General features: G+C 39.4%; 1 protein-coding gene across 1 annotated transcript; it reads left to right on the forward strand.

Moving 5' to 3' along the window:
* The first annotated feature begins 32,609 nt into the window (after window positions 1-32,609).
* LOC149146298 (uncharacterized) lies at window positions 32,610-98,584 on the forward strand. Its single transcript, XM_089447548.1, has 5 exons — window positions 32,610-32,919; window positions 33,050-33,120; window positions 48,875-48,978; window positions 97,946-98,000; window positions 98,214-98,584. The coding sequence occupies exons 2-5, from the start codon at window positions 33,062-33,064 to the stop codon at window positions 98,338-98,340; spliced, it is 345 nt and encodes a 114-aa protein (XP_089303674.1). The 5' UTR covers window positions 32,610-32,919; window positions 33,050-33,061; the 3' UTR covers window positions 98,341-98,584.
* Window positions 98,585-144,179: the final 45,595 nt, after the last annotated feature.

Consider the following 144,179-nt stretch of genomic DNA (forward strand, 5'->3'; position numbering starts at 1 on the left):
TGTTTCAACTGTTTCAGCATTGTTATTAGAAGATGATCCAACTGCTTCAGCATTAGATGACTTTTCTTTTCCGATTTCTTCTTTATCAGAATCTAAAGTAATGTCATCAATAATGGGTTCAACTATTCTTCCAGAGCGTAAATGAATGTCATTACATTGCATAGGGGAAACCAGTTGGTTTTGAACATCAATTACTTGCAGAGCTTTATTATTATTCGGGTTGGGGTTAGGTTGTACAGGCAGCTGAGGTCTCATTGTCTGATTATTTGGTGGGGCATTTGATGGTAAGGAGAGAGATTGCTGATACTGAGGTAATTGGTTTGGAAATGGGATCTGTGGAGCTGTCCAATTCGGGTTCCATTGATTATAATAAGTTTGCTGTAGAGCCCAGGGATTCCACATCGTAGGATCAACAAAAGGAGAGTTTGGTTGCTGCATGGGTGGGAAATTCATTTGATTAAGGTGTGGGTACTGCATTTGGTTGAAGGGTGGGTAATTTGTTTGAAAAGGAGGATGATTATTCCAACGATTAAACGACATGTTAGAATTCGTACCTTGTTCTCGTGGTTGCCATTGTCTTCTCTGTGTGAGGAGGTACACTGCTTCAACTTCTTCTTCAGTTGGTTGCAGTGCTGCTTTTATTCCTGGCAAAGAAGGGCATTGTTGAGTCTCATGGTCCTTTTCACAGATAGTGCAACTTGGTACCTTGTCCAGGGGGCATTCCCTTAGTGGATGTTTTTCCCTGCATTTAGAGCAGAAAATAGCCAGAGCAGCTTCTGCTTCTGCCTGCTTCTTTTTAACCTGCAAGGTATCAATTTGTGAAGCAAAAGAGCTTAACATTTAGTTTTAAATTCTTCAAGTAAGTTACCTATTTCGGCCCGTGTTGCTCCTCCACTTGCTGATTTCTGGACTCTTGAGTATGTACTATCTTTGCTCTTTGGTCTGCTTGCTTCTCCTCTCGAACATCTTTTACAGAGATTGATAATCTCATCATATGATTCCTTAGATATGTCTCCTTTTCCAAGCATATTCAACATATCTAAACAATCATCTCGTACCCCTTTTAGCAATATTGACTTGAGAATATCCTTACTCATATCAGGATGATCAGATCGCTGTAAGTTATACTGTAGCCTTTCCACGAAGTCCTCCAGACTTTCGTCCTCCTTCTGAGTCATCTTGAATAATTCCTCCTTCCTTTCTCTTGTTCGACAATAATCTTGATATTTGGCCAAAAATTTCTCCTTCATCTGGTCCCATGTTGTAATCACATGAGCTCCCAAGCTCATGAACCATCTTAATGCGTTCCCTTTTAATGTAGCTGGAAACAACTTCAATTTCTGAGCAGCATTAACATAGTCATAGCTTCTAAACAAAATATCAAATTCAAAAAGGAATTCATCAGGATCTTCTGTGGATAACCCATGGAAATTGGGTAATGCTAAAAGTGGGATATTCTTCATAGGAGTTTCTCCTCTAGGGAGATCTCCAATGGGGAATTCCAGGGTGGAGAGAGAATTTTCTCCCCTTCCCTCTATTCTGTGACCTCCACCAAAAATTCCTTCATTGTTATCCTCCATTGGTTGTTTTCCTGATGCGCTTGCCCGGTCTTCGGAGTTTTCTGTTGGAATTTCAATGTCCTGCACTGATTCCTCCACCTTAACTTCCTCTATTGGTTCTTCTACTGGTCGTTCGTCTTCTTCCACCGGTTCCTCATTATATTCTGATGGTTCTATAACCCTCTCTGGTCCCACTACTTCCTCTGTCTGATAATCTGTCTGGGAAGAGTGTTGGGTCTGTGGCCTTCGGGAGCTTAACCTCTGGGATGTCTCCACTTTTGAAATAATATCATCAATAAAAGTTTTTCTTCCTCCTCCTTTGCCTTTGCCGCCTGAATGGTTAACCTTCTTGCGTCCTCTCATGCATCCTGCATTTCTAAAGAAAAATATTAATACCCTTAAAATCTTCAGTCGCCTTCCCGGCAACGGCGCCAAAATGTTGGTCACTTTAATTGTTTAATAATAAAACAGTCGAGTGCCACATTAATTATCAACCCGGGAAAGTCTGATTATTCCAAAGGTGACTACGTACTGTATGTACTCAATCTTAATGGTATTAAAAGCTGTAGTATAAACAGTATACTATCTATTAAATCCCTACTCTGTGTTACAACAGTTACAGTAGTTACAGCCTATTGCAGGAAATGAAGTAAGAACAAATAACTTAAAGGAAACAAATCTGCAAAAGGAAGTGATGGCTGTCCTGCAACAAAGGATCAGGACCCTATCCTCAGAGTAAGGACTTTCAGCACCTGCCTCTGTTGTCTAGTTCACCAATACACTCTGTAAATCTTAATCACCGGTGAGGCACTCATATGCAACATCAATCAGTTAAAAGGAAAAACAGAGTTTCAGCAAAAATAAATATCTTTAGAAGCAGTAACTGTGATATAAACAGAAATCACACACACACCACACAACAGAAAGAAGATGGGTGAATCTTGTGATGAAGGTGGGCCCTGTCCTTCTCACAATATTCCCCAGAACACAGGAATTAAAATAAAATACTCAGAACAGAATTGTATTCATATACCAATAAACCATATTACAAAAAGAGATTCAGTCTCATCCCTTCACTACAGTTGTGTGTTACAGTTTGTTCCCCTCCTTCCTGTCTTCTCTCTAATGTAGATGTCTCTTCTTTATAGAGGAGACATCTATTACAAAGATTTTCATACATTCTGACTCAACCCTTTTGTACCAAAAATAAGAAAGTCAGTTCTTGATAACAAAATATTGTTACAGTCATAAGGATCATGATCATTACGACCAATATAGTAATCGGTCAGACTCCTTTGCTGATGCAGATTTGTTACGCAAATCTCAACTGTTCCTCAAAGTGTGCATGCTGTTCGTGCTGTTTCAGCTTGAGGTTCATGATGTTCTTGCTGTTTCAGCTTCACGGTTTGCGCTGTTTCCGCTGTTTCAGCAACGACAAAATGTGATCCTGCCAGTTAGGCAGTTTCAGCAATTAGTCAACACTTTAATCAACTTCAGGGAATAATTATAAAGATAGCATGATTACGTGTTGAATAATTAAACATATAGCAATGAGGAAAGTTATTCTGTACCTTTTGGAGTGATTAAGCCAAAACACTAGCAAAGGCTTCCAACTAAGGGTTGAAGAGGGTAATACAATGGCAAAATATACAGTCAAAAATAGACAAAATGGGAACCTAACAATGTTTTAGGCCTACCTCGGGTCCAGTGCTAGTTTGTGGAAGCCACGCTCCGTTGATCCAAATGAACTCCTTTGTAAAGAATCTACAAACACAAACAAGCACACATATCAAATAACACCTGAAAAGCCAATATAATAAACCATATTTATCATGATGATCAAGGAAATTATGAAATAAACCATAGAAGACAATTTATTGAGAAAAATGAATCTGATTGTATTAACTTTAATCAAAGAAGAACTTTACAACCTTAGTGCCTTGATGTTGTACAAGCTCCTCCCAAGGTCCAGCAAGAATCTCCTCTACTTTGACAAGTTTCACTCTCTTCCCAATGAAGCCAAAAGGTATGTAATATCTCCTCTCAAGCTTAACTAGGAAGTCTCAATTCCAACAACATTTACCCTAAAAAATGTTCAACTTTCAACCCCCCAGCAACCAGCCCAATGCCTCAATTTATAGTGCAGAGGACGGAAGTTACTAGGTCCACCTTCAAAGGGATAGAGCCCTCCTTCAAAGGGATAAGCTCCTCTCATCAAGGGGTTAGCTCCTTTAGTTATGGGATGCATGAACCACCTAGGAGCGAACCAACCATGTCAAGATTCCTTCTAGAAGCATCCAGAATTAACCCAAAGTGAGTTTTTAAGAATAAACTTGCGCCTTTTTTACTTTTACAGGGGTCTGCACCCACTCCTTTAGAGACAGAGCGGGCAAGTCCGCAGGTAACATGACCAAGGGGTGCGGGACCGCAAGTAATGGTAAGAGAAAGTGTGGAACCAGAGGTTTATAGATTTTCAAAGACTTTCTCTCATTTTTAAAGCTTGACATGAAGAGCTGAGGCTTGAGACTTGCAAAGGAGGACAGTATGAGTGGTGACAGACTCACACTAACTACAGAAAGTCATGGTGACAATATTTTGTGTAACAAGACACTTTGTGTCTTAGTGTCCCATCTCGTGAAAGTGAAAACATTTAATCTTTGATCTGTCCTCCTTCTTTCCACCCTGACTAGAATCTGGTTTGGAATGGGATGAATTCACCTTCCCTTTCTTCACCTTTCCAGCTAAGGCACAATTATCCCTCCTCATCATTCTTGGATGAGGATCCATATCTAGTGTTCTGTTGAATCTCTTCTTGTACCAAATCACATCAAAATCGCTCCCACTATGGTAGCTTCTCCCTCCCATTAACTGAGTCCTGGTAGTTGTGCTAACTCTTGGGAAGTCGTAGAAGTGCTAGGTGTTGGAATTATGATGCATATATTGTACTTGATGGCAACCCACTCATAGAAGAACATCTCACTTATTTATAACTAGATGAATCTTCAGAAGAGATATCAGATGTGACTGAATGCATGGGATGCAGGACTGCTCAAAGGAATCAGATGATAGTTCTACGTGTGACAAGTTAGCTTTGCCATCAAGTCCAAAGGGGGAGATTGTTGGCATTATGAGACAAGTGTTGTCCTTGATGACAAATCACACAGATGACAGATCATAGTGCAGCAGGTCAATAGCAAAGAATTGATGATCAGACTACAAAGAATGAAGAAGAAGAGTATATATATGCAGGCTCAGAGTATATACGCAGGTTCACTATATACCAAGTAGGGTATACACACAGGTTATATGCAGGTTCACTATGTACCAAGTCGCGTATATACGCAGGTTCACTATATACCAAGTAGGGTATACACGTAGGTTATACACGCAGGTTCATATATACAAAGGAGCGTATACACGCGGGATTTCTGATCAAAAGTCGCGTATGCGTATGCACGCACTTTCATGCACAGAAAATCGCATACAAGTGGGAAAGCTTATTTTTGGGTCCGTGGTATTTAGACCTGTTATCACAAAATCAAGCACTGAAGGCTGCCAATCAGCAAGATTCTGTGTAACTATTTCAAACCAGGCTTTGGACTAAGGCTTAGCCTCCTTAGTTTGAGAGGGCTCTCTCACAGATTATGAATATTGACTAATGACAAGAAAAGATGGCTAACTCTTATAAGACACATGAAAATAAGCTGGCTGGACAACATTGAATTGATTTCCATTGGGCTTATGGAGTCTCTCATATCTCAGCAAACAAAAACACTATCTTTTCATAGAAATCAGGGCACTTTACATCTATATGTTCAAACATAACTTTGAAACCACAGTTTGCCAAGGCATACAGGAAGTCAGAGCATGATTCATGAGTTCTGAGTGATTATGCATTAACAAAACTGTAAAAGAACCTTACAGAAAGAATACCATCACACACTTTAACAAGAAGATCCATTGTGAATCCTGAGAAGAAAACACAGTTATTTGCATTACTGAAATTTGTTTATACATAAACCAAAAACTGTCTTCTCCAAAACATCCAACCTCCATTACATCAAAGTCTGATCTATATATAGAGATACAACCTTAACCACTATGAGCTTCCTCCTCCAGCATGAGGAGAGCTCGAAGACTATTACTAATTACCCCTATCTACCAATTAACTAATTCATTAAATACATTAAGTGCTGAATGTAATTACAAAGAGTGCTAATTAAACTACATATCTAATTCTATATTCTTCGTATCATGATCCTTCTTTGCTCTTGGACACCTGTCTCTTTTTAGTTTGGCCGAGATAACTGAGAAGTGGATGCAATGAACAAGGTTAGCATTGGATACTGAATGCGCTGATGGTTCATTGATCATAAGAACAAACCCCTGCTTTTCCGGTCCTTGTCTCCCACCATCCTTCGAAAGTTAAGCAACATGTTCCCAGCTCTTTAATACCCCAAAATTTATGAGCATCACCATATTTCAGATGTGTTGGAGGCTTCGTTGATGGACATGTGTATAAACCAAAACAATACTCCTCGTATGCCACTTCTGCCAAACCCTAACTGGTCATAAAGTACCTTTATAAAATTTTTAACTTGAGACAAAATATTTCACCTTTACAAAAAGGCACACTTGTCATTATCTGAATGGCTAGGATAGCCTCATGTGGTCTCCCTTATGTTCCTTAGGCGTTTCCTTCAAAAATTTGCTGATCTTACCATTAAACTGTTTGTCTTCATCCAAAAACAGCACCTACAACAGTTTTGTAGCGCGCTACGAAACTGCTGTTTTTGCTAAAACAGAGTGTATTTGCAGTAAGGAATTTTTTGCTTGAACTTCTAATTTTTTAAATCTTCTTTACAGGTGGCAGAGACCTATATGTCTTCAAAATAATGGAGCTTTAACAAAATTTGCCAAAATTTAGAAAATGACCTCTCTCACCATCAATGAGCAGCTAGTTATCCTAGCTGTGCTTTTAAATTTGCAATCTCCCTCCTCAGGGCTTTGTTTTCAGCTCTTAGAGTCATGTTCATTTTACTGATGAATTTAGCTTGTTTAATAGCTGGAACTGTCCATGTATACACATCAGCCACTGAATCCACTTGACTCACTAGGTTTTTACTACCCTTTAACACAGCTCTTCGATAGTTGGCATACCTGACTGCACGCTCTCTAATGACATTCTTTGCTTTGGCAATTTCATCTTTTGCTGTCCCCGCTTGATTCTTTATGGCTATAACATTTCCTCCTTGGGTAATAATAACTTTTCTGTTCTTGTCTTTATGCTTGACTGCCTCCACTGTTTTGGACAATACTTCAATTACCTCTGTTCTGGGCATCTTTACAACTTTCTCTCCTTTATGCACTTTCTCAGCTTCTCTAACTTGTTTCCTTGTAACCGGCCTTCGTGGTTTGAAAATAAACTCCTCACTAGGTTCATCAAACCTTAGTCTCTTCGAAGCTTTAGATTTCTTAGTGCCCTCCGGTGATGATTGAGTTAAATCAATGTGCATTGGTTCACCATGCACTGGTTCATCCTGCTCAAACTCAATTGCCTCAAGCAAATCACTCAAACTGGCCTTTGATATTGGACTTTCCTCAACAGCTACTGATTTGCCCTTCTCTTTGCTTAATTGACTCCTTGTCTTGACTCTTGATACTTTTTCAGACCCACTTGATCCAGGTACATCTTTCTTGTTCTTGACCTCTTCTTTTGATGATGGCTGAGGTGGCTCTTTAATAACCAAGGGCTTCACTGATTTATTTAATTTAGTCTTGGTCTTCTTTTTATCCTTAACCTCCTTTCTAAGCTCAGCTATTGTGGGTTCCTCAACTGATTCTTCTCTTTCTTTAACCGGTTGTGGAGTCAGGCCTGTTTTACTCTGAAAACCAGCCATAAAAATAAAAGAGTTCCAATCCCTACCAATTTTCTGAAGACCATCCAGCACTAACAGTTTCACTAAACCATGATGAAATAATGATGTCTCACAGTCATCCTTTCTTAATTGCACTTTATCACACATTTTGCTGAGACTACGAAACAGGTAAAATGGAATATCTATGGATGCTTTACCAGTAAAGTGCAACAACAACTTAAAGTGATAGGAGTAAACCTTGTTATATCTACCCTCACAGGTTAAATACTTTTGAATGCATGTAAGAAGCAGAGCATAGTGCTCCTTAACATAGCTTCTAGGCACAGCCTTTGTTAAATCCTCATTCACATATGCCTCTTTAAGAAATTCTTTGCAGGGGTTCAAATCAAATTTAAAGTTCTTAAACCACTCCTGTCCCCCTCTTGGAATCTCAGTTACATTAGCAATTGCCTCTGGAGATACTTGAAATTCTAACATAGATACTTTAGAACTTAAACCTGTAAAGTTCAAGGCAAACTCTTTTGTTACCTCAGCATGGCCACCCTGCAGCTTCTCACAGAAATTCCAACAGCCAGCATCCTTGAAAGCTTTCCTGACCCCTTCGTCTCTCAATGCAAGATCCAATCCTTCAGGCTCTGTTCTCTGACATCTTCCAGACCGATGCTCCTTCCTCTCCATTCCGCTTTCGAAATTTTTGCACAGAGAATCACCACCAGCTTCAACTCAAATGGCAAATTCAAATTTTTTAAAACGCAGGCTCGCTTGAAAAAGAAACTCGGGCTCATTTGCAATTCAAATATCTTATCACACAAGCTGGCCACTTTATGCATCATTTACAAACATCATAAAACATTCATGCATGACAAAACCATTAGAATGATTTTTATGTGCATGCCTATGGATCTATTGGTGGAGTGATGGCTCATAAGTGTTTGGGAGGTACGCCAACTGACAATAACCGGACGGAGACAATGACTCATCCCCAGATGTGACCCTTTAGGAATCTGCGCTGCAAAATGCCCGAAACTACGATTTCGTAGCGCAGATAGTTATAAATTAGCAAAATGCGCTGCAAAATGGCTGGATGCTGACGCGCTGCGAAAAGGCTAAAACATCATTGCCTGCAAAATCAACCAATAAGACTGCGCTGCGAAAATACGGAAAGGACCAGTGACATGTACAAGATAAGACATGGCTTATGCAATCATGATGGAGGATGACCAATAGTATTAGATAATGATTCACATCAAGACCCTTTAGAAACATGACCCCTAAGTAATAAATATAAGACAAAACCCATTTGACACCAATTTTTGACAGTGAACTTTGGACAAAAATTATATACATGTGACTGTAGTTCTAGGTGATAACAAGACCTATGGTTTTGGTCCTTGGTATTGCGTCCGAAGTGTTGAACCCAGGTATTGGGTCCCTAGTATTGGTTCTCAATGGTTTTGGACTATGGTATTGAGTAAGGCCTAAGACTATAAAAGGAGAGGAAGATCATTAGGCAAAGGCATTCAGAAAGTCTTGAATATATGATGAAGTATGAGATCCAGTATGCAGGTTATGGGTTGATGATGCATTGCTTGATCTGAGCTAAGGAGGAATCTCATCGGTTGATGGAGAACAAGATCTAAGGATAGATCGGGATCAAATGGTTTGAAATGAACTATCTCTATATGGTTGATTATGCTTATTCTAGATTTGCATACTTACGCATGTAATGTTCTGAACTGAGTATAATTTAAGTTTGAAATAACTGCAAGTCATGATTGAATATTTATAGATCTGTACGCGGGTTGGCTTTGGTGAAAGCGCGTATGTACGCGGGTTTGATTCATCGTAGTAGCGTATACATTATGAAGTATGATGTTTGAAGTTGCAGTTGGGTCTGATTGTTATTGCGGATTTTTTTTGCCTGCTCCATGTTCTGGTGACTGTGTTGTTGACAAGGTTTCAGTGTTCCAGTGATACAGAAATTGATGATGCTAGTGTTGATTGTTTTGTGATTCAATGATATTGATGGTTCCAGTATGAAAATTGGATGAAACGTGGCCTTCAGATTATAGTGTTGTGCTTCAGGAGTATCCAGTCTGAAAATGTATGAAATGTGGTCCCTGGAGGATGAAAGGAGATTGTAGACTGACGCCTACGTACTAGTACATCAGCTAGTACAAGAGAAAAGGGGGTGGTAGCTCCTTTCCAGTAGCAGCTAGAGAACGAGTGAAGATTGGAGCATTCAGTAGGCAGGCACCTACGTACTAGTAAATGGATCAGCTAGTACAAGAGCTAAGGGGGTTGTAGCTCCCATCCAGGAGAGTCTGGAAAACGAGAGAGGGTTGTAGCCCTCTGCAAGTAGAATATAGCGTACTGGTATGAGACTGCACCAGTACAGAACCATTGTAAAATGAAGTTTCTTATTAAAAGAAGATAGAGACGACTTGCAGCAGGTGGTTTTCACCCACATTGGGTTTCCACCTTATATCATGGTGTTCATGTGTGCTTCTTGTGTGTGATGATTTGTTCTGTTTTACTGCACCTGCTTACTGTACATATGGTTAATAAAGTTCTAATGCACTAACATTTAATGGATTAACTGAATCATAAGTATTCTGGATATATGCTAGTTGCATTAGACACAGTTACGTATACACGCGGGTTCCCTTAATGTAAGTAGCATATATGTATCTAAGTATGGAGATGAAATTTTTTTATTGATTTAATAATACTGATTCACCCCCCCTCTCAGTATTATTTCCAACACTAGGCTCACAAGATCGTCTTCAGCAACCGTAACGCCGAGACTTCAAGATCATTCTAAAATTGGGTGAAATTAGTCAAGTACTTCAATATTGAGTCACCCTTTTCCATCTTGATCTTTCTGAGCTTGTCCTTCAGTGCTAACTTCTTGTGGTCATTTATGTTTCTAAATAGATCTGTCAAGGCCTTCCACATTGCAAATGGAGTTTCCTTACCGTGGATGTTCAAGACAATATGATCTCTAACTCCTTCTAGGATAATCCTTCTCGACTTTGCCACACATTTTCTCCACTCTTCCAGATCTTGAGCATCATCTGGCTTAGGAATATATTTGTCTATGAATTCCTTAAGTCCGTTGTATTCCAACACTGCCTCCATCCTATCCTTCCAAGAAATATAGTTTGAACTACCCTCAAGGGCATATTCGAGCCTCGAAATGTAGAATGACATCCTGCTAGCTCTGAAGTATGATACTGAAAATTCGATTTCTCTTGCAAAAGACAAACTCATATTCTCCTCTTCTATAGTGATTTAAACTCTAATTCCATGTAGAAATTCCTTGTAGATTCAAACTGCAGATTGTAATATGATAAAACAATTGACTTGAATCTACTCTACTCATCAGCATAAATAATAAACGATCAATGAAATCACGAAGCATAAAAGAGAAAGAATTAAATCATACATAACACAATAATTTTTTGGGGAAAGCCACAACTAAAAACCCCTGCTATCTATTTATTGCATTAATTAGAAAATATGAGAATATTACAATGCTTTGCTCAAGCCCGAGAAATCTTTGCACTATCTCTATCTATCTCACTACTTCCTATACAAGCTCAATCCAATACTTATCCAATTCTTTTGCCTTCCAAGCTCCTATTTCCTTGCACAGTTTCCTTGGGAAGTAACCCATATTTAATTGGGAAAATCCACAATTATGAATTACACAATCCTCATAGGCCTTCCTTTGATTACATGCACCAACTGTACAATTTCGATGACTATACAAGTAATAGTACATTGTCCCTGAACTCCAATCTCAACTAGGTATTTCTCTGATCTGACATGCATGAGTTAATTATGAGTGAATATTCAGTTTACTAGTTGATCGCTGTTGGTTACAACCCATTACTAGATCTCCCACTAATTCCTCCATCAGTTCGAACTAGTTTAACTGAATTGAACTCGGCTAGATTGAATTAAATAATTACAACTCAAAATAAACTAAACCAGGGCTCCTATAAAGTAGGAGATACTCTACATGACTCAAGTTAAACCCTCAACTCGAATTAACTAAGCCAACTAGGTAAAATTAAATTAGTTAACTATTAAAAGTCATCATGAGATGTGGAAATACAATTAAATTCCTAATTTAATTGAAGGACAAAATTAAATTAGGATTTTCTTGTTGCATTTTCAACATTCAGTGAGTAGAGAGATAAGTTGTGCACTTGCAAGGTGAGCTCAGTTGAGCAAAGAAATTGTATAACATCTCTATTTCATTTGATTAATGCAAGAGGCATTGAGGTTTTTAGTAGATTGCTTTCCCCAGATAAAAATACTTGTTGCATGTATGATATTTTTGTTCTAAACTGTGAATTAATGTCCACATAGTAGTAGAGTCGGTTTGTGTCTTGCGATTTTGATTAAAACTTCATGAGAAATTGCAAATCTACAACCTAATATCTACAAGATGAGGAATGGTTAATGAATGCATGAGCTAACAAAGGTTATTGCAGCTAGTATGAGAGGGCATTAGACCTCTTCGATGATTCTTAGATAAGTATCAAACCCCTAAGATCAGATATGCATTCATGACCTATAGATTACATGTTCTCAACATGTTTGACAAAATGATTGTCATGGTTAGACCTGGTTAGGTCAAGTATTTGATCAGATTTTGTATGAAGGGCTCTCTCTTGATGTTATGTACCATTATGGAAAGTATCACTAAGTTTTGGGCAGAGGTCTTGAGGCTAGCCTGAAATGGTGGCTCAAAATCTGGGACCGCACCCTCGAAATTGAAGAATTTGGGTCACAACCACACCCTAGTAGGATTATGCATGCAGTTGGAGGCCCTCGACCACATGGATGCCTTTTCATGCATGTGGTAGGGAGCCTAGGTCACTAAAAAAACATTTCACTCAGGGTTTGGGCACTAAGAGTGGTTGTTTAGCTTCTGGGTGTCCTGTAGCTCCTAAGGATGGCTAGCAATGTTTTAGTTTCTTGACTCCACTTCCTTAACTATACTTAGGTGGTTGGGTCATGTCATAGTAGCCCGCAACTCATGTTTACCCTGACAGACTGGTGAAAGTGGGTACATGTGGGAGCTGGCATTGTAGATTGGTATGAGAGAGAAGTTTTGTTCTATTTGGGTGTTATATGATACTAGATTGCTATCAAAGCAAAGTTCCATTCTCTTTGGGTGTTATCTGATACCTTATTGGTATCAGAGCATGGTTTAATGCTTGGACTAGATGGGTGGAATGTGTTTGTCATGCATGCATGTCAGTGTCTATATGGCTGTTATCTGTTCATTGCCATGGTTATGGTTGTCGTCCATGAGGTCATGGTATGTAGTTGGTATTATCATGCATGATGTTGGTATATTGACATGATTATGTATATACATGTATCGTGCTAATATGATTAATCTTGTAGACGATATATCCTCCCTTAAACTTCATTAAGGTATGTTGATTATGCTTATTTGGTTATCTGACATGGTATGTTTGCAGGAAGAAGATGATCAAAGATGACTAGAAAAATGGTGGATTGTAGCTCATGAGACTCTCCTTACAAATCATATGAGCAACACAGAGATGAGTACTCTCTAGACATAGTAGACACCTTGATAAGTTTAAAGGTAGAAATCAGGAATTGCAAGGAAGATAATGACAAGATCATTCATTCATAGGAAAGGATTTCCAAGGCACAGGAGAAACAAATAGAGGTCAATGTAATTATCCTTCATAGTTTGTTATACTTTCAGAGACAGGGACATCCAGGGATCAGTTATGGACAGGAGGACAGGACTAATGGGGCATATGGTAGTGGGTCTCATGGTGGGCACAAGTCGGACATGAATGACACAATCATAAATGGCAAGTTCTTGGATACACGTGACACGAGAGGCAGTGGCTATGGGTTCTACTCTAGTTCTTGTTCAAACTTGTATCATGGTCATCATTTCTATCATCCTTATAGGAGGAGTGGGAGGGGATATTTGTTGGATGAGTTCAAGAAATCCAAGCCACCTACATTCAATGGAGACTTGAAGAAACCAGAAGATGCAGAGGCATCGTTACTTGGGATCAAGAAGTCCTTTGAGTTACATGAATATACATAGAACATGAAGGCTAGGATTACTATCTTAAGTCTCAAATGGAAAGCCGAGATTTTGTGGGAAGATGTGAAGTGAGTCAGAGACATCGGGACAGAGGAGTTGAGTTGGAATGAATTCAAGAGACTCTTCAGGAAGAAGTATTTGTTAGAAAGGTACTATGACAAAAGGCCAAGGATTTTTATGAGCTAAAGATGGGATTGATCACATATGAGGAGTACATGAATAAGATCCTGGATTTGTTGAGGTATGTGTCGTATCTTAAGGATGAGAAGAAAAAAGTTCAAAGATTTATCAATGGACTTCCATTAGAATTTAAGGATTAGATTGAGTATAACGAGCCTCGGTCGTTGGAAGAAGTCATTGGAAAGTTGAAGCATTGTTATGAGCAATCGAAGTGTAAGACCGAGTCTAAGTAGGATTTGGAAAGGGAATGAAAATAATATAGGTAAGTGGCCACCAAAGTAGGAAAGACCTCAAGATGCAAGTGAGAAAGAGAATGTTGCTCCTTACAAGAAGTTTAATGTAGTTGAGAAGGGACATGGATCTCAACCTGGAGAGCAACATAATAGAGGAAGTGGATAGTTGTAGTGTTGGATATTTGGAAAGGATCATCGAAAGAAGGATTTTCCATTGTATCAGGGTGATAGGCCTCAAATCTATAGTGCTCAGGAAGTGCAAACAGTTCGGGATGTGGACCAAAGAATTCCTCGCATCTATGCAACATTTGATAACAAGCAGGCATATCACTAGGCATCCATCATTGAGATGGAAGGTAAGCTCTGTGATTGATTTGTTTCTATTTTGATTAACCCTAGATCTAATTATAGTTATGTTAACCCTAACTTGGTGGATAAGTGTGGTTTGAGAAAACAAGTGCATGCAGAGTCTCGGTTGGTGTAGTTAGCTATAGGTACTATGAAAGTAGTTCATTATTGGATAAGAGTTTGTGCATTTGAGCTGAATGGTATGCCTACATCAGTGCATCTGAATGTGCTTCCATTGGGATCATACAATATGCTTCTGGGTATGGATTGGTTGTACCTTCACAAGACTAAGGTGGATTATGACAGAAAGGTTATTGAGTGCTTGGATGATGATGGGGAGAAGAGAATATTGCAGGGTAAGAAGAAGCCTACACCGGTGAGAATGGTTACAACTATGCAGGCAAAGTGTAGTTGCGGGAAAGGGTGTGTATTATTTGTAGTGCATGTTTCCAGTGATAAAGGTAAGGATATTTAGGAAGTAGAAGTCTTGAATAGGTACCCAGTTTTGTAGCAATTCCAGGATGTATTTCCAGTAGAGGTTTCAGAGTTTCCTCCTCACAGGGAATTGGAATTTTCTATTGAGTTGGTACCAGGAGCAACACGAGCATAAAAGGAACCTTACAGGATGAGCACTCCAAAGTTAGTGGAATTGAAGTTGCAGTTGAAGGAAATGCTTGACAAAGGATACATTAGTCCAAATGCGTCGCCTTGGGGTGCACCAATGTTGTTTGTGAAGAAGAAGGATGGAACTCTCAGGTTGTGCATTGATTATAGGCATCTGAATAAGGTGATGATCAAGAACAGGTATCCATTGTCAAGGATTGGGAAGCAACAATGTTATTGAAGATTGATTTGAGATCATGATATCATCACGTATGCATCAAGGAAGAGGACATCTACAATACTGCTTTTCGGACCAAGTATGAGAATTATGAGTTTGTTTTGGTTCGTTTTGGTTTGAATAATGCTCAAACTACTTTCATGTGTTTGACGAATAGTGTGTTGCATCCTTATCTAGACAAGTTTGTGATTGTATTCATTGATGATATATTAATATATTATAAGAATGAGGAATATCATGCCAAACACTTAGCAACAATATTGAGATTGCTAATAGAGAATCAATTGTATACCAAACTTTGTAAATGTAGCTTACTTGGGACATGTTGTCTCTAAGGTAGGCATAGTAGTGGATCCAAAAAAGATCATAGCTATCATGGAATGGGAAACTCCTAGGAATGTGGATGAGGTAAGATCATTCATGGGGTTAGCAGGTTATTACAAGAGGTTCATCAAGAACTTCTCATAGATTTCCTATCCTATTACATCATTGCAGAAAAAAGGAAAGAAATTTGAATAGATACAGGAATGTGCAGCTAGTTTTCAGCAGTTGAAGCAATTGCTTACAAATGCTCCAATTCTAGAGAATATATATCCAAATAAAGAGTTTGTGGTGTGTACAAATGCTTGAAAGAGAGTACTTGGTGGATTCTTGATGTATAAGGGACATGTGGTATGTTATGAGTCAAGGAAACTGAATGAGCATGATCATAATTATGTGACACATGATCTTGAGTTGGCAGTGATCATTCATGTATTGAAGATGTGGAGGAAATATCTTCTCGGCATGAGTTTTTTGTTGATGAGTGATCACAGTGGGTTGAGATACTTGTTTGACCAACCTAATCTGAATTCCAAGCAAGCTAGGTGGTTGGCTATTCTCAACGAGTTTTGTGTTGAGATCAAGAATATTAAGGGTAAAGAGAACAGGGTTGTAAATTCTCTTAGCAGAAGAGTGCACATAAATCACATAGCAATTATGAGTTCATATGGGATAGATTTAAAGGATCAAATATTACAAGTAGGACAACAGGATGACATGTACCAATATCTTAAGAACAAGTTACAACATAAGGGTACAAGTGAACTGTTAGTGAAAGAAAACTCATGCAACAAAGTATAGACAACTTGTAGGAAGTCTCAACTACCTGACTACTACCAGACCATACATTTCATTTGTTGTTGGAATCCTCTCCAGGTTTATGCAAAAGCCTTGTGAGGGACACTGGTCTGCTATGAAAATATTTTTAAAGTACTTGAAGGGAACTCAAGACTTAGGACTTAAGTATACATAGGTGGGCGACTTCAGCTTGATTGGATACTCTTATTCAGACTTTGATGGAGATAGTATCTAGTTTAGGTTATGTTATGAGTCTTGGATCGGGAGTTGTATCCTAGAGGTTACGCAAACAATCAGTCCCAACAGATTCCACAACTTAGGCAAAATATGTCGCAGCAGTTGAAGCAACAAAGGAAATTATGTGGCCCGGGAAAATTCTGGAAGATTTGCAGGAGAAACAAGTGGATTCGAATCCTCTCATGATTGGCAACACTTCTGTAATAAAGTTTGCTAAGAACCCAAAGTTCCATGATCGAATGAAGCACATCAATACAAAATACTATCTGATTCGACATCATGTTGAGGCCAAGACAATCCATCTACACCATTGTTCCACAAATGAGTAGATTGCAAACATCTTCACCAAAGCGCTTGGAAGAGAAAAGTTTGAAAGATTCAGAATGATGCTTGGACTCACCAACATCCCTTCAAATTAAGGGGGGGAATGTTGACACCTAATATTTGGGATTAGGTGAATCTACGTAAATATTGTAAATAAAAAAATAAGGAGAATTAGAAGATGAAGAGATAGTGGAAGATGAAACCTAAGAGTCTCTCCCTCTATGTATATATTTATGATCAATCTCAATGCAAAATTACAATTCGCTTTGAGGAGTTACCTCCTCGTCTGACAACAGGTTTGAAGTTTATAAGTGCGACATTTTGCTCAAACTTACGATTCAATAAAATTTGGGGAAATGTCGTGGGTATTGCATTGAATAGTGTGACGAATTTTAGTATTAGTTATCGGTATTTCATTGAAACACTCGACAAACTTCGAAGCGTTAAATGTGTTCATTCAATGCTATATTAAAAGGTCACATTGGATTATTTCACTGAGTTCTTTATTAATGTGAATGAGCACTTTTAAAAATATTTTCTATTATATAAAAAATAAATAAAAGGATTTCAATTATAAAGAGTTATTAAAACAAGTTTATAAAGTTTTTTCAAAAAGAGGTTTTAAAAAAAATAAAGGTTTTTTTTTTAAGGTTTTTTGGAAAGGAATTGTTAAGAGATTTAAAAAGGTTCATAAAGGTTTTTATTAAAAAAAGGTTTTCTTACTACTATTCGAAGATACGATTTTAAATATGGCTTCATCGAGCTTCTAGACACAACTTCCACCATTCACAGGGAAGAACTATGATATGTGGGCCATTAAGATGGAGACAATGTTAAAGGCTCACGATGTTTAGGACTACGTCAGGATTGGATTTCTGGAACCTAAGGATGGCGAAGAAGAATGAGTCGTCACTAATGCATAGAGGGAGAAATTGAGGATAAACAAAAAGAAGAATGCACAGACATTGCAACTTATCCAATAAGCACTGGATGAAGCATTATTCCATAAAATTATGACCATGTCTTCAGAAAAGTCAACATGGGATATTTTGGTGACGAGCTATCAAGGTATGGCCAAAGTAAATATTGTTAAGTTGTAGAATACTAGGAGAGAATTTGAAATCCTACAGATGAAGGAAACATAGAATATTGATTCATTCATGAATCAGGTTTTGACTATTGTAAACCAATTAAAGATTTATGGTGATGACATTAAAGATCAAATAGTGGTTGAGAAGGTCCTCAGATCTTTGTCTACTAAGTTTGATGTTGTAGTAGCAGCTATTGAAGAAGCCAAGGATTTGGCAACATTGACATTTGATGAATTGATGGGATCACTTCTATCCCATGAGGTGAGGATAAATAGAAATAAGGATTCCTTTATAGAAACTTCTTTTAAAACCTAAGTTTCTATCTCAAGAGACAAAGGTAGATCAAGAGGCAGAAGATGAGGTAGAAGAAATTGTGGTTAGAGAGATGGCAGAGTCTAATAGTAGGAAGAAGAAAGTGGAAGTGTTGGGCATGGAATCCCCCCACAACAGGTTTTGGGGCTCAAAGCCCAAGTTTTGGTCAAATATGTTGTAAAACTCCGCGACTTGCAGGCACGAAGCGCGAAGTGTACAATTGATTCATAGGGTTGTCCGCCCTAAACATTGTATTGTAAACTAGTGTAAATTCGGCCTACCCATGGTCTGCAGACCATGGGATTGTATAAATAGAGCGAGGCTCTAAGTTGTAAAGAGAGAAGAAGATAAAGAGTAGTGAAGGAATGGTTCGAGCTTAGAGTAGAATTCTAAGTGTCTTGGGTTGTAGTAGTAGGAAGAGGCTCTGCAGCTGAGTGCGTAGAGGCCTAGGAGAGTCCACAGCTGAGTGCGCAGAGGCCTAGGAGAGTCCGCAGCTGAGTGCACGGACCCCTGTAGTTGAGTGCACAGGGCAGTGTCGAGTTTGTAAGCAAGATTGAAGATTAAATAAACAGAAGTTGATTCCTAATTCTGTGTAATTGTTGTGCATTATCTTCTTTATGTTTATATTCGTTTATGTATCGCGCACACTGATATGATTGTTAAATATGCTGTAATAACCATAAATCTTACACACACAAGTTAAGTAATCGGTTAATTAGCGAGGAACTTGGGTATTATACAGGTCGCGCCCCGAGTAGGGCTATGCGGAAGTCGCACCGCAGGTCGCGAAGGGATCGCAAGTGCGCGCAGCGACATGGTCAGACTACGGACCTCCAGAAGCCCATTAGACATCCCTAGGGTGTAGAAACTTGGTTTTAGCACCCTCCCATAATACTTCAGGTGAGACCTCAGTCTGCACTCCGCGAACTGTTGTTGAAAGGGCCAGTAGTACCGGGATTTGCTTGGCTAAATCACCTCTGAACCTGGGTCAGGCCCCACTAATCCAACAAATGGTTCCATTGCCGGGACCAGGATCTACATAAAGGATGTCTGATATCGTGCCACTGGAACCCTACATAGAAAGAAATTGAGGAGTGGTTGGACAAGAAGATTCACGAGTTCGCGGCACAGGAAAACATAAATACACGAGTATCTAAGGAGTAGTGGTTGGATCGCTACTTGTACTCTGAAAGCCATGAAATTTTCTTTGCATCTTTTCCATTTGAGCTATATGAGTGGATCACAAAGTTAGCAGACAGCCAGGGAAGGTGTAGGCTCGACAAACCAATAGTGTGGACTCCGGAACTAGTGCGCAGACTAGAAGCCTCAGAAGAGAAGATAGCGCGAGCTGTGGACCACTGGCTCGACCGAATAATAGGAGGATTTATCACTGAGTTCGCGGTAGACATGACCATCAGCTACAGTGAGGCAGAGTGACGTTTTCTCAAGGGACCATGAGGTAAGTATGTTAAATCTTTGAACACTTGGATTAAGATGCTATTGTGTGAAAAGCGGGTTATGTGAATAAATTAATGTTTGGGACTACGCGGAGCAGAAAGATCTATAGAAGCGGAAGTAGTGAAGAGTTAGAAAACAATCCCTTAATTTCACCCTCGCGAGAGAGCGAGGATGAGCTCGCGAAGGTTTCTCCGAGAAGCACGATCAGTTTGATAAGGCAACGAATTCCGCATTTACCACCTCCACCCACACCGCCACCCGCTTCACCCCCCTCACCTCCATCTCCACCCACTCCACCTCCGCCACCTCCACAGTTCAGTATGGCAAGCGCGATCAAACTACCAGTATTCAGAGGAGTAGGGAATGAAGATTCAGACCAATTCTGGTTCGTAGTAAGAGCAGTATGGGAAGCACAGGGCGTCGTGGATGATAATATCAAAAAGGCTACGCTAGTGAGTGCGCTGCAGGATCATACATTAACGTGGTATATCAAGCATTCTAATGACCACTCAAATGCAGGAATTGTAGAGATCCAGACTGCGTTGAACAGGGAATTTAGCAGGCCAAAATCAGAGACGCAATCAATCATCGGGTTTAAAGAGATCGCGATGCTCCCGGGCGAGACCCCCTGGGATCTGGACCAAAGGATGAAGAGTACGATCCACGAAGCCAATATGACGTTAATAGATGCACAACATCGCGCATGGTTTGTGGCCTTGATTACGCCACACTTAAGGACAACACTGTCACAACAAAAGCTTTCCACCCAGGCCGAAGCATTGGAGATGGCAATGAGGTTGCATGAGACCCCTATACAAGACCCTGGATTGGGAGTCCAACAGATCCATCCGCAGCTACATAATTTGTGTCTGGAAATGCAGAGTTTGAAACAGGATAGGGTACCTCGGCCAGAGGTGCACGAGGAAGAATGGTGCATAAAATGCAAAGGCCAGGGCCACGACAAAGATCATTGTCTAGTGTTCACGAACTACTTGGCAAGAAGAGGGCCAATGCCATTAAGACCAGAGGCATAGGCGGGGCCGAGTGTAGCGTCTGCATTATGGTGCACCACCTGCCAGATAGGAGGAAAACATACCACGGATAATTGTCATCTGTTGCAGAAATATACGCAGACGTCCCAACAATTGTTTTGTAATCTCTGCAGGTTGGTAGGCCATGACAAATGCACCTGCCGAAGCTATGAACTAATGATGGATTAGACTCCTACCTACAGGATGCAGGCCGAAATGCGAGCCCTCAACCCAAATGCAAGGATGGCACGCGTTGGGTTTCAGGGGCGCGATCGGGGTCAAGGTGGGATGGGACCAGGAAGGGGTCGCGGATAGATTATTTGTTACAATTGCGAAGGGCCGGGGCATTATGCCCGCTATTGTATGAACCCGACTAGGATATCATGTTGGTATTGCACTCAGTTTGATCATGAGGAAGAATATTGTGCTTTGCTGATAGCGAAGATGCATGAAAAAGGGGTACTCCAACCCCCTTCGACCTAGAATTTACAAATGATGAAGTTTGAACAGCGCAAAGAAGACCCAAATGTAAACATGATGCTCAGGAGCGGTGTGACAACGGGAGATGATACAGGGAAGCAACCAGAAGAAAGTGTGTGGGTTCGTAAGGCTCCTACAAAGGAACTCGAGTTTGATTTAGAACGCGTGAAGGAGACATTCATGGAAGCTAAGAAGAGCTTCACCGAGGCCTCCACTTCAGGTAGTAAGGATCAACTAGAACCAAGGATGGATCCTTCAAGGCTCACTACCTTTCTGGAGACATGCTTGAAACTGTTGCGCAACAATAAGGCAGTCAAAGGGCTACAGGAACTTATCACTAGGTGCACAGGGTCACGAGAACCGCCCGTGGTTCGAAAACTGGGAAAGCATGCATTGCGCACAGGAAGGGAGATGAGGTTGATTGCGCAAATAGGCGAGTACGAAATGGATCAGGTAATCCTGGATCTGGGTTCAGACACAAATGTAGTGCCAAAGCAAACATGGGAATGCATGGGTAGACCTGCGTTGCAATGGTCCCCTATTCAGTTACGAATGGTGAACCAACAGAAGATTTTGCCCATGGGAATATTGCAAGGGGTGACAATTGATATTGAAGGCGCGAGCGCGCAAGTGGATTTTGAAGTAATAGAGATTGTCGATGACAACAATCCCTATCCTGTGCTACTAGGAATAGACTTGGCTATCGATATGAACAAGGTCATAAATATGAAGAAGCGCAAAATGATTTTTGAGAAAAAGTCATTACGTGTAGTAGTACCGCTAGACCCAGTCGAAGGAGCGCAATACACTGAACCGGTGCGCGACGATGATAGTGATGACGACCTCGACTGTATCTACAAGATAACTGCACAACGAGAGGATTGGGTGAATCTGACTGCAGATGGAAGGATTTCATGGGAGCGGGAATGCTCTTGCACTTCGGATTCAGACGAAGAGATAGAGGGATGGTAGAATCCGCTGCACGAAGTAACAACACTAAATTGCAACATGATGATCAGATATTTGCATTGCGTAACAACAGAGGCAAGGGAGCTACCGACATATGATGGATTGTCAGCGGTGGATGAATTTTTGAGCAAATTCGTAAGTGCATTACCAGAGCAGCAACGATTCGATGGCTGAAGTGGGTACTGCATGCAACACTCACATGATGGTGGGGTACGCATCAAGGAAACTTTTGAAGGCTGGCGTGGATGTAGAAGGATGATGCACTTGCGGTTTGGAAAACCCAAAGTACGACTAGTAGACAAATATGACGAACGAGATGATCCACGCACGCACCTTGCAAAATGGACCAAGGTCTACGGGGAAGAGCCATAGCCTGAATGGGTGCACCTATTCTACCATACCTTGAACATCATACCCATGAATTGGTATACGGAGATGGAGCTACGCCATGGTACGAGTGAATGGTATGTCTTACGCGAGGGATTCTTGTTAACGTTCACATTTGAAGATCGTTGGTCGGATACTGTTGACGATGCGCTACAAGCAGTAAAAGCCGTTATCTTCAAAATACCACAGAAGCCAATGGGAGTACTTTAGCTAGAATGGGCGACATAGTTAAGCAGCACACTGGAGTGTTATAACGTAAATGTTGAAGAAGATGATGAGGACCCACAAAACCTTAACATTTCAGAAACGGAAGGCTCCCGTGAGATTCGCGGACCATCACTTGAAGACCTCGACATCACCGCGCCGCTAAAAACAAAGCAGGTCAACATTGGAATGAAGGCAGAGCCGAAGTACGCAACGCTTGGGGACTATTGGGATGATGCCACGGTCGATAAGGTCACGGAGTTACTCTGCGAATACCAAGACTTGTTCCTGACCAAAATTACGGACTTAAAAGGGATCGTTGGCGATTTAGGGATGATGAAGATCACCCTGAAACCCGACGCGAAGCCAGTTAAGTAGCGGCCTTACCACTTGAATCCAAAATACAAAGAAAAGGTCCACGATGAATTAGATAAAATGCTCGTAGCTGGAATTATTGAACCAGTGGAAGAATCCAACTGGGTGAGTCTTATGGTGGTACAGGAGAAAAAACAGAAGGGTGAAATAAGAATATGTGTAGACCTCAGGAAGTTGAACGATGCCTGTGTACATGACCCATTCCCAACACCATTCACAGACCAAGTACTAGAGAATGTTGGCGGTCAGGAAGCATACTCGTTCACAGATGGGTTCGCAAGGTACCATTAAATCAAGATCGCACCAGAAGACAGGAGCAAGACGACCTTTGCAACAGAATGGGGATGCTTTCAATACACCGTGATGTCGTTTGGCATGAAGAATGCGCTACCTATATTTTCGCACATCGTGGTAGCCGCGTTCAAAGAATACATCCACAAATTTTTGGAGGTCTATCTGGATGATTGGACTATTTTTGGATTAGTTAAGCACCATGTAGCGAGCTTACGTTTGATGCTGGATACTTGCTGCCGACACCAGATTGCGTTGAACCTAAAGAAGTGCACATTCCTCGTTCCCTTTGGAAACCTGTTGGGACATGTGGTCTACAAACAAGGACTGATGGTGGACCCTACGAAGATTACCGTTATCCTCAATTTGGAAGCACCGCAAAGTGTTAAACAACTGCGCGCTACCTTGGGACACACTAGATACTATAGGAAGTTCATCAAAAGTTATGCCCAAATAACCGCGCCGATGGAAAAGCTATTGAAAAAAGATGTTACATATTGCTGGAATGATGATTGCATGAAGAGTTTGGATGTCCTAAAGGGGAAACTGGCCTCTGCGCCAATCCTGGTCTTCCCGAAACAGGAGGTGGAATTTCATGTACATGTTGATGCATCATGTATCGTGCTGGGAGCCGTACTCACATAAGAGGGCACTGAGGGTGTCGATCACCTGATCACGTTTGCGAGTCGAAGATTGTCCAAAGCAGAAAAGAACTACTCTACCACCAAACGTGAGGGGTTGGAAATGGTGTACGCACTCCAAACATACTGACACTATTTACTTGGAGGACATTTCAAGATGTATATCGACCATTCTGCGTTGAAATACCTAGTGAACAACCCTGTGTTGGGGGAGCGAATATGCAGATGGCCTTTACTATTTCAAGAATATGATTTTGAGGTCATAGTCAAGTCGGGATGCTTAACTGCAGGACCAGACCATTTGTCACAAATTGAGATGGGCGAGGAACCAACAAATTTGGAGGAGGGACTACCTGATGCACGACTCTTTGCAGTGCGTGTCGCTGATGGACACTTCGAAGATATAATCCATTTTCTAACAACAAGGACTGCGTCGGAGGAGTACTCAATCCAACAAAAGAATGAATTGGTGGTGCGCATGGCAGACTTTTCTGTCATTGCAGGGCACCTCTACAAGATGGGCAATGATGAGATATTGCGAAGATACATACTTGAATTTGAACGAGGTCAAATCCTCGCGGAAGCACATGGGGGTGCTGCAGGAGGACACTATGCAGGACTCACGATCGCATAAAATATTCTTCGCGCAGGGCTATGGTGGTCGACCCTGCACCAGGATTCGAAAGCATACTGTAAGGCCTGCGATATATGTCAAAGGATAGGAAAACCATCATGGAGGGACGAGATGCCATTAACTCCCCAAATGACACTGCAACCATTTGAGAAATGGATGATCGACTTCGTGGGCTCGATCAAACCTTAGGGAAAGACCGGTGCACGCTATATCATCACCGCGACAGAGTACCTGACACGATGGGCGGAAGCACAACTGGGACCATATGTGGTAAAAGAGGTCACCAACTGAGGCGCAGTCCAGCTAGTTAAACTCAATGGAGAACCCTTCCCAGGAAAAGTCAACGACAACTGCTTGAAACCCTATACGGGTGGGGAAACTGTTGGGTGTGGAGCCTGATTATCCTCTGTATTGAAAGGTCTCAACCAGATGTATACCCCAGGAAGATTGTACACCCCTCCATGCGAGAGGGTGCGAGGGGGGCTTGTTCCCCCTATGGGGGTTCGGGGGACCGATCCCCCTCGGCTGGGGGGTCCGAAGGCCAGCGGTCCCTCGGCAGGGGTTCGGGGGCAACGCCCTCGAAGCTAAAAATAGATGTAAAATTGCCTTGTAAAAGTCTAGTAATTTCTAGTCAATCTGGGCTGTTCATTAGGCGGATGATCTGATGGTCGAAGTTATGTTTAGTTTAGGGTTTTTTGCCCTAGAAGGCAACCCCTCACTATATATGAGGGAATTGTATTGCGTCTATGTAGATTTGTATTTTGAGTGAAGAAGAGAGAGGAGATTGAGAGCGAAGAGGTCGTTACGGCGGATCTGTTGTAGGTTGTATCTCTTCAATTTGTTGGATAATATAAAAAGAAGGACTGGCTGTTTCTCCGTGGACGTAGCCCAAACTTGGTGAACCACGTATATCTGTGTCTCTCTTGTTTTATGCATTTTCTGTGTTTATATTTCTGCAACATTTTATGTGTTCCATTGCTTCGTAATATATAATTTTCTAACACCAACTCTTTGACTAACCAGCCGAAGCACAGTCTTCACGGCCTGAGGAGCCGGACAAGGGTGTGGGACTATAAACACAAGCACCAAAAGCTGGTACCAAAGAAGGGATATGAGTCAAACATGGATGATTCAGAAGCAAGAATGTAGCAGATCTAGCAGATTGCAGAACAGTGCATCGCGAACCTCTGAGCAGTGCAGGATCACTTGGAAGGGCTCCGTGCCAAGATCGCCCCACCAGCAGAGTGACTCGGGATGAGTCACGATGATTGTGTTGGGGGCCTGTTGGGCATGGAATCCCCCCACAATAGGTTTTTGGGCTCAAAGCCCAAGTTTTGGTCAAAGATGTTGTAAAACTCTGCGAATTGCGGGCGCAGAGCACGAAGTGTACAATTGAGTCATAGGGTTTCCCACCCTAAACATTGAATTGTAAACTAGTGTAAAGTCGGCCTACCCATGGTCCACGGACCATGGGATTGTATAAATAGAGCGAGGCTCTAAGTTGTAAAGAGAGAAGAAGATAGAGAGTAGCGAAGGAATGGTTCGAGCTTAGAGTAGAATTCTAAGTGTCTTGGGTTGTAGTAGTAGGAAGAGACTCTGTAGCTAAGTGCGCAGAGGCCTAGGAGAGTCCCCAGCTGAATGCGCAGACCCCTGCGGCTGAGTGCGCAGGCGGTGTCGAATTTGTAAGCAAGATTGAAGATTAAATAAAGAGAAGTTGATTCCTAATTTTGTGTAATTGTTGTGCGTTATCTTCTTTATGTTTATATTTGTTTATGTATCGTGCGCACTGATATGATTGCTGAATATGTTGTAATAACCATAAATCTTACACACACAAGTTAAGTAATCGGTTAATTAGCGAGGAACTTGGGTATTATATGGGTCACGCCCCGAGTAGGGCTATGCGAAAGTCGCACCGTATGTCGCGAAGGGATCGCAAGTGCGCGCAACGACAGGTCAGACCGCAGACCTCCAGAAGCCCATCAGACATCCCCCGGGTGCGGAAACCTGGTTCTATCACCCTCCCATACTGCTTCGGGTGAGACCTCAGTTCGCGCTCCACGGACTATTGCGAAAGGGCCAGTAGTACCGAGATTTTCTTGGCTAAATAACCTCTGAACCTGGGTCAGGCCCCACTAAACCAACAGGAAGCAACAATAAAAGCTTCAACAACAATCAAAGAGTTGATCAATCAAAGGTGAGATCTTATTATTGTAATAAATTTGGTCATTATGCACGTGATTGCGGGAAGAGGATAGTTGATCAAGGAAAGTAGAGAGCTAATGTAACTACAGAAAGTAGTGATTCTGTGTTCCTAACTTGTGATACCATGCATGAACCTTATGATAATGTTTAGCTATTAGATAGTGGTTGCAATAACCACATGACTAGCAAGAAGAATATGGTTGCAAATTTGGATGAATTGGTCAAGACAGAGGTAAAATTGGGGACCGAAAAGACAGTGGATATAAATGGCAAAGGAGTGGTCAACATTCTAACCAAGCAGGGGGAGACGAAGACAATTTCATAGATATATTATGTCTGTGGTTTAAACACATTCTGATAAGTGTTGGTTAATTAATACAGAAAGGATACAAAGTTATTTTTTAGGGAAAAGATTGTGTTATATATGACAAGCCTCCAAGCAAGTAGCTGATAGCAAACGTGCTGAAGATGAGGAATATTTTGTTTCATCTGATCATGAATTACAAAAATTTGGTCAGTTCTTTTACAATTGCAAGTTATAATGATTATTAGTTATGGAAATTTTGGTTTGGACATTTGCATTTCTCTGGGTTGTGATTGTTGCAACAGAAACAAATGGTTAGAGGATTACCTCCCATCAAAGAACCCTCTAGTACTTGTGAGTGTTGTATCTTGGGAAAGAAACATTGTGAAAGTTTTCTGAAAGGAGTTTCATACAAAGAAAAGAAACTACTAGAGATGGTTCATACACACCTATGTGGACCTATGCGGACATAGTCGATTAGTGGATGTTGTTACCTCCTCACACTTATTGATGATTTTAGCATAAAGACATAGGTCTATTTTTTGAACTAGAAGTCTGAGACTTTTGAAAAGTTCAAAGAATTCAAATCCCTAGTAGAGAACCAGAGTGATCGTTAGATCAAAGTATTGAGATCAAATCATGGTGGCAAATATGATTCAAAGGCATTTCATGCTTACTGCAAACAACATGGAATCAGAAGGGAGTTTACAACTAGATACAAGCCACAACAGAATGGTGTAGCAAAGAGAAAGAACAAAACAATTATGAACATGGCAAGAAGCATGTTGAAAGGAAGAAACTTGTCAAACGAGTGCTTGGCAAACACAATTTCATGCGATGTTTATGTGATAAACAAATCTCCTACAAAAAGTTTGATGAAAAAAGTTCCACAAGAAGCATGGTGAGGTATGCCTTGTATTGTATTTCATTTCAGATTGTTTGGGATGTGTAGATTATGCGCACATACCTAAGGAGCTAAGAGGCAAGTTAGATGATAAAAGTGAAAATTGTATATTTACTAGTTATAGTGAGCATTCAAAAGCATATAACTTAAATAACCCTACCACCAAAAAAACTACAATCAATAGAGACGTTGTGTTCAAAGAACAAGAGTCATGGAATAGGAGTGTAGAAAAAAATAAATTGATGCAAGAGTACTTCTCTTAGAAGAAGAGGATGTAGTAGAAAATGAGCAGTAAGGATTGCAATAGAAGACACCAAACATAGTCACATAAGAAAGGACTCTAATATTTTATGAACAACATGGATCTGCAAGCAAATCAACAGATCGAAATACTCCCAACTATTAGTCAAGCGATGAACCAGGTAATGGTAAGAGAAAAATGAGAAGTCTGCAATATATTTATGATGATTTGGATGTTTTAGTATACCTAAGGGGGATAATATGGGGTACATAGGGGGGGTACCCAAGGGAATAATGTGATGTAATAAAGGGACCACAAGTAGTTAGGAAATAATGTGAAAAGCTCATAGTATTAGATGTATGATATTGAGAGATCCATGGTATTACTCATGATATTGTATGTATGAAGCATATATGGAGGCTAGAGACTCTCCATTGAGACATGTCAAGTATTATTTTGTATTAACAAGCATATGGTTTGAGGAGTGTTCTCCTTCCTTAAGGAGTAATTGTATGGTGTTACCCTACCTCAAGGGTTTCTGCAGATATTAATAAAATATTTCAGTTCTATCATCTATGGTGTTGTTTTTCTAGCATAGTCTTCATATGTTTAATATTTTAGTAGGCGAGATCTACTACAAATATTAAAAATACAAAGAATATGCTAGAAGAATAACACAATAGATGATAGAACTGAGATATTTTATTAATATCTGCAGAAACCCTTGAGGTAGGGTAACACCATACATTTATTCCTTAAGGAAGGAGAACACTCCTCAAGTCATACACTTGTTAATACAAAACAATACTTGACATATCTCAATATAGAGTCTCTAGCCTTTATATAGGCTTCATACACATAATACCATGGGTCTCTCAATACCATACATCTAATACCGGGGACTTATCACATTATTTTCTAACTTCTTGTGGTCCCTTTATTACATCACATTATTCACTTGAGTACCTCCCTTTGTACCCCATATTATCCCCCCTAGGTATACTACATATGTTAGTTCAAACTTCGTAATTTTTTTCATTTCAACCTTCATCTTTTGAATAAGTTATCAAAGATGAGAATTGGGTGTAAGCTATGGATGAAGAAATAGAATCTATATAGAAGAATGATACTTGGGAAGTAGTTAAGTTACCTAAAGGTAAAAACTTCATTGATGTGAAATGGGTGTATAAGACAAAGTTGAATAAAAAATGAGAGATTGATAGATTTAAAGCAAGGCTTTTAGCAAAAGGGTTCTCATAGCAACCAAGAATGACTTTGGAGAAATGTTTGCTCGGTAGCCAGTTTGGATACTGTAAGAGAAGTCTTGGAAACAACAACTCATAATAAGTGGAAAATGTATCAGATGGTTGTGAAATCAACCTTCTTGAATGGAATTCTAGAAGAGGAAATCTATGTGCAATGACCTCTAGGTTATGAAGTTGAAGGTCATGAATATAAAGTTTACAGATTAAAGAAAGCATTCTATGGACTGAAACAAGCTCCAAGCTCTTGGTATAGTAGAATTGGTAGTTATATGATTATGAATGGATTGAGCATAAGCAACATTGAAACAAACTTGTACACAAAGGTAAATCAACATGGTCAAATTTGATTTTCTGTTTGTATGTGGATGATATGATTTATATTGGTAATCTTGAACTAGATCAGTTTAAATTAGCAATGAAGAAAGAATTTGAAATGACAAATCTTGGTGCGGGTGCCACGTGGTAGCACAATGTTGACATGGTAAGAGTTTCATGGCTCAACTTGAAACAACCATATCTTGTGATTCAGATGTCAGTTTTTAGCAAATTTTATATCGCCGGAAAGCTCTCGACGAGCCAAAGGCAATGACGATGTTTATTGTTAAGTTTTGAGGAGTTTGAAAATGACAAAATTTTAAGATCCCATTTCCATGACAGGTCTTTGGAGGTTGGGCAATGATAGTAACACATTCTTCTGCCCTTAGGATGGTCTATGAGGTGCAAGGGGATGTTACACTATAAATGAAATCATAAGTAATTAAACTCTGCTAATAAAAAAAAATATCTAATTTAAACATACATTTGTAAAAGCACATCACATTAATGTAAATCTAGAAAGAAGAATAAATAAACAAGTGTTCCATAATAGTTTAATCTTGGTTGGGAAGCTAGAAAATATATAATGAATAGTTAAATTTAATATGATTGAGTTCACAAATAGAGAGTGTATTTAATTTGTATTTTTTTCCTAGGAAGGAAATCAACATCTCTCTCAGCCTGAAGGCTAGAGAGTGAGGTGTTGGTACGAAGCTAGCCCACAAGTATACTCACTTTAAGATTCCACAATACAACAATATTCATAAGCACTAAGTCATAACAACAATATTTATCAAGGCACTATAGCTTATCATGTCACTAGCGGGTATTCGAACTTGGATGAGAAAATGATAACCATTCCAGCTAACCACCCAAGGTAACTTCCATTGAATATATATATATATTGAGCCGAGAGGCTCATTCTACAACCCAGTGTGAAGGCAATATGTAAGTATTTCCATGTTCAAATTGGAGTTGATACGTGTCCCTCTTAAAATAAAAATAAATTATTCTCTAAATAAAAAAGTAATGTCCACTCTAATAAAAAAGAAAAAAGGAATATGCTATGCATGTTTAATTAATTGTCCACATGAAGTAACACAAATTTATGGAAAGTAATTAGAAATTAAAATAAAAATAAAAATATTTTAACACTTGGTATGAACTGCATATATATCTATATAAAAAAAGCTTAAAATAAAATATTTTAATATAAATTAATATTGGTTTATACTTAAAAATATCTTAATAACAAAAAAGTCATTTTAGTGTGCTGATAAAATGACTAAATAAACATGTTATGTAAAAATACAATTTAAACAATAAAATTTACACATTGTTTTTTGCACTCTAAAATAAGTATGTCCTTGAAGCAATTTGATCCCTCTCTGCTCATGTTAGATCTGTGCTTAAGATGGATCTTATTATATACATATTAAAGTTTTAAGTAAAAAATAATTGAAATATTTGTAAAGTGTTTTTACTTTTTTTATTTCAATTTATTGCTTTTTAATTTTTTATTTATTTCTATATTTTCGATTCACTAATTTTTTTAAATATTTATAATCAAAATTATTATTATTGTCCAATTTTAAGGTCACGGCCAAGCTAGACACCAAATTGGTGTATGAGACCTCTTTGTTTGTGGGACACAGGGCCTACCTCCACACAACGATTTAACTGTTAAGTCTACAAAGGTATACATACTATACCCCTCTGGTTTTTGACCCTGTAACTTTTTGAGCCACTATAAAAGACATACTCTTAACCATTAAAACCACTCGAACTATATAACTGGTAAAAAAAATAATAATTACTTTTAGATTTCTAAGACTTTTTTTTTTTTAACAACATGGTGAATCCGTATCTGCCAGTCCTACCCCTCTGGTTTTTGAACCTGTAACTTCTTAGGAGGAAAAACATGCTGTTAACCGTTAGACTCACTCAAATGGTAAAAGACATACTCTTAACCATTAGAGCCATTGTAAAAGACATACTCTTAACCATTAAAACCACTCAAACTATATCACTGGTTAAAAAAATAATAATTACTTTTAGATTCCTAAGACATTTTTTTTTAACCACATGGTGAATCGGTAACTCCGAGTGCTAATCTATGGGAGACCCAGGATCAATCCTCGTAGCTGCCTCTGTAACGCCAAGAGTACATCCAACCACCAACCACCTGCAAGTAACTCCCAGTGCTAATCTATGGGAGACCCGGGATCAATCCTCGTAGCTGCCTCTGTAACACCAAGAGTACATCCAACCACCAATCACCTGCAAGTCGGGTATACTAAGCTCCTATGATTTTAGGAAGGGTAGACTCACGTGCCGCCAAGACGGGATTGGGGAATCCGCCCCTTTAGCTTCCACCACAGCAGGTCAGTGTACTCAATGACATTTGAACTTTGGTCTCCCAGGCTTCGCCCAAATGACTTACCGCTAAACCACACATCACTGTACTAGATTCCTAAGACATTAACATATAAACTTTCTAACCATAAAAGGCCTACTCTTAACCATTAGAGTCACTGTAAAACACATACTCTTAACCATTAAAACCACTAAAACTCTATAACCCATACAAAAAAATAATAATTAAACAAAAAAAAAAATCCACCCACCCTCCATGCAAAAGAGGGACTGATTTGGAGAGCGACCCCGCATCAACATGCTGTAAATGAAATCATGGGCAGATAAACAACACTGATAAAGAAAATCGTACTCGACCCACATTCTAAATCAAGCATGGTGAAGGCAAAAACGCAGAACAACTGAAGGCCTTAGTTATCATGTAAAAGCGCATTGACATACGGAAATTTTCACAACTCTATTATGTACGCGTAGTATCAAGAAAACAAGGGTATTATCAGCCATTGGTTTTGGCCGTCACTTAAAAATTTAGGACTTGGCAACTCTGTGAGTGGCACAAGCTTCTGCCGTACAGCTGGCAAGCCATATATCGGCCGATAAGGTGGCAATGCTTCAAACGTTACAGTCGATTTGCAGCTATCGATTTTGTCAATTTCGGTTTGAAATGTACAATTATACTATAATATAACGTAACATGGGTGATTTGTTTTTACATATTGCGCGAGTCACAGGCTGTTGCCAGTATGGGGACAGAAGCTGGCAGCGTTCCTCACACCTCCAAAAAGCCTTCCAGATCCCAGGAGTAAGAGCTGAACCTTAACTTTCTCGTTAATAAGTTGAACCCAATTCTTTGTTTCCAAATTTATGCAAATAATGGGCTAATTTGTTTGGTTAAGTAATTGTACCCATTTCAGTGCTTTCAGATTGCCCACATGTTTGTTTGAGTTGTATAGTTATTTAATTTTATCCAAACAAGTATTTTTTAGTTAACCCCAGTGGTTGCTTGTGCTGAATTAATGACCAACTTATTTTTAGAACCAAATGCCTGTGATGTGGCTTGCACAAACAACTAGAGGAATGCTAGAAACATTTTTGTTCTATGTTCTGTGTCCTAGTTGTACTGAGTAATGGTTGAAACCACTCTAGGAAGGTTAAAAGTTTCTGTTCTATGTTGCCAATGAGGCATTGGTTGACTAGTGAGGCGGGCAGAGGATTAAACTGTCCACCAAAGTTCATTATCACTGTAGTCTCTACTTTTATGTCATACGATTGGATAAGCACGGGTGCAAGTCCGGGTTGATTTTCTCATGAAGAAAGTCTGCTGTTTGCAGTGCAGCCCTTGCAGCCCTTGGGGTGTGAGGGGGGGATTTTTTCACCAAGTTTCCAAACTAAATTGTTGTAATTATTTTTACCCCATATAACTTTTAGGTTAAAAAATGAGCCTTGAATTCAACGGAGCTCAACTTTGCCCTAGCTTGGAATTCCAGAAATGCGATGTGTGACTCATGAGTACAATTTAGCAAGAGCCCAGTATTGCAGAATGGTAGGCTTACAATATTATTATGGTCTACACTGTAAATTTGATACTTAACTACCAGAAGGTGAGACGATTTTAGGTGCCCAAAAAACTCAGTGTCACTTAAGATTTATTGATTATATTAATTCCTCAACTCAAAAATTCTTGTTCATTTTCATTCTCAACACTTCTACCCATTATATGCGTTATTTTATGAGTCCTATTCGCTTCATTCTCAACACTCTTTCCCATCATATGCGGTATTGTACGACTCTTATTTGGACTAGCAGGTTTTGACATCCTTGTCTCTCCTGTTTAGCACGGGGATCTCCAATCTCTGGTCTTTCTGTTGTATTACTGATTTTGTACTATCGTATTAGCAGATAGCTTAGACCGTTATTTTTCTTTATTTTCTCTTCTTTTGCTGTCATCATTGATATAGGAGTCACTTTGATACTCACGCACAGTGTTTGCTTTTAGTCTCATTGAAATACTTTTGTGTTCACTTGTTGGACATTAATAAAACTGTCATCTTTATCCTTTTTTCCAAGGAAAATTTGCCGGGAAGCACAAGTGATTCTTATCCACATTTGTAGATATCATCCCTAGTAAACCCCCCAGTGTAGACTACTGCACCTAACCCCGGGTGATTCTAACTGGGCACTTGCTGACACAAAACTAGCCAAATGCCCAGTGGCATTGGCGACCATTTGTTGTGCCATCTCCTTGGGCTTATCTTATCTATGCATTTAGTTCTGATGTTGTAATTTTGCTAGAATTTAAGGTCTCTGCACCTTTCTCAAACATGCTGTGACTATGCCACAGGGTGAGCATGCTTAGTTGGGAAGTGTCTACTTGAAGTGTATTTAAAGAATTCCTAAAGTTCTTATATCTGATGTGTTCTATTCAACATTTTGTTCTTACAGCAGATAAAACAAGATAAGATAATTTTGCTGATGTCCAATGAATAGTGCCTATAAGTAAATCAATGGGACTAAAAAGTACATGCAGTGCAGGTGCATAGTGGGAGTGCAAAAGCAGCTCCTAAAGTAATGCTAACAAAGAGGTACAAGGTACATCAAAATGAAAATTGCTAAAACCAAATGAATCTATGCTCAGCAAAAGGGAGAAGACGTCAAGGCCTGCTGGTGCTAGATGCAGAACCCAAGTGACAGGGCAGAGAAGCAAGCTCCTCATCAGAGAATCCTCTTGAAAGATTATTACTCAAAAATCTTAGAATTGTGTTGTTTTTAGAACCATTTTTTAGACCTATCCATCTATTCAAGGTATGTTGTGATGCTTGCCCTTTAAGTTGCACATTGGGTTCACAGATTTTCCAAAGGTTAGAAATTTAGGCAAATTAGTGAAAGCACATGGTATTTATAACCCTTAATACATGTTGGGGATAGAGTACAAGGCTTAATCAGCATATTTGCTGAATAGAAAGTAGCTGCATAACGTGCTATATAGCAATGTTACCAGATTCGCAATCGGCAATAAATCGGCGAGGCAAAAGAGCAAAGAGTTTTAATCGGATCGAGAAAAAATCAGTGAATACAATAAATAAAGTATTGAATTAATTTTTTTTCATTGATATTCAATAAAGCCATGTCCAAACAATGCACAATATCAATAGATGTCCAAAACAAGGTTGCGGGGGAGCCCCCCCCCCCCACACGCCTTGAATCCGCCCCCGTACCACGCTCCTGAAATTTGCTCCCTGGTTTATTTGCAAATTTTTTGTCTCAAAGATGTTTCATACACAAATGTTTTTCAAAGAAACAAGAGTTTTTAAGTAGGGCACCCTAATATTCAAGCCTATGGCCCTAGTATTGATATGCATTTCATGGTAAAAATGACATTCTTCTTTATTTTTCATTTTCATCATTTTATTTAAATTTTTAACATTACCATGAAATGACTCAGGATGTTTGAGAGTGGTTTCGACCTCATTGGATTTTAAGATTGGGGGGATTGCATATGGAGAAAGTAGAATTTTAGATCTCACTTAAAATCTAGCAAGACTTATCAGTTTTTCAGGATTTCAGGATTGGGGAGATTGCAATGTTTCCATTGGATTTGTCATGTACTAGAGTATTGAACTCGTATTTAATCAAGAGCACCAAGCCATCTATGTACCTTGATGTTAGTGACATTGGTTGTCAAACTCCTCTATCATGACCCTACTAAAAATGTACCCATCATTCAAACAAAATCTTGACTTGACATGCTACTTTTTTTCTATCTTATGTTAATTGCTTAGAGGGTGATATTAATGACAAAGATCCCAAGATAGGCAATGATTTTGATGATATGTAGCTATCTATTGTAGCATGATTTTTTTGGATGCTAGAGGCCATCTAGAGCCTATTTGTTGATGTATTTTCGATTTAGAGATGGATTGCACTTGATGCTATTTTGGTTATGTGAACCCTTACATGTTATATAAATGAGAACTTGTAACTTGTGGACGTGGTTGATGAAGATTATAACTTCTAGATGATTGATGTTATATGGTTTAATCCATGTTTTTATGCTTTTTATATCTAATTCATCACTCTATAGGCTTTTGTTGACATATATGCATCAAAATATATATATATATTATATAAAAATTCGCTCCCGATTCGTTCCCAAACTTGGAGCTTTTGAAAATGTCGCTCCCAGGTCCCGCTCCTGCTCCCAAGTAACCTTGGCCCACAATATCATGAGGACAATGTGTATACTTCAAGTATAAAATATATTTAGTATTGGAAAATTCAAAAACAAGTACAAAGATTAAAATGAGATGAGGAACTTCCAAGTTTTTGTCAACCAACACCGCAAACCTGCTAAAATCTTACTTGGGGTTACAATAGCATGACTTCTAAATTAGGTTAAGTTTGGATTGGTGGTGCGTTATACACATTGGTAGATCACTTATACACTCGACGACAACAAATGAATTAGAGGAATTGTTTCATTATTATAGGTCCTTAGAAAGTTCCAACATTCTGCAACGATTTTCTTTTATTCAAAACGGTATAGAACTTTAACATATTACAACCAGTTTCTTTTTCAAAATGATATTTTTAAAGGAAAAGAACGTTGTTGGACTAGGAGCATCCACAAATATGTACGTATACCAGCCAAGTCAATAGCTACTGGCATGAGCACCGGGGCAAGTAGTTCGTGTTTGGTAAGTGGACCCATAGTTCACTTAGGTGACTCTTTGGGCGGGTGAAGGGCGATGTGGCTGGACCTAAGGCGTAGAAAACTCGGAAAGCAGCTAGTCTGGTAAGACGAGTGAGCCGACCAATGTTAAAGTCGCTACCTAATACATGAAGCTGACTGCCTAATACCGTATACATTAAGCTGGCCAACAAAACCCATCATGACCTTGACAAATTAGAGAAAGGATTCTAGTTTACTGAAGCCGAAGTGTGCGGAGTGAGGGAAGAACGTGACAATGGTGTTGTTTGATCCACGACATCTCCGGATAGGCGGGCAACGAGAAGAAATGAAACCAACCTCCAAGCGCGGTGGGCGGTAAGAAGAAGTGAAAGTGAAACCACAAAATAAAACCCTGTGGAATTTTAACCTAAGAATCCGAGTGGCTTGCCTAGTCCTCTACAAATCGCCGAAATCACGAGGAAAACTTGTGTTGACCATGAGTCAAACTCGGTCAATGCGAGTTTGACTCACCGAGATTTAGATCGACTCGTTTGGTTGAAGATCCGAATCTGAATCGCGAGTGATCAAAGACTCCTGTAACACTGCTATATAGTCTATAGTGGCTAGTAAGGGGATACTAAAACAAAGAAACATGTTGAATATCTTCAAGACCATTGACTTGCAAGCTACATGATTCTTGCAAGAACTCCAATGAAGTTTATCTGTTTTGATTTAGCATTTCAAACATTTTCCATTTGTCAACCTCCTATTATGCAAGGATCCCAGAGGCCTCTTCCATTAAACATGTAACCTGTAGGTTCTGTTGAAAATAGTACCAAGGAGAGGTGTTACTAGGCTTTTATCCCTTTTAGCCTAGTGAGCACATTAATGATTTTTGTCTTGATGTTTATGAGCTATATTAATGTCATGGTGGGAAAAGATACTTAGAAGTGTTGTACCATGTACTTTTTCTAATATTAAAGTCACTTGTACTTTATAAAGTGACTTTATGTTTAAAAGTACTAAGTGTACTTTTCTAATATTAACATGAGGAGAAAAATCACTTTATGGGAGAAATTAAAAAGGTACACAATTTAAAAAGGTACTATGAGACTTTTAAGTAATGGGGCCAATGTATAAGGGCGTCATTTGGGAGAAATGATCTCAACCACACATCTTGAGATTTGAGTATGAAATTTCAGCGATCTTAGGTTTAGGGATTCTATCTTTTCCAAGGAGACAAAAGAGGAAAAGAGAAGCTCATTCTTCACTTCACACTTGAGAGAGCATGAGGAGAAGAGAAGAGAAGAGAATAGAGGAGAAAACTTCAAGGAGAGAAGGATAAATTGCAACAGTAAAAGAGGGGCTTGAATCCCAAGGAGGAGGACCTTACAACAACACAAATTTCAAGGAGAAGCAGGCACAATTTTCAAGGAGGACAATAGCAATTAATCAACACGAAATTCGAGGCAGCCAGGGCATGAATTTCGAGGAGGTGACTGCACTGTTTTGGCCCGAAATTCGTGGCACAAATTTCAGGATTTTGCCTGTTACTGACAACACAAAAATCTAGGGAGATATCAGTAGTTCTCTGACACGAAATTTGAGGAGGTGCAATCAGCTATTGGGCATGCAGTTCGAGGCAGATCTGAGCACAAATTTCAAGGCTGTTTTTTTGCACAGATTTCGAGGAGTTGGGCAGAGAAGAAATGCTAAATTTCTGGGCACAATTTTTTGTGTAAAACTGATTTCTCAGTGGGCACAAATTTCCAGAATGTGTGCATTTAATGCTACAACAAAAAGGAGATAAGTACTATGTATTTTATGTACTTATTTACAATTGCTCAAGCAATAAAATCCTTCTTTGAAGACTGGTTTTCACCAAGAGGCTGTGGGGTTTTTCCAGTGTCAGATTGATAAAAAATAATTGTCTCATGTGTTGTGAATGCTTGCATTTAATGTGCTTTTAGTTATCATTTGTTAGGAAAGAAAAAAAAAGGTAGAAGCACTCTTTATGTTTGCAATTAATGCATTCTGATTTTTATATCAGCTGGACAAAATATGTGGGCTGGACCTAAACAAGCTTATGCAAAATTGTAAACAGGGTCAAGGGTCATGTCAATAGGGTTGAGAGTAGAGGACAGATTGGCAGGGTCTGAAAATTTGGCCCATGGAAGGAGAGAATCATGCTTTTACTGAAGGAAGTTGAAGTGTGGGATGTTGTTGAAGGCTGAAGCAGCTGTGCAAGCACCCACTGATCCAGCTCAATTGGTGGAGTTCAACAAGAAGTATGTGAAGGCAAAGAAGATCCTTCTAGATGCCATCAAGGACCATTTATTCCCTCATGTTTCAAGGATGATATTTTCCTATCAGATGTGGGAGTCCTTGGTCTCTTTACACCAGAGTTCTAATGAAAACAAGAAGATGGTGTTGAGACAAAAGCTACGCAACACAAAGATGACCAAGACCGACAATGTGACATCATACCTCACTAGGATCTCATAGGTGAAGGATGAGTTAGCTGCCACTGGAGAAGCTATTCCAGATGAACAGTTGGTTAGAATTGCTTTGTATGGGTTCCACGAGAAGTGGGATGGTTTTATCCATGGCTTGGTGGCTAGAGAGCATTTTCCTAGTTGGAGGAGGATGTGAGACGATTTCATATAGGAGGAGACCAAGAGGAGTGCAAAGGGGGGCAGTGTTGCTCACAATGAAATAAAACTCACAATCCCTAAATTAACATTATATACCCTGGGAAACCCTTTTGGGAGAAAATCCAGTTGCAAGGTGAGGCTTCTTTGCTCTCTTTCTCTGAATGGAAAATGGATGCAAATACAAAGGCCCATCAACTGCTACAATGCACAAACCCTCTCTATTTTCTCTCTCCCTATCCACTCTTAGCTATCTGCTCATCTATGGAACAAAATGTACTCGAATAGAATTGAACCCTATTTCCTCCTAGTGGCTCGATTATAACACAGTCAGATTGCCTACCAATTGTTAAGTTTGACTCATTCAACTCTTAACTAGAGTTACAATATTGACTCTTCTAAGGTCTTCTTTATCATGATCATGTGGCTAGCCCCTTTTCCATGAATAATGGGGGGATGACATGGCATCCTCTTGAATTTGGTGGTCAAAACAAGAAGATCAACTTCTGAGTGACATAACTTTTGCATACGACTCTGATTCAGGCAATTCTTGCGCGCTTGAAAGGTATTTGTGAGTAGAATAACATTGAAAGGTGCAACGCTTAAGTGGCAAAGTCCCCCCCCCACAAAAAAAGAAAAAGAAAGAAAGAAAGAAAAAGAACTATTTGATGCCTTAAACTACTTAAAGAATATTTCAGACCCCAATTCACCAAACTGGGACCTATCGGTAAAACTGTGTGAAAATTTTTGAATCTCTACAAACAGAAATCCTACTGCAGTTACTGGTTTATCATCTCCTACTTGTTATTTCATTCAACAAGTTATTTAGTTTCATAAACAATGATGAAAACACTACTACAGACTACACTGACATACAAATCATAAACTGAAACAATAGATGAGACAAACGCACAAGGGACATTGTTATTTTTGGACAACACGTCCCCAGAAAAACCCAATGCGGGAAAACCAGTGCAGTAGATAGGGGGTTTGTATTATTAAGCAAGCAGAATTTGAGTACAACAGGTTGCCTCTCACACCGACTAATCTTTCAGAGAAATCTCGATAGCAAGAAATACATATGAGGGTTTACCTCGTTCTCCAAGTCACAACTAATCCACTGAGTGGCCTGACTCCGACAAACACTGCGAAATCCCAGCTTGGGCCTTGCCTCTAGGAGACTGCGTCACCCCTTTTGGTGGATCGATTTGCTGGAGGAAGACTGTTGTTCAGCGCTCTCGGTTCAGAACCTTGCTTCTCCAGCAAAATGTCGAACTGCTGACGAATATTTTGCACTGCCACTGCAAGAGACCCTCTTGGCCTGCGTCAGCACTATGTGAGCCCCTTCTTGGGCTACGTAGGTCTCTACATTGCCTCTCTGATGCTACTGCTACCACTCTGCCCGGCACTCTTTGGCTCGGAACTCCTTTCCAATCCAAATCTGCTTCTGCCCCTCACTGCAACTCAAATCACTAGTTCGATTTTTTTAGCAAACCACACCCCAGAAAAATCGAACTGATTTTATCACTTGGTATATATTCAACTGACCCTCAAGCCTCCTCTTATACTTTTCCTGTTGATGAATCAACGACCGAGATTAAGTCCCTAATCAACAGCTAAGATTAAAACAGACTTGATTCTCGTCTCTTAGAAGCTTCTCACCCATATTTTTATTAATACCCATTAATATTTTTATTTTCCTAAGTTTAGACTTAGGAACCCAATTAAAAATATTAATTATTTTAATAACTCACAATCCGGGTGGAATTTCTCCAAATGATTTCTGGGTTTTGGAGATATTATGTATTCTAGCCCTCCACAAAATTTCGGAGCTAGAGCACATCTGATGCTACCCAAAATCAACACTCCCTCTTAGCGAGGAATGTGCTCTAGCAATACTTCATAATAAAAGCATCACACTGATCCATGGCATCGGTCCTCTGTGCTGCTGATGCTTGGCTTGCTGCCCTTCATCCACTACATTGCTGTAACCTGTATTGCTGCCCATGACATTGCCACTGCCACTGCTGCATTTGTACCAATGTTTTTAAAACCGGAACTGGTGACTGGACCGGTCCACCTAATGAACCGGTTTATCGACCGGAACTGGTCGAACTGGCACTGGTTAGGTCTAAACGAACTAATTTTAGAAAAATACATTAAATAATTAATTTTTAATGAAACAAACTATTTTTAAGATTTAAAACCATGATTCCAAGCCAATAGAGACAAAATATGCAAAGTTTGCTCATTTATACACCATGTAAAGGTGAATATATCAAAATGGCACTGAGTGCAATACATATCATCGACAAAATAGCAAAATACATAAGCAATGAGGCTCTAAATGTCCTATAAAGTCCAAAAGCAATGCTGCAAGCTATGAGGCCATTGGCCTACTACAAGTCTACAATGTACACATGATTAATCATCAAGTTCATCACCACTACTAGACACAGGATCATCATCAAGAGCTACATAGACATCATTTGGTTCAGAGTCTGAGGATGCCCAAGCCTGATCTGCAACCTCAGTAGCAATGCCACCAATAACAATAGAAGTGGACCTAATGGACATACGAGTTTGTCGACCTGCACGACTAGTGCCTTCCATTGGTTCTTTGCCTTTCCTTGATGTCGCTACTGATCCTGGTTCTGATGCTGCCACAAAATTTGCTTCGTCCTCCGCTAATGCCATGTTGATATCAAAATCAGCCTCAAACACAGGGTCTTCAGTCTCCTCTACCCATTCTGATGTTGGATCAATATCATCCAATACAATGGGATCTAGATCAGGTGTTTTGTTAATCATTTGGTTCCTCCTTAGTCGAAGGTTGTATTGCACGAAAACAAGATCGTTTAACCGTTTTTGTTCCAAACGGTGTCTCTTCTTTGCGTGTATGCGCTCAAAAACAGACCAATTGCGCTCACAACCTGAAGCACTGCAAGTTTGGCTAAGGACTCTAATTGCAAACCTTTGTAATTGAGGACACTGGCCACCAAATGACTCCCACCAATGTGTTGCAAAGAAAAAGACATTAATTAGTAACTTAGTTTATAATTTGAATTGTAAAGAACGTAAACAATTTTAACTTGAAAAGAAAAACAAATTGGAAATTGGGACTGCTTACCTGGTTGATCCACATCTCTTGCCATCTTTGCCAAGTTTTTGCCAAAGGTACCACCTGCCATAGTGAAAACAGTAAGTTGTCTATGTATTTCCAACTGGTCTGCATGGGTAGGAACCATGCGCTCCAAGCAATCAATCAATCCAGCTCTGACCTCCCCATCATGCAGATCTCCTAGTCGATCTTTATAATGATACTTTGGGTTCAAAAAATACCCAGCTGCATGTATAGGACAATGGAGTTGATTGTTCCATCTATATCAATGATCTCCCATATACGGCCATATTTAGCTAACTTGTCCTTGTAAGCTGCTCGTATCTGCTCCTTTGCCTGATCCATAGCATCATAAATGTAGCCCATGGCCAATTCCCCCCCTCCACCATCCTTAGCACCTTAACAAGGGGCTTAGTAATTTTCACAAGCTTTACAGTCCTTTTCCAAAAATAATTGTCATACACTTTCTTTTTGGTGTCTTTTCCATCTTGTCTACGAGCCCACCGAGATTCAGACCATTCTTCATAAGAAAACATTTCCTGCAAGTTTTTATGTTGACCATTGAGACATTGCAACATGAGGAAGTGAGTTGCAAATCTCGTAATTGCAGGTCTAACAAGCTATTTGCCCCCAGTGTTTTTCCTCATTAGGTTCAATACCCATGAGTGGTTGTAAATGTATTTTGTAATGCACTTGGCATGCTCTACAGTGTTTTTTGCCCACTCCACTTTGTCTATGCCCTCAAGCATGAGGTCTATGCAATGTGCAGCACATGGAGTCCAAAATATGGTCCTATATTTGGACTCAAGCATTTTTCCAGCAAGAACATAGTTTTAGGCATTATCGGTGATGACCTGCACAACATTCTGCTCCCCAACTTCTTGAATAATGTCATCCAAAAGCTCAAATAGAAGGGCTGCATCCTTCACCTTATCAGATGCATCAACTGATCTAAAAAACATGGTTCCTTGAGGGCAAGAAACAAGGAAATTAATGATAGTGCGGTTCTTTCCATCGGTCCATCCATCTGACATGATGGAACAACCTGTTTCGAGCCATGAATCTTTGAACTCAACCAAATACTCATCAATGGAAGATATCTCTTTTTGCAAAAGAGCTCCCCTCAAGTCATGCATACTAGGGCCTTTGAAGCCCTTTCCTGCAGCTATAACAGAGTCCCACATAGCTTGGTAATAAGGTGAGCGAGCAACATTAAATGGGATATCTTAATCATACCACCATCTAGCAATGTATTGATGAGAAGTTTCTTTGCATTGTTTTTTCCAATGTTGATCCAAAGTGGGTTGACGACTTGGTTGGGAGGAAGTGGGACTAGAAGAGGCAATGTTGGCCGAAGATGAGAAAATAAATTTGGATGTTTGTTCTCTTTGTTCCTTTTGATGGTTGGCCATAAGAAGGATGAACATAGTGAATTGCTGGAAGGGATAGAAGTTGAGTCTTGAATCTCATAATCATCATACCCACTCTCTTTCATGGCTTTTAACAATTCCCTCTTCCTTGCAATGTCATCTTGGATGGCCTTCTCCCTAGCCTTATCTTCATAAAAATTTTCAAGCTTGGAAATGTATTCTGCCCTAATAGGACCTAACACTGCATTTGGTGCATCACATGGCTTTACTTGGCCTCTTACCCCAGCCAAGTGTTGTTTCAATCTAAGAATACCCCCACCTCCAATAGATTTATGGCATAATTTGCATATCATTTTTCCATCAATTACATCACAATGAGCCCATGCACTGTCCTTTCCTTTTGGAGCCATGTTTGCTTGAAATAATTACAATTTGCAAAGAAATCTGCCATTTAAAAAAAAATTGCAGCTAAGAAACATGGAAAACCAAAGCTAAATTTAGGAAAACAAATGCACATGTAGGCTACAAAATTTGATAGCATAGAACTAGAGATTTGATAGCATAGATGATAGAAGTGAGAAGTTTATAAATTTATAACACATAAAAAAATTTAATTCATGGACAACAGTCAAATGAGGAATTTTCAAGTGAAAATCCTTATCTGGAAATGCAAACTAGCTTCCTTAGCCTTCTCTTGAAGATGCCAACTCCACTGACAGCTACAAACTATCTCCAAAATAGCTCCAACTCCAAGCCTCCAAGAGGATTGCTCCAGCAAAAACTCAACACTCTCCAAGCTCCCAAGAAAACTCACAAACACTCATAAACACTCCAAATGATATGTGTGAGACAAATGAGAGGGAGAAGGGCCTCTTAAAGGCTTGGAGAGGGTGTTTTTGGAGGGAAAGGACCCTTACTTTCCATCCAAAACCCTTAAACCACCTTGGCTAAGCCATTGCGTGGGTCCTTTGTGGGCATGGCAGGTAACCGGCCGGTTTGGGACGAAATCGGCCGGTTTGACTACAAACCGACCGGTTAGGGCCAAAAATCCGCCACACCACCTTCATGATCGGGTTTTTCAGCTGGTTCCAACCGGTGGCCTTGCTGACCGGCTGGTTTGACCAGTTACCGGTGACCTTGCTGACCGACCGGTTTGACCGGTTACCGGTTAGGAAGGCCGGTTTTAAAAACACTGATCTGTACTACAACTGCCTCTCAATATGCTGCATCAGGCTGCCCATAGCATTGCCACTGCTAACTGCTACACTTCAACTCAGTCGCTGAGAAGTAAGCAACTGAAAATCCACCCAAAGCTGACATGCTAGTTAGTCTAGATACCTCATGATGCTGAAGCTACCTTTGCTGCTAATCTGTGCTGACCCTTTGACGCTATAGCGCTGCTGTTGTATCTGCTCTGTGCCTCCCGCATTGCTCAACACTCTACTGTGCTGCTTCAGACTCTGGCACTCTAGCTCTGCCATTGTTGCTCCATCATCCCTCGCACCAACTGACTCCCGTCATTCTGCTACTGTCATTAAGGGCTCTCGTAGCCGTATGTGATCCAAGAGTTTGGGCACCTCAAGGATCCTGCCCCAGTGTAGTCCTCCCGACTACAACTCAATGTCGCCCCACCTCTTCTCTAGAGGTGCATGAGCACTCATGGCACAATCCTCGTCATCATCCTCCTTGTCAGCTTTTGCTGGAGCAGCCTTCGAGTCAGACTTCTCTTCCTTGCCCTTCTTCCGAGGGCACTAAGTGGCGAAATGTCCCAGTTCCCCACACCTGAAGCATCTGACTTTGGTTATGTCTTTCTTTTTCCTCTTCTGCTGCCCTGGCTGTCCCGCTGATGCGAGAGCTGCATCCTCCTCTTCCTCCTTCTTGACTCTGACTCCTTTACCGCTACTTCCTGCCTTGGTTAACCGCCTAATCTCTTCTTGTCGAAGAGCTGCCCACATCTCCTCCCAACTGGGGAGAGAAGCCCTGCCCAAGATGCTCTGGACAAAGGTCTCCCAGTCTTCAGTGACTGCATTCAGGGTAGTCCTGACCATGAACTTAGGATCTGGTGTAGACCCCACGGAAGTCAGTTGGTCTCGAATCCCTTGCAACTTGAGAAGGAAGGGATCGATTTCTTCTCCCTTCTACATCTGATACTGTCTCAGCTGGTTCTCAAGCAACATCTTCCGTTGAACGAAAGTTCCCTCATACAAGGTGGTCAAGGCCTCCCACATTTCCCTTGCTGTTTCCTTTTCAATAATATGTGGGATCACATGATCCTTGACCCTGTCCAAGATCATGCACTTCGCCTTTGCTTGAGCCTCGTATTTCTTGAGAGGATCAACATCGATCGGTACAATCACCACTTTCAAGGCATAATCCTTGATGCGATTCTTGTCCAAGACTGCCAGGATCCTGGCCTTCTAGATGACAAAGTTGGATGCTCCATCCAATCTGTCCTAATCCCTCAGTCCATTAACTGCCATCTCTGCTCAAACAAGTGTAGAACAGGTTCTCTTCTCCCTTTCTTACTGCTGTCCCAACAAGACTCGGATCTGGATTTCTTGGTGCCAGAAATCCTCTAAGGAACAATTTCTTTCTAGACTCCCCTTCGAGTCTTGATTTCCTTCACGGAAATCCTCCCGCCAAATAATGTCGAATCACCCCTTCTCCAATCCTCCTTTGTTGTTGCTCAACAACCCGGACTTAGATTTCTTTTAGCAAGAAATCCGTTAAGGCAGTGACTCCCTCTCCATAGACACTGTTCTGCAACAACAACAACAACGTCCCACCAACACCACAGATCAAATCTGCACTACTCCTACTGCCCCGACAATTGGCTGATTTGAGCCCCTCAGGCTCTGTGTTGGCCCAGAGAGCTGATGCAGTCACTGCGTGAGCTCCTCTCGGCTACCGTGTCTCCTCCTCCTAGCTCAAAAAGCTGACACAGGCACTGCGTGAGCCTTTGCGTCACCTTTTCTGCTCTGCGTCACCCTTCCTTTGTGTTTTCTGGCTCTGGAACAACGCTGTCACTCGGGATAGCTGCCTCTCTGCAGCAGATTTGCTGGATCTCCTGGCTGATGGCTTCAGTATCCTATGATTTGCAATGCTCTGATACCATGTGAAAATTTTTGAATCTCTACAAACAGAAATCCTACTACAGTTACTGGTTTATCATCTACTACTTATTATTTCATTAAACAAGTTATTTAGTTTCATAAACAGTGATGAAAACACTACTGCAGACTACACTGGCATACAGATCATAAACTGAAACAATAGATGAGACAAACACACAAGGGACACCGTTATTTTTGGACAACACGTCCCCGGAAAAACCCAATGCGGGAAAATCGGTGCAACAGATAGAGGGTTTGTATTATTAAGCAAGCATAATCTGAGTACAACAGGTTGCCTCTCACACCGACTAACCTTTTAGAGAAATCTCGGCAGAAAGAAATACATACGAGGGTTTACCTCGTTCTCCAAGTCACAACTGATCCACTGAGTGGCCTGACTCCGGCAAACATTGCGAAATCCCAGCGCAATCACTGCTTGGGCCAACGTCTTGCCTCTAGGAGAATGCGTCACCCCTTCTACTGGATCGATTTGCTGGAAGAAGATTGCTCTTCAGCCCTTTCAGCTCAGAACCTCACTTCTCCAGCAAAATCTTGAACTTTTGACAAATATCTTGCATTGCCACTGCAAGAGACCCTCTTGGCCTGCGTCAGCACTGTGTGAGCCCCTTCCTGGGCTGTGTAGGCCTCTGCGCTGCCTCTCTGATGCTACTGCTACCTCTTTGCCTGGTACTCTTTGGCTCGAAACTCCTTTCCGATCTCTGCTTCTGCCCCTCACTGCAACTCAGATCACTAGTTCGATTTTCTCAGCAAACCATGCTCCAGAAAAATCAAACTGATTTTATCGCTTGGTGTATCTCCAACTGACCCTCAAGCCTCCTCTTATACTTTTCCTGTTGATGAATCAACAACCGAGATTAAGTCCCTAATCAACGGCTAAGATTAAAACAGACTTGATCCTCGTCTCTTAGAAGCTTCTCACCCATATTTTTATTAATACCCATTAATATTTTTATTTTCCTAAGTTTAGACTTAGGAACCCCATTAAAAATATTAATTATTTTAATAACTCACAATTTAGGTGGAATTTCTCCAAACGATTTCTAGGTTTTGGAGATCTTATGTATTCTAGCCCCTTCACTAAATTTCGGAGCTAGAGCACATCCGATGCTATCCAAAATCAACAAAATGATCCTGTGAGATGATTCGTCCTCTTTTTCCACTCTAAAAACATCAAGATGGATGACAAATAATATAATGATCCAATCTGGATCAACGTTTGAAAGGTGTTCGATTGATGGTAGAAGAATAATCTAATTTTATCTTCTCTTACGATTTATTTCCAATATATTTAATTATTATTGGTGTGTAAATTGCAGTAAAAGATGTCAATATAAAATTACCAGATAATTTTTGTTTGTTCTCTTGTTCTTTGTTGTTCATATCATCTGATATTGGTGCGTGTTCCAAGCTGCAGCAGGTTATAAGGTTTTTTACATCTTTCATTAGTCTTTTCTAAACCATATTTGACGGTTTGTTGTTTGCTAGTTTTCATCTATGATTTGCAGTTACCAAAAAGCTACCATGGCTCTGGTTGTTCTATTGCACTTTAATAATCAATAAGCATGTTTCAGTTATGAAGCACTTCAATGCACTGATTATTGTGTTATGCAGGGATTCAGAGGCTGCAGAATATACAGAAAAGTACAATAAATATGAGGCTGACTATGTGCGTCGGGTGAAGGCCAAATATTTCTCTAAAAAATCATTAAATGGGGGTAATAATTCAACATATTTCGAAGATCATTTTGTGAAAAGAGCTTGCTACTGTTTTTAATATCTGAATAGATGTCTTGCTGAGACAAGCCATCCCTACACCCTACATATAGAATTTGTCACTGTGATATCATAAAATGGGCTTTCCTATTATCTTTTATTCTCTTTTGCTTCTTAATATGTAGTTTACATGGCAATAACTGATCGTTATATTTTATTTTTCTTTGATTATCTAGTTTATTTGTTTGTTTCCGATTAACCGTTTTGTACAATCCTAGAAGTGCAGACTTTGTAAATTTCCTTGCAATTCCTAAAGCTTTCAGCATAAAGGTTTCCCCAGATGATCATAATTGTAGTGACATTTTCTGGATATAAAATCGGATATAAGCTTTAAAACACATTTCATATCCAGAACATTTTACTATGATTCCTAAACTTGTTTAGCGAGTACTTTAGTTTCTGTTAGCATCAAGAAAGGAAAGCACCGATTGTGTTAATTTGTATGCACAGGATTGTCTATGGATGATAGGGGCAAGATGAATTTTCCAATGATAATATATATTGTGACTATGCTCTTGGAAGCCTATTTAAAATGTGAATTCATCACAAGATTTGTCAAAAGTAATTAAACTAATTGAAATATATGTTAAGATTTACACGAAGTTATTAGAATAATAAATTTCTAACAATCACAGGGAAGGAAACTACAAGCCAAGGATATGTTGCAAGTAATAATTCAAATGCATCATTGTTAGACAATAGAAAAATGCATTGACATGAATTTTTTTAAAAGTTCTTTTGCTGGAAAAAAGAAATTAGGAATTTCATCAAAAAATACCATGATAATTCTTCTTAAGCCATTGTACATCTATAGCACTCAAAACATGCTTCATGTATTGCACAAATTATTAGTACTGTATAATATGTTTGTTTGGGACCTTCGTGTGTTGTTAGAGTTACAAGGGTCATTTAGGCTAGGCATGATAATAAGGTCACTTTTCGACTATAATTTAATATATGCTTTTATGCTTCAATGTTGTAATAATGACTTAAAGTACATTAAGTGATTTTACAGTTTGTGAATCTAGGTTTTATGTACTTAGGGTTTATGTCTTCCTTTGCTATAAATAGACAATGACTTTTTTACTTTTGCGTTAAGCTTCTACTTTCAGATCTGGGTTATTATTCCTAGTAAATCTATAACCCAGAAATTTAAATCTGCACTTACTGAATAAAAGACACACTGAGATTTTAACTCAAAAATTTACATCGGAAGCAAACACAAGAAATAATTGTCACAGAGAAATTACCCCTCTAACTGAACTTCACTTTATTACTCAGAACAGTGAGGGCTCCCTAACTGGGAAAATGACCCTACTGAAAAATACAAGCTACAACAACTACAAAGATTTTCAGGACATCTGTACCAGCTGTACATCCCTCCAAATTTCCTCAGAAGCACTCCAGCGACGTTCTGTTTGCTTCAGCCTGCAACCCACCCTCAATTGCGTGGCTAATTTGGACTTCTGGGCACCTGGGCACTTGTACCAGCTGTACAAACCCTCCCCACATGGCACATGTGAGATCTATAGTTGAATACGGCCTCATACATGCGGCTGCTCCTTGATCTGCTAAACTTGTTGTATGTTTCTGCTAGGAATGATCTTTTGCTGCTGAAATCTTTCGACATTTTCCTCCCTTGGCCTTGACCTCTAGATGAAAATCCTTCTTCACCTTTTGTGGAGATCTCTCACTTGAGAAAATGCTTTTCTCAAATCTGTGTCTCCTTCTTTCGTTAAGTCATCTTTTATAATTGTTCCTTGAGCTGAATCCTTAACACTATTCTCCAAAGTGATTGACAGTTGAGATTTGATCTCATCTCACTTGAGATCAATGGTTGAGATTAAATCTACGTCACTTATGGAATTAAATTACATTTCCTTAGATTCCCTAGGTCAATAGCCAACATTAATCAATTAACTTAATTAATGTGTTACTTTGTTTGTTTTCTGAAGAGAAAATCGTAATTTTCATTAGTTTGTATTAAATTATGTTTTGTATGTGCATGGGTTGCACTAAAAAACTCCAGCTGAAGCTGGCCCTGTCTTGTCAAAAATTTGGACTATTCAGTCCACATATATACATCATACAAAGTTCAATAACTGTACCTCATACTGTAAGAGGAAATATAAAAACCAAAATAATATATAGATACTGTCCACAAATGAGAAGACTGTTCAATGCATTTAGCAGAGATATAAATATCAGCCAAGAAACCAACAAAAAGTTGCAGTATCAAGTATCTGTATGCATGCCTTCTATGAAGGGCCAGTGGTAAAAATTATGCTCCTGAGTACTGACCATTTATGTTCTCCATGATCTGCAATATTCCTATATTCTGAGCAGCACCTTCCTTAGATAAGGTGTCAGCGTCCCTGTTCCTTTCCCTGTAAATATGGCAGCGTGTAATGTAGTCAAAAGATTGTTTAAGAAATTGATCTCCTCAATGATGGGGCAGAGTGTGTGCATGTGGCATCTAGAGATGTTGAACCAATTGATTACATTCTTTGAATCCCAAAAATCTGTATTCTATGAACATCCTTTTCAACAGAAGAAGTAATTTTAAACTCATAAGCTCAGAAAAACTATTAGTGCCCTAGTGTTCTTGCAGTAGCAAATTCTTCTTTCCAGTGGTGCAGTAAAACAGACAATTCACCATTTGCAGAAAACAACATCACATATTTTACCAAATGGAACACTGTTTAACAGTATGTAAACCAGTACGAAATCCAATTCTTCATCACAATAGTTCACTACAGTTCCATGCAGATCGCATATGGTTCTGAGATTCACGGATTCTACTATTCTAGATTTCAGTCTAAACAAATAAGAAACAAATAAGAAATCTTCTAACTGTAATAGCTAATATGGTACCCAATTCTGAGCTTTGTCTCCTTCCAACAGTCTATGGTTTCTTTTCCTTGATCAAACCCGCTTCCTGTTGTGAACTGAGTTGCGGATTAAGCACAGACCGTTTCAGAACAGACTCCACCTTCGAACAGTTCCTAAACTTAGCACTGAATGGTAAACAATATAGCCTCACCGTCCTTCGCTTATTTCACTGTGTCATCACAGGTCCGATCATGAGCTTTAGAACCCTTGCGGTTATTCCTCCTTTGCTGATGGACAAACCCTAACTCAGGGCTGGGGTTTGACTATGGCCTGCGTCTTGGAATCTCTAAGGGACCGGCTTACTCCAGTGGAAGCTTGCGTCCAATATTTCTGGTGACTTCAAGCCAGAACGAACCTCCCTTCACAGGAAACTGATTGATACTTCCTAGGGCACATCCCTGTGACAAGAACCCCGCTAATTCCAAGCAGAAAACTCGATATCTCCCACTGTGCTTCGTTCCTTCTTCAGATGGTCATACCTGTGCAAAATCAAAACCCTTAAACCCCAAGATTTTGCTGACCAGACATAAACTTGTACCCCAGAAATCAGAGATCATCCCAGACAGTGTTTCGCTCCTCTCTCCAAGATATTTCTGTGCCCAAATAGAAATTGCTACCATACAGAGATCAAGGCATCACAGAACTTGTTGCCAAAATAAAGATTATCACCACAGACTCGCTGCCCAAAACAGAAGTTGTTCATCACAGAACATTTCTTTGCACAGAACAGAGATTATCACCATAGGTCTCGCTGCCGAGAGCAGGGACTAACCTTCATAGATCTTGCTGCCTCAGATAGAAGTCTTGTGCCAAAACACAGAGAAGAAATAGAGAGAGGGGATGTCAACTAGGGTGGAATCTTCTACCACCGAAATTGACAAGAAGAAAGGGGTCTTAAAACCCTCAGAGCTAATGCTCAAGAACAAATGAGATGATCCACAATGATGCCATCCAAATGAATCCAATCCTCCTTTATTTATAGACTTCCTTAAGGGGTTTCACTTTCTTAATTGGTTGAATGTATCTTACTCAAAGCCCCAGATTTGGGTTTTTTCACCTAGCTTACCCAAAACTTGCCCAACAATGGGTATTTTGGGTTTTTATCCCCTTTTTGAAGGACTATAGCCTACGTGGATGAATAGGCTACTAAGTCCATTCGTCCTCAATTCGTTGAGGACATTACAAAATGATTTTGTGATAAGTACAAACCAGCTCCTCCCCCATAAGTACCATCGGCAAGAAAGGCTCCATCGAAATATGCCCAGGGAAAAGAACTGTCAATGGATTCAACAGTGATGTTGCGAGTGTGTGGGGGAGGATCAGCCTCCGAAAGCATAGAAAAAATGGCTATAGACTGTGCAGCCACTCTATCGGGAATGTTTGTTTTATTTTGGAAGATTTCAACATTCCAAGCAAGCCATATTCCCCAGGAAATGAGAAGGAGTGGACAGCGATTCTTCTTTGGATTTGCATTATTCCACCAGTCCTCCCAGGCCTCCAAATAAGATGCTTCCTGCCAGAGTAATACCCAGAGATGCTTTAACTGATGACCAAATAGCTTGTGTAAAGGGGCATGGAAGTAACAGGTGACTAACGGATTTGTCCGATTTTTTGCATAACGGGCACCAACTCGGACCAATAATGCCTCTCCTATTGAGGTTATCACCTGTTGGGACTATGTTTTCTAAAATGCACCATTGGAAGAGATGCACTTTTGCAGGGCATCGATTTTCCGTAACTTCTTCGACCACCATGAAAGATTTACTGGCTTTCTGTCATCGATGAGCAAAACATAACCCATTTTTGGAGTGTATCCACCAGCAAACTTAATTAATGTGCTTTTGCTAAGTTAGGCTTAGGAAAATCATAAAAGCATCTTACTCAATAAATTAAGCAAGTTTTCGAAGCGAGATTTTGGACGACTCCTGCATGCTTGACACCTAGTCTATGCAGAAACACTTGTCTGCTGCTAAATTTCAACATTTTGTAATACATTGAAGTAATCCCAAGAATTAATTTTCTCTTTCAATTCTTTCTTGTATTTTTGGATGTTAAATTTTTGTAATATTGTATCAGAGCCATAGTGACAGTCAAAGTAGGTGAAGGCCTCAGGACCACATATGTACTTATTTTTGATAAACACTAAGAGTGAAGTGTAAAAACTTCTGGATAACAGAAATATATATAGAAATAATTTATTAATAAAAGAATAGACAGATGATGTCTGATTACAATGGGGCTCCTGGCTTAAATACCGCCATGGACACCCTTTGGGAAAGGGCATGATCTTATGATCGTGCCCTTTCATCTAATTAAACCTAGAATTAAAAAATAACCTAAGATTAACTAATTTTTTTACATAACATTGTCTTCCTCTTGAAAGAATGCTTTGTCCTCAAAGCATGCGCAACGACGGATGTTGTTGACAAAATGCTTCATTTTCCCAATAAACGTCTTCTTTGGGAAGTCCTTCCACTTGAGCAGATATTCCAAGATAATCAATGTCACACACTGTAAAAGGTTTTGGATTAATCTCTCAATTTCCATTTTTTGGAGATGTGGATATCGGTATGGCTTGATGTTGACAAGGTCTGACCCTGCTTTAACTTCTGTTCTACGCTCAATTTCCCTACTAGGCGGCATCTTCATAGGTAGGTCTTGAATCACTGGTGATTCTTCTCTGGTCATATTTGCAGATAACATTTCTAATTGGTGACATTGTATTGCATAAGCAGGTGCTCTTCTTCGACTCAGCTTGATCATCTGAGATGATGATACAGCATGATTTTCTGGTGTTTGGAATCCATGTAGTTTGTACTTCTGACCTCCCCATTTGAATTTTATAAATTGTACTTGATGGTTGGCGGCATAAGTACCTAAAGTTCATAGCCATTGGATACCTAAGACTACATCTACTCCTCCTAACGGCACTGTGAAAAACGGAGACTCTAAACTGAAGTCTTGAATCTGCAATTTAACCTTATGGCATTTTCCCACCTTTTCAATCTTCTTACCGTTAGCTATCATCACTTTCATGTTTGGTAAGGGAAATGAAAATATATTGAGTCTCTTTGCCACAGTTGCATCTAGAAAATTGTGTGTGCTTCCAGAGTCGACGAGAACCACTATTTTGTTCTTCTTTATGTGTCCTTTTAACTTTAAAGTCTGAGGTTGTGATATACCTGTCATAGCTGATAATGATACTTGTGGAATACTTCCATCATCTAGTTCTGGTGAGAATTCTAGGGCGTCTTCTACGTCATAATCTTCACTGTTTGAACTTTGAATCATTGGTTGCTTCACAATTATATAGGTTCTTTGGTTCTTTTCCTTTAGCACATCTATGTTTGGGGTCCCACTTCTCACCACAGCGTTTACATTTACCCTCTTTTATCCTTTGCATTTCCAAATTAGATTTTTCATCTTCACGACGATGTGGTGGAACATATCTTGTATTATTTGAGTCCACACACTGGGGTATCTTTCGTCTTGCATAAGCTTTTTCCGCTGTTGACCAAAATATTGGTTCGGATTTCTTTTCGGCTGTTTTTGCTTTTCGTCTTGCTTCTTCTATAGATGTAATATCATGCATCTCAAGTTCTGCTTGTAAATGGGTTTTGAGTCCCGAGATGTATGACTGAATTAGACGAGATTCTGATAACCCAGGTACTCGTGTTACTAAGGTCTCCCATTCTTGAGTGTATTCATCGACACTTCCTTTTTGTCGTAGTTTGATGAGTTTTGAAAAGAACTCTTCTTCCTTTACACCTTGAAATCTTTTGAAGAATGCATCTTTAAATTTCCGCCAGCTAATGACATGTGTTGTCTTTTTCCACCACATATACCAGTTATATGCTTCTCCCTCCATTTTCATGGATGCATGCCTGAGCTTTTCGTCATCGTCAGTGATGTCATATATCTCAAGGTATTCTTCTGCTTTATTTATCCATGCAACATTGTTTTTTTCATTTCCATCAAATTTAGGCATCTCGACCTTTGCCCTTCGCTGGTATGTTGCCACTGGTTGAGCGAAAAAAGGGTGTTGATTGGTAAAGTTATCCCAGAGTTGCTTGTTTGTAAAGACTGTGTTACTTGCTTCTTGGTGGGGTGTCGCTGATTTTTTTGGGGATTCAACCTTGTCATGAGAGTCTGTGGACTTAGCTGAATCCGACGAGACGTGTTCTTGATTCTCTTCACCTTCTTTCAGTAGTTGTTCGGGCGTACAATTCGACCTTTTACATAGAACTTTTAGCATTGTTAAGACCTCTTTGAAGTTTACTTCTGTTTGGACATGTTGACTTTCCATTTTTATCTCTATTCGATTTGTCGTATCTTCTAGATTTTTGATTTTGTCCGCTTGCTCTCCCAGCTTGCTCTCTACTTCATTTAATCTTTTACTGACCTCGTCGTGGTTGTTATTTATCCTATGTTCGGCATCCAACAACCTTTTCTGGAAATCCGCCATTGTCATTGTCGACATTGAGCGGGTTTGCGGGGGCGTGTATTTATCTGCCAGTTTAAGGGTTTTCCCTCTCTTTTTTTTTTTTTTTTTTTTTTATCTAATATAAATTTTATACATATAACTTTTAATAATTAAATTAACTTATATATATAACTTTTTAATTAATTAAAATAATTTTAATTAATTAAATTAACTTGATATATATATATAAAATTTATAATTAAATTAAAATTAAAGTTATATGTTATAAAATTTATAATATATATTATATAACTTATATATATTTATATTATATAATATATATATATATATATAAATAAATTAACCGTTATATATATATAACTTATATTATAACTTAATTAAGTTATATAATTTATATAATATATATATATATATATATATAATTTACGATTACGTTAAAATTATTGTTATATAACTTATATATATATATATTATAATATATATATATATTTATATTGTAAATTATATTATATATATATTACAGAACGTCACGACTAGTTACGTTTGGTTGATGAATCGTTCAAAAAAAAATCGAATATTACCGTAACACTCGAATATTAACGTAACACAGCAGGCTGGCCGCACGTCGTTTTAACAAACCGTAACGCAGAGCTGGCAGCACGTTGATTTAACAAATCGTAACGCAGAGCTGGCAGCACGTTGATTTAACAAATCGTAACGCAGAGCTGGCAGCACGTTGATTTAACGGAGGTCGTAACGCAGCAGGCGAGCGAAGGGGATTGGGGCAGTGCGGCTTAGAGGCGGAGAAACGGATTACGCTTGGGGATCAATCGATTGGTGGGTAACAGGTGACGTGGAGAATGAATGAGATGCGATAGAATGAACAACGAATGGTTGGAACGATGCTGTTGGGAGCGGCGACGGGTTAATGGTGGGGACGAGTACAGTGGACTGGCAAGGAATATCAGGTGGGGTTGATGAACAGCGACTTGGTGAAAGATGACAGATGGCAAAGCAGCAAAGAAACTGTGCAGCGGAGTGTCCAGAGAACTGACCTGCTCTGATACCAGATGAAGTGTAAAAACTTCTGGATAACAGAAATATATATAGAAATAATTTATTAATAAAAGAATAGACAGATGATGTCTGATTACAATGGGGCTCCTGGCTTAAATACCGCCATGGGCACCCTTTGGGAAAGGGCATGATCTTATGATCGTGCTCTTTCATCTAATTAAACCTAGAATTAAAAAATAACCTAAGATTAACTAATTTTTTTACATAACAAAGAGACACAAAGGGCTTTTGATTTTTCTACTTTTAAAAGGAAGAGCTCAATCTTTTACTCAATTTAAGCGAAGTTTTTTACTGAGAGATCAAATCTCTTTTTCGAGTTAAAGACATTGTTTTTTTTTCAAGTTAAATTGAAAATCCCACCAAAAAAGTGAAAAGTGGGAAAATCAATCTGATTTATGAGAGATATCTAATTTTTTTAGGGGCAGCTGCCAAATACTATATGGACAACCATCAAACACAAGGGGAATTGTACGATTGTATGGGGGTCATACAATAACCGTCAAGAAAAAAACCATTGGTTGTATGACTGTATGAAATCTGGACAGCAGCCACCAACAATTGGGTGGCCATAATTCATGTGGATGGGTGTACAATAGCTGCTAAAGGCAATCCACTGCCCAACAGAGAACTTAGAGTGAAATTGGGCAATGTACAGATGCTTAGATTCTGAAATTGAGCTTCCCAGTAATGAATTTGATCAAATCTGACTAGACAACAATCTTGTTACTGTGTAAAAAGCCAAGTTCAATTTGTGTTTTCAAAGGCACTTTTTAGCAGCATTGCACCAACATATATGAATTTTGGAGCATGGTATGAGTCATTTTTTCAAGAGGAGACCTTGTTGATCATCCATAAGAGAGCTGCTGATGAAGATCAATGTGTTTGCCTTTTCTTTCACATGATTGAAGGATGTTTACTTCTTTTGAGTAATATTTCATTAAGTTCACATATTTAGAGGCACTGTTTCAGATGTGGTATTAGTTGACTGTTTTGGGATTTTGCTACAAAGTTTTATGCATATTTCTCTATTGGAGATGAGTTGACTGTTGCATATGATTTTAAGTTGTGCTTGGGGTCATCTCCAATTACACAAGCCATTTCTACCTATTTGGAGGCAAGACTCATTATCTAAGGAGACTTTGGAGGGTTTTCATTGCATGGTCAAGGCCCATATGTACAAAAGAAGAGGAACACCCTAGTCCAGAAGATGACACATGGAATTCATATCACACATGGCATAAATGAGAAAGACATTTGTGAGGAGTACTCTATTTAGAAATGTGTTGGACCTCCTTTATGCCCTCTTTCAATACAGTGTTAGACCATGGAGAATATGAGAGACAGGGGAGAGAATATGAATAAATAACAGAGGTTATTATTTCAAAAAGTATCATCAATAACATAAGATGGTGTGTCACACACAAACACACATATAGGAGATTCCGTTATTTTCGTTAGGAACTGATCACCTAATTTATAATTACATATAAAGTAAATGCTACTTATTACTTACAACTTTATTATACTAATAATTAATACATTAAATAAAATCATCATTATCTAACATATTCTCTCACTTGTCTCTCATGTTCTCCATAGTTTAACATGGTATTAGAGCATTAACAAGTTTGACCTAGGGCATCTCAAAGATTGCGTCGAGACAAAGTTTGACACCACCTGCTTGGAGAAAGAGACTTGCGTGGATGTTTATAGCAGAGCAATCCTGTACAATGGTCAAATTAATTGTACTATGGCATTGCTCATAAATTAATTCAACGCATGGGGGCACAACAATAATTTGTATGATAATCGTGTTAATTTTTCAATACTAGAACTGATTTATTATTTTCAGTGATTTATTTTATACCCAGAAATTAAATTCAACCCAACAATTTTTCTTTTTGTAAGAAAATTGTTGAATAAAAAAATACATTGGCATTTAACTTAAATAATTTGCAATGGAAATTTACTAGAAAGTCAGTCACAAAACATAGTAGAAAATCTTCTCATTTCAGGACTTCTTCCCTCCCGACTTTTAACCTTTCCTTTGCTTCGATTCTGGTTTTTCTCATTATCTTTTGGTTTTGTTTCCCTTCAGTTCAGCTGTTCTCTCCAGATGTTGATGGTCTTAATCTTCTAATGGTGCTGTTTCCAGTTGGCGCAGGTTCTCCAAGCTTGATGTCTGTATATCTGGCTTTCGGGATGGCTTTTTGCTGATGGCCGATAGTTATGGTCTCTTTTGGCTTAGCGGCTAGATCTTGTCTTCTTCATGCACAGTTAGACTATTTTAGACACATATCTCTCATGGCTGTCAGTTTTTTCTGGCATGCGTTGTTGATGCCCATCTGTATGGCTTTTGCTTATTTTTTTGTGGCAAGTTCTCGCCATCCCTTTGCATAGTTTGACCTATATGAGACATATATCCTCTAATGTATTTGTACATATATGCTATGTTTATATTTCTGATATAAATACAATTATGCTTTTTCGTTCTGAAAAAAAAACATAGTAGAAATTTGCCCACAAATTCTCCTCCACTTTCCTTTTACTCAGGAAAATTAGGGCTTCCATTAGCAAGAAAATTGACTCACAGAAAATACAGTAGTGGAACCTGGCAACTTGGCCCCCTTAGAAATTCGGCCTGCACTTGTGCTGGCTATCCTTGACAATTTTGGCACCCTTGTAGCAACTCAGCCTTATTGCAAATCTGGCATCTACCATCTCAACCTGCTTGTTGGAACTCGGCCTCAATAGTTTCAGCCTCGTCGTCCATGAAACACACTCTCAGCGTGTCCACAAATTAGTCTCTACCCTCCTCTTGTGTGCTTAACCTGCAAATAAATGCTCACACAAATCTTGTAGCTGCACACTTTTCACCTCTCTTCAGTCTTGACTCTCTCACTATCTTGAGAAAATCACTCTCCCAAGAATGGATGTTTTCCTCTTCTCCCTTAGGCTTCTTTTATAATTTTCATTAAGCCAAATCCCTAACCTGATATCCGTGCTTAATTTCCTAGGCTGATATGGATCTCCAATGCTTCCCTTTTGCACTTTCTCAGACCCAACACACTAGAATGGAATTCCTTTTCCACTCCTTGCCTAGACACTGCTCTCAATGCCTTGTGCTACTTTATGGTGTGCCTTCTACTCTCGTTAGCCTTACTTTTATAACTTTACATTGAGCTAAATCCCTAACCCTAATATCCAAAGTGATTGATGGTCGAGTTTAGATCGCGCGTCACTTGAGATCAATGACCGAGATTAAAACATAATCATTAAAGTTATTTGCTTTACTTTTCTAATGTTTCTTTTAGCTCAATTAGCCAACATAATAATTATGTGCTTTTCCTAAGTTAAAACTTAGGCTAAGTTACATTAACAACTCGCTCACACTTGAGCAAGTGTTCTAAGGAGATTTGTGGGCGACTTCTTGCATGCCTATACAGGAGTACTTCCCGAGCTACAAACATCAACAAAAATAGGTCGAGGAAAGGGGTAACTTAGGTCCCATGATTGCTCCCTCTTCACATCATAACACTCAAGGATGTTGGAATTTCATAACCGATACAAAGACTATGGCATCCTCCATGAAGTAAACCCCTACCATGTCATTGACCACTTGCACCTACTGATTGATGGGTTAGTCTAGGAACTATTCATCCCCTTAGTGTTGGAAGCACCTAATAGGGCCTTGTGATAACCCTCCCATATCTAAGCATGGTAACTTGTTTACAAATCATAAGCTAGAAAGACATTTGAAGATGATGCTTGTGTGAAGTACTTTGATGCCTTTCACATTAAATGTAGCCCACTATAATACTTATATGGTTCTTGCACTAATGATGTTGATCTCACTTGATTCCATGAGTATGTTTTAGAGGCTTGCTCCCAGGTACAACTTCCATTTGCTAAGGGATTGCATAATGCTTGTCTAGCACTTTAGAGAGGACATCCAACCCATTTGATTACTACACTAAGCACTAGAGCCAGGATGTTGACTACCTTCTTGAGGAGCATTGACCTTGGGAAGTTTCGAGCACAATTGATGACACTCTCCTCTCTCTCTAGGACATGAAACACTGCACAACTAAACCAAGGCATTACTTAGATGGTAGATGTGCCCCAAAGATGATAGGATGCCCCTAAACCAACTTTTCACCTTTTTAATGGACGTTTCCCTATTTCTATATTGTTTGATGATGATGGTGATGATGATTTGAGATACCTTTGGTGGGGATGGTAGATTATGCTACATGATGACATCATGCCCTAGCTCCATGACATCCCCTTCATGTGCTTGGATTAATGTTGTGGGCCAATTTGATGATGACATCTTGTTGAGGAAGCCTTTTGGACACCTTTTGATGAGGAGATGTGGCTTTTGGAGTGAGAAGCAACTTCTTTAGTCATTCATGGCATATTTTGATTAAAGAGGCACCTTTAGAGGATGATGTCATCATTGGAGGCCTTTTTGATCATTTGTGGATTAAAAGAGGCATGCTTTTAGGTTTATTCATTGACGTAGTTATCTTTTGGGGTCTGTTTGTGACCTATCCAACTTATAATCACATACTATATTATTTTTAGGGCTTTAAGTCTTAATTAAGGATAATTTGACTTGTTTGCCCTCATATAGATAGAGCGAGGTCGAATTGTTCTTGGATTGTTGTTACACTCACACTTGAGAGAGTGCGCACTAGCTTGTCTCTTTTTTCTTGGTTGTTATGGAGCATTAAATGAGCAAATTATCTTGGGGAGGGTATTGCGATTGGATAGATTTTTCTCTTGGATGATGAATGGTGATTTGTGCAAATTTATTATAAGTATCTTCTTCCATCTTGTATTTGTTGTAGAATTTGGGTTTCATTGAAAGTTTCACCTAAGTGTTGAATCTTTTATGGCTCTAACATCTCCCTAACAAAATTATCATCAAGTTTTGATATTGTGGATTATAATTAAAACCTCCTACCATTTATCTCCAATTTGATTGAAAGTTGCTAGGCTTTGAGTTGAGAGACCTCATTGTGGCTTTCTCTCATTTCCTTAAATCACTTCCATTATCCTGTTCCAGAGATTTTTTCCTTAGACTCCGTTAGCTCTTGATTGAGAAAGACTTTCATCCACTATTGTATCAATCCCTTAAAATATAAAAAATAAAACATTAAATTTATTTTTTAGTTTTTTTAGGGTAAATTAGGGTTAGGTGATGGAAAGATATGTATTTTCAATATTAATTACCTTGGACCTTATAGTCCTAGGGTTAGAATTTGCATGCACTAAATTGGAAAAGTATATGCATTTTTCAGCGATTAATTAAGACTGAAGTCTAGGGTTTTTCTTGTTGTTTTATGTGTTTTTAGTCATTGGAAATTGCTGTAATCCTTTTCTAATTTACTCATTAAATGGTCTTTTTTTCTCACTTGTTTATTTGAATTTTGGGCTATTTGTTATTGCTGTTATAATATTTGCATTATGTAATTGTGATAATAAAAAAAACCTAGTTTATAACAAGAATTTGTAATTTAAAGATAACATGTGTTTGTGAACCTATTTGAGTTCTTCAGGACTTGCTAAACCATCTAGATTAGCTATATGTTCCTTTGAACTCATTATATTGAAGTGACATCTTATCTCACCCAAAATCTTAATTGTTGAACGTTTATCCTTGGGTGTAGTTTCTAATAGAACCCTCTTGGGGTATTTATCTTGGGAACATTTGGGTTATTTAATACCTAATTTTTTTTGGGGAAACCTCCTCTGTGGGAGTATATTTGGACATTGAATAGCAAGGCAATAGTTGCTAAGGTGAAAATGGTGATTGATTCCATTGTTGCTCTTAATCTAGAGTGTTTTATAAGGCTTTGCACTAAGGTGCCAGAATTTTGCAGTAACAAGAACATTTGTAGAATGATTCCTGATAACTGTGTTTTTAAAATGAAATTCGATGGGTTAGGCCATATCTAGACAGTGGGAGATGGATTTGTGGGAACTCTTTCTACAATTATGTGGCAGAGGACTTCTATGAGCTTGTAAGACACACCTCTGATGTTATTTCACAATTGATCAAATGTTGAGGGTGAGGGATTTGGAAGCATGATGACTAAGGAGCTGCTAGTTGATTTGGAAATCTCAAGAAACATGAAGTATTGGGATGGCTTATGCTCCACCAAGATTTGGTTGTCAAGACCATGGCAAGGTTACTTGGGAGCGGGAGCGGGGAGTGACATTTTCAAAAGCTCCCGGTTCGGGAGAGAATTTTTATATAATATATATTTTTATATATTTTGATGCATATATGTCAACAAAAGCATGTAGAATGATGAATTAGATATAAAAAACATAAAAACATGGATTGAACCATATAACATCAATCATCTAGAAGTTATAATCTTCATCAACCACGTCCACAAGTTAGTAACATACAACATATCGAGTCTCATGATTCATCAATCTTAAAGTTTCAAGCTTTCAAAATTCAATATATAACATTTATCATCATTGATCACTAAAGTTGTAACTTGTACTTGTAACCATTACCATTACCAAGTAACCAAATGATAACAAAGAATATCTAACATGAAATGAAATGTTTCAACTTTCAACTTTCACGAAGCATCATATTCATAATTCATTACCAATGAGTTATAAATGCCAACTTCAAACTTCAAACTTAAATTGTCATATATTGTTTACAAAAAATACCATAATAAATATGAAAGAGTCAATAGTTATAAAAAGTACTAGAAACTAGAAAAGACAAGTAAATCTATTATCTACTGCTTGATCCTCTTGCCACGAGAAATTTCTAATTTCTTGTCTCGTGCTTTATTGGGAGTCTCCTCCTGCATAGTCAAATGGCCTTGGTGCTCTTGATTAAATACAAGTTCCATACCCTAGTACCCCAGATGCTCTTGATTATTGGGAGTCTCCCCTACATAGAGGGCTTGGTGCTCTTGATTAAATGCAAGTTCCACCCTAGTACATGGCAAAATCCAATGGAAACATTGCAATCTCCCCAATCCTGAAATCTTGAAAAAATTATAAGTCTGCTGGATTTTGAGTGAGATCTAAAATTCTACTTTCTCCATATGAAATCTAGTGATGTCGAAACCACTCTCAAACATCGTGAGTCATTTCATGGTAATGTTAAAAATTTAAGTAGAAGGATGAAAATGAAAGATAAAGGAGAATGTCACTTTTACTTTAAAAATTTAACATTACCATGAACTGCGTATCAACACTAGGGCCATAAGCTTGAACATTAGGCTACCCCACTAAAAAAAATTTGTTTCCAATCTTCAATAGCTCCCTCTATCACTCTTGAATTAGCAGGGAGCGATTTTTTTTTTTAGGGAGCGTGCTCCCAGGGTCACTCCCGATGCGCGCTCCAGGAGCGGGTTCGGGGGGGAGCCACTCACTCGCAAGCTTGGACCAAGGTTCAAAAGGTTGGTGTTACAATTGCTGCGTGCATGTTTTGTGGTAGGGATGAAACAATTGAACATGTGTTTTTAGAGATCACTGTTTGCCAAGACATTTTGTGCATGGTTTGAGGTTGAATTTAACTCTCTTTTCACTACTATATTGCCTTGGAAAGGCCTTCTCCTTGGGAACAATTGGATGCCTGGGGAATGCTACAACAATCTGTAGTGGCACACTGTTTGGTTGTTTGCTATTGGCATTCTGTGGAAAACATTGATGTAAGGTTACTTTTCCTGAGAAACCCTCCCATCTCAGCTTAGGGGAATTGAGTTTTTCAAGTAGGATTTGGATTTGCTTGTTAAAGCCAAACTCAGTTTTTTCCATAAAGATGTTGAAATTGTTAGTTTTTGTAGCGTCAGACAGGTGTTCTAGTCTCAACTTTGGTCAAAGAGGCTAATAAACACAATATCTCCAAAACCCAAAATTTTTTCAAGAGAAAACACTTAGAGACAACTTAATTAAGTTAATTGATCTATAATTAAATATTTCCTAAGTCTAACTTAGGAAATGTAATTAATTAACAACAATTATTTGAGAAAGGTGAGACTGCTCTAAAAACTCAGGCGGATTAAGTTTAAGATGATCTTAGTCGTTGATGGAGATCTAATCATGGTCGTTGGCTCACCAGCGAGAGATTATAAGAGCAAGATGTTGGGATGGAGATAGACACATCGAGTGGTTGAATGATCTAGGCAGATCAAATTTCCCAGAGAGAAGAGATTCAATTGGGAAGAGAATTCAAGCCAGAGATCGAGTAACAAAGGCAATGAGATTTCAGAGGAGTTTCCAGTTCCGGAGAGGCAACAACAAGAGGCCGAGTTTTTCCTTAGTGAGGCTGCGCAGGCAGCTTCATAGGAGGGTTCGATTTCGCTGGATAGAGGATTGATTCATTTGCTGGAGGCCGAGAAAAATTTCAGAAGGCCAAGCTAGTCATTCTAGAGGGTGAGTTGGGTAGAACGACAACATTAGAGCAGTTCTAGGGATAGTAAGAATCGGCCTGCACAGAGGTAGGGCAGAGGCTGACGCAGGGGTGTTTGAGCAACTAGTTTGAGCCAGTTTCGAAGCTGAGATTAGTGTCGGGTGAGACAACAATTTCTCACAAATTCGTGGCCAGATTATTTCGTTGAGGGTTGCTAGTTTGGCAACTAGGTTGTACTCAAAATTTTCACAGCTGCATATAATAATAAAACCCTCATTTGCTGCACCGATTTTCTCACATTGGGTTTTTCTAGGGACATTTGTCCAAAAATAACGGTGTCATTTTATTTTGTGTGTGCTCTATTTTCTCAGTTCCAGGTTTTATTTTCTGCAATATATTTATGGTGAATAAATTGCAGTGTGACTTATTCATTATGTTTCCGTAACAAAATAAATTGCATAATTAATCAGTTAGAAGAATAATTTCCAGTTGTTGCATTTCAAGGAGGTTTTCACAGAAACTTGAAACCTTTCCCACTAGGGAACAGGCTCATATGTTAGCATTTCTAGATTACATGGGAGGGGATTTTCCTATTATCTTGTTGTTAGATTGATGTCTCTCTCCGTTGAAAATGTAGCAATGGAAGGTCTTCTGTCTTGTATCTTAGCCAGTGAAGACCTCAGATTTGTCTTTCTCTAGCATGGATGCGCATTCATGAGATAGACTTCAGTTACAATGAGTTGATTTCCAGTTTATTGGAATGGTCATTAAATTTTCATGTGTAGTGTTGGAGCTTTAGTTAAGTGGAGTCTTCTTCAGTTAGACTACCGGTTGAGGTGCCAGTGACAAGTTCGGTTATAACAAGTTAAGACTTAAGTGTTGATTGGAGAGAGAATGAGTTGAGTTCTCAGTTAACTCGCAATCACAATTAAAGGAAACTTGAGTGAACTGCTAATCGAACTAGGCCTCCTTGCATGGTTCAAATTCTATCTATAAAGAGAAGGATGAAGGCACAATTGAGATCATTCTTTGTGTGTGGAGTGTGTATTCTTGAGGAGCAAGTGTGCACAGATTTAGGAGGCCATAAGTGTGTTGATTTTTTCCATGGCACTTCAGCTACAGGTCTATGTCTAAAGTCACAATCATAAACACATTAAATCACGATCATAAACACATTGAAATACCTCAACACTACTACTTTGCACAACAGAATAACATACATCAATGAATCAACTAGTGCAGATGACGACTTTTAATTTTTAACCCACTAGTTATATTACAATCTTTAATACAACAGTCTTAGGGCTCTCGTACTAGGGATCATGGCCCTTACATACAATCCTGATGCAAGGACACAACTACAACTTGGTGTTAACAACTATGACCACCAATCTACCCTGAACAAGATACACTTGACCTAATTTTTGAACGTGCACATACGTGACGCTTTTAGTGCATGTACCTTGAACACATTTGGTGGGTACTTTGCCTCCCCATCTCCTAATCACTGCAACTTTTGCTCCCTCAAAAGGCTTGCATCTTCAACTGTTTAATCTGCCATTATCAACCCTCCTGCTGCTCCAAGAGTGATTGAACTTAGGCTCAACAATCTGCCCTTTAGTAGCCCTCTTGCTTCTCCAAGATGTCTACTCATAGGGTCTTCTAGATGTTCCCTCTTATCAATGATTTGTCACACCAAATCCCTGAACTAAGGCTCCATCAAATCAACCTCCTAATAGTCCCTTCGCTACTCCAAATATCACTGTACATGAGGTCTTCACAACTGCTGCCCACAAAGACACCAACACACAGGGACTTCACTACTGTCCTCTTCTTGCCTCTCTACTACTTCAAAGAAGACTAGACTTAGGGCTGGGAGGCTTCCATCTTATCGCTGATTTTTCCACTAGAAAATCACTGAACTGGGGCATAACACATCAACCCTTTTATCATTGAATCTCCATCCTTGAGTTCTTTGAACTAGGGCCCAAACAAGTTGCCCTCTTAACAGTAACAAGCTTGCCCTTGTTCACTATACTAGGGCACTCCAAACAACTATTAACCCTGCAAAACACTGTACATAAGTTGCTCCAAACTACTGTTGAAAACTCCATGAGCAAACTTACACCTTAGAAGGTTCATTGCTTTATCTCTTCTCTTCAAGGTTGCATCTACACATCTGTCCTCTACACATATCTGTTCAGTTGGGAGACACACTTCAACCCACTTTCACATTGTACACAACTCTTCAAGCCTGTGACCCTAATCATAGATGCACTCCACAATAGGACGTCATCTTCTAAGGGTCACAACCCTCTATTGATGCACAAAATTTCGACACTTTAGGGACAAAACATTAGTGACAAACCTTGAGCAGAGGAAGCCCTAAACTAGGGCATATTAAATTACTGTCAATAACCCTTATTGACAACCCTACAACCTTAGCAATTCTTCAACATAAGAACACAATACATACCTCCTTGGAACTTTTAACACAACTCCAAAGGAACCACGATTCTGGGCACCACTTGACTAAAATTTTGGCCTAGGCTACAGTCCTCTGCGGCTAGGGTTACCTCAGTGAAATATCAAACCTTTATTCATTGTGCTTACCTCACCTACAACCCTGAAATTCCTGTGTTGTACCATAAGGTGACTCGTCCCGCTCTTGGAGACATCCACCACAAATTGGGATCTCGACCTACCTTTCTTACTCAGAATTTAGGTTCAATTGGTACAAAGATACCAAATAAAACATATCACCCAAAATGATGCCCAGAATTGCCCACGTCCAACCCTCCTCGAACTCGACCTACCTAAAACACAGAGAAAAGATAACTCGTACTTCTCCTTCCTTGCAAGCTTTGCTCCTTGAGGTATGCGACCTTCTTGTGACTCTTCTTTGATGAGATTGCACTTGTTGGGTGTGATCAAATGAGGCCTCCATCACTCTTATTTATATCTTTCCATGGTGCAATGACTAGCTCTCCAAAGGGCACCTTTCAAACCTAACATAATGTCATTAAGCCAACTCATAAATAAAAAAATATTTTTCTCATTTGATCAAAGCCTCCATGGTTTCCTTAGGTCCCCCTTGCTCTATTGAGGGTGCTCCACATGCAACAACGATTAAACAAATATTTCTTGATTTGGTCTCGCGCTCACAACTTTGGGTGAAGAACCAACAACTTGTGTACTTCACCCATACAACCCATGTGGGTCAAAACATATTAGAAAGCAAACACCTAGGGTTGTGGAGTACCTCCCAAGCTACATAAATCAACACTCCCTCTTAGCGAGGGAGGTACTTCCACTGCACAGAAGTAACCATCATCATTGTCGGCGAAACTATGCCAATCTCTGGCGTTCACTACTGTAGCATACCTTGTAGAATGAACCACACTATCTCAGTAGTGTCTCTGCATCATCTCGTCAGAACCTAAAGATTCAAACTTCCGTAGGGCATCTCCCTCTGAAGCTAGACTCCCTTTAAGTCTACACAACCTCCATTGGCTCACATTGCCACTGAACTTGTGTCCTTCCAAGGTCAGTCTGAGTTGCGGTCGAACACAAGGCCATCACCACCGTAACCCAACTCAGCAAGCAATCTCATCCTCTTGGGTCAAACACCACACTTGCACATGGCTCACCAGGTTCAACACCAATCCATCAGAACTCCCAACCCATCTCGCCACCTTGCCAGTTGAGACCACATCTCCATGTTTTTAGCTGAACCCTCCGCTCCATGATCTAGACAATCTTAGATCTCTCTGAGTTGCTTCATTGAATTCCGCTCTGGTTGTCACAGAATATCACGGTGGTATCCAACACATGTCCAAACAACTCACTAAAGAGCTTCCTCAACCAAACAGCTTCACAGGAGGCCAAACTAGCAACAATGTATTTAGCCTCAGCGGTGCTCAAGGCAACCGACTTCTGCTTCCTGCTCATCCATGATATCGAAGCAGAACCTAGAGAGAAGCAACATCCAGATGTGCTTTTACGATCCACCACACTGCCAGCCCAATTTGCATCAAAGTAACCATGGAGCCTCACATTCCCGACAGTGTATCTCAATCCATAAGTGATTGTGCCCCGAAGATATCTCAAGAGATTCTTGGCAGCAATCCAATGTATGTGGTGAGGCTCAAACATAAACTGGCTCAATGTGTTCACTGCAAAACATATGTGCGGACGAGAGTTCACCAAGAACATCAGGGCCCCCACAAGTTGACGATACTCAGAAGGATTTCCCAAATCGGGCCCGACACCACTTCCGCATAACTTCTTGAAGTTAAGTTCCATTGGAGTAGTCACGGACTTGCAGTCCACCATCCCAAATCTTTCAAGTATTTTCACAATGTATTTTCCTTGAGTAAGGAAAATCTTACCTGGCTTTTGCCAGACCTCCAACCCTAGGTAGTAATGCATCAGTCCTAGGTCCTGTTGTTGTTCCCAGAGACAACCTTGGATTGCTTACAAGACCAGTGCCTGGGTACATCTAAATCGGTGTGCCTCAAATGATTCTCAAGCAGGAGGAGACATCACCCATGTTCTATACACATATATAAGAGGCATGAGTTGGTTCTTTCATCCAAAGATACAGGTCAGGTATTTCAATATTTCTACACATACACAGTTCCCATAAATATAACAAAAAATAGTGGAGGCTGAGCACTTCAAAGGCTTACAGTTTAATCAAATTTATGGAATAAATGAGAGAAGACAAAGAGAAGGGATAACTCAAAATGTAGAGCTCAAAGCACCAAGAATTCTATATTAAAAACATAGAGCCTGAAACCATGAGATTTGCTACAATTATCTGAGTTATAGGTAGATATAATGGACTGAAAAGAAACTGGATGCTATGATTCATGTAGTGCAATTTAAAGATATAATTTCAACCCATCAAATAGGCATGTGCATTAACAACTCAATGCAAATGAATCTGTAGGCAAGTATGAAATATTCTAGCATCTATTGTTACATGAATTCAGAGAAGAAAATAGACAAAATGGATGAAAACAGGAAATAACACACTGTAATACTTCAAAGGGGGAATCACCACTACTCCTGTGATATTTTGCAAGATCTATGTAACTAAGTGATACAGTCTCACAAAAATATCAGCCTTTCTTTGCAGATTTCAGAACCTTTATTCAGTGTTGCTACCCCCTATTTATAAGAAGAGGGGGTGCATTATCAATCATGATACAGTACAAAATATCCCTGGGCTGAGTCTTAGCTGTCAGATCAACTTGCTGTCTCGGCCAGGGAAGGCTCTGTGTCCAAAAAACATCACAAAAACAGTAATTGCCTCATAAAGGAAAGCACATCACAAGATCACAAAACAGATGAAACATTAATGCAATATCTCCGCGCCCATCCTTGTAATTACTTCGGCTTCAGGTTGCATCTAGTTCATGGTATGGTCTCCTGTGCTGCTCAACTAACTCTTGTCATTTCTGCCTTTAAAGTCCTGCTGAATACAATCGGCACCCGGATCTGCCTAGTTTTGAATGCTCGATCTTCTGTATGTAGTGTTACAACTGCTTTCGGCACCGACTCTGGATGCGTATTGCAGAATGGTTTTCTCATGAATGCGCCCACACCTGGTTTGAATGCGCCATCCCTCCATTAAACACCCCAACTGTCGACCCATATGACCTTTAAAGCTCTGCGCAGTCCTTTTCGACGCTCTGATACACCTGGAGAAGCGTTTCATGATGTAGTGAATAGTTGGTCGAGTGCGGGCCTTTAACACTGAAATGATACGACACAGGCGAGCTCTGATTTCCCCTTGGGCCCCCTTTATTATAGCCCCTTTTGTAATTTTCCTCATAGGACCGGGGGCTGGAACCAAGGGCTTAGCCCTTCGGGCGCTAAGGCTTTCAAATAGCTGTGCGGGGGCCTTTTTCCTTTTAGAACTTGAATCGTCGTTGATGGCCCCTTACACCGCATCGGTCGATATCCCGGACACAAAAACTTTATGAAATATGGCCTATGAAACATCGCATCCGGGGTCCTTTTCTTTATTGCAATTGGAATCTTGCATCCCGGCGCTTGATAGAATTTTACCTTTAGCCTTTCCCCTTAACAATTGCAATCGCCGATCTGCGGGGTGAGGTCATCATCGCCATGTGTCACCCTGTGAGTGGTGACACATGTCACCCGGAAATGGCCCCATGGGACCCTTGAAAATGCCGAAACCGAGTGACACGTGTCATCTGCCACGTCAACATCTGTACTGCCACGTGTCCTCCATACTACTATGTCATTGATGACGTCAGCTGCCATGTCAGCTCTGAGGACCAACCGTATGCCGCTACGTGGCCCCCTAGAAGAGAGAGAAAAAGGCTTGCTTGACCCTGTTTTCGCGTGCATTTCCTTTGTTAATGAATTTCGGCCCTTCCCGGAATTTTTTGCACTGTATTGCAGAATTGACCCCCGCACGGTCTTGGAATGAAAACCTTGCCGATCCGTCGATATTGCGGGATTACGGGATTTACTGAACCGCTATATTGCCACGTGGAGGATAGAGAAGGGGGCGCTCGACCTTGGTTTTTCCATGCTTTTCTTTGTTAGACTTTTTCGGCCCTCCCTGACAATTTCACACTATATCGCAAGATCGGCCTCCTGCAAGCAGGGAAAATTTTAAGAACCCCCCTAAATTTATAAATATAATAAATGGGCGAATCTCCATGGTATATAGGAAAAATGGAAGGCGATTTTATCAATAATATAATATGTATATATAATTTTTTGGCGAATCTCTCACCAGGCATGGCGAATATTTTACTCAATTATAAAATCTTGTAAGATCTTGGCGAGTCTTTCACTAAATAATAAAACTTTGTAAAGTCCTAGTGAATCTTAGCATAGGCTACATGCTGGTTTAATTCCCCCATTTAAATAGGCTACATTCCAGGTGAATACCATGGGTCAATACCATGTGCCATTTTGGTGAATACCATGGGTCAATACCATGTGCCATTTTTATTTTTATTAATTCTAATATTAGGGTTAATAATGGTTTTTTGCATGGTATTAATAACAATCTAGTCCATGGTATTTGTCCCATAGTATTTTGGCCATAGGTTTCACCTAAATATAACCCATTTTTTGAGTGTTCGTAAATATAAGGTGACTTATGGAGTAAATATAAAAAAATGTTTTATTTGTTTACCAGACCTCTCGTTTATTTATATTTTTATTAATTTACCATACCTCTTTTACAAATATGGTATTTGGCCCATAGGATTCACTTAAATAAAACCTCTTTCTTGAGCCTTCATAAATAGAACGAGGGTTATGGACTAAATATAAAAAGAGGTTTTATTTATTTACGATACGTCTAGTTTATTTATATTTTTATTTATTTACCATACCTTTTTTTTTTTCTATGTTAAGACTAAACTAAGCACCCACGGGGAATTGAACCGGTGACCTATCGCAAGGAGTGCCTTAACAAGGCACCCATTCACCGTCAATCCAAAGCCCCATGGGCTATTTACCATACCTTTTAAGTATAAAAAGACATTTTATTTATTTACCATACCTCCACTTTACTTATATTTTTATTTGTTTACACCCTTACATGTATATAAGGTGACTTATGGAGTAAATATAAAAAATGCTTTATTTATTTACCATACCTCTCATTTATTTATATTTTTATTAATTTACCATACCTCTTTTATAAATATGGTATTTGGCCCATAGCATTCACTTAAATAAAACCTATTCTTGAAAATGGGCGAATGGATTCACTTAAATAAAACCTATTCTTGAAAATGGGCGAATGGAAGGTTGTAAGTCCTAATTTCAAGGGCTAAATTTACCTTTTTTACCCTCTCCCTTAAAATAAGGTGGGCTATTTGAGGTGATTTGTAAAAATGTACCATGATACAAAATATTCGCCCACTAAAAATTTAAAACCCCTTAATTTCGCCAAAGGGCGAACATTCGCCCCTAAAATTATCCTTGCCTGCAAGGTTTTGGAGTTTGCTGTGGCCGCGGGACTGCGGGGATGCCGAGATGTGGGATGCAAGGCCCTGCGGGACTGTGGGACCTGTGGGACTACAGGATGCGATATCGACGTGCGAGACTTTGAGCTATCGATAACCTTAAGTATGTACCCCGCGACCTCGTCGATATGCGAGATGTGGGACTGCGGGTAGTGTGAAGTTGTGAGACTGCGGGGTTACGGGCTGTGGGACTGCGAGTAGTGTGCCACGTGGCCCCCCCGGAGGAGAGAGAAAGGGGGTCCGCCTGCCCTTAGTTTTTCAATGATTTTTAGTATAAATCGACCTCTACCCTTCCTTGGTGCTTTAACACTATCGGCGTGCTTCCCCCCCCCCCCGCAATTCCCTAAGGATGGCCCATAAGGAACTGCGGGGGTCATGCGGGATGCGGACTACGGGATGTTCAATATGCTCAACTTGCTATGCCCGGGGTCCTCTAATAAGCTCTTTTCCTTCACTTCAAGGCAACAGGACTCCTGATCTTCCATAGGCCATATCTTCTGATCCAAAGGTCCATTTTGGGACTTCTATATATCGTTGGAAAGCTCATTTCAGGCACTATGCAATGGAGAGGGTCTAATCAAGTTCTGATAGATTTTGTGGCTCAGGAAATGGCTTCAACTTCACTGCTGAGTGACAACAGGTCCTTCATCTCGAATATGGAAGCCAACTCCCTCTTACATTGATGAATAAGAGGGTCTGCACCTGTCAGAAAGAGATTTTCCACATAGAGTAGCAAGATGAGAGGTCTATCATTCTCAGCGTTAAAGTAAAGGTTCAGATCAACTTCACTTCTTGTAAATCCCAACTTCATTAGATAGCTATCGATCCTCTCATACCAAGTTGGGGGTGCTTGCTTCAATCCATAGAGGGATTTATTCAACTTGCATACATGTGTTTGACAATCTTGAATTTCGAACCCCTCAGGTTGTTCTACATAGACTTCCTACTTAAGTGAACCATGCAAGAAGGTAGTCTTGACATCCATCTGGTGAAAATTCCATCCTTGCGAGGTAGCAAGGGCTATAATCGAATGGATGGTGGTGTAGCGGGCAACCAGTGCAAATATCTCATCATAATCTACACCTTCCTTTTGAGAGAAGCCTCGAGCAACGAATCTAGCCTTGAACTTTTCAACACTTCTATCAGTTCCATTCTTGATCTTGAAGAGCCATTTCGAGGTGACAATGGATTTGTCCTTGGGTCTGGGGACCATATCGCAGACATCATTCTTCATAATCGGCTCATAGTCTTTGTTCATTGCATCCTTCCAAACCTGGTGTTTGGCAACTTCTTCTAATGTGCCTTGCTCAGATTGAACAATGGTGCTCATTGTAGTTAAGTACCCTTGGTACTTAATCGGCTTCTTGCTTTCACGAAATGCCCCCCTTGGTGCAACATGTCTCTCGGCATCTTCGAGAGTCTCCCTAAGCCATGAGGGTCTCCTTTTTGGAGAGGAGGGCTCATGAGGGGGTGGATCAATGGGATCCATTGGTCCTTTAGCATCAAACATCTGCTCATCTTGCGGTTGTCCCTGCTTTCCAGAATCTGCTTCTTTGTCCTTCCTTGGAAGAGGAAGGTTACTAATCTTCCCAAGGGTAGCATCCTCATCGAAAATGACATCATGACTTATCTCCACTTCTCTTTGACCAAGCACATAGATTCTATATGCCTTCGAAGTTTCACTGTAGCCCACAAATGTTCCTTTCTTCCTAGAGGCATCCAATTTGCTTCTCTTTTCTTTCGACACATGAAATTATACAGGGCTACCAAAAATTCTAAAGTGAGAAACATCAGGTTTCTTATCGGTGAAAACTTCTTCGGGAGTCTTGGAGTCCGACGCTTGATGAGGGCATCTATTTTGAACATACACGGCGGTGTTTGCAACTTCGTCCCATAAGAAATTCAGAAGGCTTTAATCATGAAGCATGGCATGAGTGGCTGCTACGATAGAACGATTCTTCCTTTCAACAACACCATTTTGCTTAAGAGTATATGCGGTAGTATTCTCCCTCTTAATCCTAGCTTCTCTGCAATAATGTTTGAACTCATTGTTGGCATTATGACACAGATGTGGCGCTATGTCATAAGTGTTGTCCTTGATGGAAACTCACTTAAGTGGAAAATCACTGTTCAGGCTCTCAAAACGATAGAAAATGAGATACCCGCAGGTGCGCCTAACAAAAGCTGCGGACCCACAGGTGCTCCGAACAAGAAGTGCGGACATACTCGCAGGTTCTCCGAACAAAAGGTGCGGACGTCAATTTCACTCACTTTCATGCAGAGAAGCGCGCGCATGTGGGAAATTTTATGATTGATCCATGGTATTTAGTCCGATGTTTTTGATCCTATAGTTTTGGTCCGTGGTATTGCATCTAAAATATTGAACCCCGGTTTTGGGTCCCTTGTATTGGCTTTCTATGGTTTTGATCCATGGTTTGAGTAAGGGCTTGCCTATAAAAAGGAAAGGAGATCAATTGGCTAGGCACTGATGTGTTGAATATCTTAAGACGAACAAGATCTGAAATACTTGTAATTGGTTGGTGAGTTATAGTTGAACTTGAGCATGAGAAGACAGATCAATTGAGGGGTCATGATCTCTTTGGCGCATGATCAGATCTGTGAATCTGACAGTCGAGGGTATATCTGAGGACTGATAAACTATCTTTATCCGGAGGTTCGCAGGCCAGAAACAGTTTAGGTGCGAAGGTACGCAGATCAGAAGACGCCCCAGCTGCGGAGGTGCGCGGAGAAGCCGACAGTGCAGGTGCGGAGGTGCGCGAAGCAGCCGAGAGTGCAGGTGCGGAGGTGCGCGGAGCAGCACAGACAGCGCAGGTGCGGAGGTACGCAGATCAGAAGACGTCGAAGGTGCGGAGGTCCGCAGGGCAGAGACAGTACAAGTGTGACGCTGCGCAGGCCATAGACAACGTAGGAGCGAAGCTAAGCAGGTTACTGACAGAGAAAGTGCGGACATCCGCAGGTTATGTTTGGGGAAGTTGCAGACTCTTCTCTTGAAATTTGTTTTAGCTGCTTCTGTCTATCACTGTTGTGTTTAGGGTTCTGATTGGTGTCTGATTACTGGTACTATGTTTTGAGAAGTTATTGATTCAATATTTGCACAAGGAAGTTGGTTGATTGCAGATCTATTTGATGTTTGATTGAGATTCTTGGATCCAGTTTGAAAATTTATGAAACGTGGTCCCTGGATGAAAAGAGAAGGTTGAAGCCTTCAGTAGGTGAGTACCTACGTACTAGTAGCTCAGCTAGTACAAGAGCTAAGGGGGTTGTAGCTCCCTTCTAGGAGAATTTGGAAAACGAGAGAGGGTTGTAGCTCTCTGCAGGTTGCAGCGTGCGTACTGGTAAAGGACTGCACCAGTACAAAATCATTGTAAAAAGAAGTTTCTAATTGAAAGAAAATAGAGACACATTGCAGCAGGTGGTTTTCACCCACATTGGGTTTCCACCTTATATCTGGTGTTCTTTGGTGTGACTGTCTGTTTTTCTTGTTCCTGTTCATTATTATTTAAATTAATGGTCAACATTTGAAGAATAAATTAAATTATAAATCTAGAGGGTATATTGAAAAGAATTTGATAATACTGATTCACCCCCCCTCTCAGTATTATTTCCAACAATTGGTATCAGAGCAGGTCCTTCAGAAGAAGCTTGATCGCTTGAAGGAAGATCTATCATCATGAGCAACTACGAGAGAGAAGCATCGATCAGGCCACCAATTTTTGATGGGACAAACTTCGTATATTGGAAGGTAAGAGTCACTGCCTATCTTCAATCTCTTGGTACAGAAGTCTGGGATATCATAGATACAGGGTACACTTTTCCGTCAGCAACACCTACAGATCCGGCTGGTAAGAAGCAATATGAAACAAATGCAAAGGCTGTCAATACTCTATTAGGATGTCTATCTCAATCAGAGTTCGTCAAGGTTATGCAGTACAAATCCACAAAAGAAATATGGGATAAGATCGTTCTGAGCTATGAAGGAGATGAATAGGTAAAACGAGCAAAACTTCAAACCCTCAGAATTCAGTATGAAAATCTCAAAATGTACAATGATGAAAGTGTGGCTAACTATTTTCTACATATAGATGATATTGTTAATTGTATGAAGAACTTGGGTGAAGAAATAAAAGAGGCTGTTGTGGTTGAAAAGGTACTAAGATCTTTGTTCTCTAAGTTTGAATCAAAAGTTTCTGCAATAGAAGAAAAACAGAATCTACAACAACTTACCATGTCACAGCTGCACAGGATTCTAACTGCTTACGAAATGAGGAAAGGAGGACCATCAGACAGGAGAGAAGCTGCATTCAAGGCTGCAGGCAAAGGAGATTACTATGAGTCAGGACATATGTCAGAAGAAGAGGAAGAATCAAATTTTGTCAAGAACCTTCAACGGGGTGCTGGAAGATTCAGAGGTAAGTTACCTTTCAAATGCTTTGCTTGTGGAAGAGTTGGTCACTATGCTGCCAAGTGTCGTCATAAGGATAAGCTTGACAAAGGTAAGGAACCGGTTAGATGGAACAAGAAACAAAATGTAAATATGAAAAGCTATTACACTCATGAAGACAATGATGGACTTTCAAATAGTGATGAAGATGAACAAGGTAATAATTATAGACTTTTAATGGCCTTTGAAGATGATGATTTCATGGATGCTATAGATGAAGAAGGTCTGTATGAAGAAATTTCTAAACTCAAAATTTGTTTAGAAGAGAAAAATATGATTATTGATACTCTGCAATTCCAACTGGCTGAAAGGGAAAAACATCATGAAAAGTTGGAATGTGAAATTGTGGGTCTTAGAAAAGAGATTGAGAAAACAAAAGCGCTTAATCTTAGATTTGTTAAAGGATCTGAAACTCTAGATGAGATTATCAATGTGCAGCGTTCTCCTCTAATCAAGACAGGTCTGGGATATAATGAAGAAGCATCTCAAGTGCAGAAACCATCCACCTCCAAAAGTTATCTTGATGCAGCAAGGAGGAGTGAACAAATTGACAATCGACAACAAAGGCACTATGGAGATCACCAGGTAAATCAAGGACAATTTACCTCAAAAATGAACTAAGACTACCAGGTAAATCAGGGGCAATCTACTTTAAGGATGAATAGAAGCTACAACCAGCCACAGGTAAAACATTTGCCTCAAGAATGGATGTCGATAGAAACTACAATCATTCTGTTGGTAGATTTGATAATTGCAGGAGTTTTTTTAATGGCCAATGTTTCTCTTGTCATAACTTTGGTCACAAAGCAGCTCAATGTGTTGCCTATAAGACAATCATGACTAGAGAAGCTCAAAAACAAAGAAGTATGATTGGGATCACGAAAATAACCTACAATAACTTTTCTGCCCTTGAGAATGAAATTGAATGTTCTATTTGTAACAACTTCGGTCATGAAGATTCTGAATGCAGGAGCAGGTTTCGGCAAACAAAGGAACAAGCCTCAAATGCCAAAACATGGAGAATGAAAGAACCGCAACCAGAAAGATGTGGTATAGCCTTATATGCGGAAGGGCAAGAAAATCAATGGTACATCGACAGTGGATGTTCGAAACATATGACGGGTGATAAAGGAAAACTTCAGTCATATAGTGCCTTAGAGAAGGAGAAGAAGGTCTCATTTGGAAATGACACCCCTGCGCTCATAAAAGGTAAAGGTTTTGTTCAGTTGAAAGAAAAGGTCAAAGCTGGAAATGTTATGTATGTTGATGGCTTAAAGCATAATCTATTGAGTGTCAGTCAGATGTGCGATCAAGGAACAGAGGTAATATTTCGATCAAATGGATGTAGTGTTCGTGATCTTGATACAGGAAAAACAGTGATCAAAGGCGTAAGGACTCCAAATAATTTATACATATTCAAAGAAGGACAACATCAATGCTATCTAAGCAAGAACGATGAACACTGGTTATGGCACAGAAGATTGGGGCATCTTAGCTTCTCACAGATAAGGAAAGCATGCAAATACCAGGCAGTTCGTGGTCTTCCAGACATCAAAATTCCAAACAATACAATATGCAAATCGTGTCAGTTTGGTAAGCAAACCAGAACTAACTTCCCTGAGAAGGAAGGATCAGCTAGCAGGCCACTTGAACTTGTCCATACTGATGTATGTGGTCCATCTAGGAAAAGGTCACCTCGAGGAGAAGAATATTTTATATTATTCATTGACGACTTTTCCAGGATGTGTTGGATAGGACTTATGAAGCACAAAGACGAAGCCTTTGAAAAGTTCAAATCATTCAAAGCCTTGGTGGAGAACGAATCAGATCATAAAATCAAATGCCTCAGGTCTGATAGAGGTGTGAAGTTTACCTCGAATGAATTTTTCGATTTTTGTGAAGAACATGGAATAAAAAGGGAATTCTCTACAGCTAGGACTCCTCAGCAAAATGGAGTAGTGGAAAGGATGAACAGAACGGTTCAACAAATGGCTCGTGCTATGCTTGATGAGTCTGGAACTCCCGCAACCTTCTGGGGTGAAGCCGCATTTGCTGCAGTTGTTATTCTCAACAAGACAAATATCCAGGTGAACAACACTCAAACTCCTCATGAGCTCTGGTATGGTGAGACTCCTTCCATAAAACATTTCAAAATTTTTGGAAGCAAATGCTATATTAAAAATAATGATGAAAATCTTGGCAAGTTTGAACCTAGAGCAGATGAAGGCATTCTCCTTGGTTATTCTCCTCACAGCAAAGCATACAAATGTTACAATAAAAGGCTTGGAAGAATTGTCGACAGCATTGATGTAGTGGTGGATGAAGAAGAAATCACTCCCAAACAGGTAAGATCTGAAGACTTCGAAGATGATGAAGACTATCCATCAACATCAAATCAGATTCATAATGAAGAAGAAACCCATGAGGCACCAGAGGAACAGATAAGGATAGAAGAAAAGACTCCATCCAGGTATGTTCAAAAGAATCATCCAAAATCTCAAATTTTGGGGCAAAAGGAGGCAGGTATACAAACAAGAAGAACAATTGCAGAAGCTTCAAGCTATTTGGCATTACTCTCCTCCGTTGAACCACAAAATGTAAAAGAGGCATGCCAAGATGAATGCTGGGTCAAGGCAATGGATGAAGAACTTGAGCAGATCGAAAAGAATAACACTTGGGAGTTGGTTCCTAGACCAAAAGATAAGAATGTCATAGGGACAAAATGGATCTTCAAAAACAAGTTGAATGAAAATGGGGGAGTAATTAGAAACAAGGCCAGACTTGTTTGTAAAGGGTATGCTCAACAAGAAGGAATAGACTTTGAAGAAACTTTTGCTCCCGTTGCTAGACTTGAGGCCATCAGAATGTTCCTTGCTCTCTCTAGCTTTCAGAAGTTAAAAGTATTTCAAATGGATGTGAAATCAGCGTTTCTGAATGGAGACTTAGAAGAAGAAGTGTACATTGAGCAACCAGATGGTTTCATCCTTGGGAATGATCCAAATCTTGTATGCAGACTAAAAAAGGCTCTCTATGGTCTTAAACAGGCTCCAAGGGCTTGGTACTATCGTTTGGACAAATACCTGCATCAACAAGGTTTTTCAAAAGGATCAGCAGATAGCAATCTTTATATAAAAATTGAAAATGACAAATTGCTAATACTTGTTGTGTATGTAGATGATATTATCTTTGGCAGCAATGAAGAAGCTATGAGTCAAAACTTTGCCTTGGTAATGCAGAAAGAATTCGAAATGTCATTGCTTGGAGAGCTGACATATTTTCTTGGTCTACAAATCCAACAAAATGAAGGCGATATCTTTTTATCTCAAACCAAGTACCTCAAGCAAATCTTGAAGAAATATGGCATGGAAGATTCGAAACCAGTATGTACCCCTATGGTTACAGGATGCAGCCTCAGTGCAAATGATGAATCAGCAGCAGTGCATCAACCAACCTATAGATCCATGATTGGAAGTCTGCTTTATTTGACAGGTACCCGACCAGACATCATGCATGCAGTGGGAATAGTTGGAAGATTTCAGGCAAATCCAAAGGAAACTCATCTTCAAGCAATTAAGAGAATCTTCAAATATTTTCAAGGAACTCAAAACTATGGCTTATGGTATCCTAGAGATATAGATCTCACACTTCATGCTTATACAGATGCAGATTGGGCCGAAAGCGTGGATGACAGAAAAAGCACTAGTGGTGGTGTATTATTCATGGGTTCCATATTAGTATCTTGGTTCAGCAAGAAACAGAGTTCAATAGCATTATCTACAGCTGAAGCAGAGTATGTGGCTGCTGCATCTTGTTGCACACAACTTCTTTGGATGATGCAAACTTTGCAGGATTTTCAAATCACTTGTACTCCACCTATCTCCATCCTATGTGATAATACAAGTGCTATCAGCATTTCAAAGAACCCAGTCATGCATTCAAAGACCAAGCATATACCTATCAAATATCATTTTCTTCGGGAACAAGTGCTTGAACAAAAGGTCAAGTTGGAGTATGTTCCCTCTAAGGAACAAGTTGCTGATATACTCACCAAACCACTGCCCAGGGAGACCTTTGAATACCTCAGACAAAAGTTGGGGGTAGTTGATGCATCATCTTGCTGTTGAATCTTGTCTGTTTCAGAGATTGTTGGTTGTACGCGAGTTTCATATGGGGCATACGCGTACATTCACTGGTTTATGGATTGGTCAAAGACCAACTGGCACAGGTTCAGGGGGAGCATATATTCTTCTAATAATGCATTGTTGGCATTATTGTAGAAGATCTTGGAAGAGCAAGTACAGAAGGAGAACATGGATGCTGATCTGAATAATGCTGCTAATGTTTTGTCTCTATGTCTTATATTTCTTTTGTCAAGGTCATGTAACGGCCTATTTTGGTTTCCCCTCTATGCCTGGGATGAATGATATAATGTACTTGGTTGTCATATGTAAATTTCTGATGTAACCCCACTTGGTTGGGTGATGAATGTATGTATAGAGTCTTTTGGTGATAGGAAGGTCATTTATGGTGTATGGTGGATTATGGTTCTTGAAGAAAATTTCTTTTGCAGATCTGGCCTACAGTCAGGGGGAGCACGATCAGCACAGCAGAACAGAGTTTTCAGCATGTTCTCAGGGGGAGCATAACCCTTTGCCCTTGATGACAAAGGGGGAGAATGACTTTGAGGATCTTGGGGTTGCCATCAAGTCCAAAGGGGGAGATTGTTGGCATTATGACACAGATGTGGCGCTATGGCATAAGTGTTGTCCTTGATGGCAACTCACTCAAGTGGAAAATCACTGTTCAGGCTCTCAAAATGATAGAAAATGAGATACCCGTAGGTGCGCCTAACAAAAGCTGCGGACCCGCAGGTGCTCCGAACAAGAAGTGCGGACATACCCGCAGGTTCTCTGAACAAAAGGTGCAGACGTCAATTTCACTCACTTTCATGCAGAGAAGCGCGCGCACGTGAGAAATTTTATGATTGATCCATGGTATTTAGTCTGACGTTTTTGATCCTATAGTTTTGGTCCGTGGTATTGCATCTAAAATATTGAACCCCGGTTTTGGGTCCCTTGTATTGGCTTTCTATGATTTTGATCCATGGTTTGAGTAAGGGCTTGCCTATAAAAAGGAAAGGAGATCAATTGGCTAGACACTGATGTGTTGAATATCTTAAGACGAACAAGATCTGAAATACTTGTAATCGGTTGGTGAGTTATAGTTGAACCTGAGCATGAGAAGACAGATCAATTGAGGGGTCGTGATCTCTTTGGCGCATGATCAGATCTGTGAATTTGACAGTCGAGGGTATATCTGAGGACTGATAAACTGTCTTTATCCGGAGGTCCGTAGGCCAGAGACAGTTCGGGTGCGAAGGTACGCAGATCAGAAGACGCCCCAGGTGCGGAGGTGCACGGAGAAGCCGACAGTGCAGGTGCGGAGGTGCGCGAAGCAGGCGAGAGTGTAGGTGCGGAGGTGCGCGGAGCAGCAGACAGCGCAGGTGCGGAGGTACGCAGATCAGAAGACGTCGAAGGTGCGGAGGTCCGCAGGGCAGAGACAGTACAAGTGCGACGCTGTGCAGGCCATAGACAGCGCAGGAGCGAAGCTACGCAGGTTACTGACAGAGAAAGTGCGGACATCCGCAGGTTACGTTTGGGGAAGTTGCGGACTTTTCTCCTGAAATTTGTTTTAGCTGCTTCTGTCTATCACTGCTGTGTTCATGGTTCTGATTGGTGTCTGATTACTGGTACTGTGTTCTGAGAAGTTATTGATTCAATATTTGCACAAGGAAGTTGGTCGATTGCAGATCTATTTGATGTTTGATTGAGATTCTTGGATCCAGTTTGAAAATTTATGAAACGTGGTCCTTGGATGAAAAGAGAAGGTTGAAGCCTTCAGTAGGTGAGCACCTACGTACTAGTAGCTCAGCTAGTACAAGAGCTAAGGGGGTTGTAGCTCCCTTCCAGGAGAGTCTGGAAAACGAGAGAGGGTTGTAGCTCTCTGCAGGTTGCAGCGTGCGTACTGGTAAAGGATTGCACCAGTACAGAATCATTGTAAAAAGAAGTTTTTAATTGAAAGAAGATAGAGACACATTGGGTTTCCACCCACATTGGGTTTCCACCTTATATCTGGTGTTCTTTGGTGTGACTGTCTGTTTTTCTTGTTCCTGTTCATTATTATTCAAATTAATGGTCAACATCTGAAAAATAAATTAAATTATAAATCTAGAGGGTATATTGAAAAGAATTTGATAATATTGATTCACCCCCCCTCTCAGTATTATTTCCAACACTCATTTGATTCGTATTCGGTTCCATTATCGGTCCTCAATATTTTGATGTTCTTCTTGGTTTGATTTTCAACCAAAGCTTTGAAAGAACGGAACCATGAGAATACTTTGTCCTTCTTCTTCAAGAAATATATCGAAGTCTTGCGAGAGAAATCATCTATAAAGGTTGCATAATATAAGTATCCTCCCAATGAGTTCACGGGCATTGCACTAGATAGAGAAGAATGAATCAATTGCAATATGTCAGTAGTCTTGCTATCACTTGAGGGGAATGGTCCCCTTGTATGCTTTCCTTCGGCACACCCCTGACGAACACCTTCATGTTCTACTTTAAATTCGGGCATACTTGCCACCATCTTCCTTGCATCGGGTAGAGCCTTATAATGTAGATGTGCAAACCTCCAGTGCCATAATTCAGATTGAAGTGATGTGTTGCAAGACATAGCTCCCAATGGGCTTCCTCCAACTTGATATATCCTATCAACCCTAAAGCCAAGTGTAAATGCATCTTTGAAATTTTTATTCCACACATATACCTTTCCATCGGTGAATGCCACCTTGAATCCTTTGTCCTCCATCGCCGAGATAGATACCAGATTCTTCTTTAGATCGGGTACATATAGTACTTTTTGTAGATGAATGGCATTATGCTGATTCAATTGAAGAGTAACATTCCCAACTCCCTTCACGGGATAGGTGACATTGTCTCCAAGGATAATTTCTAAATTTGTATCCCTTTCAATCATATTTGGAAGGGCTTCCTTATACCCGGTGAATTGCCTTGAGGCACCACTATCAGTCAACCAATTTCCCAAAGTGTGTAGAGGAGATGCAGTAGAAAGGGCAGATATAAGATAGAATTCTTTTTGTTTGTCATCAACAACATTAGATTCATCATACCTGGTGTTTCTTGATCTCTTGGGAGGGAGACCATTTCCTTTATGAAAAGTGGGAACATTCCTTTTTCCTTGGTTGTTGAATCTGCCATTCCTTTGATTATTGTTGCCCCTGAAATTGTTGTTGTTATGGTTGTCACCATCATGAGGTGTATCTTTCTATTAGGACACTCCCTAGCATAGTGACCAAACTTGTTGCAAATGAAGCATCTTCCCTTCCTTCCATTTTTGAAACCCGACCTTCCTTGACATTGCTTCTTTGAACCTGCATTGTTCTTCTTTTTAGCATGAGCGGAGAATGCAGTAGGATCATTCCTATTTGAAGGCATATCTAGTTCCATCATCCTTGTTTCTTCTTGAGAGCATCTAGTTAGCAATTCTTCAAAACTTGGAATCCTGTCGTTGTTAAGAATAGTAGTGTTGAACACGTGTCATTCACGAGGGAATCCTCCAAGGGCAATGAGGGTAAGCTCCTTATCAGCAATAGCTTCTCCAATAGAAAGAAGATCATTTTTGATCCTAGTAATCCTTATGAAGTAGGATTGAATATCTTCATTTCTTCCTTTCTGTATATCCTTCAGCTTATTCTTGAGGAAAAGAATTTGATTTGCATTGCTAGATTTGAACATGCCAACCAACCTGTCATATATCTCCTTTGAAGTGTTCAAATCGGAAATGTAAGCAACTAAATGCTTATGAATAGAATCCCTGATGATCTTCTTAGCTTTGACTTCACCCTTCTTGTACTCAGTCTTAGCAGCAGCCAATGCATTAGAAGGAGGTTCTGAAATCTTTCCCTGCACATAATCCATCACATCTTGCTCTTCTAATGTCAAATCAAGAGATATCTTCCATGCATGATAATTAGACTCATTATGAAGCTTATCATCAGACTTGAAGTAGGATGTGGAAGCCATTGAATCTTGTCCTTGATTTGTGATTGCTCCTCTTAGTGATTTCTCTTCGCACTCTTGCTTGGGCTTTGTCTTCACCTCAGCTTTGATACCATGTTAATTTTAGGGTAATAATGGTATGTTCTATGCTTAGAGCAATTTTACTTCAATTTCTTTATTAGCCCAATATCAATATCCAGTTTAGCAATCACATCAACATGATAGTAAAATGTAGATAGAACATAAACAATAACAGTAGAAGACTAGCCAAGACAAGAGGACACAAGATATGGCACTAGACAGGGACAAACCCCAATGTGGGGAAACCCTTGATCAAGTTTTCTTATAATTCTTCAAAAGTTCAGCACAGAGAGAGAGTACAATATATAATATTCACTTGTCCAATTAAATTGAAAATCTGATCAGTCAAACAACAGAAACATAAAGCCCTGACAAGAAAGTCAATGCTGGTCAATAAGGCATATTTCTTCCTCAATTTAGCGCGGTCAAACCCTGTCAACTTTGACCTCCAACAACAAGTCTAATCAGCGCAAAATAGTTTGAAAAAGTCCAGTCAAAATTGGTCAACAAAAGTCAACCCTACGGCCAACCCTGGTCAGTCAACGCTGGTCAAACAGGTGGTCAGAGCGCTGTGGTTCTTCTGCCCAAATCTGTGGCCTGCTAGGACAGAATTCCTGTTGGTCAAACAGGTGGTCAGAGCACTGTGGTTCTTCTGCCCAAATTTGTGGCCTGCTAGGATAGAATTCCTCCACCCAAAATCGCACCAAAAAAGGTCAATGCTTGGTCAACATAGTCAAAACAACGTCTGAAATTTTCGGTCAAATTTGGTCAATGCTGAAACAAAAAACCCTTCCCTCCCTTCGCACATGTGGAGAGCAGTGTCTGATTTTCGTACCCAATCAAAGTAGGAGAGAGAAGATGAGTGAGTGAAGTGTGTCCAAATGAGCATGAGGCATCATGTATTTATAGGCAAACATTGAGGATGAATAAACGTGACTATTGGGCCTCTGAGCCTACATGAGTTTGCTGGCCGACCTTGACAATTTGTCCATAATCAAAATAAATTCATAACTTCATTTGTACATGTCAGAATGGGATGATCTTTAGATCAATCCTACACCTCTCGGAGGGAGGAATCCAAGAAAAATATGAGCTGCCTCATATGAGCTGTCCAATGTGAAGTTTGGTTGTGGTTGCCAAATTTAACATCCTAAGATATTTTAATTTTGACTCTAATCAATTAAATTTTTGGCTTAGGATTTTAATTTAATTTTGCCAGAAAATTTAATTAACACATGAGGGGATTTTTTTTTCACCCTCTAATATTTTAACCATGGTGTCTGTAATGACCACTAGTCGTATACACAACGGAAATATGAAAATTCTTCGTAGAAAAATACATCCATCGTAGGACAGTAAGTGTAAATTGTATATTATATAAAGAATTGATGTAGGATGATACAAATGAGAATGAGGGTCCTGTATATATAGCCAGGTAAGTACCCTTTCACTAACGGTTATGTCCTTAGGGACATACCTTTTCATTAATTGCTAACTAATTAATCATTAATCTTATTTGTTGTCTTTTACATTATTTGTGTTTATTTTTATATAAATTTAGTTTGTTACATTGCCTTCCCCTTCAAAAAGCTTTGTCCTCAAAGCTTACTGATGACGGATCAGATCTCTTCTGTCGTTCGGAATATTTTCTCATTTCTAAACTTTCATCTTTGTTGATACAAGACGATATGATGTTCTGAGCGATAGACATAATTGTCGTACTGAAAACGGATCAAAGCATCCTAGATTAATCCTCTGGGAAATCTTTTGATCCTTAGAGATGTGTGGTGAATATTTATCGTATGACTGGATTGAGCTTAATTTAGTATTCTTCAGAACATAAGTTTCTTTATGTTCTACGTAATATAGATTTGTAGATTTATTAAGGCGTCTACTCTTGTGATTCGGATGTAGATAAATAATTTTTCTTGTTTGAACTTCCTTAAACTTTTTTATGGCAGTTTCCTGATTTCCATCAGGCATTGTTGGTGTTGACTTAACTACTGAATCCTTATTTGGGGTATCCTCTGTTTGAACGACAACCTCTGCGTACATTTTTACTTCAATAGGGTTTGCATTTGCCTAAATTGCGAGATTAGTGGGATTGATGTTTGTTTCTTCAGTTTGGACTGCTACATCTGGAGATTTTGATGCTTCCTTTGTGACAAGTTCTTTGAACCTATTTGTCAATGATTTATTTTTGTCCTTAAGTTTTTTAATCTGTTTGAGCAGATTTCAATTATGATTTTTGAGATGTAAGCATTCCTCATTCTCTGAGTCAACTTTATTTTGGCCTTCGCGCTTCTCGTCTTTTAATCACTTGATTTGTTCTACTAATGTTTGGTTAAGGCTCTTTAAACGTAAACTTTCTTCTTCTTCTTCTAATAAACGCTCCCTGAGTTATTAAAATATTTTTTTACATAAGATTTACCAGTGTTGTGAAAATCGCGATTTTTATACCGATCAAAATCGCGATTTTTTTACGAAAAAATTGCCGGTTTTTACTGAAAAAATCGCGATAAAAACAAAAAAATCGCTATTTTTTCTTAAAAAATCATGGGGGGTCGCGGCAACGTGGTTTTATAACATTTTTTTGGGTTTTTCATGCGCTCATTTGGACAGTGGCGTGCGGAGGGAGGAGGAGCTGTTGGAGACCAAGCTGAAGAGTGTTTTTAGCCAAATCTAAGTGCTTAGAGGAGAAAATCAAGAGGAGACCACCGATTTCTCCATAGAAACGGTATGAGGATTAATTTTTTTTTTTTTTTGTTTTCATTGTTTAAAAACATTGTTTTTGTATGTTTTTGGTTGGGAAACTTGGTATGGGCACCATTTTTCTTTTGTTTTCACTGTTTTTAAAGAATTTTTTGTATTTCTTCATTGTTTTGGGTTGGGTAACTTGGTATGACTATGGGAACCAATTTTTTTTTTTTTTGTTTTCATTTTTTTAAACATTGTTTATGTTTTTTAGTTTTTCATTGTTTTTGCCATTTGGTTGGGTAACTTGGGTTTGGAATGGTTGGGTAATTTGTGTTTGAAACTTTGAACTTTGGAATGGTTGTTTTAGGTTGGGTTATGGGTAACTTGGATTTTCATTCAATCATCAATGTAAAAATTAAAAATTAAAATACTAAATTGTAATTTGTAAATTTGTAACTTGTAATTTTGTAAATGCTAAATTGTAATCCTAATCCTTATTAAGTTATTTTCCCATAGGTTCACAACTGCACTAAAACACCATTCAAGACTTTAAGTTTGCAACTTCAAAGTTCAAAAACAAACATGCCAAGGAAATTGGATCCTTTCTGGGAATATGCTGTACCTCGTGTTCTGAATGATAGACAAAACTTGAGTTGCAAGTTGTGTGGAAAGGAGATGTACGGGGGGGTGTACAGGTTGAAGTTTTACCTTGCACAAATCCCTGGACATGATGTGGGGCCCTGTACAAATACAAATTTATCCAAAGAGCCATGAGAGCATTGGAAGAATTAGAGCAGACTAGAGAGGCCAAAGAAGAACTCAAAAGGCAACTAAAAAGGTCAGCTGAAGGAAGTGGGCCAAGTGGTACTCGTTCTATTGCAGTGTCAGTCAATCCGGTAGCTGCATCATCATTTTTTGTTCCTCGAACCACACCTGGTTCACAACCATCTATCGGTTCAATGCTAAAAAGAATTGATAAAGAACAAGCTGACAGGTTGATGGCAAAATTTCTCCTCTGGAGTGATATTCCTTTCAGCGTTGTAAGGAATAATCCATTTTTCCAACCTACTGTTGATGCTATTGCCAGTGTTGGCCCGGGGTACAAAATCCCTTCTTATCATGATTTCAGAGGTCAGATTCTTCAAAATGAAAAGCGTGACTGCACCCAAAGATTGGAGGATTTTAGGGCATCATGGGCACAAACAGGATGCACTATTATGTCAGATGGTTGGACTGACCAAAAGGGGAGAACCCTTATAAACTTCTTGGTTAGTTGTCCCAAGGGGACTATGTTTATCAAATCTGTTGATGCATCTGCACAAATCAAAGATGCAAGAACTTTATGTGATTTGCTGGATGTGTTTATTTTGGAGGTGGGTGAACATGTTGTCCAAGTCATAACGGACAATGCTGCAAATTATGTTGCTGCTGGTAGGATGCTTATGGACAGGCATCCTATTTTATTTTGGACACCTTGTGCTGCCCATTGTATTGATTTGATGTTAGAGGACATAGGGAAAATTCCCTTTGTCAAAGATATTGTTGACTCATCAAAAAGCATTACAAAATTTATATATAATCATACATTTGTGCTTAGCTTGATGAGAAGATTCACCAACAACAAAGAGTTTGTGCGCCCCGCCATTACACGGTTTGCCACGAGTTTCATATCTCTTCAATCCCTCTTGAATTCTATGTGGGATGTGAAGAGAATGTTTCTTTCAGAGGAGTGGCGTGCTTTGTCAATGAGCCGCAAACCAGAAGGAGAGGCCGTATGCAAACTAGTTTCATACCAGGAAGACTTCGGGCGGGAGTGCAGGAGGTGTGCGCCGTTACTGAACCTTTGGTAAAGGTTCTTCGGTTGGTTGATGGTGAGAAGCCCGCAATGGGCTATTTGTATGAAGCCATGGACAGGGCCAAAGAAGCCATTTGGGCCTACTATGATGATAAGGGAGATGATTGGTTTCAGAAACAACTCTTTCTATGGGGAGTGATTGATGAGCGATGGAACAACACACTCCATCGTCCCATTCATGCTGCTGGGCTTTTCCTGAACCCTGCATTTTCTTATGCATGTGGGTTTGATTTTGATGCTGAGATCATGGATGGATTCTTATCCTGTGTCCAGAAGATGGTGCAATCTCCAGAACAACGTATAGAGATCTCTAAACAAATTGAGACATATAAGATGGCAGGTGGCACATTTGGCTTTGAGATGGCTATCACTGATAGGACGATTAAAATGCCAGGTATTTTTTAGTTTGTAACTTTGTTTCAAATTTCATTGTCTCTTCAAATTCCATTTTTTTTTATGTTTATTTAAAATTTTATTTGTAATTTTGTTGTAGATGCATGGTGGAAAATGTATGGTGGCAGAGTACCCCTTTTGCAAAATCTTGTTGTACGCATCCTTAGCCAAACATGCAGCTCCTCAGGATGTGAGCGCAACTGGAGTGTATTTGAAAAAATACACAACAAGAAGCGCAACAGGTTAACACTTAAACATTTAAAATATTGCAAATTTCCAAATAAATTTTTGAATTCATTAAACAATATTTTTTTTATAATATTAATTATTAATTAGTATTTCATGATCTTTGTACAGGTTGGAGTCTCAGCGACTTAATGACATGGTCTACGTCTACTACAATCTTCGATTGTGGGTGAGGCAACTTGAGAGAACACCTGATGTGGATGCCATCTCATTGGATGGGATTGACACCACTGCTGCATGGAGGGTTGAGGCCGAGAGGCCTCTCATGGGTTCTGCTGATGATTGGTTAGTGCAGGATGTAGTGGAGGGGGAGGAGGAGGAGCAGGAGGAGGTGTAGGTGGAGGAGGAGGAGGAGGAGGAGGAGAGGAGGAACAGGAGGAGGAGGTGACACCGCCTGCCCGGGCTACCACTGCCACCAGTAGAGGACGTTGTCTACCTCCTATAGCTCCTACTTCTAGTTCTTCAATTTCTAGAGCACATCAGACTCCACTGCCATTTCCACCAACATGGGCACCAGCATCTACATCTAGAGGGAAAGGGAAAGCTGTGGTATTTTCTCGCAAGAGGGGCAGAGGAAATCAATAGGATTCGACTTTCATTTTATTGTATATGACATTATGACATACATTATCATATTTTTTGTTGATATTTTGAGGCTGAGTTGGGACTCAGGAGTCAGGACTTACTATTCAGGACATGTTTCAATGTTATGTGTGATTTTAGCGCTAGAAATGATATTAAACATATTATATATTAGTTTTGTTTATCATATTTATGTGTCAATGTATTTATTTTATGTTGTAGATGGTTTAGATTGATAAAAATGCAATTAACTCAGAAAAATATATAAATCACACATAAAAATCAGACACACAATATTGGCGGAAAAAGGCTGAAGCCTCATGCTTCTCTCTCATTACACATTACAAAAAAAATTGAATATAGTGTTACACATAAATAAATGAGAGACAGTGTTCTCAAGATAGTGCGTGCTATCTTAGACACCTTTGGTTGAGATAATTTCTCCTTTGGTTGAGATAATTTCTCACCAGACACACACCAATATAGGAGTTACTTAAACTAACTCCTATCTTAGAGGAACAACCCAAGAGTTAGGCGCAAATTCCTAACTTGGAATTTTTAATTAATTAATTTATTTTTGGATTTATTATTGTTTTATGAGAGAGGCTAACATAGATATTAAAAAAATTGAAAAAAATGAAAAATATTTTTGTACCAAACGATTTTTTCCCGATTTTTTTTTTTTTTTCCGATTCGTTTCCCGCGCTGATTTAATCCCGATCGCGATTTTCACAACATTGAGATTTACAATTTCAACCCTCAAAGGGGGAATGTTTGTTTGGCTTAGATCCTCAAAAACATACCGAATCTGCAACATAATATGAGCTAGTAGACCAAGTGATTTGTAATAAAATAATTTAGCCAAATAGCTTAAATTATTCCCAAATCACTTTTACATAAGACTTGACTAAAACACTAGGACTCACCTAAGACTTTGACAAAAATTCCACCCTAGCTTTGGGGTGAGGTTGGAGGGAAAAACTTTGCTGACCATCCGTGTTTAGAAACACAAATGAATCAGTGAGACGAAAAACCTCCTAGGATGAAACTCTCGCCAAAATAATAGGCTTACCTAGGTTGTTACATACATTCATAGTCTTACTAGCATCATTTACATTACATAACTTGTAGAATGGGTTTACAATAACATATGAACTGCTGATAGATGATCTGATCTTGTTGAAATAATTTGGTACTTCCGCTTGCTTGGAACTTAGACAAAATGTGTGCAATAGGAGGTTTGGTGATTGAGCCTTTAACATGTTCCATGATGTCATTTTCAATGAGATTCAAATCTGTCCTCTTCTTCCATGCAAGAAAGTTTGAAGCCCCAACCACTTTATTGCTTTCCTTGCAAAAAGGCATTTTGATAGATTCAGATGTAGGCATAAATACACTTACTTGTGAAGATGCTTCTTCCACTCGCTACTTCCTTGAATTTGATGATAATATAGATAATAGTGAACTTCTCCTTGATGAAGATAGTTCTCTTCAAAAGTGATCCTTGACTACATAGAGATGGAGATAACTTAGATCCTTTGATGGTGATGTGCTTGTTAATGATGATTGATGATATTAGATATCATTTCGGGATTCAACTGCGTTAAGTAAGTCATGGTTACCTCCTGGGAAGTCCTGGTTACCGGGTGCAAGCCCCGGAAGTGATCATTGATGCTATGTGATTCATTTCACTAGTTTCAATCTCACTTCTTCACCCCTGTGAGCATCACCTGATGCAATGAGTGCTAAGTGAACTATTCAAAAATCATGAGAAATTAGTCAGTTACGACTACCTCTCATGAAAATGGTCATACGTGAATGACTTACTTAACGCAGTTGAATCCCGAAATGATATTTAATATAATGCACTGCGTAAACCCCCATACTTAGATGATTGATGATGATTTCTTGATGGTGTCTTAATGCTTCTTGGATGGTCGTCTTCAAGGATAAGGATTTTCTTTTGAGATGAAATCCTTATTTCAACGAGAGGGATATTGCCTTAGAACTTTTGATGATGATGACAACGTCCTTGATATTTCTTCTCTTGGATGAGAAGTCTTCAAGTTACTTTAATTTGTAGATCTCTTCAACTTGAGTAGGGTCTTTGTGGTCTTTAGATGATGACTTGAGGATCCCAAGACTTCTTCTGGTGTAGACTTTTTCTAGGGTTTTGACACTTCTTTGTAGATCTTGACTTCAAGATGATCTTCTAGATTTTCTTTGATGCCCTCCTCGAGATTTGGTCCTTGAATGCTTGAGTGTCCCTTGATGAGATGCCCTTTCCTTGATTTTGTCACCTTAGCTCTGATACCATGTTGAGAAATCTAGGGCATTAGAATTAGGAGATTTCTCTTTTATGATAACTGCTTGTGAATTCTTTTTACTTCTTTAGATTAGGATCTTTTCTTTTCTTAGATTATTATAGTGTTCTTCTTCATCAAACAACTACCAAAGCATGAACAATAAAGAGACAAGAGACACAGAATGTAGGCGATCAGCTAGGGCCAAAACCTCTCCAACTTGAGAGGAAAACCCAAAACGAATTATTCTTCTTATAGAGACTTCAATTGACGAATATCAAGACCAAGACCCTTGACACAACAACCTCTCCAAGAACAAGTCACAAGCCTTCTTAGTTTAACTCTTTCTTCCTTGAGCCAACGATGGTCAAACTACTTGCTTATCCCTCCTTCTCGGTTATCCTTCAGATTTTTGCTTCTTAGATCAAATCTGCAACCCTCGGCCTCTTCAGAACCACTAGTTGCGGCAAGTGTGATGGATGTGTTGAAGAAAAGTGTAACAAGGTTCGGTATTTGTCAATATAATTTTGATCTTTGTAATTGTCAAGAAAAAGAAATATTATTTTTATAAATTATATGAATGAGTTTCTTTCTCATTCTATAGATCTAGGAAAGTCAAAGAGTCAAAATTATGTTGAAATGCTCTTCTTGAGCATTTATGTAATGTACATGGGTCAACCTAGTGTCAAGTAGCCCTCCAAGACAAGCACCATCCTTCAAAGAAGAAGATTGCAAGCAAAACAATGAAGAGAACATCATGACGGCTCATTTAAAAGACACAACAATTCACCTGGACATGTCGGCTAATTATGGAGGACGAACTACTATAAATACCCAGCTAGGGTATCCACAAAACTACACAATAGAATTTTGGACATCTTTGAAATTTCGTATGGGTGCAAGGCTGTAATTTCGGATGGGTGCAAGACTGAACTTCAGATGGGTATAGTGGTGCAGGAAGAACAAAATTTTGGACAAGGTACAGTGGTGCAGGAAGAACATAATTTCGAAAAAGGTACAATGGTGCAACAAACTTGGATCACTGTGATTTTTGGATAGGCATTATAGTGTTACACTTTCTCGGCATAATTGTGATCTCAGTGCAAGGAGAATACAATTATAGTCTCGGTGGAGCATGCTACTAAATGTTGTCACAAGTCTCGGTGGAGTGCAGCAGTAGAAAGAACTCGTTGACATGGTGAAGCAAGCAATGGTGCAACAAGTAAGGACCTCTGTGGTACTACGATAATGATCTCAATGAAGGTGTAGAGATGATCTCAGTAAAGGCACAATGGTGATCTCAAGTAGTAGTCATGGTGCAACAATGATGATCTCGGTGAAGCAGTAATGATGATCTCAACAGTTAGAAGAGGATTGGTGTTGGAATCTCTATAAGAAGGAGAGGTTTTGGCCCTGGCAGAATGCCAACATCTTGTGTTCATGTCTCTTTGTTTTTGGTAGCAGTTTGATGAAGTAAACACACACACTAATAATAATAAGAAGATCAAGCTAAGATAAATTGTAAAAGCACTTCACAAATTGTTAACAAGTCTAGAAGAATCTTACTAACGCCAATTGCCCTAGATTCGGCTTGTAGACTTGTTTAGTTTCCTCCTTGATTTCGCCTCTTGGATAGTAGTGATATCTTCGACCTTTTCTGCAGTAGGTAGCACTTCTTTCCTTCGCGCATTTGGAGGTATTTAGCCCTTAAACAGACCCAAAAACAACTCGGCTTTCTTTCCTTCTTGCTCCGTTGGATGAGATAGCTCTTCTTGTGATCTTCGCTCTCTTTTTCTATCCTTCTTGTGCTTGATCGAATTGTATCTTAATGGAGGCCGAGTCCTCTCTATATATAGTGGACTGTCCATCAAAATAGGCTGACTTGTGTGATGGGGAAGCCGAATTGTCATCCTAGAAGCATCCTTTTCTCCTTTTGAAGGATGACATTAGGGAGAGCTTGTGACAATGTCTTGGAGGGTTTGTGACACAATTAACTTTACAATGTATAATATGCCCAAATGGGTCTTCAAACTTTGACATTGACTCAATAGACTCTATGACATGATGGCCAATCCTAAAGGCTCACAATGGGAGCCTTAACTATACTATAAAATAAAATTCCTTGATCATGAAACCCATGATTCAAGCATTACAAAAATAATTTTATTTTCTTCTTTACATCAATTACATAAAATCATAATTACACATGTCGTTATGAAGATCGAACCTAGTTACATTTTTCAACAAAAACAAGCATGTCAATATTGTGTGCATGTGTTTTTATCTCTGGTGTTTTTCCGCTGCTTATAGATTGTTAAGAATCTCTATATCTTGGTGAAAGGAAATTTGTTTTCAGTTTTCAGTTGCCTTGTTTTCAGTAATTCTTCTAAGTAGTTGCAGAGTTTCAAGAAAATTAACACTCTCCCTGTTCCATGACGTAACTCTTTGTTCCAAGAAATAATATATGTATTTTTCTTCAGAAAAAGAACACTCAATCTCTATGGAACTCGGCCTGTGTGCCATTGGTTAGCTTTGAATTGTCTCCATTTTGACAATGTGAACAATTAAGGACTACTTTACAATAAAACTCGAGTTGAATATGTTATCAAAAGTTACATGCTGACTTTTTCCATGAAGAGGGCTTTGCATGGTGCAGTGACGTACCATTTCTAGGGAATATCAATAGTTCCTTTGTATTTTGGAGGCAATGATTGTATTGTGGAAACTTTTAGTTCAATTTTTTTTAATTCATAAGTTCATTGTTGATGCTAAATACATATATATATTTTAAACTAATACTATTATATATTTTAAAATATTTACTACTGCATATATAAAGAACTACAAGCATATATTTATGGACAATTTTGTTTGAATACTTCGGTGAAACCCTGGAGATTCAATATTTTGAGATCTCTTTATCTTTATTTGTGCAAGCCTGTTTCTTGTTTGAACCGGATATATAGGCCTTTGTGGGTTCCTCAATTGTCTTTGATGAATTAAAGTATGCTCCTCACGGAATACTGAAGTCTTGGGCTTAAAGTTGAATTTCTTGTAATCTGCAATCTTCATTTTATCTAAATATCATACTACCTGTCTAATGCCTGTAGTTTGTTACATTTGTTATGTGTTTACCAGTGCAACGTCTTATTTCACCATAATCAACAAGATAGTTGGAATTGAATTAGAAGTACAAAATTTGTTCCTAAAAACAGTGCCAATTGGTTAGGTGCAAGCCATGACTTATTGAATTTCTTAGCATTCGACCATATGTGTGATTCATTATATTTTCTGGCTGTTATTTAGTATTTTAACGCTGAATATATCTATTAAGCATTTTCTGCCTTCTAAAATGAGATATAATTGTGCAGGAGTTATATTTGATAAAGAGACAACCGTGGATGATGAGGTTATACGGGCAAGCAAGTATGCCCCTCAAGTTTCTGATCCCTTGGCTATTTGACTGGGTAGATTAAGAAAAAAATATTGAGTTTAGAATCAAAAAACTTTGAAATGTTTACATAATCTTCTTTTTGTTAGCGCGTATATAATTTATTTCCCTCATCTATCTCACTATGTATCTTTATTTGAGTTTTTGTAATTGATTATAAGTGAATTTGTTTTTGGCATCGTGTTTAGGGATCCTCCTATGAAACCCTTCGTTGACGCTTCTTGTTCAGGGGAGGAGCACAAGTCATCAACATCTGCAGGAGATCCTTCTGCCAATGCAGTGAATAGAAAATCACAGTCTAGAAAGAATGGGTGATGGATTCTGCCACCTCAGCAATTCCTAATATAATATCAAGTGAAATTGATAGGAAAAATATAAAAATGTAATTGTTCGGATTTCGGTTTGGAAGGGAAGGTGTGATAGTTGTACTCCTCACAATGTCAACATTGTATTTTTGTCATATTTTTCTTGTGCGATGGCCTACTCAACTGAAATGTCTGGGAATTCATCTTTCATTTAGTATGATATAACAGTTATAAACTTGGTAGAGTTCTCATCAGCTCTGGTCCTCTTCAGATGGAGTATGCTTTTCTTTAAGCAGGGACAATGTGTATTGTCAACTAAAATCTAATGGGATACTTCTCTTGGGTTCTCACTTGGGAAATAGTTATATTGTCAGCATGTGATTTTGTTTACAGCTTTTGTTTCTTGACTGATATACTGCCTAGAAAACTTCTTGTATGTGCAGATTCTAGAATAATGATTTATATTGGTTTTTTGATTGTAATTCTTTCCTAGGCCTTGTGAGGGTAAAATTTTATTTTAGTTTATCCTGTGGCTACTCGGATGTCTAATGTTGCAAGAGTCAATCCACCTTAAGCAGTTGTGTTAGTCTTACTAGGATGGGGGAAAGTGAACAAATTAGAAGCAGGTGTTAGATAAATGTTTTGGTTTTCATCTGCATGTGTCATGAAGTTTTTAATTATATTTGGAATGATTGGTTGTGGGTGTTACTTATTAAATGTTAAGTTTGTTTGAAGTTTTCACCAATTACCCAATTTGAGTGCAATAGCCCACTATCTCTTAAATGTGTGACAACCCTGTTAACTTACACAACTTACATTAACTTGCATGTATTGGGATATCAACAAATGTAAGATCTTTATCAGTGCTATTCAGTATCACTTGCAACCATATGGGTTGGATCTACGCATCTCAAAGAAATTGAGATCCATCCTACAGCTTACTATTAAAATTGGCAGCTAGGGCCAAACTCCACGTGGGTCATATTATTTATGGTTGTTGATATTTTTCTTGGATCCCTCTCATTGAGAGGTGTAGGATAGATCTAAAGATCATCCGATTCCGATAAGTATTCATGGAGATATGAATTTATTTGTGTTATGGGACAAATCGTCAAGGTCGGCCAACAACCAAATAACCCCCACGTGTGCTCAATGTTTTACTATAAAAGGAGGTGACTTGAGAGTCATTTGGACACATTTCACTCTTGATTTCTCTCCACTTGTTTTGGGTTTTAGTGGAAGAGAAATCTAGGAGGATGAAGCCCTAGACGCAGGAGGAAAGGAGGCTAAACAATACTGCCCTAGTCGCAGTCCTAAAAGAGTATGGTCTACCCACAGTTCAAGAGAGGAGATCCCTGCTCCTATACGCTACCTAAAGGATGCCTAGCCACAAACCAAGGTGCAACGTCCTCCATGAGATAGCTTTGAAATCGGATGCCCTAACCACAAACAGAAAGAGTCAAAGAACAACATGGAAGAGGTCTGCTACAGGAGGCCGAGTTTGGTGACTGTCTTAAGGCTGAAACAGACTCGAGAGGTTGTTTTAGGGCTGAGAGGGCAAGTTGCTAAGTCGAGTAGAGGAGGAGCAAAACGCCGGTAATTGGGTGATTGTTTGGGACGTTTTGGAGGAGGCCGAAAGCTACAAGAAGTTAGGCCGCATGCCATAGCAAGCTGGTAGAGGTATTCTAGGGCTGCGTTGAGGTGGTCAGACCCTTAAGAGGACAACATGGCATGGGAGGAGCCTCTCCAAGGTAGGCCGCAACACTTGAGGGCTATTCTTTCTGACTGTGTGTTGGGTTAAGGGCAGTGGTACATGCCCTAACCAAAAGTGCAAGCACAATAGTGTTAACAATGGTGACAATAGTATTTTTGTGGAGGATTGTTGGGTTAAAATGTTGACCAGAATTGGATCATGATATAGCAGCTATGGTACATAGCAACAATGGTACATAGGAACAATGGTACTTGGTGCAACAAGTACATGTTGCGGCAAGTACATGGTGCAACAAATGGTACATGGGACAACAATGATACTTGGTGCAGCAAGTACATGGTGCAACATTGGTACAACAATGAGAGCTGCAAGTACAATGCAACATAGTGCACATAGGAGCAACAATGCATAGCATGATGTACAATGCAACATAGTGCACACAACACTGTGAGTTGCAACAAGATGATGCATTTGGGTGCAACATAGTGCAATGAAGAGCTCAACAGTACAATGATGGGTACAGTGATGATTAGTGAAACATGATGAGATGCAACATAGTGATGATGGGTGCAACATGGTGCATCATAGTGAGATGCAACATGATGATGAGGAGCAACACAATAATAGGTGTAGCATGGTGATGGAGTCACATTGGAGAATCAGTTGAAGCAACATGTCTTCAACTGAGTTCAGTTACCTCGTGTATCATCTTCTTAGAGATGATCTATGCTCTTATTTTGATAAGTCAAATTGTTGACTTCTGTTGTAAATGTACTATCTCTCTCTCTTTCTCTCTGTGTTGAACTATTAAAGAACATATAAGAAGAATTGATCAAGGGTTTCCCCACATTGGGGTTTGTTCCTAGCTAGCGCCACATCTTGTGTCCTCTTGTCTTGGCTTGTCTTCTGCGATTTATGTTTATGTTCTATCTGCAATCTACTATTATGTTGATGTGATTGCTAATCTGGAAAAGATATTGAGCTAACTGTGAAAATTGAAATAATTTGCTTTAAGCATAGAACATACCTAAAATAAACATGGTATCATAGCTGACGTGAAAACAAAGCCCAAGCAAGAGTGAAAGAGAAATCACCGAAGACAGTTGGGAAAGGAAAAAATGATCAAGGATTCCTTCTCCCTCTTCAAATTCACCAAGGGTGAAGTCGAAGTAGAGATTATTATCAGAATGGTGCAATGGAAGCTTTTGATGGCCTACCTAAGGATCACTTCAATGGGAAGGCCGGATCTAAGGGTGGAAGGAAAGGCATATGCTTTCTTTGTAATAAGTTTGGTCATTATGCTGAGGAGTGTTCAAAAGGTAGGGACACATCACTTGATGATGATAATAATCATTCCAGGGACATCTTCAATGATCAGAGGAATGATAGGTAATGCAGGTCATCAAGGAAATAACCGACTCTTCAAAGAAAGCAAGGAACCCTAGGTATGAAGAATCAAATGTTGTTTTTGATAAGATAAAGAAGCATTATCTTATATTGGCCCTCTCCTCCAGACTCTTTGGAAATCTGACTTATTGATTGTAGTGCTTCAAGGCACTTCATCAGATAGAAGGGTGCTCTCTCTAATTTGGTAGAGATGGAAACAATCGTGGGATTATATTTGGAGTCAATGCCACCTATCTCGGAAAGGGTGTAAGAAATGTTACCCTTCAATTGAATGAGGGTAACTCGATTCATTTATAAGAATCTCTTAATGTACCTGATCGCAAGAAGAACCTGGTGTCCATTACGGCAATGGAAGTTAAAGGTTTCAAGGTAGCATTCATTGATGGAAAGGTACGTGTTTGAAAATAGAATTTTCAAAGATGCTTTTATTCAGGGTTGGCAATTTGTATCAAGTTGCAGGAAGTCCATTGGGGACCATGTCAGTTGACACATCTCATCTATAGCACCGAAGGTATGCTCATTATGGGGCCCTACCCGATGTGAGTCAGATGGTGATCAGGATGCCTGAATTCAAGAAGAGCATGAAGGTACATGTTCGAGATCTATGCAGGGACAACCCGAGGGGTTTGAGATTAATGATCGGGAATCTCATGTATGCAGGTGGAAGAAAGCCCTCTATGGCTTGAAGCAAAACACCCTGGGCTTAATATGAGAGGATTGATAGCTGTCTTATGAAGTTGAAATTCACTAGGAGTGAAGCCGATCCAAACCATTGCTTGAAGGTTGTGGATGATAGACCTCTCAAACTAACACCTTATGAGGACGACCTCTTTCTGACAGGTGTAGACCCTCTCATTTGCAAAAGTAAGAGGGCGTTGGATTTTGGATTTGGAATGGTGAACTGCAAGCCTGTGACTACCTCGACGGAGCTTAACCTTCAGAAGTTGTGGTAGTGATGCCAGACCAGATCTGGGAAATGCCTCTGAGTTTCATAAACTCAATCGCATTGATGTTCTTGGTGAACTTCCGTCTGGATATATGTTTTGCAATTAGCATGGTGGGCTCATATTTGGTTGAGACTCACTGGGTTTGTGCCAAGAATCATTTGAGATATCTTCAGGACACAATCTCTCATAGATTGAGAGACACTGTCGGAAATGTGAAGCTGCATGATTATTCTGATGCTGATTAGGTAGACAATGTGGAGGATCGCAAGAGCACTTCTGAGTGTTGGTTCTCTTTGGGTTCTGCTTAGAAATCTTGGATGAGCAAGAATCAGAAGTCGGTTGCTATAAGCACCGCTGAGACCGAATACATAGCTACGAGTATGACCACGTGTGAAGCTGCCTGGTTGTGGAAGCTTTGCAGTGAGCTGTTTGTACACATGATGGATACCACCATGATCTTCTGTGTCAACTAGGGGGGGATTCGATTATTGAGGAATCCCATATTCTATGATTGCTCTAACATATAGACATTAGGTACCACTTTATCTGGGATATGGTACATCAATGAGTAAGAAGGTTCCATCACATTGGCACTGATGTGCAGGTTGTAGACATTCTGTCGAAGCCCCGAGGAAAGGTCAAATTTGTGACTTTCCAGAACAACTTGGAGTCGTTCAGAGATCCTCTTCTGAGGGTCCTATGTGATGCATGCATTGAGGTATGGGAGCTCCTGGGGGCTTGGGGTACTTCTTGGAGCAACAAGCGACCATAGGGCGACTTGCCCTCCCCTAGTGGTGCGCTGTGTATAGGGTGAATGGTTCAGTCTTCCCCTGTGATACCCCGTGGCGACTTATGGACATGATGAGTGGTTCTCCTATCGAGGCATCCTACCCATGCAGTTTGGGACTCATGGGAAGTACCTCTCATCTGGCCAATGAGTAGGGAAATGGGGTTAGGGACCATAGTAGTACCGATGGATGCATTGTGTATCTACCATACTCCCTATGCTAGGATGACCGACATTGATCTAGGATCAATTGGAACTGACTTCGTGTCAGTAAGAGTGATATAACTCATTCTCTTTTGGCACTAATCTGGGATCAGTAAGAGTGATATAGCTCATTCTCTCTTGGAATTGATCTGGGATCAGTATGAGTGGTTTGAGACATTCTCTTGATATTGATCTGTGATCAATGAAACTGACTTCGGGTCAGTATGAGTAGTTTGAGACACTCTCTTGTGATATTGATCTAGGATCAATGAAACTGACTTCGGGCCAGTAAGGGTGACATAACTCACTGCCTTTTAGAACTGATCTGGGATTAGTAAGAGTGGTATGACACACTCTCTTCATATGGGACTGACTTCGGGTCAGTAGAGAATAGTATGGGACATTCTCGATCAATTCTTCTTCTTCTTGGTTCAACAGAGCAGAGTAGATCAGAGCAGAGCAGTGCAGGGCACTGATGGCAGAGATAGTACAATCTGGCAAATGGATCAGCAGATGCAGTTCTCCCTAGTGGAGAGGGAGTGTTAAAATTGGCAACTAGGGCCAAACTCCACATGGGTCATCTTATTATGGCAGCTGATATTTTTCTTGGATCCCTCTCATCGAGAGGTGTAGGATAGATCTAAAGATCATGCAATTCTGATAAGTATTCATGGAGATATGAATTTATTTGTGTTATGGGACAAATCGTCAAGTTCGGCCAGCAACCAAATAACCCCCACATGTGCTCAACGTTTTAGCATAAAAGGAGGTGACTTAAGAGTCATTTGGACACACTTCACTCTTGATTTCTCTCCACTTGTTTTGGGTTTTAGTGGAAGAGAAATCTAGGAGGATGAAGCCCTAGATGCAGGAGGAAAGGAGGCTAAACAATACTGCCCTAATCGGAGTCCTAAAAGAGGATGGTCTACCCACAGTTCAAGAGAGGAGATCCTTGCTTCTATATGCTGCCTAAAGGATTCCTAGCTGCAAACCAAGTGTGTAACGTCCTCCATGAGATAGCTCTGAAGTTGGATATCCTAACCGCAAATAGAAAGGGTCAAGGAACAATGTGGAAGAGGTCTGCTACAGGAGGCCGAGTTTGGTGACTATCTTAAGGTTGAAACAGATCCGAGAGCTTGTTTCTAGGGCTGAGAGTGCAGGCTGCTAGGTTGAGTAGAGGAGGAACAAAACACAGGTAATTGGGTCACTGTTTGGGCACGTTTTGGAGGACGCCGAAAGCTACAACAAGCTAAGCTGCAGGCCATAACATGCTGTTAGAGGTATTCTAGGGTTGCGTTGAGGTGGTCAGACCCTTAAGAGGACAACGTGGCATGGGAGGAGCCTCTCCAAGGTAGGCTGCAACACTTGAGGGCTAGTTTTGCTGACTGTGTGTTGGGATAAGGGCAGTGGTACATGCCCTAACCAGAAATGCAGGCACAACAATGCTAACAGTGGTGACAACCGTATTTTTGTGGAGGATTGTTGGGTCAAAATGTTGACTAGAATTGGATCATGACATAGCAGCTATGGTACATAGCAACAATGGTACATAGGAACAATGGTACTTGGTGCAACAAGTATATGGTGCAACAAATGGTACATGGGACAACAATGATACTTGGTGCAGCAAGTACATGGTGCAACGATGGTACATGGTGCAGCATTGGTACAACAATGAGAGCTGCAACTACAATGCAACATAGTGCACATAGGAGCAACAATGCATAGCATGATGTATAGTGCAACATAGTGTGCACATCACTGTGAGGTGCAGCAGGATGATGCATTTGGGTGCAACATAGTGCAATGAAGAGCTTAGCAGTACAGTGATGGGTACAGTCATGATTAGTGAAGCATGATGAGATGCAACATAGTGATGATGGGTGCAACATGGTGCAACACAGTGAGATGTAGCATGATGACGAGGAGCAACACAATCATAGGTGCAACATGGTGATGGAGTCACCTTGGAGAATCAGTTGAAGCAGCATGTCTTCAACTGAGTTCAGCTACCTCATGTATCATTTTCTTAGAGATGATCTATGCTCTTATTTAGATAAATCAAAGTGTTGAATTATGTTGTAAATGTACTATCTCTCTCTCTCTCTGTGCTGAACTATTGAAGAACATATAAGAAAAATTGATCAAGGGTTTCCCCACATTGGGGTTTGTCCCTGGATAGCGCCACATCTTGTGTCCTCTTGTCTTGGCTTGTCTTCTGCAATTTATATTTATGCGCTACCTACAATTTACTATTACACTGATGTGATTGCTAATCTGGAAAAGATATTGAGCTAACTGTGAAAATTGAAATAAATTGCTCTAAGCATAGAACACACCTAAAATTAACACTTACCCATGTTGGTAGTCAAATCTTAAGTTGGAAATTGTCAACACCATCTAGTGATGATCTAATGTGTGAATAATTTAAAGGTTAGTGGGCCTTCTTTTAATCCTTTAGCACTTAACTAGAGCCTTGGACATGTTGAAGCTTGTGGTAGCTTCAGAAGGTCTTTTGCATAGGCTTGGTGTCTTAGCATGTGGGAGATGATTTATTGCCTCTCTAGGTGCTTGCTTGGTGGAGTAAGTGATTTATGTCTTCTTAGGAAAAATACAATAATTAAAAGTCAATTAATCATTGTGGACTATTGAGTCATTCTCTAAGGATAAATAATTTAATTATTTAAGTGACTTAGAAATAATCCCAAGCATTGATATCCAAAATCTTCTAGAAGGGAGATTAGGGTTACAGATTTGGGCTTAATGAAGATTATAAAAGAAGCCTTGCAAAGAGGTGAAGGCACACAAGAAATCAAGAGAGCGATTTTCTCTAGTGCGAGTGGCATAGACTAAAGCGCAGAGGAGGAGAAGTACGAGAGAATTTGAGGGCGAATCTAGGAGTTCGAGTTGTGGAGATTGCAGGGCCGAGTTGTTGAAGTGAGGCACAGGATTTGGGGATGCCGAATTGCCAGGGTCGAGTTACTGGGCATGGAGGTTGATTTTCTGGTGATCAATAGGGCCGATTTCCTTCAGGTCGAATTACTTCTGAGGTTGATTTCCAGGAGGTCGAATTCCTTGCGTTGAATTCGTCCGCTGGGGGTTGAGTTACAGTTTCCACTCATTGTATTTTTTTCCTTGTATCTTTGTGGGTTGAAAACCTAGATTTTCCAGATTAATAGATGATGGAGAATTGTTGTGGGTGAATTAATTTTGCAATGTGTGATTGATCTCTCTGATTTAAATCCCGCTGCATATAGATATATATTTCCCTTGGAAAATATCGTAATTTTATTCAACTTGAAACAAAATTACATTTTGTAGATGCTAAAAGCAATGATTTAGATGAGCCTCTTGGCTTATGAGCAATAAAAGAGGAAAATTGTAAAAAATACATAAAATTTGCCGAAGTTAAGTGTGATAAAAATCACTTAAACTTATCCTTTTTGCCTTTCTTTTTTTGAACCTTTTGTCAACCCCCAGGGTTGGGATCAACTGGTACCATTGCCAATTCATTTCCAACTATCTGGGAAGGGGCTTATTTGTTTGAGTCTGAGCTCTCAGAAACATGAGTTCTCTTTACACCCCCCATGCCCTTTTCATTGTGTGTTTCCTCTTTTTGCTGCTCTAATGCTTGGATCTCTACTAATTCAGTACCCTTTTGAATGTGGGTTACGATTTCAAATTGAGCCACAACACCCCCTTCTGCTTGATTACCTTGTTGAACGTGTGCAACCACATCTACTTGGATTGGATGGTTGAGGTTCTCCATGGTTTATTCTTCTTCTTGTTCCAAGAGGTGAGGGTTGGATACCTGCCATCCCTTTGGCTTGTGGGTTTGCCTCTTTTTCATTTTTGGAATCTTTTTTTCCCGTGGGAATGTGTTCTACAAGTGTCCTGTTTGAAATCAAGTTCAACATCTGAAAGTCGTGTTCTCGTAATATAATACTTGCATCCATTGAAAGTTTTTGTATTTCAGTTGAATGTGGTCAGGTAGGCCTTTGGTGAGGTCTATCTCTACACAAATTCTGGTGAAAGTAAAGATACCTTTCTTTGTTCTTTAAAGGTCTATCTTTTTGAATTTTCCCAGTGTATTTCCAGTATCCTCTAGGACCTTTTGGTGCTAGAAAGGAAGAGGAAGGTTGGGTAGTCTCACCCATACCAACATTGTTGAGACCACCATATTTGTGGCATCAAAATATGGGAACCATGGAGTAATGAAGTGCCCATTTTTGCCCCAAGACCATGGCTCATCATTTAGGACATTATTAAGATCTCTCTGTGTATCAATCTAAACAATGAAGAAATCTTTGGAACATAAATAGATGTCAGAATGGGGGTCGAAGAAGAAAAAACCCACGGGTGTAATACGTCAATCTAGGCCAGAAACCATTGAATTTGCATATTAAAACCTTGGATTAGAGAACAGGAAAAAGAGAATTTATCTCTACAAGGTTAACTTCCATGACTAGTGTTGGACAATATTGTCATTAATGTCAAAGTAATTGTCAAGCATTGGGGAGATTCTTTGAGATATTGTCATTGGTGCAAGGACAAGCATGATTGACCAAGGAGTCACTGTGTTGACCATCCTTCAGTCACTGTGAAAAGGCATATTTGAGGTGTTATTTCTGCTATCTATTAGTTTATGAGGATCCATTTCATGGTTCTTACATCATACTCCTTTCATAAACAGTTGACTCTTAAATGTTGTCTTACATGTTGGGAATAATTGATTTAGAGTTGCAAGGTTGCTCCAATAAATGTTGGAAGCAATTGCACGAGAAGCTAGCACTGCCATTCATTTATTGTTGACAATTAAAATTGCTGAACTATACGAAGGTCATAAGAAGCTTGACTAATTGGCAATTCAATAGTGCTGGGAAATATTAGAATATATGTTGATCACGTGTGGGAAAATGAATTAAAGTGCTTGTTAGATTCTATATTAACAAAGTTGGAGTGCATGTCACGCAGATTGGAACTTGAAATAGAGTAGTGCAAAACATAAAATAACATAAACCTTGAAGATAAGAAGAATAATCATTCAGTGTCTCCCTGCTTGGTGATTAAAAGCTGAGGAACTTGAGTCCAAAATCTGGATTAGTATTTCATTGTCAGCTGGTTGTTTCATGTTCAGATTACATTGAAGACAAAAACCTTATAATAAGTCCTCAACAACGATAAATGTGAAGGTCAGTTCCAAAAAAATAATTACAAAATGAAGACAAGTCAGCCTTGAAGTCGGTCTTGTTTTTGAGCAGCCCGACTACTATAAACAAGTTTCACTTTGACCTAAGTTGACCTGGACTCATCCAAGAAAAATAACAAAAGAATTCAGAGTATTTGGAGCATCAACTAAGTGAGGAGCAACTTGAACAAACAAAGGAAGCGAGGAATTGGCTCGAGTTGTTGGAAATGTCACTATACAGTCATAAATTCAAAAGCCTTCATCTCCTGCCTTTGATAAATAATTAGAGTGAAACATTCTGTTGATTTTGGGTAGCATTGGATGTGCTCTAGGCCTCAAATTTTGCAGGGAGGCTTGGGCACATGTATTCCAAAGAACCTTGAAAGAGTTTTGGTAAATTCCACCCAGAAACGATTTTATTAAAATAAATATTTTTTAATGGGATCCTAAGTTTAAACTTAGGAAATTAAAAATATTAATGGGTATTAATTTAATTGTGAGTGTAACTTATAGAAGAAGACCAAGATCAAGCCAAAATGATCTTAGCCATTGATTAGATTTTAATTTGGGCTGTTGAATGTCAACAAGAAGATTATTTAAGGGAGCTTGAGGGTCATTTGGAAAATACACTGAGAGATCAAGAGATCGAATTTATGAAGTGAAGTTCTTAGGAGGAAGTTCTGATCAAGGAGATTTCTTGTAGTTGAGGGGCAGGGATAGTTGGGTTGGAGTATCTTCTCTAGAGCCTAGGATATGCAGCAAAGAGAGGCGAGGAGACACCAGAGGGTTGACGCTGAGCCAGAAGGGGCCACGTAGAGATTGACGTTGAGCCATAAGGGCTCACACAAAGGCAGCACAGTCACCCACGCAGAAGTCTGAGTTTTGTAGAGGAGCTGACATTTTTGACCCGAGAGGGTTGGAAATTGCTCCAGAAGGCAAGACGTTTCCTAGTTGAGCTGACGCAGAGTCTCAGAGAGCTCCACGCAGGCCCACATAGTTACTGCGCAGGGGTAGCGTAGTTGTAGTTGGGGACAATTGATTCAGCTGCTGCAACAATCGAGATTTGCCGGGCAGAGTGAGGTAATCTCACAATACTTCTTTGCAAGTTGTATTTCTCTGTAACTAGATTGTCGAGAGGGCATCAAGAGATGTATTCAGAAGCTACTGCTTAATAATATAAAACCCTCAGCGCTGCTGCACCGGTTTTCCCGCATTGGGATTTTCTAGGGACATTTGTCCAAAAATAGCGGTGTCATTTGTGTTGTATTTTCTTTCTTACTTAGTCTTTTGTTTCCGCATAATATTTAATTAAGTGAAGGCTGCAGTGTATGTGCTGTAGGAAACAACAAGTAATTTGTTTAAAAGAATTTAACAAATAGGAGTAATATCATTAGTTGATGTAATAGGGATTCCGGTTGAGGAATTTTCACACATTCACTGTTTGGGTGAAGGGGAGGCTTCTCTATGCATGTTTCTAATGTTCTGACTCTGCACATTCTGGAAATAGCTGTATTCATCAGCCTCACAATTGAAGGTACAACTGAGTCGCTTCCCAATTACTCACATGCTTTGACAAAGTGTTTGATTTCTGTGTTCATGAAAGTTTGTAGCTGTGTGCATTTTGAATAGAAGATGTGTGCCAAATAACTTGGGTTTATGGTTGGAGAACTTGAGCATTTGAGTTTGCAGTTTGCGGTATGAAAAAGTGGTGCCACCAATACTTATATCAATCCTTCACTCAGACTTAGGCCCTGAGATTAGGATGATTGCGGCCCTGAAGACAAACAAACTTCGGTCCTTAGAAAGCACAAACATCGACCTCTCATCCGTGACAAAAATTCAGCCTCTCTGTGGAAGAAGAGCATAACTTCAAGGAGTAGAATTGATTCAATATTGGCATTGTTTTTGAGGTTTAATCTTAGAACAGACTTGGAGCTGTCTTGTTGAAAAAACTAGTGATTAATTAAGAGCATCCTTATTGAAGCCCTTTTTTGAGCAGACCTTTGAGGACTTTCTTGAAGCAGTTCCTTTGCACCTTTTGGAGCAGAGTTTTCAATTGGTTTTTGAGTTGAGTTTGAATACCTCTTGAAGTTGCTTCTAAACCATCTTTGGAGCCGAGTTGAGACCACATTTGGAGCTAAGTTGAGACCATCTTTGAAGCATTGTTGAGAACTTTGGAGTAGACTTCTTGGAGAAAACTCAGAGACACTTGTTGAGACAACTTTTGGAGACTCTTGGAGCAGATTTGAAGACACCTATTGAAACAGTTTTTTGGAAAACCCTGATGCACACTTGAATACACTTGTTGAAGCAGATTTTGAAGGAGCCATTGGAGATTGTTTTATCTTGATAAAATTTCAAAAGATTATCCCGAGAGGATTGGTGTCATCATAACCAGGTTGGTGCTTGGATTAGCCTGAGAGGATTGGTGTCCTCGTTATGACCAAGATTTGTGTTTGAGGATTGGAGTCATCAATCAAGGTTGGAGCCTTGAAGAAATATTTTGTTGTACAGGAGGGAGCTTGAATTTTGTAATAGAGGATTGGATTTGTCACCATTTTCAATAATAAAGTTATTTTTTTGTTCTACTTCTTGCTTAATTTGAAAAATATTAATTGGCATCACTTAACAATTGTAAGAAATACTGATTTACCCCATCTCAGTATTTCCAATAGCTGGTACTTGTTCCATTTGTTCTATGATGTAGGGTCATGGGCTGTTTTAGATCTGATCTGTTGGGATGAAAGCCTTTCCTTGCACTGCATCTTTGAAAGCGACAAATCCATTGGGATTTCTGGAGCTTTGAGCTCCACCATGCAACCTTAGATTTAAAATAATTGTGGAGTTACACATGATTCCATAGTCATTCATCTAGAAGGATTCCTCTAGCATTTTCCCTTCGAATAACAAGCATTGAAAAGTTGTAGATATACCCAAATTTTTTGAATGCTTTGTTTCAAGTTTTCCACCAGATCTGAGTCCCTGATCTAGAAAATAGAGGTCTTCCCATTAATATTTTTTAAGAAAATCTGAAATGTTCCCATTTCCATCTCTGCTTTTCTTTTGGCTAGATCAAAGAGGGAAAAACGAGGGGGATTCCCATGGGAGGATGGATCCCAAATGTACACATGCCACTTCAAATCCACAGACCCCAAATCAAATAGGGTATGTCGAGCACGTAAGTCCATAATACCCATGTGCACATGTTTTTGCTCCATGTGTACCACAAACCCAACTTGACTGTGCACACACAAGGAACCAAATATGTGGGAGAAAGGTAGTCGAGTGGAAGCCCTGCCAAGGCCTCTCCTTCCATATGAAGCTATTAGTGAAGCAATCTTTGAGTCGCCTGTTAACATTTTGAACCTAGATTTATTTCTCAGCACGGGCCCAAACACAGGAAAGTTCCACAGGACCGAACCCACACTTTCCCTCTTGGTCTATAGTTGCAAAGCAACGAATAGGCGGTTGTTTCACCATAGGCAGAACCCAAAATCATCCATGTCTGGCGCCATGGAAGAAACTGAACTCGACATCCCTATGCCTTGGCTCTCCTTGAATGATAGGATCAAGCTCGTGTTCGAATTGAAGAATACGATTGTTGTAAAGATTGAATCCACTTCATATGTATATATTTCTAGAAGTTAAAAATACTAGTGATTTTAATTTAAGGTAATTCAAAATTTAGTTTACGAAATAAATAAATTGTTGGGAATAAAATTTTTTGTTGTGAGAAAATAAATCTAGGTTGGTATTTGGAAATTTAACATGGTATCAGAGCTTTCTAGATAAATTTGAGAGAGAGATTTGAGATCACGAGGGTTTGCAACAATGAGTTTCTTCTTTTTATGGCAACAAAATAATTTTTAAATTTTGTAGCCATGGTCGATTTGTGAAGATGGCATCATTGAGTAATTTGTGATAGGAAGAGAGGTTGGATGGGGATATGCTAATTTTAGTGCCTGAAAGGAGCAAATTACCATGATTTTGAAGATGAATGGTTTGTGGGATCTTGTGAACACAGACATCCAGGTTCCTTTAGATCCAAACCTTGCAGCAAAGCACAATCAAAGATATGAAAGTAATGTGTATACTTTTGGATAGTGTGAGGGATCACATAATTTCTCACATATCAGGGAAGTACATTGGACGTCATATGTGGGTAACTCTGACTAGTCTTTGTCAGAGCACGAATGAAAACAGGAACATGGTGTTGCAGGAGAAATTAAACAACATCAGAATGAGTAGATTTGAGACTGTGACATCTTACCTCACGAGGATCTAGTAGGCTTGTGATGAACTTGTAGCTGTTGGGGAAACTGTGATTGATTCAAAGCTGGTGAAAGTTGCTCTGAAGGGTTGTGTTAAGAATTGGATCACCTTTGTAGATGAAATCCTTTCTAGGCAACAATTTCGTGATTAGAGTCAGTTATTGGATGGCTTCATCCAAAAGGAGATATGGGAAAACTCATTGACCAGAGGATAGTGAAAGGGTATTGAGGAGAAAGATGAGCTTGCTCTTGTTACACAAGCGAAAAAGGGCAAAGGGAAGGCCAAGCAGAACCATAGTGGAGGAGCACCTTCATAGAATAAAAATGAGAATAACTGAGCAAAGTTAAGTGCTTTTCTTGTCACAAGTTCGGGCATTTTTCCAGTTAATATCCAAACAAGAAAGGCAAGGGAAAGACAACTACGAACCCCACTGCACAGATGGAAGAGATGGATGGAAAGTTTGAGAAAAAGTTTGCCCTGGTGTCTTGCCTTTCTGGAACCGTCACAAGAGGTGTCTGGTTTGTGGATAGTGGAGCATCTTGTCACATGACGACATCTCGAGACATCTTCACTAACATGATCAGGGGGCCTAGGGATGTACATGTAGAGTTTGGTGATAAGGCCAAGTATGCAGTAAAAGGCATTGGCAGTATTGAGTTTCAAATGGACTTAGGTGGTATCATGGAGGTGAACAAAGTATTGTATGTACTGGGTTTGGAGAAGAATCTCCTTTCAGTTTCAACCATAGAAGATAGAGGACTAGAAGTCAACTTTACTCGAGGTGAATTGGTTGTTGGGACGAAAGGAGCTGATCCCTACAAGAAGCATTTAATGTTGAGAAATCTATAGGGCAATGGATACAATGATTTTTCTTTAGCTTGATAACTACTTGTGATATAATTTTAATTTTTCTTACTTATTAGCTCTTTTTGTATTATTATGTTATTCTTATCATTAAACAAATACCAAAACAAGGAGATCAACAATACACAAGAACACATGATATAGGTTGCAAGCCAGGGCCAAAATCTCTCCACTTGAGAGGAAAACCCACAAATATCTTCTCTTCTTATAGATTCTTGAATTCCAAGACCTCTAGACCAAGACCAAGTCCAACCTTCTTTATGATGTGCTTCCTTTATCCAAGTCAAACCTAGTCAAATATCTTCCAATAACACAACTTTGACCCTAGCAACATATTTTCGACATTTACTGTAGGTCTAAAATTTTCGGCCCTCCCAAAAGCAACTACTTCCACACATGTGAGCTTATTTTTGGCTTCCAAGATTTCTTGAGACCTTCGCTTGACTTTCTCCTTCTAGGGCTTGAGGATGACCTAATGAGCCTTCCTTCGACCTTCTTTCTATACTTTCTCCAAGTTCGATCCTGTAGCAGAAAAAACCCTAACCCAGCAGCACAAGCCCTAGTCTCCTTCCTTCGCACGTGTGAAGAGAGAGAGAGAGAAATTACCCAAGCACTTGATCTTCGTCCTTCCTCTTCCTTCACTAGCATCTTTCTTCTTCTCCTTCGCTTGCTTGATGAGAGAATGAATTGTGTCTCTAGGAGGTTGAGTTCCCTCCTATACATATGCTTCCAAGGTGTACAAAATACTTCAAATTAGTCTGACTTCTTAGTTCGTAGGCCGACTTGGTCTTGGAGGGTATTTTGACACTTTTAAATACAAAAATAATTCTTTTTACAAGTTACAATGTGCCTAATGGGGTTTTCAACATATGATAATGACTCTTTTGACTTCTTGACCTAGGACAAACCCTATAAGCACTCAATGGGTGCTTGACCTCTAAAATAGAAGACCTTGAGCATGAAACCCATGCTTAAAAAATAACAATAATAATTTTTCTCTCATTTTACAATATACAAGAATCAAAAGGTGATTTCACATTTATGAAAACTAAACCTAGTTACACATTTTTCAACACTCCCTCTTAACTAGGGAGGTATTCATAAATGGTACATGGACATTCTCAATCTGAAGAGATCTCATAAGAAGAGTCAGATTGGTAACCCATCTGTTTAGCATCATATCATCCAACATTGTCATATAACAAGGCCTTGAATAACAACTCTATCTTTCTACAAATCCAGAGCACAATGTTGACGAGACCAATGACTTATAGGCACCATTATCATTGTCTCTCAAGGCACATACATCACCTAGGTGTTCATAGGGTATGTCCTTTGAGGACTATTATTATCTTGGATTCCCAGTCCTTAAAGAATATCAGTCCTCTATGACTACTCTTATCTTGGATTCCCAACCTCATCCTCAAAGAGTATCAGATGCCATATGCTTACCCAATCCTCTGTTCTTTCTTCCCAAAGTGAAGGCAAGAATGATGTGTCTGTCTCTCCCTCTCAACCATGGAGGATATATCAACCAGTCCAAGCTTGTCTCTCAAATACACAAGCTTCTTGTTAGGAAGAGATTTTGTCAATATGTTAGCTACTTGTTCATCAGTGGAGATATACTATAGCTGCAACACTCCATCCTACACCAGCTTTCGAATGTAGTGATACTTGTTATTTATGTGCTTTGTCTTTCCATGAAACACTAGGTCTTTAGAAAACCTTATACAACTGGTGTTGTCACGATGTATCACTGTAGGGTCCATTGGTCCTTCAAACAAATCAGACAACAACTTCATCAACTAGATAGCTTCCCTGCTTATTTCACAAGCTGCAATATATTCAGTCCCAAAACTACTCAAAGCAATCAATTCTTGCTTTCTGCTCATCCAGGAAACCATGGAGGATCCTATTGCACGCATTTTGTCAAAGTTTCAAGGAAGCAGATGTACCTATTTTTTCAAAAGATTGAGGTCATCAGCCATCAACATTTTGTTGCATTGTAAACCCATTCTGCAAATTTTTAATGTAAATGATGCTAGCAAGACCGCGTATGTATGTAACAACCTGGGTAAGCTTATTATTTTGGCAAGAATTTCTTTCTAGGAGGTTTTTCATCTCACTGATTCATTTGTGTTTCTAAACATGGATGGTCAGCAGAGTTTTTCTCTCCAACCTTACCCCAAAGCTAGGGTGAAATTCTTCGTCAAAGTCTTAGGCGAGTCTTAGTGTTCTAGTCGAGTCTTATGTAAAAGTGATTTTAGAATAATTTGAGTTAATTGGTTAAGTTATTTTATTACAAATCACTTAGTCTACTATATCATATTGTGTCACAGAATTGGGTGTGTAATTTGAGGGTCTATACTAAATGGGTGTTCCCTCTTTGAGGATTGAATTGTAAAAATCTTATGTAAAAATTATTTTAGTGCATGGTCCCTCATACTTAGACACCATGGCTAAAATATTAGGGGGTGGAAAAAATTATTAATCCCCTCAAGTGTCAATTAATTAATTTTTCAGGAAACAACAAATTAAAATCTTAAGCCAGAAATATAATTAATTAGAGTCAAAATTAAATGTCTAGAGAAATTAAATTCTCCAAGTGGAAAAATTCGTAGGTCTCAAAGAAATTAATTTTTGGAGGTCTCCCACCAAGGGAATATTGGAAATTTCAAGAAAAATTGGACCCTTGGACCTTGGTGGTTAAGTCAATCAATTTTTTGAGAAAATTAACTCAAAATAATTAATTTTAAGCTAATAAAACATGGGTTTAATGAGAAATTCGAAATTCCTCAAAAATAATTATTTCAACGATAGAGATTAAAATATCATTAAGGATTTATCAATGACCGAGTTTATTTTGACGAGGATCAAGCCAACTAGCCATTATTTTTCCACTTGGAGGGTTTATCTATAAATTAGAGAGTCATTTGAGTATTAAGGAATCAGATGTTTGACTAAGGAAATTCTACAGAAAAACTGATGTAATAGTACTGTCTTGCTGGGAACATTATTTGAATCATAATAAATAATTTGGGGTGCAGTTCATGGTGTTTATTGTCTATTGATTTGTGGTACGTGTTCGATATGAGCATTCCTAAATTGTGTTTGAATATTTTTTTAAAGTTTGTTTTTCATTAGATGGGGATAAGATCATTCTATTGGTAGATTTTGGGTTTATTTTAGGTGATCTAATTCACCATATCTCTATAACAAGATTTCTTGAAGAAAATATATAGTGTTTGCAGGTTCCCCAGTCCTTGGGCTCCAAGTTCACAAACTGTGGACGTAAGCTGACCTTGTTTGGGCTCTGAATATTTATATGGTTTATTTAATTCTGCTAAGGCTGTAGCTTGCATTAATTCTTAGAAATACACTTAGGCATTTAGCAAAAAATTTCTAAACAAATTATTTCTCAAAATTATTTCAAAAGCCTTGTATATTTGTACATTTGTAAATAAATTTGTATAATAAATTTGTAAATTATATTTCTCTAACTGAGGTTTTGGGGTTTTAATATTTTTGTATATATTGGGGTTTTGGGCATTTGTGGATTTATTTTTGTAGGTGTGATCAAGCAAAAAGAGCTAGATCTAGGTCCTTGAGGGTAAGATCTAGTCTCTAATTTTTTTGTAGGGTCAACTATTGAAGAAAATCTGAAGCATATTGCAAACTTGAAGCAAATTCACTTTTCGTTAAGAGTTTCAAAATTTTTAGGGGCCTCTAGGCCCAATGTTTCCCATCTAACCTAGTCGTTGGTCATTTTTGGGTTGCTAGGCCCTAGCCGTCAAGCACTAGAGGGTTGTTTCCCTTAGCCGCAGGCCCATTATGTTGATCTAGATTGTCATTGATGTCAATATGGAAATATTTTGGATACTAAATGATGATGTGAAGCCAAGTAGAGCAAATCCGTGAAGCAACAGGAGCAAGAAACCAAGGAGGAAAGCCACCAGGGAAGCCATTAGAATTCATCAGAAGCCATCAAAGAAGCAGGTTATCAGAGCAAGAGAAGCAGGTTATCGCATATGCCCAAGGGTAAGTGCTAAAGGGAAGAATAGTGATATCGGAAGAACAAAGAGGAACATTATGTCGGAGTAGTAGAGCTATTAGAAGAGCAGAAGAGTGAAGAGAAGTCACAGGAACGAGAACCCAAGAATAAGAGCCATAAAGGAGGAGTTAACAATAATAAACCGTGAAAACTCTTTAAAGACCACAATGCATCAGAGGAATTATATCGGCGGTTTATCGACGACTTTATTATGTATCACCGCCTAAAATATGCGATTGCGATATCATTGCGGACCCGCTGCACCATTATAATACAACTCAATATAATATCACATCCGTCACATAATCACAAACCATAAAGGGATGTTCCATTCAAAATGTCGATTGCGATATAATATGCGGACCTGATCGCTCCATTAGAATACACCTTTATGTAATATCGCGTTTGCCTCGTTCGGAGTCATATCGCAAGTCTTAAGGGTTGGCACAACCAAACTGCCGATTGCAATAGAGGTTGTGGACCCGACGGATTTATTAACGAGTTTTTAATATTATATAGCATTCGCTTCGTCGGAAATAGGGCAATCGACAATGTTATGAACATGAATTGTAAGAGACCTTCGAAAGTTGTGATTACAATTAGCGATGATGAGGCATGTGGGGACCACTGGACTTATATTATAATATGATTATAGCCTCTCCTTTATGGTTTTTCCATAAATAAACAAGTTGATGAATAATTGAATGAATAATATACAAGTCGGCCTCCCTCCAATAAACGTGTTTCTCAGTGATTGGTGAAACTCGTATAAATATGAGTTAAAACGTTTCACTAAAGGCATCGATCTTGGGCATCAGAATGCATAGAAAAGGAAGTAATAGTTCACAACTCGTGAACTCGAAGAAAGCCAAAGGACGAGCAGAAACAGAGGAGAAGAAGCCAAAGGTCGATCAAAGGAGAAATACACCGGAACATTAAAGTTGAAGAACATTGATCTCGGGTATCCATTATAGAGAAAGTGAAACAGCTCACAACTCGTGAATTTGAAGAAACAGAGGAAGCCGAAGGTCGAGAAGCCGAAGGTCTAGCAGACACTGAAGGTACAACAGAAGCTTAAGGCTGAGCGAAGAAGGAAGCCGAAGACAGAGCGAGAAGAAAAATCTTTTGACTGGGTTCATCTTGGAAGGCTTAAACCTGAAGTGAAGCCATAGGGCAGACAACGACCTGTTACAAAGACTACAAGGACAGGGTTTGGTAAAGAAGTCCTTGGGAACAATATAATACAATCAAACATTTCTTGACAGAGTAAAACTATAGGGTCAGAGCCCTTGGGGTTGGTGCTTCAGAATTGGAAGGATTGGTGTCCTTGGAGTTGGTTCTCCTAAATTCAAAGTTGGTGCCTTGGTAAAATAGGGTCAAAGCCCTAGAGGTTGGAGCCTCATCAAAGTCCAAGCTGGTTCTTGGAAAAATTCATCAGATATTGTATTCAATCCTTTTTCTATATATAATAAAATCATTTCTTTGATTAAATTGTAAGGAATCTAAACTGGTAATAATAACAATTGAAAAGAAATACTGATTCACCCCCCTCTTAGTATTTGCAACAATTGGTATCAGAGCTAGCTTCTTCAGAATTAGCCTAACAACTGGAAGAAGGATTCTTAGTTACAATGAAGAATCAAGAAATGATAGGAAGACTTCCCTTGTTCGTTGGTACTAATTTTGGTTTTTGGAAAAAGAGAATGTCCTACTACTTAATGTCCCTTGGACCCGAAGTTTGGAATGCCTTTTTGAATGGGTACAATGCCCCTCCCACTCTTCCTACTGGTCAAGATGAAAGGAAAGCGTACATTGCAAATACCAACGCTCTAAATTCCATTACCAGTGGAATTACTGATTCTGAGTTTTCGAAAGTCTTGAATTGTGACTCGGCCAAAGAAGTATGGGATAAGCAGTTAGATTATATGATGGGGACTCCAAAGTTAAGAAGGTAAAGATTCAAACTCATAGGAGGCAGTTCAAAAGTCTGAAAATGGATGATGAAGAAGATATTGCATCATACTTTCTCCGAGTAGCTACAGTAGTCAACTCTCTTAAGGCATTGGGAGAAAATATTGAAGAAAGCACTGTTGTTCAAAAAGTCTTGAGATCTCTCCTAGACAGATTTGACTCCAAAATAAGTGTTATAGAAGAAATGAAGGACCTAGACAATCTCAAGATGGATGAACTTCATGGAATCCTCATTGCCTATGAGATGAGAAAATGAATCCCAAGTTTCAAAGATGCAGCATTCAAGGCCTCAAAATCAAAAAAGGGGAAGGATGGAATACCAATAGTGATGACTTCGATATTGACACCGAATTGGTGCAATTTGTACAAAGACTAAAGAAAGGATCCAAGATAAAAGGTAAGCACCCTATTATATGTTTCAGATGTGGAAGAATAGGTCATTATGCTGCAAAATGTCCTCATAAGCATGGTAGTGATGATGAGGAAGATTCAAAAAGGAGGATATAAAAAAAGAAAGAATTTACTAAGAAGAATTTCCTCTCTAAACAAGATGAATCTGATGAGGATGAATATGTGGTCATCAAAAAGAAATCATCCAAAGGAAGTAATGATGAATCAGATGAAGAAAATGACTATGCTAGAAGCAAGGAAGTACTATTTATGGCATTCACTGAAGATGATGAATCAAGATAGGAAAACGAAGAAGATACAAACGAATTACTAATTAGTGCCATTGAAGAAAATGAAAAGTTATGAAAGAAGGTCATCTCACTTAAAACAGATAAAGAGGAAGCTAAAAGAAGGGAGGACGTCATATATGAAAGACATGACGTTGAAATAGTATCTCTCAAGAAAGAATTGGAACAAATCAAAAGAAGTTGGAAAAGTTCTCAAACACTTGATCACATTCTCAACACTTAGAAATATCAAAGTGACAAGTTCGGGATTGGTTTTAAAGAAAAATCATCAAGTTCTAAGGATAATGCAAGAAACTATGCCGATGTACTTTGCAGCAATCCAAAAGAAGAAAAATCATCTCATCAAATGCCCGACTCAAATACAAAGAATGAAGAAAGAGAAACTCCAAGAAAGAAGGTTTATTCAAATCATGGCTATTATAACAGGTACCAAACTATCTTTCTTGGGCATTATTATTATTGTAAAAATTTTGGTCATCAAGCTAAACATTGCATGGCTCGTAAGAATGAAGCACCAAGATTGAAGGATCAGACAAACAAACCATGTAGTCTCAAAGGGAAAGGAAAAATCAAGGCCTTCAACTCTTTTGATCCTTTGACCAAATTTGATCCAATTTTCTCATTATGTAATGATAATGGACATAGCGAACAAAATTGCCCCCTCAAAAATAGAGAAGAAAAAGATGAAAATCCCAATATGGATAAATGTGGTCTAGCTCTATGTGCTCACAGTGAAGAAAATATTTGGTTTGTGGATAGTGGGTGCTCTAGACATATGACAGGTGACAAAAGGAAGTTTGTCTCATTAAAAAAAAAGGAAGGAAATGTATCCTTTGGGAGTGGGTCTGCCAAAATTGTTGGAAAAGGAATTGTTACCCTTATTAATGGAAAAGGAAAGGCTCAAAATGCTTTGCTGGTAGATGGGTTCAAACACAATCTCTTGAGTGTTAGCCAAATCTGTGATCAAGGACATAATGTTGTCTTCAACACTAAAAATTGTGAAATAGTGTTAAGATTAGGTATGCTCTATGCTAGAGCAATTTATTTAAATTTTCATAGTTAGCAATCACATCAGCATTACGATAAAGTGCAGATAGAACATAAATATAATATGCAGAAGACAAGCCAAGACAAGAGGACACAAGATATGGTGCGAGCCAGGGGCAAACCCCACAAAGTGTGGGGAAACCCTTTGATCAAATCTTCTTTTATCTTCAAAGTTCAGCAGAGAAAGAGAGAGTACAATTACAACAGAAGTCAACACTTTGACTTGTCTAGATCTAAGCATAGATCATCTTCTATAACAATGAGATCAGTTGAAGACATTCTGCTTCAACTGATTCTCCAAGGTGACTCCTTCACTTAACATAGTGATGCAGCTTGTACTCATGTTGCACCCGTCACTGTGCCGCACCTAGTCACTGAGCAGCTTCCATCTACTCTCATCATCATGTTGCTCCTGTCTCATTCATCATCATGCTGTTGGGATTATCATATTTGCTGCACCTCAGAGATCATCACTACTGCATCAAGAACTTCATTACTGCTGCAAGGTTCTTGAGAGCATCATTGTTGCACCATGACTTTTCCTTGAGATTATTACTGAGATGATCTCTGCACCTATGAAGATCACGACTACACATTACAGTAGATGAGATCATTTGTGAGATCATGATCTTAGACACTGATCTTTGCCAAAGCTGACTCTTCTTGACTTGGTGATCATTACTTCTTTCATCATGCTGAGGTTTATCATCTTGACTGCCTCTAAGATACTTGTTCATATCAAGAATACTAGATCTGAAGACTATGATGACTATTGCCACTGTATGTCTCCATTTACAAGTATGCCGAGAAGCTTTTGATCAACACTGAAACCTGCTTCATCATTGTGGTTATGTCGAGACAGTAACATATACATATGTGAGATTGAGATCATACCCATCGAAGTTTTCATTGTGCAATCTGAGTTTCATTGCATCTAAACTGTCACAGGGATACCACCGAGATCTATATGCATTGATTGCGGCTACAACAGTTTGTTCCTGCGGCCTCATTACCTTACTGCGGCCACCTGCAGCTCCCTGCAGCTCTTCCTTATCACTGCGACTACCCTCTCCTTAACCGTGGCTTTCTATGTCTTGACTACGACTTCATATACCTGATTGCAGCTTCTTCATTTCCTGCGGATTCATTATTCCTCAACTGCGGCTATAATTGTCATACTTGTATGGCGTATATATATATATATATATATATATATATATATATACATATATATATATATATATATATATATATATATGTATATATATATATATATATATCATGTATATGTATCCAAACTTCACGTAGAATGGCCATACCTGTATAGCGTATATATGTATCCCAAGTTCACGTAGAATGGCAGAGAGGAATGCGAAGTTTTGTTGCGTGAACAGGTCTCGTTGACTACGTTTTATTGACCCATTGACTGCATTTATATTTCTTCATAAGCCTGCTGCTTACTGCGGCTAGGGCATCACTGCATCTAGGGTATCACTTGTGGCTAGGTATCTACAGCTGGGGCAACGTACAGCAGCGAGGGCATTACTTGAGTGACCGACGTATCATTCATGATGTCTCTCACCTTCACCAAAAACCCAGACGGGGAGAGGAGGAGACTACTCAAGAATGTGTTGTGCTAATGACTCCAAATCCTCTCTTATTTATACTAAAGGCGGATGATTGAATAGAGATGACGTTTGGGCTTCTAGAGCCTACATAAGCGCTGGTCGGCTTGATAATAATTATATAAACAAAATAAATTCATATCTCCATAAATACTTATCGGAATCGGATGATCTTTGGATCAATCCTACACCTCTCGACGAGAGGGATCCAATAAAATTATCAGCTGCCATAAATAAGCTGGCCCATATGGATTTTTGCCCTAGTTGCCAATTTAACACTCCCTCTCAACTAGGGGGAACTCCATCTGCTGATCCATATGTCCGACTGTACTATCTCTGCCATCAGTGCCCTACACTGCTCTGCCCATCTTTGCTCAGCTCTGCTGGCTCTGCTCTGCTCTACTCAGCTCTGCTGGCTTTGCTTAGCTCTGCTCAGCTCTGCTGCCTCTGCTCTGCTGAACTATGAAGAAGAAGAATTGATCAAGAATGTCTCATACCATTCTCCACTGACCTGAAGTCAGACTCAGAGTGCGTACCACTTGTCCCAGACCAGTCTCAACTGACCCAAAGTCAGCGTCATAGTAGGTACCACTCCTATCACTGGTCCCAGACCAGTATCGCAGTCTCAGAGAGTGTACCATTGGTCCCAGACCAGTCTCAACCGACCCGAAGTCAGCGTCATAGTATGTACCACTCTCATTGGTCCCAGACCAGTACTGCACTGACACGAAGTCAGTCTAGGAGTATGTACCACTGGTCCCAGACCAGTCTCAACCGACCCGAAGTCAGCATCATAGCATGTACAACTCCTACCATTGGTCCCAGACCAGTACTATTGATCCCAGATCAATGGAGGACATCCTAGCGTAGGGAGTACGGTAGATACAACGATGCATCCATCGGTACTACTATGGTCCCTAACTTCATTTCCCTGCTCATTGATCAGATGAGAGGTACTTCCCATGAGTCCCAGACTGCATGGGTAGGATGCCTCGATAGGAGAACTTAATCAATCCTGTCCTCACAGGAGAACACATCAATCCTGCTACAATCGCCATGGAGAACACATCAATCCAGGCTGCCATGGAGAACACATCAATCCAGGCCTCACAGGAGAACACATCAATCCTGCTACAATCGCCTTGGAGAACACATCAATCCAGGCCTCACAGGAGAACACATCAATCCTGCTACAATCGCCATGGAGAACACATCAATCCAGGCCTCACAGGGGAACTAATCATCCTGCTACACAAGAGAGCGAATCATCTTGTCCCACAAGAGAGCGAATCATCTTGTCCCACAAGAGAGCGAATCATCTTGTTTCAGTGCGCACCACCAGGGGAGGGTGAGTCACCCTGTGGTCGTATGTTGCTCCAATAGAACTGCAAGCTCCCCAAAGCTCCTAGAGCTCAATGTATGCAGCATGCAGGACCCTTTTACAAAGGTCTCTCGACGACTCCAAGTCGTTTGGGAAAATCACAAATTTGATCTTTCCTCAGGGCTCTGTCCTATACATCATCTCAGTGTGATGGAGCCTCCTTGATCATCGACTTACCATATCCCAGATAAGGCAGTAATTGATGTCTATCTGCTGGAGCAATTGTCAAATACGGGATTCCTCAATAATCGAATCCCATCTCTGGTTGTCACAGAGATTCACAGTGGTATTCATCATGTGTACAAACAGCTCACTGAAGAGCTTCAGCAACCAGACTGCCTCACAGAAGGCCATACTATCAGCAATGTATTCTGCCTTGGTGGTGCTCAGAGTCACCGACTTCTGCTTCCTGCTCATCCAGGATATCAAGGCAGATTCCAAACAGCACTGAGAAGTGCTCTAGTGATCCTCCATACTTCCTGCCCACTCATCATTCGAATAATCATGTGGTTTCATATTTCCGGCAGTGTATCTCAATTCATGAGAGATTGTGCCCTGAAGATATCTTAGAAGATTCTTGGCACCAATCTAGTGAGGCTCAACCAAATATGAGCTCACCATGCTAACTGCAACACAGATGTCCGGACGGAGGTTCTCCAAGAACATCAACGCGAATGAGTTTATGAAACTCAGAGGCATTTCCCAAATCTGGTCCGACATCATTACCATATAACTTCTGAAAGTTAAGATCCTCGAGGCAGTCACAAGCTTGCATCTTATCTTCCCACATTCAGAATCCAACTCCCTCTGTCTCCTATAAATGAGAGGGTCCGCACCTATCAGACATAGGTGCCGGTACGAGAGGTTTATCATCCACAACCTTCGAGTAATGGTTTGGATCGGTTTCACTCCTAGTGAATCTCAGCTGCATTAGACAGCTATCAATCCTCTCATATTATGCCTGAGGTGTTTTTCTTCAAGCCATAGAGGGATTTCTTCCACCTGTATACATGAGATTCCTTGATCATGATTCTCAAACTCCTCGGGTTGTTCCAAACCTGTGAACCAGCTGCATGAGGGGAATGGTACCCTTATAATATTTTCCTTTGGTACATTTCAGACATGTACCTTCATGCTTCCTTTTGAATTCAGGCATCCTAGTCACCATTTGACTCACAGACCTCTAGAGCTGAGTCAATGGACATGGTCCCCAATGGACTTCCTGCAACTTGATACAACCCTGAACTCAAAAACATCTTTAAAAGATCTATTTTCAAACACGTACCTTTCCATGGACATCAGGTTCGAACAGGTACATAAAAGAGATTTTGGGGTTCCTTGCTTTCGTGGAAGAGTCGACCATTTCCTTGATGACCTGCATTACCAGTCATTCTTTTGATCATTGAAGATGTCTTAGGAATGATTATTATCTTCATCAAGAGATGTGTCTCTGCCATTCGGACACTCCTTCGCATAACGGCCGAACTTATTTCAACAAGGCATCCGCCTTTTCTTCCACCCTTAGATCCGAACTTCCCAATGAAGTGATCTTAAGATGGACCATCAGAATCTTTCGTTGTGCCATTCTGATAACATTCTCTGCTTTGACTTCACCCTAGGTGAATTATGAGGAACCCATTGATCCTTCTGTCTTGTCCCAACTGTCTTCGGTGATTGCTCTTTCACTCTTGCTTGGGCATTGTCTTCACCTCAGCTCTGATACCATGTTAAGATTAGGTATGTTCTATGCTAGAGCAATTTATTTAAATTTTCACAGTTAGCAATCACATCAGCATTATGATAAACTGCAGATAGAACATAAATATAATATGCAGAAGACAAGCCAAGACAAGAGGACACAAGATATGGCGCGAGCCAGGGACAAACCCCACAAAGTGTGGGGAAACCCTTTGATCAAATCTTCTTTTATCTTCAAAGTTCAGTAGAGAAAGAGAGAGAGAGAGAGAGAGTACAATTACAACAGAAGTCAACACTTTGACTTGTCTAGATCTAAGCATAGATCATCTTCTATAATAATGAGATCAATTGAAGACATTCTGCTTCAACTGATTCTCCAAGGTGACTCCTTCACTTAACATAGTGATGCAGCTTGTACTCATGTTGCACCCGTCACTGTGCCGCAACTAGTCACTGAGCAGCTTCCATCTACTCTCATCTTCATGTTGCTCCTGTCTCATTCATCATCATGCTGTTGGGATTATCATATTTGCTGCACCTCAAAGATCATCACTACTGCATCAAGAACTTCATTACTGCTGCAAGGTTCTTGAGAGCATCATTGTTGCACCATGACTTTTCCTTGAGATTATTACTGAGATGATCTTTGCACCTATGAAGGTCACGACTACACATTACAATAAGATGAGATCATTTGTGAGATCATGATCTTAGACACTGATCTTTGCCAAAGCTGAATCTTCTTGACTTGGTGATCATTACTTCTTTAATCATGCTGAGGTTTATCATCTTGACTGCCTCTAAGATACTTGTTCATATCAAGAATACTAGATCTGAAGACTATGATGACTATTGCCACTGCATGTCTCCATTTACAGGTATGCCGAGAAGCTCTTGATCAACACTGAAACCTGCTTCATCATTGCGGTTATGTCGAGACAGTAACATATACATATGTGAGATTGAGATCATACCCATCGAAGTTTTCATTGTGCAATCTGAGTTTCATTGCATCTAAACTGTCACAGGGATACCACCGAGATCTATATGCATTGATTGCGGCTACAAAAGTTTGTTCCTGCGGCCTCATTACCTTACTGCGGCCACCTGCAGCTCTTCCTTATCACTGCGACTACCCTCTCCTTAACCGTGGCTTTCTATGTCTTGACTACGACTTCATATACCTGACTGCGACTTCTTCATTTCCTGCGGATTCATTATTCCTCAATTGTGGCTATAATTGTCATACTTGTATGGTGTATATATATATATATATATATATATATATATATATCATGTATATGTATCCAAACTTCACGTAGAATGGCCATACCTGTATAGCGTATATATGTATCCCAAGTTCACGTAGAATGGCAGAGAGGAATGCGAAGTTCTGTTGCGTGAACAGGTCTCGTTGACTACGTTTTATTGACCCATTGACCGCGTTTATATTTCTTCATAAGCCTGCTGCTTACTGTGGCTAGGGCATCACTGCATCTAGGGTATCACCTGTGGCTAGGTATCTACAGCTGGGGCAACATACAACAGCGAGGGCATTACTTGAGTGACCAGCGTATCATTCATGATGTCTCTCACCTTCACCAAAAACCCAGACGTGGAGAGGAGGAGACTACTCAAGAATGTGTTGTGCTAATGACTCCAAATCCTCTCTTATTTATACTAAAGGCGGATGATTGAATAGACATGACGTTTGGGCTTCTAAAGCCTACATAAGAGCTGGTCGGCTTGATAATAATTATATAAACAAAATAAATTCATATCTCCATAAATACTTATCGGAATCGGATGATCTTTGGATCAATCCTACACCTCTCGACGAGAGGGATCCAATAAAATTATCAGTTGCCATAAATAAGCTGACCCATATGGAGTTTTGCCCTAGTTTCCAATTTAACAAATAGTGAACTCTTCCTAAGGAGAACTTGTGGAAAAAGGAGTTATAACATCAAATAACGTCTACATTCTGAACAAAATTCAAGAAGATAAATGTTATCTAAGTCAAACAGATGAAAGCTGGTTGTGGCATAAGCAACTAGGGCATACAAGTTTTAATAACGTGATCAATCTCAACAAAATCAATGCAGTAAGGGACATTCCAAAGATGTTCAAACCAGATCAAGCTATATGTGGCCCATATCAACATGGCAAGCAAACTAGAACAAGCCACAAGACTAAGGAATTTTCCACATCAAAACCTCTAGAGATCATTCATGCAGATTTATGTGGGCCAACTAGGACTCCAACACTCCAAGGAGAAAGGTACTTTTCTTTTTTTTGTTGATGACTAAACTATAATGATGTGGGTATATTTCATAAAATATAAATCTGAAGCCTTTGAATGCTTTAAGAATCTTAAGGCTCTTGTAGAAAATGAAGACGACTCCAAAATTAAATGTCTTAGAACGGATAGAGGGGGAGAATTCACATCAAAATAATTTGATGAATTCTGTGACGAACATGGAATCAAAAGAGAACTCTCTGTTGCTAGAACACCTAAGCAAAATGGGGTAGTTGAAAGGAGAAACCGAACTGTTCAAGAAATGGCAAGAACTATGTTACTAGCAATTGACTTGCAGCCAAAATTTTGGAAGGAAGCAGTTGGGACAACAGTTTATACCTTGAATCGAACTCAACTAAGACCAAATAATGAGAAGAATCCTTATGAATTATGGAAAGGAAGACCTGCTTCAGTAAAATACTAAAGGATTTTTGGAAGCAAATGCTTCATAACGATCAATGATGATTCACCAGGAAAATTTGATTCTCGGGTTGACGAAGGAATATTTCTTGGATATTCTACCAGAATCAAAGCTTACAAGTGCTACAATAATCGACTATGGAAAATAGTGGAAAGTATTGATGTAAAGATTGATGAAGGCCTTCCAAAAAAGAAAATTGAAGATCATGAAGTTGACCCCTTTATTGAAGAAAGCGAAGAAGAACCTGAAAAGGAGGAAAAAGATCAAGACAAACAAAAACAAAAAGAACCATCTTAAACTCCTTAAAAAGTGAAATTCCTCCAAAAACATCACCGAGAAGAGCAGATTATTGGCAATGTAGATGAAGGAATAAAAACCTGAAGAAGGATGACAAGTACACCAAGGAAAAATGATGTTGCTCTCCTATAATATAACTAGAAACTTTTACTTAAGCAAGGATTCTCATTGGGTGGAAGCCATGGAAAAAGAAATGTCTTAAATCAAGAAAAATGAGACATGGGAGCTGGTACCTCGTCCAAAGGATAAAAATATAATTGGAACTAAGTGGGTGTTCAAAAACAAAATGAATGAAGATGGACAAATCATCAGAAATAAGACAAGACTTGTCTGTAAGGGTTATTCACAAACTGAGGGAATCAATTTTGAAGAGACCTTTGCACCGGTAGCTCGTATGGAAGCTATAAGGATGTTCTTGGCATTTGCTTGCTCAAAAGGATTCAAAGTCTATCAAATGGACGCAAAATCAACATTTTTGAATGGGGAACTCAAGGAAGAATTCTACATGGAGAAACCAGAAGGTTTTGATCTAGTAGAAGGAAAAAGCTTTGCATGTAAGTTGAAAAAGGCATTATACAGTTTGAAACAAGCTCCTAGAGTGTGGTACACAAGATTGGATCACTATCTACAACAAAAAGACTTCAAAAAGGGGGTGGCAGGAAGTAATATCTACATGAAGATGGATAAGGATAAATTACTAATCACCCTTGTATATGTTGATGATTTGATTTTTGCTAGCAATAATGATGAAATGAGCCATGAGTTTGCTCAAAATATGTCAAAAGAATTCGAAATGTCAATGATTGTTGATCTATCCTACTTCCTTGGACTACAAGTATCACTAACCACAACAGGTATGTTTATCGCTCAAACAAAATATCTCAAAGACATGCTTAAAAGATATGGAATGGAAGAATGTGCACCTATGAGCACACCAATGACCACAAACTGCAAATTAAGCAAGATGATGAATCCCCCCCGGTAGATGCAACTCTTTACAGGTCAATAGTTGGAGCTCTCTTATACTTAACTGCTACGAGACCCGACATTATGCAAGCAATGGGAATGGTGGGAAGATTTCAATCAACTCCTAGGCAATCCCACATTTTGGTTGTGAAAAGAATTCTCAGATATTTGAAAGAAACTCCTGACTTTGGTCTTTGGTATCCCAAAAGAAAAAGTACTACAGTGACAACTTATACCGATGCTGATTGGGCTGGAAGCATGGATGATCATAAAAGCACCAGTGGAAATGCATTTTTATGGGAGATTTCTTGGTAGCTTGGCTCAACCAAAAAAATCATCTATATCTCTCTCTACATCTGAAGTCGAATTTATAGCCACAACTGACTGTTGTACACAAATACTATGGATGAAGGAAGTTTTGAAGGATGTCAACATAGAAACTAAACAACTAATCACCATCTATTGTGATAACACAAGTGCTATCACTCTCAGTAAAAATACATTGATGCACTAAAAAACCAAACATTTACCAATCAAGTATCATTTTCTCCATGAAGAGGTGGCTGAACAAAACATCAAGTTGGAATATATCAATACCAAGAAACAAAATGAAGATATTTTCACCAAAACTCTTCCATGAGAAGCATTTGAACATCTCCGTCAAAAGATGGGGGTTATTGCTTTAGCATCACAGTAAACCGATTCTTAAAATGCTGCATGACAGGGGGAGCAGTTTGACAGGGCGTGTCCTTGTGCACTCCTTTGCCATTGATGTCAAAAGGGGAGAGAAGAAGAATATTGCCATCAATGACAAAGGGGGAGATCGTTGATCGGATTTTCATTGATGTCAATATGGAAATATTTTGGATACTAAATTATGATGTGAAGCCAAGCAGAACAAATCTGTGAAGCAACAGGAGCAAGAAGCCAAGGAGGAAAGCCATCAGGGAAGCCTTTAGAAATCATCGAAAGCCATCAAAGAAGCAGGTCATCAGAGAAAGAGAAGCAGGTTATCGCATATGCCCAAGGGTAAGTGCTAAAGGGAAGAATAGTGATATTGGAAGAACAAAGAGGAACATTACGTCAGAGGAGTAGAGTTATCAAAAGAGTGAAGAGAAGTCACAGGAGCGAGAACCCAAGAATAAGAGCCATAAAGGAGGAGTTAACAGTAATAAACCGTGAAAACTCTTTAAAGACCACAATGCATCAAAGGAATTATATTGGCGGTTTATCGACGACTTTTATGTATCACGACCTAAAATCTACAATTGCGATATCATTGTGGACCCATTGCACCATTGTAATACAATTAAATATAATATCACATCTGTTGCATAATCGCAAACCATAAAGTTTATTATGTATCACCGCCCAAAATCTGCGATTGCGATATCATTGCGGACCCACTGCACCATTGTAATACAACTCAATATAATATCACATCTGTCGCATAATCGCAAACCATAAAGGGATGTTCCATTCAAAACGCTGATTGTGATATAATATGTGGACCTGACCGCTCCATTAGAATACACCTTTATGTAATATCACGTCCGCCTCGTCAGGAGTCATATCACAAGTCTTAAGGGTTAACACGACAAAATTGCCGATTGCGATAGAGGTTGTGGACCTGATGGATTTATTAACGATTGTTTAATATTATATCACATCCGCTCTGTCGGCAATAGGGAAATCAACTATGTTATGAGCATGACTTGTAAGAGACCTCCGAAAGTTGTGATTGCGATTAACGGTGGCGAGGCATGTGGGGACCACCAAAATTCTATTAAAATATGGTTATAGCCTCTCTTTTATGGTTTTTCCGTAAATAAACAAGTCGATGAATAATCGAATGAATAATATACAAGTCGACCTCCCTCCAATAAACGTGTCTCTCAGTCATTGGTGAAACTCGTATAAATACGAGTTAAAATGTTTCACTAAAGGCATCGATCTCGGGCATCCAAATACATAGAAAAGGATGTAATAGTTCACAACTCGTGAACTCGAAGAAAGCCAAAGGACAAGAAAAAACAGAGGAGAATAAGCCAAAGGTCGATCAAAGGAGAAATACACCGGAACATTAAAGTTGAAGAACATTGATCCCCAGTATCCATTATAGAAAGTGAAATAGCTCACAACTCGTGAACTTGAAGAAAGAGAGGAAGCCGAAGGTCTAGCAAACACCGAAGGTGCAACAAAAGCCGAAGGTCGAGCGAAGAAGGAAGTACAATACAGAGCAGGAAGACAAGTCTTTTGACCCGGTTCATCTTGGAAGGCTCGGACCCGAAGTGAAGCCTTAGGGAAGACATCGACCTGTTACAAAGACTACAAGGACAGGGTTTGGTAAAGAAGTCCTTGGGAGCAATATAATACAATCAAACATTTCTTGACAGAGTAAAGCTATAGGGTCAGAGCCCTTGGGGTTGGTGCCTCAGAATATGAAGGATTGATGTCCTTGGAGTTGGTGCTCCTAAATTCAAGGTTGGTGCCTTGGTAAGATAGGGTCGAAGCCCTAGAGGTTGGAGCCTCATCAAAGTCCAAGTTGGTGCTTGGAAAAATTCATTAGATATTGTATTTAATCCTTTTTGTATATATAATAAAATAATTTCTTTTATTAAATTGTAAGGAATCTAACTTGGTAATAATAACAATTGAAAAGAAATACTGATTCATTCCCCTCTTAGTATTTCCAACACATTAAACCTTGCGACAACCTTTCCTTGGCCTATTAGCCCTAGCCACAGGCCTCCGGTCCCTCCCTAGCCCTGCCGTGGCGTTTTCCTAGCCCTGTAGCCTCCTTCTCCCCTCGGCTTGCCTCTCCTCCTTTCCTCTGCATCCAACCTGCCCTAAACCCCTCTTCATTCTCTATTCTCGCTCTTCCCCGCCCTTATTTCCCTCTATCCTCCCTTCCACTAGCCATAGTAGGCCTCTCGTCCTTCCCTTTAGGCCATACGACAACCCTATTGGGCTTACCATGAGCCCTTTGAGGCTCCTCCCTCTAAGCCACAACCCTTATTGGGATCCTCTTGCCTCTGCATATAGCTTTTTAGGCCTCTAATCCTAGCTCCTTGGCTCATCTTTGCCCTCTTTCCGTCTCTATAGGTGAGTTTCATTTTCTAAACTGATAATTGGTGTGTTTTGCAAAGATATTTGAGCATAGCTTTGGTGATTTCAGGTATCAAGTCATTGGACAAAATTTTGTCAAGTAGACTAGTCCTTTAAAGGTCCGAAGGCCTAAGGGTTTGACCTCTAAACCCTTGTCCTCGCACTGTTTTGCTACAACTAGTAAAATAACTCATAAGAGTGGTAAAATTCCTTGTTTAAGTGTCATAAAATCAGCTCATAAATTGTTTGACACATCAAGGAATTAATTTCACAAATTGGGTATTCATCATTAAGCATAATTTGGCATGAATCTACAATTTTTAGTGACTGTCATCTCTGCATAACAAGTCTGATATAATAGTGGAAAATTTCATCTTAGGAAGGCTAATACATCTAAATTATTGAGTTGGCAAAGTTGATTTGATAATTGGGTTTCTCTTTCTTACATTGGGAAAGCATATGCATTTTGGATTTGGCATCTTAAGCAATTTTACTTTGTTATGAAACCAGCTCACAAAAAGATAAAATAGATAGATAAACACCTTCAAAATAACCCTCTTCGAGGGGGCAACCTCCTTTACATTACACGAATAATTCTTGGATGATCCAAATGACTAAACCTCCCTTCTATATATAGGAGTCTAACGGGTCACAATGTAATCAAGCCGACATAACAATAATAGCATAAGGGCACAAAAATAACAATAGTGGGTTTCTATGGGGCATACTAATAGCAAAATGGGGACAATAGGGAAACAATAATAATAATAAAGGATACAATGAAAATAGTAATGGGGGAATCACTAGTATTATAAGGGCCTAACATGCCCCTCTCTTTTCGAAAAGCGTTGTCCTCAACTCTTGAGTAGTTATGTATAAAATTCTCATCCTCCCATGTGGAATCTTCAACAGACAAGTTCTTCCACTTGATGAGATACTTCGAAATTGATCGATTTCGTAGATGTCGAGTTCTTGTTTTTGTGGCTGCTTCCGGTTCCAATATAATTTTTCCTTCGTCGTCAAGTTATGGAAATATTGTTTGAACTGGGAGCTTGTCGCCTATAACCTTCTTTAACCATGAAACATGGAAAAATGGGTGCACTCGAGAAGCTACAAGAAGCTCCAATTTGTATGCCATAGTACCAATCTTTTGCAACACCTTGTACGGACCATAATACTTTGGTGGTAATTTATTATCCTTCTTAACTTTCTTGAGGGACATTTGTTTATATGGTTGTAGCCGTAGGAATACCTAGTCACCTACATCAAAACTTCTTTCGTTGCGATGTTGATCTGCCTGTTGTTTCATTCTATTCTACGCCAATGTGAGGTTATCCTTTAAGAGTTGGAGAAATTGTTGTTGATGCTTGATGTGACGTTCCACTGCTTGAATCTTCGAATTTTCTCTTAAATATGATGTGATAGATGGTAGATGATATCCATAATGTGACATAAATAGGGTCATTTTTGTTGTAGTATGGAAGGAAATGTTATACCACCATTCAGCTAGAGGCAACCATTTGACCATTGTGTCTATTTATCAGATACAAAACAACAAATATATCCTTCCAAACATTTATTTATTATCTCAGTTTTCCCATTAGATTGAGGATGATAAGATGAGCTATGAGCTAACTGAGTACCGAGACAAGAAAATAATTCTGTCCAAAAATTGCCGGTGAAAATGTGATCTCTATCGCTTACAATAATCTTTTAGTTTCCATGTAGCTTTTGAATTGTTTCCATAAATGCAGTAGAAACTGTACTGGCTTTAAATGGATGTGATAATGCACAAAAGTGTGCATACTTGGTAAGTCTGTCAACTACCACCATGATGACACTCTTTCCTTCGGACTTGGGTAAACCTATGATAAAGTCCATTGAAACCTCCTCCCAATGTTGGCTTGGAATGAATAAAGGTTGTAATAGACCTAGGGTCTTAATCGTTTCAACTTTATTTTGTTGGCATACCAAACATTCTGCCACAAATTTTTGAATATCCGATTTAAGGCCATCCCAAAAAAATTCCTTCTTAACCTTGTGGTAAGTTTTTAAAAATCCTTAGTGCTCTCCTAAGGGAGAAGTGTGCAATTCCATAAGAATCTTTTGTTTGAGTTGGGAATTCTTACATAGGCATAAGCGATCTTTGTACCATAACGAATCATTTTTCTAGTTAAATGCATCATATGTACTGTGATCTTGTTGTAACTTTTGAATGAGTGTCCACACTTCTTTGTCATTCTTCCATTCCTCCCTTGCTTCGTTTATCCAATCTGGTTGGATAATAGAAATGGCACACAACAATGCTTCCACATCCTCATCCTTTCTTGAGAGTGCATCTGCCACAACATTTTTCTTCCCTTTATTGTAGATGATTTCAAAGTCATAACCCAACATCTTTGTGACCCATTTTTGTTGCTCTTCAGAGAATAATATTTGTTCTAAAAAGTATTTAAGACTATCATGATCCGTTTTTACCTTGAAGTGTCTTCCCATTAAGTAGGGTTGCCATTTCTTAAGTGCATGTAGTATTGCCAACATTTCCTTCTCATAAATAGCTTTGTGTAAATACTCTCCCTTGATTGGACGACTTTCAAAAGCAATGGTCTTTCATCTTGCACTAAAACAACACCAATTCCATTTCCTGAAGCATCACATTCTACATAAAGGTTTTTGTGAAGTCTGATGTAGCTAAGACTGGTGCTTGGCACATTGTTTCTTTTAATATGTTCGAAGGCCTTTGTTGCTTCTAGAGTCCATGAAAATGCATCTTTCGACAATAATGTTGTTGGAGGTGCTGCTATTCTCACATAATTCTTAACAAACTTGCAATAATACCCTGTCAACCCGAGAAATCCTTGCAGATGTTTTATGGATGTGGGCATTTTCCATTCCTTAATGGCTTTAATTTTGCTAGGGTCTACCTTAACACCTTCATGAGATACAATATGACCCAGACATTCCACCTCTTGTACTCCAAAGAAACATTTGGAGCTTTTTTCATATAATTGTTTCTTCTCCAATAGTTTGAGCACCTTGTCAACATGTTCAACATGATCCTTCCAAGTCTTGTTGTAGATTAGTATATCAACAAAAAATACTAACACAAATTTTCTAAGGAAGGGTTTGAAAATGGAATTCATCAAACCTTGAAATGTAGAAGGTGCATTGGTAAGGCCAAAAGGCATGACCAAAAATTCATAATGACCCTCATGAATTCTAAATGATGTTTTTGGAATGTTTTCAGTTTTCATTTTGATTTGATGATATCCTGAACAAAGATCCAACTTGGTGAAATAAATTGATCCATGCAATTCATCCAATAATTCATCAATGACAGGAATGGGAAATTTATCTTTAGTAGTGAGCTTGTTGAGCTCCGTATAATCCGGACACATGTGCCATGATCCATCTTTCTTGTGCACCAATACTATTGGAGCAGAGAAAGAACATTGAATAGGTTGAATTATACCTGTAGAAATTTACAGGGTAAGTTCCTCAGACAGAACACCAAAGGACACCGCTCACAACCAGATCGCAGATCAATACACCAGTATTTTGACGTGGTTAAAACCCTCAAAGAGGGAAACAGTCCACGGCCTGAGCCAACGCGACCACTTCAGGCAATTTATTAATAAAAGAATGAAAATTTACATATGTTTCTCTCATGCACGGATTACCCTACAAATGACCCTCCATGCGTTTTAAATAGAAATCATGGACTAATCGGGTGTCAAGCCACAGATCAAGTGTCGGTAATACCGAGAAGAGAATGAACCGTCAGATCACTACATATCGTGACCATCGGATTGTAAGTTACAAAATGTACAACGGTAAAGAAACACACTTTACCTAACTCTATACCTAACTCTATACTATACCAAGTTGTACTTAACTATTTCCTATGTGTCGGAATATCCTAACATCCCCCCTTAAGAACAACTTGGGATAGGATTGAAGGATTTACAAATATGACACAATAGGAGAAGGAAGGAGGCACTAGAGCCTATCCCCCCTTAGTGACAACTTCCTGAACTCCAACCATAAATCGAAGGTTAGTGAACTTCGCCTCTGTGAGAGCCTTTGTAAAGGTGTCTGCAACTTGATCATCTGTTGAACAATATTGCACTTCAAGAACATGGTCATGAATGAGCTTTCTGATGAAGTGCATGTGCAGTTCAATGTGTTTGCTGCGCTGATGTTGGACTGGATCTTTGCATAGCTGAATGGCACTTTGATTATCACACCAAAGTGTAGTCGGATGCTGCTGCTGAAAGCCAAACTCTGACAGGATCTGATGAAGCCACAAGGCTTCCTTACTAGCTTCTACGGCACCACGATACTCTGCTTCTGCTGATGAAAGAGAAATGGCAACTTATTTCTTACAAGCCCATGTAATAAGTCCTGAACCAAGAGTGAACACATAACCGACAGTAGACCTCCGATCATCAGGGTCACCAGCCCAATCAGAATCAGTGAAACCAACCAATAGAGGAGCTTCTTCGGCACTGTAATGAATCCCAAACTAAACTGTACCTCGAACATAACGAAGTATTCTTTTAGCTGCTTTCTAATGAATTTCATGTGGGTTTTGCATAAATCGAGCAACAAGGCCAACAACAAATGAAAGGTCAGGACGAGTATGGGTTAGATACAAAAGTTTTCCTACAAGTTGACGGTATAAGGTAGCATCAACTTCAGGAGAAGTACAAGTGACTGAAAGTTTGACTCCAGACTGAAAGGGAGAAGGGGCTGGCTTACAGTCTTCCATGTGAAAGTGACGTAGAATATCACAAGCATACTTGGACTGGGAAAGGGAAATACCCTCCTTGGATTGCAAGACTTGAAGACCGAGAAAATAGTGTAAGTGTCCTAAGTCTGTCATTTCAAATTTCCTTTTAAGGCTAGACTTCACATGGTTTATAAAGTTGGGATCACTACCAGTAAGGATAAGATCATCAACATAAAGAACAAGGATGATAAGAGATTTTCCCACTTTCTTGGTGTAGACAGTATTGTCAGAATGACACCTAGAAAAGCCAGATTCTAAAAGAAAGCTATCCATTTTGGCATACCAAGCCCGAGGAGCTTGCTTGAGACCATAAAGGGATTTCTTAAGTCGACATACAAGGCTGGAGTCTGTTTGTATGAAGCCAATGGGTTGTTCCATATAGATTTCTTCATGTAAGTCCCCATGCAAGAAGGCAGATTTAACATCCATCTGATGGACTTCCCATTTGAAAGAGGCAGCAAGGGAAAGAACAAGGCGGATAGAGTTCATTTTGGCAACAGGGGAGAATGTTTCAGTGTAGTCAATGCCTTCAACCTGTGAAAAACCTTTAGCAACAAGACGAGCTTTATGTTTATCAACTTTCCCATCGGGTCCATATTTGGTTCTGTAAACCCATTTGCATCTAAAAAGTTTTCGTCCCTTTGGTAGAGGAACAAGATCCCATGTATCATTTGCCAACAATGAATGATATTCTTCATTCATAGCTGCTTCCCAATCTGGATGGCCTGAAGCTTCTGCAAAGGTGTCAGGATCATAATTTACTGGAGCTTGAGCCAGTAAAGAAGAGGCTCTCTCGAACTGAGAACGTGTACGTCGCTGATCTGTAGGATCACCGGCAAGATCACCTGTTGCATCTCGAGTAGCACGAACCCATTTTGGAAGCTGAGGAGCTGAAGGAGGATCCTGAGATGGTGGGGAAGGATTGTCATCCTCACTTTCATCATCTGAAGAAGAAATGTTTTCAAAAGTAGAAGAGATAGGAAGAGGTGGCACATCCACTGGATTAGGCTCGCAGGCCGATATATTTTCATCAAATTTTACATCTCTTCTAATGATAACATTTTTGGACTTAAATGGAATAAGTCTATAGCCTTTGACATCTTCAGAATATCCAACAAAAGTACATTTTTCACTCTTAGGTTCTAAAGCTTTATGCTTTTCATCTGGAATATGGGCCCACGCTTCACTTCCAAAAACACGAAAGTGACTTACATCTGGTTTGATTGAGCTCCATGCTTCTTCTGGAGTGATATTCTTTAAAGCCTTAGTAGGAGTGCAATTTATTATGTAATTTGCACAGTTAATTGCTTCTGCCCAAAAACTGAGACCAAGTCCTTTAGATTGTAGCATACAGTTAGCCATTTCTTTTAAGGTGCGATTCTTCCTTTCAGCTACACCATTTTGTTGTGGAGTATATGGAACAGTATGTTGCATTTGAATTCCATTATCAGTGCAATAGTTGATGAATGTGTTTTTAACATATTCTCCGCCATTATCAGATCTTAGCTTAAGATTTGATGTCCAGATTGTTTTTCAACAAAGGCTTTGAAGGCAAAAAATGTGTTAAATACTTCACTCATGAGTTTTAAGAAGTATACCCAAGTGCGTCTGGAGAAATCATCAATGAAAGTTAAGAAATACTTGCAGCCAGAGAATGACACAACTGGAAGTGGACCACATAAATCACTATGCACAAGCTGTAAAGGGGTTGAGGTGTGCCAAGAGGCACATTTTTCAAAACTGTACCGATGATGTTTTCCGAGTACACATCCAGAACAAACACCATCTCTGCAAGATACCATAGGAAGACCTGTCACCATATTTTCTTTACATAGATGCTGAAGGGAGAGATAGTTTAAGTGACCAAATCGCTCATGCCAAAGTTTGCTCACTTCATCGTTATGAGCAACAAATACTGAGGGAAGATTTGATGACCCAAAGTTGTGAAACTTATACAACCTTGTAGAATCATCAGCAATGACAGTAGCTAAAATATTTTTAGGATCTCTTAGGTCCTTGATTACAACATCATGAGGTGAAAATTCAACGATTTTACCTTCACCTGAATGAGTTATCTGATATACAGATAGAAGGTTGCAGGATAAGGTTGGAACACATAATACATCATTAAACTGACCATTGTCTAGATGAACAATTCCAGTCCCTACAACACTAAGAGATCTATCATCACCAACATATATATTTTTGGTGTTACAATCATTTAAAGAAGAAAACATGGCTTTGTTTTTGGCCATGTGATAAGAAGCTCCAGAATCAATGAGCCACTCATGAGAATGAGAAGAAGATTATACATTTAATGCATAGATAGACCGAGATGCTTGACAACCACATGCAGAAAGTGCCATTCCTGAAGATGAAGTTGAAGTTGAAGATTGTCCCAAATGGATGTTATGCTTCTTCATTGCTGCTTCCAAGGCTTCCATCTTCTTAAAGCATTTTGATTCTAAGTGGCCATCTCGATTACAAAAATTGCAATGTCTATCAGTCTTCTTCCCTTTGTTTTTATTTGTCTTATCATTTTGTTGAAATGATTTTTCATTTTGGGGCTGAAATTGCTTAGGACCCTTGTTTGGTTTAGGACCATTCTTTTTAAGATATGACTTCTTAGGATTCTTTGAATTTGGTTGCTGCTGGGCGGCTAACGCTTTCTTGGAAGAGTTTCCAAGATTAAGAAGACCAAGGTGTAAGAGTTTTTCTTGTTCTCTTATTAAAGAATCACAAAAAGAGTCAAAGGAAGGGGACTTGTAGTCTGTTCCTTGAGAAATGAAGGCTTCTCTTGTAGAATGGAAGGTGGAAACAAACACAGAGTAGGCTGGTCCCAACTTAGTAAGAAGGGAATAGATAAGGTTAATATCTTCTTTCTTAACTTTAACACCTTCCAAGAGATATCTAAGGGTCTTGAACTTGGACAAGAAATCTTCAATGCAAAAAAGATTATTAGGGTCCAATGTAAGCAACTCATTTTCAAGTTGATGGGCTATAAGTTCATTTTTAATCCCAAAAACTTTATTAATTTGTTTCATTGCTTCATCAGGAGTATCAAGTTCTGTAATATGGAATCTAAGATCTGGAGAAATAGACATCCCTATCAATCCACGTGCTTGATCTTGTCTATTTTCCCATTTGGCAGCCTTATCTTCATCCTTCGGTTTCTTTTTTGGCCTGAGGCTATTCTGTAGAGACCTTTACTTCTAAGTAAATCCTTAATGTAGGACAACCATTGGAAGTAGTTGGTGCTGTAAAGGGTAACTTGGTATTGACTTTCCATTTAAACGAAAACTGAAGCTAAAGATGCCGAAAATAAGTGTTCCAATGGATAGATCTCGAAAAATTACGCTGGTTTAAAAAAAACGGCTCTGAAAACGGCTTCCGGATGAAGAAGTTATGGCTTTTTGAAAAAAGTTGATGAAGTTGCCGACGAAGTGCGGGAATGTGTGGAAATGAAAAAGTCCGCCCCCACAAAATGGAGACTTGAACCCAAGACCTCTACTCTTTTAAAATAGCTTTGAACCAATTGAGCTATACAAAAAATTTGAGAGAGAGAGAGAGAGGGGGGGGGGTGCTTTGGGTTGCGTGCTTGCTTTGAGAAAGCTCTTTTTCCCTACAAAACAAAAAACACAAAACCCAACACGGACATGCAAAGAAAACGAACCTTACGGCTCGAAGTTAGCTTTAGCCAAAAAACTAAATATTTTCAAAAATGAACCTTGCGGCTCAAAGTTAGCTTTCTCAATGTTTCTGATTTTCCGAGATCACACTAAGGCGCAGGGAAAAGAGCATACGCATGAGAAAAATCCTTCCTTTCTGTTTCTGATTTGCCCAGATCGCACAGAGTCGCAGGGCAAAGAGCATACGCAAAAATGAAAGGTATAGATCCGGTAATAAGAAAAAGCTAAATAAACCGAAACCGAAATAAACAGAGAGAAAATAACTGTAAACTGCTACCTCCAGATCTTAAAAATGACGCAGCTAGGGCTACCGGAAACCTTTTCGAGTGAAACGAAAGGGGTTCCTCACTGGAACAGATGCTCCCAACACAACAGAGCAGTCCTCTCAACCCGAAAGCAGTCAGAAACAGTAGATCTAGGAAACGACAGTCGGATGCAGTTCTATCGGCTTCAGATTTAGATCACCAACGGACGCGGCCCTCAAATAGCTCTAATACCATGTAGGAATTTACAGGGTAAGTTCTTCAGGTAGAACACCAAAGGACACCGCTCACAACCAGATCGCAGATCAATACACCAGTATTTTGACGTGGTTAAAACCCTCAAAGAGGGAAACAGTCCACGGCCTGAGCCAATGCGGCCACTTCAGGCAATTATTAATAAAAGAATGAAAATTTACATATGTTTCTCTCATGCACGGATTACCCTACAAATGCCCCTCCATGCACTTTAAATAGAAATCATGAACCAATCGGGTGTCAAGCCACGGATCAAGTGTCAGTAATACCTAGGAGAGAATGAACCGTCGGATCACTACATATCGTGACCATCGGATTGTAAGTTACAAAATGTACAATGGTAAAGAAACACACTTTACCTAACTCTATACCTAACTCTATACTAGACCAAGTTGTACTTAACTATTTCCTATGTGTCAGAATATCCTAACAATACCAGCCTCTAGCATTTCTGCAACCATACGTTCAATTTCACTCTTTTGGGCATAAGGTTATCTGTACGGCCTGATGTTTGGAGGAAAACTTCCTGGAATCAAACGAATAGCATGATCATGATCACGAATAGGTGGGAGACCTTTGGGAGTTTCAAATACCTTGGAATGATTGTCCAAGACTTTTTGGAGATCTGGAGAAATAGAGGATTTCGATGTGGGAACCTCTAGCGAACATAATTGTGCAATTACACCTCGTTGTTTCTTCTTTAGAAGCTTTGTCATACCGTTAGAGCTGATTATCTTTCCCGGTTTCCTTGAAATACCCTTTAATTCAACTTCATTTCCTTTCGCAAAAAATTTCATGAAAAGTTCTTGAAAATTAAAAGCTATTGTACCCAAGGATTTTAGCCATTCGACTCCTAGTACAACATCAACACAACCCATTGGTATGGAAAGCATTGGGCTATTCAATACATATTCTCCCATGGATAGCTTGATATTATGGCACTTTCCAGAGCAATTTATGATTCCTCCACTTGCAACCATCACTTGATACTATGGTGCTGGATATAGGAAGCTATTCAATTCCTTTGCTATCTTACAATGAATAAAATTATGGTTACTTCCCGAATCAATCAACACTATTACATTTTTCTTCTTGATATGTCCTTCTATCTTGATAGTTTGAGGAGTGGTAATTCCAGCCAATGCATTACAAGATATGGTCAGATTCATTTATTCTTTATCTATGGTTTGTTCCTGGAATATATCCTCTTCTTTTGACATTTATTTTTCCTTTTCTTCTGCCTCTTCACAATCTATGTAGAATAATTTCTTTTCAACACACTTATGACCTTTAATGTATTTGTTATCACAACTGTAACAAATCCCTTTTTCTCTTTTTTCTTCCAATTTTTGTGGTGTCAACCTTGTAGGTTGTGGAAGGCTAGGGCAACAACACTTCCATCTTTATAGTTGTGAGTGGTAGGCTTCCTGGTTGCCATAATTTTGCTTTCCATTTTTCTTGCTAACTTGAATGTCTTCTCCAATGAATCAGATTCCCAAAGGCGAATCTCATGTTGGATATTATCCTTTAAATTCCCTATGAACACATCAATCCTATGCTCCTTTGGAATATCTTTTACCGTTATGTTCAATTTTTGGAAGTCCTCAATGTGCTCCATCATTGAACCTTTTTGTTTGAGATTTATCAATTGACTAAAAAAGGTGTTGCTTTTTGTATCCTCATAATGTGCTATCATTTCTTCTGTAAAAATTGCCCAAGTGACAATTTGTTTACGAGAGAAAAGCCATCGATACCATACAAATTGATTTCGTTCCAAATATAAAGTTGCAACCTTTTGTGTGTTTCTCACATATGGAGATCGAAAAATTGCCCCATCTGTAGTATCCATGTTCTGGGATCCTTGCCATCAAACTTCCTAATATCAATTTTTGGAACACGGTGGGT

The sequence above is a fragment of the Pinus tabuliformis genome, chromosome X, assembly GCF_031772625.1.
Source record: "Pinus tabuliformis cultivar Carrire ecotype Pingquan chromosome X, CPIR1, whole genome shotgun sequence".
NCBI classification, from domain to species: domain Eukaryota; kingdom Viridiplantae; phylum Streptophyta; class Pinopsida; order Pinales; family Pinaceae; genus Pinus; species Pinus tabuliformis.

Coding starts and splice junctions, on each gene's coding strand:
- LOC149146298 (XM_089447548.1), top strand. CDS start 33,062: ATGGGGACAGAAGCTGGCAGCGTTCCTCACACCTCCAAAAAGCCTTCC. Junction 33,121..48,874: donor AAGCCTTCCAGATCCCAGGA/GTAAGAGCTGAA, acceptor TGTGTTATGCAG/GGATTCAGAGGCTGCAGAAT. Junction 98,001..98,213: donor GAGGTTATACGGGCAAGCAA/GTATGCCCCTCA, acceptor CATCGTGTTTAG/GGATCCTCCTATGAAACCCT.